The 129604-nt window shown below is 54.6% G+C and overlaps 1 protein-coding gene, 1 long non-coding RNA gene and 1 pseudogene across 9 annotated transcripts; all 3 read right to left on the bottom strand.

Moving 5' to 3' along the window:
• Positions 1 to 8102: 8102 nt before the first annotated feature.
• On the bottom strand, positions 8103 to 76864 carry LOC105464299 (proline rich 5). Of its 8 annotated transcripts, none has more exons than XM_071080730.1 (9): positions 76785 to 76864; positions 44721 to 44837; positions 32222 to 32302; positions 21505 to 21553; positions 18496 to 18553; positions 13472 to 13563; positions 12894 to 13034; positions 10649 to 10784; positions 8103 to 9032 (listed from the first exon to the last, which is right to left on the bottom strand). In XM_071080730.1, the coding sequence occupies exons 2-9, from the start codon at positions 44825 to 44827 to the stop codon at positions 8557 to 8559; spliced, it is 1140 nt and encodes a 379-aa protein (XP_070936831.1). In that variant the 5' UTR covers positions 44828 to 44837; positions 76785 to 76864; the 3' UTR covers positions 8103 to 8556. The 8 variants fall into 8 exon arrangements, with proteins under 8 accessions (XP_070936831.1, XP_011710352.1, XP_011710353.1 ...); XM_011712050.3 differs by lacking the exon at positions 76785 to 76864 and adding an exon at positions 68323 to 68582; XM_011712051.3 differs by lacking the exons at positions 44721 to 44837; positions 76785 to 76864 and adding an exon at positions 68323 to 68577.
• Positions 76865 to 96306: 19442 nt separating this feature from the next.
• LOC105464540 (acidic leucine-rich nuclear phosphoprotein 32 family member B pseudogene) lies at positions 96307 to 99855 on the bottom strand (annotated as a pseudogene).
• Positions 99856 to 122625: 22770 nt separating this feature from the next.
• LOC139358754 (uncharacterized) lies at positions 122626 to 125254 on the bottom strand. Its single transcript, XR_011614203.1, has 4 exons — positions 124590 to 125254; positions 123679 to 123819; positions 123343 to 123474; positions 122626 to 122833 (listed from the first exon to the last, which is right to left on the bottom strand). It is a non-coding gene; the product is annotated as an uncharacterized lncRNA (long non-coding RNA).
• Positions 125255 to 129604: the final 4350 nt, after the last annotated feature.

The following is a 129604-nucleotide window of genomic DNA, read 5'->3' as shown; positions in this document are numbered from 1 at the left end:
ACCCCTGCCCGTCTACTTCGTGCCCTGGACCTGTGTCAGAGCAAATGCGTTGTGTGGTTAGTGCTGCCGGCACACTGAAGGTGTGTGCGCTCTCCACTGTTTTTTTTGGGATCTTTGGGTCTAATAATGGAAACCCTTCTGATTTGCAGCTGAGGCGGCTGTGCTCCGGCTGCCCTGGTTGACAGCAGGGTGGACGCTGAGCTTGTGTACCGACCTGCCCACCCCTCAAATGCCTTTACCATATTGGCACTCAAGACCTTACAGACATCTCACAGCCCCAGGGTGGCCTGACAACGGGTTTACCCGGTCCCTTTGCCACCAGGGCCCAGACAGTGACAGGCTGCACCATTGTGATGTCCACCATGAGAGAGGAGGCTGCCCTAGAATTCATAATCCTGAAGAGGGTGTCCCCAACGATGCCCAGCTTGGGTGGTGAGGGAGGGCACAGTGGCTACAAAGTGAAGTGCCTGGAACATAATGGGTATCGACGCTGGTGGCAGTTGGGTTTGGTCCAGTGTAACTGGGGCATCTCTGTGTGTGGGGAGCATCTGTGCAGCAGGAGTATCCCCATACGATGGGCGCCTCTCTGTGTGCTGGGAGCATCTGTGCAATGGGATCATCTGTGCAGTGGGAGCCTCCCTATGTGATGGGAGCCTCTCAGTGTGTGGGGAGCATCTATGCAATGGGAGTATGTGTGCTGTGTGATCATCCCTATATGATGGGAGCTTGCTGTGCTGTGGGAGCATCTGTGCAGCGGGCTCATCCCCGTATGATGGGAGCCTCGCTGCGCTGTGGGAGCGTCTGTGCAGTGGGATCGTCCCCATATCATGGGAGCCTCGCTGTGCTGTGGGAGCATCTGTGCAGTGGGATCGTGCCCCTATGATGGGAGCCTCGCTGTGCTGTGGGAGCGTCTGTGCAGTGGGATCGTCCCCCTATGATGGGAGCCTCGCTGTGCTGTGGGAGCGTCTGTGCAGTGGGATTGTCCCCCTATGAAGGGAGCCTCGCTGCTCTGTGGGAGCGTCTGTGCAGTGGGATCGTCCCCATATCATGAGAGCCTCGCTGTGCTGCGGGAGCATCTGTGCAGTGGGATCGTCCCCCTATGATGGGAGCCTTGCTGTGCTGTGGGAGCGTCTGTGCAGTGGGATCATCCCCGTATGATGGGAGCCCGCTGTGCTGAGGGAGCATCTGGGCAGTGGGAGCCTCCCCATATGTTGGGAGCCTTCCCTGTGAGGTGGCTGCAATGCTGCCGGTTTCCCATCAGGCCCACTGTCGTGTGGGGTGATTTGGGACACTGTTCCTGGAAGTGGGCTTGGCTCATCCACCTCATGACAGCTCTAGGAGCTCGCAACATTCTTCAGTAAACTCCTTCTCTGCATGATCATTGGCATTTGCCTCGGCTGCTTGCAAATAAGAGCCCGCCTGATCCCACATCCTCATATTTGATGCTCCCCTGGCCTCTTCCCCCACCAAACACAGGCTGACATGAATCCCCATAGTGAGGAGAGAAATGTCAGCATGAGAAATTCCTCTTGCAGATGATGTCGATGATAGTTTACATTTTTATAGCTTTTTACAGCCTGTGAGAGCAGTTCTGAGCTCTCTGCAAACACATCAGTCAATGAGGAGAAGGGTTCTTGGGGGTAAAACCACCCGTTTATTATTAAGCCATTATTACCTTCAGGTCAAAAACCATTAAGTAGGTGTCTGCCCGATGCTTGTCACCTGCACAGAGCTCCTTTGTCAGAGATGTCTGGTGTCTGGAGTTTACAATCTAATAGCCCTGCTCTGCATGTGAGTCCACCTTGCACAGACAGGCAAAGAAACAGCACCGGTCACTGATTTCATAGCTGGGGAAGATCCCAGCTATAGATCGGGAAACTGAGGACAGGGTGACCTGCGCAATGTCACACAGTGCCCAACTTAGGATCAGACCCTGGAGGTCCTGGCTCTGCCCATGAGAGGTGTATAACATACATAAATATATACAACGAAATATCCCATGCCAGCCTTCTCCCCACTCACGGACTGTGTGATTCTAGAGTACTGGGAAAAAGGGTGTAGCGTCAAGTCAAACCTGGTTGTGCCAAGCAACAAGCATCTCCCAATCACAGGGGCCTCCACCACCGTAGCCATGCCGCACGTCTGCCTGCTGGAGCAGGCTTGCCTGGGACACTGCCAACCACTGTGGCAGAGGGAAGGACAGCCCTGGAGGGGTCTCTGTCTGGCAATGAAATACTCCAGCTCTAAAGTGCCCTGCATCACTTCCACTTAGAACTCACTGGCCAGGGCTGGTCACATCGCCACCCCCAACTACACAGGGACCAGGAAGAGCATCATGGTTCTTAGGGGCTCATCTCCAGTCTGTGCCAGTTGCATCCCTGAGGCTCCCGTGCCTCAGCGGCCTCCCTATTCCTCCTAGCATTTCTGAGGCTACTGCCTGCTTTACCGCTGGACACTCCTGGAGTTGGGGACCACGGTCCCCCTGATGGAGTGCTGTGTCCCTCCACTCCAGTCTCAGTAGAGAGACCAAGACGATCAGGTCATGCTCCCGAGGAAAGCAGCTACAGGGGACTCCAAGGAAGAAAGGAGTCTTCCTCTCCCCTTTCCTTCCTTCTCTATCTTTCCTTCTTTCCTTTTCTTTTCTCCTTCCTCCCTCCCTTCCTTCTCTCCCTTTCCCTTCCTTTCCCTCCCTTCCTCCCTCCCTCCCTCCCTTCCTTATTAAAAAAAAATTAGCCAGGTGTGGTGGCACGTGTCTGCAGTCCCAACTACTCTGGAGGCTGAGGTGGGAGGATCACTTGAGTCCAGGAGGTTGAGGCTGCAGTGAGCCGTGATTGTGATTATGCCACTGCATTGTAGCCTGGGCAACAGAGAGAGACCCTGTCCCCACCGCAAAAAAAAAAAAAAAAAAAAAAAAAAAAAAAAATTGACCTATAAATAAGACTTCTGGGTCGGCCGGGCAGGTGGCTCACGCCTGTAACCCCAGCACTTTGGGAGGCCTAGGCAGGTGGATCACGAGGTCAAGAGATTGAGACCATCCTGGCCAACATGGTGAAACCCTGTCTCTACTAAAAATACAAAAATTAGCTGGGTGTGGTGGCAGGCGCCTACAGTCCCAGCTACTTGGGAGGCTGAGGCAGGAGAATCGCTTGAACCTGGGAGGTGGAGGCTGCAGTGAGCTGAGATGGCGGCTCTGCACTCCAGCCTGGGCGACAGAGTGAGACTCTTATCTCAAAAAAAAAAAAAAAAAAAAAAAAAAGGCTTCTGGGTCTATACCTAAAAGAATTGGAAGCAGGATCTCAAAAAGATATTTGCACACTCGTGTTCATAGCAACATTCTTCACAACAGTCAAAAGGTGGAAGCTAGCTTCCTGCCCTCCCTTCCCTCCTTTGCTCCCCTCTCCTCCTTTCTTCTCTCCCCTTCCTTGTGTTTACTGTGGTAAAATACACACAATCAAATGTGCAGTTCAGTAGTGTTAAGTAACATTCATGTTGCTGTGCAATCTCCAGAACTCTATTTATCTTGCAAAATTAAACTCGAATCCCATCAACGACTCCTTAAACCCCCCTCCAGGGCCTGCCGACCACCACTCTACTTTCTATCCCTACGGATTTGCTTATTCTGAACATTTTGGAATGGAATCATCCAGGATGTGGTCTTTGCTGGCTGGCTTCTTTCACTTCACATCAGGTTTTTAAGTCTTATTCATGTTGTAGCATGTATCAGGACTTCATTATTATTATTATTTGGACTTCATTCTTTGAGGCTGAGGAATATTCGCTTGCATGGATGACCACATTGCGTATCCATTCAGCTCACGATGGACCCTTGGTGGCTTCTACCTTTTGGTGGTTGTGAAGAACGTCGCTACGAACAACACGGGTGTGCACATATCTCTTTGAGATCCTGCTTCCAAGTTTTTGGGTGTAGACCCAGAAGTCATAATTATAGGTTTTTTTTTTTTTTTTTTTTTTTTGCAGCAGGGACAGGGTCTCGCTGTGTTAGCCAGGCTGCAGTGCAGCGGTGTGGTCATAGTTCACCGCAGCCCACCCCGTGTGCCCTCCCAGACTCATGTGATCCTCCCATATCGGCCTCGGGTACTGGGACTACAGGAACGTGCCACCACACTTGGCTAATTTTACAATTTTTTTAAAGAGACAGAGTTTCACCCTGTTGCCCAGGCTGATTTCCAACTCCTGAGCTCAAGCAATCCACCCACCTTACCCTCTTTTTTTTTTTTTTTTTTTTTTGAGACGGAGTCTCGCTCTGTCACCCAGGCTGGAGTGCAGTGGCGCGATCTCGGCTCACTGCAAGCTCCGCCTCCCGGGTTCCCGCCATTCTCCTGCCTCAGCCTCCCGAGTAGCTGGGACTACAGGCGCCCACAACCGCGCCCGGCTAATTTTTTGTATTTTTAGTAGAGACGGGGTTTCACCGTGGTCTCGATCTCCTGACCTTGTGATCCGCCCGCCTCGGCCTCCCAAAGTGCTGGGATTACAGGCGTGAGCCACCGCGCCCGGCCACCTTACCCTCTTAAAGTGCTAGGTCTACAGGTGTGAGCCACCATGCCTGGCTGTAAGCTATTACTTTCATGGTCAAATGGAAAATGACAAATGGGTCCACGCTTATTGTGGGCACCCCTTTAGCCTACACGCTTCCCAGTCCCTCTCTCTTCTTCGGAAGTCTTCCCTCCTCTGGGAGGGGCTTCGGCTGCGGGCCTCTCCACCTTTGGGACTCCTCCTCTTCCTCTCCCCAGGGCCGGCACATCCAGAGAGCACATTCGCCCCCTACCTCGTGATTCCTGGGCCACAGCCCACCCAGCAGCACCTTCCTGAAACGGAGCTAGTCCTTCTAGAGATGAACACCATGGGGTGCAAAGTGAGTGCTTGAGAGGGCACACGGGGTGGGCACCAGCACTCCAATGGACCCACCTCCGAGACCTCCTGCCAGGGCTTAGCTGCTGTGTGGTGTATACTTGCACACACACACAGACACACATGCACACACATACACACCCACCCACTTGCACACACACACCACACCCCTACCCAAACACTTGCACACACACATACACACACACACACACAGACACCCAAGCAAATCTGAGCTCTCAGCAGGGGTGCAGTCAGGGTCTCCAGGAAGGCTATCGTGACCCACCCTGGGTTTTCCTAAGTGCCACCTCCCCCCAGACCCTGTCACAGTGCAGGTGAGGCTCCCATGTCCCGGCAAGCCCACGGACCCCAAAGCGGGGCTGAAATGCAGATTCAGGGTCAGCAGATGCGGCCACGGCTTGAGATTGTGCAATTGAGAGGTCAGGGGTAGAGCGTTCATGAGAATCCTGTGCAAAACTTACCACACACACACAAAAGACGAAAACGATAAAGCAGTTTCTAGAACCCCAGCCCTGGAGATGCAGAGGAATCCACCCCACTAGGGACATCCCTGGAGACACCCATGGTAGACCAACCACTAATTAGCCAGCGATTTCACTCTTTTAACAAACCTTAGGGTGTGGGAGACAGAGCAGCAAATATAAGAAGCCATCTGCTCATTTCTGTTGTCAACATAATGTCACCAAGCCCTGACTCTGTGACAAGGTGCAGCTCTCCAGGGGGATGCCTTGAAGACCAGACAGGATGGAGCGCACGATTCCCCATGCCTCTTCCCTGAGTCACTCTATTCCTTAAAAGATAAACGGGCAGGGTGCAGCAGTTCATGTTTGTAATTCCAGCACTTTGGGAGGCTGAAGTGGGTGGATCACCTGAGGTCAGGAGTTCAAGAACAGCCTGGTCAACATGGTGAAACCCCGTCTCTACTAAAAATACAAAAATTAGCTGGGTGTGGTGATGCATGCCTGTAGTCCCAGATACTTGGGAGGCTGAGGCAAGAGAATCGCTTGAACCTAGGAGGCAGAGATTGCAGTGAGATGAGATTGCACCACTGCACTCCAGCCTGGGTGACAGAGCGAGACTCTGTTGGGATTACAGGTGACCAATTTCTTTTTTTTTTTTTTGAGACGGAGTCTCGCTCTGTCGCCCAGGCTGGAGTGCAGTGGCCGGATCCCAGCTCACTGCAAGCTCCACCTCCCGGGTTTGCGCCGTTCTCCTGCCTCAGCCTCTCGAGTAGCTGGGACTACAGGCGCCCGCCACTTCGCCCGGCTAGTTTTTTGTATTTTTTTTAGTAGAGACGGGGTTTCACCGCGTTAGCCAGGATGGTCACGATCTCTTGACCTCGTGATCCGCCCGTCTCGGCCTCCCAAAGTGCTGGGATTACAGGCTTGAGCCACCGCGCCCGGCCACAGGTGACCAATTTCTAAGATGTCTGAATGCAGATCACCTCTGACATCTTTGGGAGCAAGGCTGGGACACACACACACACCCTCTTGGTGGGCTGCTGCTTTACAGGGCTGGGAGTGTAGCCTCGTCACCTCCTTGGCGTCCCCACTGAGCCCCCTGGGCTGCTGCAGGGCCCAGGCCCAGCACCCACCTCCTGGGCTGCAGCTCCCCCATCTATGGTTAGGGATGCTGCTGGCTGCTGCCCAGGGGCCTCCTCTCCTGCCCCGGGGAGGGAGGACAGAGAGCTCAAGGATCGCCTTGCCATGGGCCCAAGTGCCAGCCAGCAGGGGCCACCAGTGCCTGGGCCACCCTAGGCCCTGTAGCGTCCAGGATGCTTGACCCCCCATGATGGGGCCCCCACCACTCGGGGGCAGAATAGAGGGTCTAGTACCCTAGTGAAGACAGAGCCCAGACAGCAACTCCCTGCCACGGCTTCTGGTCATTGGTCCTCCTGCCTTGAGATGACTGCTGGCAACCCTGCTGCTAATGGTCACCCACTACTCCCCAAGCCAGGCCACCTCTGGCTCCATGATGCAGCTGGGAGCCAGAGCTTGGTTCAGGGATTTCGGCCTCGTCAGCCTGGCCTAGTGGTTCTCAGACCAGGTTCTGGTTTCCTGTTCAATGACCACCTGCCCCTAGGCCTGGGACCTGAGGCCGCTCTTGCTCCTCTTCTTGCCCAGCTGAGCCCTGCCTGGGGCTATTACCCATTCCGAGCAGCTTCAGAGAGCTCCACAGGGTTGGCATATCACAGATGACAAAACTGAGGTTCAGCAGAGTCAGAAAGCCGGAGCTCCCCCCGCCCCCACCCCTACACCCTCCTATCCTGAGCTGAAGCAGGGGTGCCAGGTCTGCTTTTCCCACCAGAGAGGGAAACTCCTCCATCCCGAAGGCTCTGCCGGCAGACAGCCTGGGCCAGCTCTGGCCATGACTCAGAGGTCAGGTGATGGCCTCCTCCTGCTCACGCCCGGCTCACACCCACCCAGTTCCCCTGCCCTGGGCCTTTCTTTTGCTCAGCACTCCTTCCCCACCTTGAGAAAATCAACGCCACAAGAGGCAAGCGCGTGGAAGGCTGCTGGGGTGGCGGATCAGCCGATGAACGCGGTGTGGAAAGATGCCCGCCATCAGAGACCCCCACACCCCTCCCCATGGAGGCCACGCTGACCCGATGCTTAAAAAGGGCGGGGTTGGCCAGGGAAGCCTACCCCAGGCTCAGCTCCTGCCCTGAAAGTCAGAGTGCCCGTGGTGCTGGGCTGGCCTCTGGCTCTCAGTAACATTTGGGCCTCACTGAGGGGCGTACAGGGAGCAGACCCTGCCTGCTGTGGCTGAGGGGGGAATCCTGACCACCTGGGGACTCGGGAAAACCTGTCTGAGGCTGCAGGGGAGGTGAGAGCAGGTGCTAGCTTGTCCTTCCCAGGCCAGGTGGCCTTCAGCAGGTCACCACCACCCCCCAGACCCCCTGGGCGCTTCTGTAGCACGGGAGGAGCTGGCAGATCCCACCCCTACCCCTCTTTCCCTCCCTCCAAGGCTTCCTGCTAAGGCCGGGGCAAAGTCAGGGCCAGTCCCACTCCCCAGCATCCCAGCCCTTCCGTCCACAATCTCCCGATCCTGCCATCAGTGACACGGATGGTGGAGCAGTAGGGAGGCCTGGACAACAGGCACAGGTCGGCCCCCACCACGCAGACCCTGGGAACCTGTGCTCCCTAGAAAGTAGCAAAGGCCTGAGGGTGAGCACCCTGAAGGGGCGTCCCCAGGGCAGGCACCGCAGACATGAGCTGGGTCGACAGGTTTTATTCCACCCCTTTCCATCCCCATGGCCACCCCAGGCAGGAAGAGACAGGTGTGCTGGAGTCTGGTCACTCTGGGGCCCGGCGTGGGCAGACCCCACCAGATTCACATTCTCTGCGGGCAGGTGTGGACGCCAGAGGACTGGAGCAGGAGGAGCGTGGGAGCGAGCGACCGACCCCTGTCCCTGACCCAGGCCCCCAGGTAACGCTGACTCATCCACCTGACACAGACCTGGGCCGGGCCTAGGAGGCTGATGGTATTTCCAACCAAGACAGAAACACAAAGCGACTGAGGCCAGTGAGGAGGTCACCAGGGCTGGCGGGACGGCACAGAGTAAAAAAGTCTCACACACACACACACACACACACACACGCGCGCGCCACATGGACACCTCCGCACATGGGGACGTGTCAGTAAAAACTCAAGGCCAGCTGTGAGGCCTCACACGACACTCTGCCGGCCACCAGAGCCCTCCAAGTTGGACATGCCAGAGCCCCGGCCCCGGCCAAAGTCAATGAAAATCCCTTCAGAATCTGAGTCCACGGACTCCAGGATCTGGTCCACCAGGTTCTCCGGGCTGGCGTGGGGCAGGGAGCTGCGGGTGGGATCCAAGCCCTGCTCAGGGGGCTGGGTCGTGGGGTAGAGTCTGCTGGGGCAGGGCCCTGAGTGGGGTGCTGGGGAGGACCTGAAGGCCCCGGCAGAGCCCTGGCCGGGCGGGTCGGAGAAGCCCTGGGGCTCGGGGCAGGACGTCATCTCAGACACGGAGTGCCTGCGGATGCTGGGGCCGCCGGCCGCTGCGCCCTCCGCCTCGTGCTCCTGCACGGGGTTCAGCAGCGGCGTGTTGTAGCTCTTGGAGCGCACCACCGGGTTCTTGGCCAGCACGTCCCCCGAGCGGGAGCGGCGGAGGAGGCGCTTCTCTGGGGAGAGACATGGCCACTGTCACACCAGAGGCTACCTGTGTCCCCGCCTACCTCGGCACCTGCTGCTCGCTGCACACTGGGTCCTCGTGCAGGGGCAGCTGCGGGGAAGGCCCAGCCCACGCTGATCCCAGGCCCGGCCCAGCAGATCCTGCCACCACAAGCTCTGACACTAGCTCAGGTTCTGGTCTCTCTTCTCCAGCCTAGGCCCAGCCTGGACACACAGGACCTCAAGTCAAATGCCTGGGTTTGAACCTGCACCCTGCCAGCAACCTGTGTTTGACCCTAGGTAAGTTACCTAACCCCTGTGCCTCAGTTTCTCCACTTGTGGAAGCGTATGGACTTTGGCACCTGCTGGACGTCTACACTTCCCTAGGCAGGTACAGCCCCTGCCCCACTGGAGCTGATGTCCAAGGGGATGAAGCGGGGGGGGCGGCAAGAAGTCCACGCAGGCGAGCCATGGGGTCAGGTTGTGGGGCTATGATGGGGGCAGATGGGGGCAGATGGGGACAGGCCCTCCATGTAAGGTCAAGGCGGGGATTCCATCCTGGGGATGCAGGGAGCCTGTGGTCAGGCAGTTGTAAATGGGCCTCACTGGCCGCAGCATGGAGAATAATAGACTGTGGGGGCCGAGGGCAGACATGGGGACTCGGGGAGGAGGCCCCTTGGGTCATCTGGGCAGGAGGCAGTGGCACTGGTGGCTGAGGCTGGTGACGGGGCAGGGTTCGGGCTTTCATTTGGGACCCTGCAGTCCAAAGAGTGGCCACCAGGTGGCAGGCGACACACATGAGCGGCTCAGGAGCCTTTCCCGGACCAGGGGAAGAAGGTCCCATCAGGCACGGGCTGAGGTCCTGCCACCCAGGGCTACACCGAGCCTGAGTGGCTCAAAGTTCTCCAGTGGCCAGGGCACCACCTGAGCTGAGACACACCGGTAGGCAGGTTTTACACCAGCAGGTGGGGGTGGGGAGCCCCTCTGGATGAGGAGGGCGTAGTCCCAAGTGGGCCTTGCCCCAGCTCTGTTCCCTCTGCCTGGGATGCTCCCAGCCTCCAGCTAATGGTGGGACACAGAGGGGACTCACTGGTCGGCCTCCCCGGCTGGAGGGGAGGGGCGTGGCCTCGGGCTAGTGCACAGCAGGTACTCAGAGGACACTGCTGCAGGATCGCAGAGGCTCTCCGTCAAGGGAGCAACGTGGCCAGCTGTGCTGGACGCACCAGGTAGCCCCGGGACGCCGCCCACCCCCAGACCTCGTCCCTCCCAGCCTCAGTTCCCTAACTGAGCCAGAAGTCCTCAGGCTTCAGCATGTGCATGTTCTGAGCACTCCGCCTGACCCATTTCTGACTTTCAAGACTGTCCATGAATGTGGCCTCCTGGGGAACGCAGAGCCCTAGTGGGACTCTCCAAGGTGTGGCCACATTACTGCTCACGGTGTTAGTCCACCATCACGGATCCCCAGGTCCAGGCCGGCACATGGCAGGCTGGGGGCTGCTGCCCGGCTGAGAACCAGTCTGGAGTCAGATCCTGGTTCCGTCATGGGGCCTCGGCTTGCCCATCTATTCACAATGGACAGGGCCCATGGTCACCCCTAACCCAGCCCAAGGCCCAGGCAGACCCCTACCCAGGATGCAGGAATGGGTGAAGGGCCCCTCGCTGGAGTGGAGGCCGTAGGTGCCCAGGTATGGCGACACCACCTTCTGAACCAGCATCTCCAGGCGCAGGTAGTCCTCGGTCACGCCCCTGGACTCATGTACCCCCTGCAGGAGAGTGGGGTGGGGGGTAGGGGGGGTCATGCACCTGAGCTTGGTGGCCCCAGGCTCTCAACCGTATGTCCCACCCACCAGAGAGCCTGTCCTCTGCCTCCCACCTCCCATTCCCATGGGCTCTCTGTCCCCATGGCAGGGCCCACAGTGGTCTCCCAGCCCCTCTCAGAGCACGTGGCCTGAGTCACACTGCTGCTCACAGCAGCATCATGACCTGGGAGACCACGGTGTGCCCTGGAAAAAGGCTGTAGCCAGATGAGATGGGCGTTCTGCACCTTCCACCCCTCGGAGGGGCCCCGTACTCAAGAGTCCTAGAGGCTTTGGACAGTCTCTCCAGAGACACTGGCTGACCCCACCCAGGGAGGGCCAAGATGCTCACCTGGGGCTCCCTGCCCCACGGGGCCAGGTGCAGGCCCCATCCATCAGACACCTCCTCACAAGCCCCTCTCTTCTTCCCATCCCTGGCTCAGGCCACCTCCCCTCATCTGGAGCTCTGAAGAGCTCACCGCTACCTCCAGGCGTATTCGAGCCACAACCTGGGAGATGAGGCTGCTCACCCAGCTGTGTGCTGAGCGGGGACAAAAGCTCTGTGACCCCAGCACCCCACACAGAGGGCTGGGAGAAAGCTGACATATAACGAGTGCTTGCCCTCATTAAATGAGTGAATGAATGAATGAGTGAATCCATGAATAATGGAAGACAGCAGGCCTCAAGGGGCTGTCAGGTGGTTCAGGCACAAGATACACGGGGGTAGAATTATTTTTTTCTTGAGACATAGTCTCACTGTGTTGCTAAGTTGGACTGCAGTGGTGTGATCTCACCTCACTACAACCTCTGCCTCCCAGGTTCAAGCAATTCTCCTGCCTCAGCCTCCCGAGTAGCCGGAATTACAGGCATGCACCACCACGCCCAGCTAATTTTTGTATTTTTTTTTTTTCTTTTTTTTGAGACAGAGTCTCGCTGTGTCGCCCAGGCTGGGGTGCAGTGGCGCGATCTCGGCTCACTGCAAGCTCCACCTCCTGGGTTCACGCCATTCTCCTGCCTCAGCCTCCCGAGTAGCTGGGACTACAGGCGCCCGCCACCACGCCCGGCTAGTTTTTTTGTATTTTTAGTAGAGACGGGGTTTCACCATGTTAGCCAGGGATGGTCTCGATCTCCTGACCTCGTGATCCACCCGCCTCGGCCTCTCAAAGTGCTGGGATTACAGGCTTGAGCCACCGCGCCCGGCTGATTTTTGTATTTTTAGTAGAGACAGGGTTTCGCCATGTTGGCCAGGACGGTCTTGATCTCCTGACCTTGTGATCTGCCCTCCTTGGCCTCCCAAAGTGCTGGGAGTGTCCCCACAAACCCTAATTTTAAAAGATCTTCACGGGAATTCAGAACGATAAAGAGGGCTTTGCACCTGCGAGACCTGGGGTGTGGCTGGGCTCCTGCCCTTGTTAGCTCCCAGCAAGCAGGACTTGAGTCTCCTACCTGTAAAATGGGGTGGCCGGCAGTGCCTGTGCGGTCCTGCAACAGCGCTATGAGCTGGCCAATCGCGAAGTGTGGTGCCTGGGAAGGGCAGTGTGCAGAAACCCCCGGCTTGCGGTGGATGCCACTGGGGGCCCCACTCCTTTCTGGGGCAGGTACCCTCTCCCCACCTGCTGTGAGGGGGGCTAACAGCTCTCAGAATGTCTTCCCCAGAGCTGACCCACTGACGAAAGACCTCTGGACAGAAATGACTGGGCCACTGTGCGTGCGTGTGCATCCGCGCATGTGTGTAGTAAGTGCACATGCACGTGTAGTGTGTGCAAGCATGCATGTGTATAGTATGTGCATGTGCATGTGTGTGTTGGAGGTGGCTACAACCCCAGGCTGGCCGACGCAGGGTGTAAAGGCGCAGCCTTGTGCCTAGGAGGAACAGGTCTGCGGCTTGAGCTCTCCTGAACCCATAGCTCCAACCGGCTGCTCCCTGGTCCCAGGTCCTGACAGGCTTCTCCTCTGATCGGACCCTTCCTTAAATCTCGTGCCCCTCAATCCTCGTCTCATGCTCTGCCTGTGGGCACCTGAGCCCAATTACTGCCCTATGGTCCCCATGCCCGACGCTGTGCCCACTGCACCCACCTGCAGCACCAGCAGCATCTGCACGATGGCAGGGGGCACGCGGGCATGGGCCCGGGCCAGCGCATCCTCTAGCTTCACACTGAGGGTGATGGCGTTCCGGAAGTGCAGCAGGGCCAGCTGGCGCACCGACGGCTCCTTGCCCTGTGGAGGGAAGGCACCCCACCCCACCAGCTGCGGTCACAGGCGTCCTCATCTCCCCTCTCCCGGCCCTGGGACCCCAAAGGGGGAAAAGACCTGCTGACCCTTAGGCCCCTCCACCCGTTCTCCTCAGATGACCCTGTCCCAAGGATAGAGTGTCCCTTCAGTTTCCTCTGGCAGTGAAAGGGTTACTGTCACAGAGCCCCCTACTCTGTGCCTCGTTGCTGCTGCTGGGGGACTCACGGGGAGGGAGGTGTCCATATCTGCAGCTTGAGCAGGTGGAAACAGGCTCCAAGCAACTCAGAAAGCCCAAGGAGAGCAGCACAGAGCAGAGCAGGTGTGTGCGCCCCCCAGCCCGGCAGCCCCCCCCTCTGTAGAGTGAGGCCAGGGTGGGCACGGCAGGGGCACTGGGCTTCCCTCCCCAGGGCTGGGCCGCCCACCTGCACCGGGTAGAAGATGGCCTGCAGCATGGGCAGCACGTCACTGAAGAAGAAGTCCCAGGTCTCTGCCAGCGAGTCCAGCAGCTTCTGTCCTGTGGGCAGGGGGGCCGTCACCACTGGGCCTGGCTGGCTCTGGCAGATGCCTCCACTCACCCAGGATGGGTTGTCGGAGGATGCGGGAGTGGAGGGCCTGGGCTCAGGCCCCTGGAGGCACCTGCCCAAGGTCGACATCCAGCTCCACAGCTCAGCTGTTCTGTGGCCCTGGGCCCACTGCTTAACCTCTGTCTTCCATTTATAAAATGGGGCTAAGGGATCCGCCTCCCAGAGCTGAGGGCATGAAATGAGAACAGGGAACTTGGCTCAGGGTCTGCTCCTGGCAGATGACAGCTACCAATTCCCAGGCCTTTGTCACATACCAGACCCACACAAGTGAGAGCCACAGAGGTATACATCTGGCACAGGTGAGACCCACACAGGTACACCCGGCACAGGTGAGACCCGCATAGGGGAGACCTGCACAGGCAAGACCCACACAGGTACAACCAGCACAGGTGAGACCCACACAGGTGTGATTGGCACAGAGGTTTCAGCTCACATCCTAGTCTCATCAGATCCTCCTAATAACCCAGTTAAGCAGTTGATCTCACCTACCCACCGACCTCCTCCCTCCTGCCCCCACACTGCCTGCCCCTCCAGCAAACATTTACAGAACACCTACTCTGTGTTAGCCCTGATACTGGGCACTGGGGACCCAGCTGAGCCCCAAACAGCCACTGATCCATCACATGGTAGGGAAGTGGGACACTGAGCAGGATCATAAGGGCAGTGGCTAGCAGTGACTGACCCCCACCAAGCAGACAGAGGCTGAGCCTCCGAGGAAAGGGTGCACCACAGTCAGTCGCCCGGAGGACCCAGGGCCAGGCCAGCTCAGGCTGCCTGTGGTCAGGTCTGGGGAGCCACGGAGACCACTTCCAATAGCAGCACCAAGTCCAAGGGAGGAGAGGGTGCAGAGGGTCAGGCAGGGAGGGCTTCCTGGAGGAGGGGCGATCCAAGCTGGGCTTGCCAGACTTAGTGGTATGGGGACACATCTTGACAGGTGAGCCTCTGAAGCAGATACATAGGTAGCAGACATCGGGACCAGCTCTGCAGGATTTCTGCTGGCCCTGGGAGGAACGGTGCCATTCACTGGGTGAGTGACCCTTGTGGGATGGGGACAGCCACCCAAGCTGGCTCTGAGCTCTGGTGGGAAGGGCAATGTGTAGGACCCTTAGCCTTTCTGCCCGGACTGAGCGGCGCTAGGATGAGGGCTGCTGGGTCCAGGGATGCACAGTCCAAGGGCGTGTCCCCAAGGCCTCTGCAGTCCACCGGAAGCCAGACGAGCAACTGGCGAGAGAGATCTTGGTGTGGCCGCCTCTGAGTGAAGAGAAAAGCGTCGCCGGCTGTGTCTCAGGCTGCAGCCCCGGCCAGCACTGCTTTGAAGTTTCCATGGGAACGTGGAGGCTGAACAGGGATCTTTGCCTCTTTTCCGCACTCTCTGGGCCCTGCCCCTACTCCTGGAAGCCCCCAGGTTCATGTAGGTTCGAGGGCACTAGGAGTGGGACCCAGCCAGGAGCAGCCCCGGGGGCTGGGGGCGAGCTGTACTGGTCCCCATCTTCGGCTCCCGGCCTGGTGGCCAGCCCTCTGCCCTCCCGGGTAGCCCACGCCTGGCTCCGAGGGCGACGGGGGCCAGCAGGAATGCCCCGGACAGGCGGATGCTCACCGCCCCGCCAAACCGTGCCCGCACACAAAGTCCCTTCAGTTCCCCTCTGCCGCGGCAGGAAGAAAGGCGGCTCAGTTCCCAGGCCAGCCAGGGGGTGGCTCTGGGCACCGGCCAGGCCCGCGTTCTGCTGAGCGCAGGCTGTTCTCCAGCCCACGGGGCGGAAATACTGCGGAAAGCAGACGTTGTAAAACAGAATCCAGGCCCCAGCTGGAGCCACACGGTGACAAGAGGCCAGGAAGGGCAGCCTCGTGGCTGGTGGGGCTCCTCTGTGGGGCAGTAGGGTTAGTCAGAGGCAGGCACGGGGCGACCCCAGGAAGTTCCTCCAGGCGGACTCAGTGGCATCCTCTATGAAAGGGGTGTGATACACGTCCCCACGTGGGCAGGTGGAAAGTGGAGATTAAACAGCACTGGGCATTTGCTGCCGGCAGGACGGGGCCGGGGTGCGCGCGCCGTGCCTTGACTCCAGCCCAACAGTAGCAGGGGCTGATGCAGGCGAGCGGCCCCGCAGTAGCTCCACGCTGGCTCCCACCCTGCGGTTCTCACTGTGGGCGCAGGCCGGGGTCTTTCCTTTGTCTGAGTGCTGAGGGCCCTGTGCAGGCCCTGGAAATGAACAACCCTGTCTCAGTCCCTGTCGGGAGACCCAGGAACAGGAAGGAGCACAGGGCAGTGTGAAAAACTATGCGCTGGGTGGACCAGGTCAAGGGCGTCTGGCGTGGGGACGGCCAAGGCACAGGCATGGAGGCAAGTGTGTAAAGCAGCACAGATGGATAACGTGACCCACACTGGGTTTGGATTCCCTGGTGGACGAGTGACGGCAGATCCCAGGGCCCGGCAGAGGACCAGGAGCTCCTGCCCAGAGGTCCCAAGTTTCAGGTTGCCAAGCAGTTGCCCGGCTGCAGCTGGAGCCGATTCCCTTAAGCCACACAGAGGCCATCGAACAACCACCCCGGCCGCGGTCCAGCCTTCCTCCCCTTCCTAGGGAGGGAGCCCTCCACCTCAAGGCCGCTCCTCCAGGCTCTCTGCTTCCAGGACCCGCTCTGCCCAGGCGCTGAAGTCCAAGGCCTCCCTGGAGGCAGAGAAGGGGCAGGGGGCAAGGTCCTGGGTCTGCCCCACAGGAGGCCATCACCACCCTCCGGCAGAGTTGCAGGCTCTGTAGGGACAGCTCCCACTGGAACTCAAGCAGGGGTCGAGGGCAGGAAGGGGGATGCCCCTGAGGCCACCCATCAGGGTGTGGACTTGGCTATGCCCCCATTGCATGGGGCCGAAAGGGACCAGACATTCCCCTGAACAGACCACACTTTGAGGCCCTACTCAAGGGCCACTGCCTCCATGCAGCCCTCTGACTGTCAAGGTAGAATGAACCCTTTCTTCTCCAGGACACTCCTTCACATTGACATTCATCACACTGGACCGTCACCCTCTGGTCCGTGTCTGTGTCCCCAATTGGGCTGTGAGTCCCTGCAGGGCAGGGCCAGGGTCTCCTCCATCTCTGGGGCCCCAGAGGTCACCTGGGCCTGACATGGAGAGAACACTCAAGTGGACAGAGACTGTTCAAACCCACATTGCTAAGACAGGGGTGCTGAGGCCGGAGAGGAAACCCTGTGTCTGCAACTTCGTGGGAACTGCAGGCCAGGGCCTTGGACTCCCAGCTTAGAGCCCAGTGCCTGTCCCTGAGGCCTGGGGAGACCAGGCAGGGTTGGCGAGGTGGTAGAGGATGCTGGGCCCCTAGGTGGGGCCTCTCAGGGCTGCCCTCTGCCCCTTCTGCTGGGCAGGCACCACTGCTGGGAGGCTGCTCCGGACAAAGCTCCACTCAAGCCACACAAAACTCCCTTCTCCGAGAGCCCCAGCTCCCCTGGGCCAGACCTGGTGGGAGGCACAGGCACTACTGGAATGTGCCACATCAGGCAAGGGGCGTGGGCGGGCATCTTCCTCAGGTGCCAAATGCTCACAGCTCTGTCCTGCCAGCCTAGATGCTGCCTCCTCCAGGAAGCCTTCCCAGAACCCCCGTGTCTCCCCCACGGTCTGATGGTTCTCATAGCCTCTCTTCGTGTTCCTGTCTTGGCTGGACCCACCCAACATGTGCATTGGAGGTGAGGAAGGACCATGACATGCAGCTCCAAGGTCCCCTGAACATGCCAGGCCTCTGGGCCTGTGTCCTCCTCTGTGGAGCGGGCTAATAACTCTTTTTCCCAGGGTCAGAGGGAGGCCTGGAGGAGGAGCCTGGGGCAGTAGAGTGAAGAGTATGGGTTTGGGAGCCGGTGGCCTGCTTGGCACCCTGGCTTTGCCACGGAGCAGCTGTGTAGCCTGGGAGGGACACCGTGCCTCACTTTCCCCATGTTCAGTGCTAACAATGGTGGCTTCTTCACAGGGTTGTGGAAATCAAATGAGTTAGTAGATGTGAAACACTCGGGACAGTCTAGCAGGGAGGGACGCAGACGCCCGGTGCCCGGTGCACAGGTGCTCAACACACAGGTACAGCGCAGGCCCGATCCCAGCACAGGGCCGGGTGCTCAGCACGGCCTGAGCAAAGCAGCATCCGTGGGAACTGAGTGGCCCCCGTCAGCTGACCCCGCTCCCAGGGCAGCTCGCTCCTGCAAGGTTGCACACGCTTCTGCTGCTGCCCGAGGCTCTCGGCCACAGGGAGCCCATCCTGCACAGTGAAACCAGCGGGGACCTCGTCCTCTGCCATGAGAAGGGTAAAGGGTGTGTGCCCTAAAGTAAGGCAGACCTGGGTTCGAGTCCCGCCTCCGCCCCGATGTGCACGGTAGCTGTAGGCAAATCACCTCTCATCACTGTGCTCTCCCACTCAGGAATAAGAACCTGAAGGTCCCCGTGGGTGGCTGGGAGCCTCGACAGAGAAAACTCAGCTGAGCCCTGGACCCTGTCCCCTCCTCTGTGAGTATCGGCGACCTCAGCCCTAACCCACTTCTCCTCTGACTGCAAAGACCGGGACAGGGGTTCTTCCAGGCTGCGTGAACAGAACTCACTAGGCCCGGAAAGCCCCGTGGGCAGGGAGGGGAAGCAGGGCCTTTCCCCGACGTCTCGTAGCCCTCCTCCGCTCCAGCAAGTTCGGAGGGGCAGAGCCTCTCCCAGGGTCCCCTCTGGGTAGGGATCTCGGCCCTGCTGCCCCAAGGCTGTATGTGGTCCTTCACAAGTCCTCCGGACCAGAGAGCCACACCTCGCACCGAGAGGCCCCAGCGTGAGGCCCCGCAGCCAGCCAGCACCCAGCACGGTCCAGAGTGGCCGCCATGGGGCCCACACTCACCCTCGTAGAAGCGGATCTTGTCCCGAAGGATCACCATGCCTTTTGTCAGCAGCTGATTCTGAAGGTAAACACAGAGGGGGTGTCACCGCCCTTGTGGATGCCTTGGGGTGTCCTGGCCAGCAGGGCCCCCGAGAGTCCATCCACCAGGGAGCAGCTGAGGCTTAAAGGGGGAGGAGACTCACCGAGGCCCCACAGTCCACCTGCTGCAGGGCCTGAGCATCGGTTCTCTCAGGGGGCAACTGACCCAACCCTGGGTTGTCACGAGACAGGGGGTGGTCACACGGACATCCCGAGAAATGGGCAGGGCCTACAGCCCCTTGCACTGGGCTCAGCTGGGCAGGCAGAAGCCTGGCATGTCCCACAGTGACGAAAGGACTTTGCAAGGACTTTGCAGCAAGAGGGGGCTCTCATTACCAAAGGCGGGGCCTGTCAGCTGCCACCCTACCTCAGGGACCCTGCACGAATTGCCTGAGGTCGCTTGGCTGAGAAGCATGCTGTGTGGTCTCAGCAATCCAAGTGTCTGCCAACGAAAGAATGGACCACAAAATGTGGCCCATCCACACAAAGAAATGAAGCACTGACTTGCGCTCCAATGAGAAAGAACCTGATGCTGACAAAAAGAGTCCAGACAAAAGACTCCACACGCTCGTGTGATGCCACTGATACGAAATGTACAGAATTGGCCGGGCGCGGTGGCTTACGCCTGTAATCCCAGCACTTTGGGAGGCTGAGGCGGGAAGGTCACCTGAGGTCGGGAGTTCGAGACCAGCCTGACCAACATGGAGAAACCTCATCCCTACTAAAAATACAAAATTAGCCAGGCGTGGTGGCACATGCCTATAATCCCAGCTACTCAGGAGGCTGAGGCAGGAAAATCGCTTGAACCTGGGAGGCGGAGGTTGCGGTGAGCAGAGATCATACCACTACACTCCAGCCTGGGCAACAAGAGCAAAACTCTGTCTCAAAAAAAAAAAAAAAAAAGAAAAAAAAGAAATGTACAGAATCGGCAAATCCAGAGACACATGGTTGCCTCATACTGGGGAGGGCTTGGCGGGGGGAGGGATTACCAATGGGTACAGGGTTTCTTTTTGGCGTGATGAAAAACTCCCAGAATTAGATGGGGTGAGGTTGTATACTTTTGTGAATATACTAAAAACTCACTGGGTGCAGTGGCTTACACCTGTAATCCCAGCACTTTGTGAGGCTAGGACAGGAGGATCGCTTGAGCCCAGGAGTTCAAGACCAGACTCTGGACAACAGAGCAAGACCCCATCTCTACAAAAAATTAAAAAATTAGCCAGGTGGCGTGTGCCTGTGGTCCCAGATACTCAGGAGGCTGAAATGGGAGGATCTCTTGAGCCTGGGAGGTTGAGGCTGCAGTGAGCCATCATCACACCACTGTACTGCAGCCTGTGCAACAGAGTGAGACCCTGTCTCAAAACACACACGTAAAAACCATTAAACTGTACACTTTAAAAGGGTGAATCGTATGGCATGTGAATTATACCTCAATAAAGCTGTTAAATAACAATTTTTTTTTAAACCCCTAAAACAACATGATGCGAGGGACCACGGGTTCATCCTCAACTCTACTCACTTGGCAAGGTTGGTGCCTCGTTCCCAGCCTGCATGAGACGCCCCTGCGCTGAGCAGGGCCCTGGGCACTGCAGCAGCCCTGGAAGCTACAGGGGCACCAGGCCAGGCCTCGCTGGCTGCCCTCCCTCCCTGTGTGACCTCAGGCAGGTCGTTTCACCTCTCTAAGCGGCAAGTTCCACCATATCGCACACGTGTGCATCCTCGGTGCAGGCCTATTGGCCAGAGAAGGTGCAGCAAAGGTGAAATGCTGCAGTACCTGGGACAGACACTGGGTGATGCTGATGGCACAGCCACCATCGCCACTTTGCAGCTCAGTGGGGCCATGCACACCCCAAACCTCTGCGGACATCCCAGGAGTTTGAAGGGAGGGAGAAAATGACAACACTTGGAGTTGATCACGTGCCAGGCACAGCGCTAAGAATTCACCACGTCTTGGCCGGGTGCAATGGCTCTCCTGTAATCCCAGTACTTTGGGAGGCTAAGACGGGCAGATCACCTTGAGGTCAGGAGTTCGAGACCAGCCTAGCCAACATGGTGAAACCGTGTCTCTATAAAAATACAAAAATTAGCCGGGCATGATGGCAGGTAACTGTAATCCCAGCTCCTGGGGAGGCTGAGACAGGGGAATTGCTTGAACCCGGAAGGCAGAGGTTGCAGTGAGCTGAGATTGTGCCACTGCACTCTGGCCTGGACAACAGAGCAAGACTCTGTCTCAACAACAACCACCACCACCAAAAGACAAAAGAACAAAAATTAGCCAGGCGTGGTGGTGGGCGCCTATAATCCCCAGCTACTCAGGAGACTAAGGTGTGAGAATCGCTTGAACCCGGAGGCAGAGGTTGCGGTGAGCTGAGATCATGCCATTGCACTCCAGCCTGGGCGACAGAGGGACACTGTCTCAAAAAAGAATTAGCCTCCTTTTATCATTTAATCTCCACAACAGGCCGGGCACGGTGGCTCAAGCCTGTAATCCCAGCACTTTGGGAGGCCGAGACGGGCGAATCACGAGGTCAGGAGATCAAGACCATCCTGGCTAACACGGTGAAACCCCGTCTCTACTAAAAAAATACAAAAAAAACCTAGCCGGGCGAGGTGGCGGGCGCCTGTAGTCCCAGCTACTCGGGAGGCTGAGGCAGGAGAATGGCGTGAACCCGGGAGGCGGAGCTTGCAGTGAGCTGAGATCCGGCCACTGCACTCCGGCCTGGGCGACAGAGCGAGACTCCGTCTCAAAAAAAAACAAAACAAAACAAACAAAAAATCTCCACAACAATCCACGTGGCTAGATAAGGAAGGAGGCAGGTTCTTGGAACCGCAGGCAGACTGTGGAGGAGCAGGTGCCCCACACCCCCGGGGGCAGCTGAGCCCCTGTGCTTTCTCATGAGGCAGGCCCAGCCCGGCTGGAGCAAGACCCACCTGCAGGTACTCCGTGAAGAAGGACCCCAGCTCCGTCTTCAGCAGCTGCCTGTGGGTGGGAGGGGAGACAAGAGTGAGTCCCAGACCACACGGCACTGGCGTGGGGGACCCAGGGACGGGGGTAGGGCCTCCTGGGCAGCAGGAGACCAGCATGCTTAGCCCAAAAACATGGGGAGTGGACAAGTCCCACCCATCCAGACCGGCAGGGGCTGGGTCGGCCTCACGTCTGGGGCCTCCATGGTCCACGGTGGCAGCTCTTCAACTAGATCCCTGTGCTCATGTCACAGTAGAAGAGGCCAAGGGGCCGGGCGCGGTGGCTCACGCCTGTAATCCCAGCACTTTGGGAGGCCGAGGCGGGCGGATCACGAGGTCAGGAGATCGAGACCATCCTGGCTAACACAGTGAAACCCCGTCTCTACTAAAAATACAAAAACTTAGCCGGGCGAGGTGGCAGGCGCCTGTAGTCCCAACTACTCGGGAGGCTGAGGCAGGAGAATGGCGTGAACCCGGGAGGCGGAGCTTGCAGTGAGCTGAGATCCGGCCACTGCACTCCAGCCTGGGTGACAGAGCGAGACTCCGTCTCAAAAAAAAAAAAAAAGAAACCCATGTGGCGTTCTGTAAAAATGGATACAAGAAAGAGCAACTGGCCAACACAGATAAAAGTGCAGCAAATCAACGAAAACTGATCATGTTCTGAACAGGTAAACACTGCTCAAACTACTATGTTCCCACTATTTTTTATTTATTTTTATTTTTTACAGAGTTTTGCTCTTTTTGCCCAGGCTGGAGTGCAATGGTACGATCTCGGCTCACCACAACCTCTGCCTCCCAGGTTCAAGTGATTCTCCTGCCTCAACCTCCCAAGTAGCTGGGATTACAGGCATGCACCACCATGCATGGCTAATTTTGTATTTTTTAGTACAGACAGGGTTTCTCCATGTTGGCCAGGCTGGTCTCGAACTCCTGACCTCAGGTGATCTGCCTGCCTTGGCCTCCCAAAGTGCTGGGATGACAGGCGTGAGCCACCATGCCTGGCTTATTTTTTATTTATATTTTTGGAGATGGAGTCTCACACTGTCGCCCAGGCTGCAGTACAGTGGTGCAATCTCTGCTCACTGCAACCTCCACCTCCCAGGTTCAAGTGATTCTCCTGCCTCAGCCTCCCCAGTAGCTGCGATTACAGGCACATACCATCACGCCTGGCTAATTTTTGTATTTTTAGTAGAGAAGGGGTTTCACCATATTAGACAGGCTGGTCTTGAACTCCTGACCCGAGGTAATCCACCTGCCTTGGCCTCCCAAAGTGCTGGGATTACAGGCATGAGCCAATGCGCCTGGCCCCAATGTTTTAAATTATAGTGCACTAAATATTAATTTTACTGTACAATCTTTTTCATTTCTTTTTTTTTTTTTTTTTTTTTTGAGACGGAGTCTTGCTCTGTCCCCCAGGCTGGAGTGCAGTGGCCGGATCTCAGCTCACTGCAAGCTCCACCTCCCGGGTTCACGCCATTCTCCTGCCTCAGCCTCCCGAGTAGCTGGGACTACAGGCGCCCGCCACCGCTCCCGGCTAATTTTTGTATTTTTTTAGTAGAGACGGGGTTTCACATGTTAGCCAGGATGGTCTCGATCTCCTGACTTCGTGATCCACCCACCTCGGCCTCCCAAAGTGCTGGGATTACAGGCTTGAGCCACCGCGCCCGGCCTTTCATTTCTTTATATGGTTACAACCAAACATTAAAACATGTTGGTTACGTTTATAACCAATAGTAAAACAGCTTTCAACGTTCTGACAAGTTTCGGCCGGGTGTAGTAGCTCATGCCTGTAATCCCAGCACTTTGGGAGGCCGAGATGAGCAGACCACCTGAGGTCCAGAGTTCGAAACCAGCCTGACCAACATGGTGAAACCCCGTCTCTACTAAAAATGCAAAAATCAGCCGGGCATAGTGGTGTGCGCCTGTAATCCCAGCTACTCAGGAGTCTGAGACAGGAGAATCGCTTGAACTGGGCAGGCGGAGGTTGCAGTGAGCCAGGACCGCATCACTGCACTCCAACCTGGGTGACAGAGCGAGTCTCCGTCTCAAAAAAAAAAAAAAGTTTGTAAAGATTATGGAACAATTGTCATTTTCCCCGTGGTTTACTAAGATCACACAGTTTCAACGTGTAGTCATTTTGGGAGCCCTGCACTGTGGTTCAAAGAGAGGACTGGCTGAAGTTTTCAAAAGCAACGTGCTGGGGAAAAAAGCCCAAATAAGGCTTGCTTCCTGCAAGCTGCCTACCCTTTTCACTGTGCCCCTGGCCACCAGGAGTCGGAGGGTGACAAAGTCTACTGTTCCTGCTCCGGTCAGCTCTCTTAACCCTGGATCTGTGGGGGCTAGTGGAGGTACAATAACCATAGCTTCCCCCATACACAGTGAGTGCGTGCTCTAGTCCTCAGAGGCCCTTTTGGGGTGGTTGTACTTTATATTCCTGGAGACGCTGTAAGCTAGACCCCAGTTCAGGGCTGGCTTCCCCGACCATGCCATGGGGTCTGGGATCTGGGAGCTAAGGGAAGCCCAGAGAGGTTGCCTGGACTGAGGTAATCAGCACTCAGGTGCTGGGATGGAGGTGGCTCCTGCACCTGGTCATCACCAGAGCTCGGGGCTCGGCGCAGTACTGCAGGTGCATGGAAGCACAGGGCAAAATACTAATGCTCCTGCACAACTCCGTGGGCAGTGCTGAGGCGGGCCAGTCACAGGCCTCTGTTCACAGCCACCTGACAGGTGATGTTAGTGTCCCCATTTTATGGATGGGGAAGCTGAGGTTCAGGCTAACAGAGCAGCTGAGTGGTGCCAGCCCTGGAGTCTGGCCCTGTGCCTGCCAGCAGCTTCTCTTGGTAGCAGGACTGGCTTTGAGGCCCAACATCCTCCCTTGCACAACTGTGAAATCAGCGCAGTGGCCTTAACAAGGCCGAGGTTCACCCTGTGATCACAGACAGTGGTGCCCCGAGTGACCCTTGGCAGGCAGCCCCCACCCCAGCAGTCCCCTCAACCTTCTCCCACTGACCCCAGGACCTGTCCTCTGGTCCCCCAAGGACCAAGCTGTGACCTCAGCCTCATGGAGTGATCCCCATGTCCACGCAGCATCTGTCTCAGTTACCGCAGGCATTACTTGCAGGGCCACTTTGGGTGATGCCAGAGAGCAGGGCACCAGGTGAGAAGGGAGGGTCTTCACAGAAGGCACAAAGCTGAGCCCGAGGGTGTCTGCTCAGCAAGTCTGGGCTGGAGGGCAGGCCCCAGGGCTTGCTAGCACGCCATGTGACTCTGGAAGAGACCCTTCCCCTGTCTGGGCCTCTGCACCGTTGTCTGTGGCCTGAGATCCACGTGAACACAGAGCAGGAGGTGAGGCAGGAGACTAGGGTCTGGAGGCAGGGAACCTAAGGCCAATTTACACTGACTTCCTAGAACTAAATCCAAAGGAACAGCCCAGCATTCCATGCCCAAGTAACAAAAGGACCAGAGGCTACTTCCTTTGCAACCCCTCTCATTTCTGCACGGCAGATGAAAAACTGCAAGCACCCCTACCACAACTGGTTGGGCCAAGTCTTCAACTGCATAGGAGTGTAACTTTGTAACCTCAGCTTCTGACTGATCACTTTCCACAACCAATTGGACATTTGCATAGGGTGCTTCACTTCAGCTTCTAATTGGTCGCTTTCCACAACCAATCGGACTGACTGTGGGCCAGTACTTTATTTACATAGGGTGTACACCAAGTAACCAATGGGAAACCTCTAGAGGGTACTTAAACCCCAGAAAATTCTGTAACCAGGTGCTTGAGCTGCTTGCCTGCTTCCACCGTAGGGAGTGTGCTTTCATTTTCAATAAATCTCTGCTTTTGTTGCTTAATTCTTTCCTTGCTTTGTGTGTTTTGTCCAATTCTTTGTTCAAAGCGCCCAGAACCTGGACACCCTCCACCAGTAACAGAGGGTCCCGGGGGTCAACTGGGACCAGGAGCAGCTGGAGCCCAGAAAAGCCCTCCTGGTCCTCTCCCTGCCCGGGATGAGTACGGGCATGAATGCTGACGAAGGAACGAAGGAAGGAATGAATGTCTCCTTCAGGACCACATGGCCCCTCAGCTCAAATCCCAGAGCGGCTCTAACGAAGTCCTACCTGGGGTGGCTCCAACTCACTGGCCACCTCTCGGGCTCCCCTCGCCTCCTCCGACATTTCCTCTCACCCAGCAGCTCACACTGAATGAAGTGAATGAACTGCGTGCACTCCTTTTCTGGGCAGGGGGGAGGGGCACCATGGCTGAGCATCCCCCCATTTGCACTGTGCCCACCAACTCTCCCAGACCCCAGTAAGAGCACAGACACGGCCTCAGATCTGAACTGACCACAGGCTGAGGATGAGTGGCCAGTTCGGGCCCCACTGCCTCTGGCCAGGAATGCTGCTGAAGGCCTCATCCACCTCTCAAGCCTGCAGGTAGTGGGTGCTCACAATGAATGCTAAATGGATGGGCGACTTCCACCTGGCAGCCGCCAGCACCTGGGATCCCCTCATTCCTGACCTGTGAGACCCCTTCCAGGCAGGGGAGAGTTCGTACACCAATTCCAACCATGCAAAAGCCCTATGAGATGGGAACCATGTTCATTACAGAGATGGGGAGACTGAGGCTCTGGGAAGGCACTGATGAAGTCAAAGGCTGGACCAGGGAACCCAAGGTTGGAGCCCTAGTCCTGCAGATGAAAAACAGGCATCCTTTCTACGGGACACCAGAAGAGAGCCTGCCCGGTCTGGGATTGTGGGAAACTTCAAAGTCAAGTAGCTTAAATCTAACCAGCACCTCTGGCCTGCACGTGAGACCTGCTGCTGACAGGCTGCGGGCATGGCCACCTGGCCTGAGCTGAGCTGAGCACGGGATCCCTGACAGTGGGAGGGCACCACACCCTGAGGGGAACCCCAAGCCAGCCCCATCCATGCTAGGAATAGAGGACACCATGCCAGGGAGGGAGAAGTGGGGGTGTGGGTGTCCTCGGATCACAGGAGGGGAGCCCAGGGGATAAAGCTGCAGTAAATCCCAGGACCTAGGGGCTAGCAGGCTACAGAGGGGACAGCCTGGGTGTACCTGGGATGTCAGCCTCAAGAGAGACTGTGGGAAGGGTTTGCAGGGTCAGAAAGCAGAGGCTGGGACACCCCGTCCAGGGGGTTTGCTGCTTCCTGGGAGCAGCTAGGCCAGCAGGACCTGGTGCTGGAGCTGGGCAGGGACAGATCATCTGCGACTTGGCCAGAAGCCAGCAGGAGAGGCCTTGCAGGGAGCAGGTGGCCCGAGCTCCTGTGCTACCCGGAGGACTCAGTTGCACGCTTCTCTTGGTCAAAGGCAGACCAGTATGAGCCACATGGGATGCCGGAAGAGAGGCTGCCCCAGACAGACACCCTGGCTGTATTCTGCAGGGACAGCATAGGCAGCACATAGCAGCCCAGGCCACTAAGCACAGGGGAAATGGACTTCATGGCTGAGCACAACGAGGGCGCCCGGGGCCTCAGACTCTGTCTAAGAGGGTGGGTCAGGGATAATGTCATGCAAAGCCATCAAGATAAAAAGAGGTTTGGGTCCTTAAATCCACAGTCCTCTGGATGGAGAGTGACTTATTCGTTAAGATTTTTTTCTTGTTTTCTCAGCCAGGTGCAGTGGCTCCCGCCTATAATCCCAACACTGAGGCAGGAGGATCGCTTGAGCCCAGGAGTTTGAGACCAGCTTGGGCAACAGAGCAAGAGCTCATCTCTAGAAAAAATAAAAAAAAATTAGCTGGGCTTGGTGCTGGACGCCTTTAGTCCCAGCTACTCAGGAGGCTGAGGTGGTAGGATCACTTGAGCCCATGAGTTGCAGGTGGCAGTGAGCTATGGAGCTATGTTCACGCCACTGCTCTTCGGCCTGGGCAACAGGTCGAGACCTAGTCTCTTAAAAAAAAAAGAAAAATCTTTTTCTTTACCTGTAAAAATGATTATGCAAAGTGTGTCCGTCTCTGTACCTCAGGAGGAAGAAAGGTGATCAAAGGAAGGGATCAAGAAAATAGCTAGACAACTGGACATTATACAAATTAAAACTTTTTGTGTTTCAAAGGACACAGAAAGGAAGTGAAATGACAGCTCACAGAATGGGAGGAAAGATTTGCAAACCAGTATCTAACCGAGTCTGGATCCACAATATATAAAGAACTCCCATAGCTCAATAATACAAGGACAAATAACCCAACTGAAAAATGGGCAAGTGATGGGAACAGACAATTCTCCAAAGAAGAAACCTAAATGGCCAATAAACACCTGAAAAGGTGGTCAACATCATCAGTCATCAGGGAAATGCAAATCAAAACCACAAACAGACACCACTTCTCGGAATGAAAGCCCTGGAAATTAATAAGTGTTGGTGAGGATGTGGACAAACTGAACTCTTCTGCCCTGCTTATACGCTGCTAAGTGGGACAGCGGAATGGTACAGCCACTGTGGGAAAGGCAAGAGTACCTCAAAAAGATAACCACAGAGTTATCAGGGGACCCAGAAATTCCACTGCTAGGTATACGAACCTAAGAGAAATGAGGCCAGGTGCGGCGGCTCAGGCCCGTAACCCCAGCACTTTGGGAGGCTGAGGCGGGCAGATCACTTCAGATCAGGAGTTCAAGGCCAGCCTGGCCAACTCGGTGAAACCCCGTCTCTACTAAAAATATAAAAATTAGCCAGGCATGGTCGTGCACGCCTGTAATTCCAGGTACTCAGGAGGCTGAGGCACAAGAATCGCTTGAACCCGGGAGGCCGAGGTTGCAGTGAGCCCAGATTGCCCCATTGAACTCCAGTCTGGGTGACCGATCAAGGCTCACTCTCAAAAAAAAAAAAAAAAAAAAAGATGAAAACATGCGTTCACACAAATTCTTGCACACAGATGTTCACAGCAGCGTTATTCATCACAGCCAAAAGGTAGAAAGAACCACGTCCATCAGCCAAGGACTGGGTGCGCATACGGCATGCTTTCCATACACACAATGGAATATGACCTGGCACGAAAAGCAGCAAAGCAGGCAGGCCGCATGCAATGGCTCACGCCTGTAATCCCAGCACTTTGGGAGGCCGAGGCGGGTGGATCACCTGAGGTCGGGAGTTCAAGATCAGCCTGACCAACATGGTGAAACCCCGTCTCTACTAAAAATACAAAATTAGCCGGGCGTCGTGGCACATTCCTGTAATCCCAGCTACTCGGGAAGCCGAGGCAGGAGAATCCCTTGAACACGGGAGGCGGAGGTTGCAGTGAGCCGAGATCATGCCATTGCACTCTAGCCTGGGTGACAAAAGTGAAACTCCATCTCAAAAAAAAAAAAAAAAAAATAAATAAATAAATAAAATAGCGAAGCAGTGGTAAAAGCGAAGCAGGGGTACGTGCTCCTCCCTGAGTGGACCTCAAGAGCACTGCACTGAGGGAGAGAAGCCAGGCATGAAGGGCCACCCGCTGTACTTCCATTGATAACGGAATGTCCAGAACAGGCACATCCACAGACAGAAAGCTGTCTGTGGTCGGCCGGGCGCGGTGGCTCACGCCTGTAATCCCAGCACTTTGGGAGGCCGAGGCGGGCGGATCACAAGGTCAGGAGATCGAGACCACCATGAAACCCCGTCTCTACTAAAAATACAAAAAATTAGCCGGGCGCGGTTGTGGGCGCCTGTAGTCCCAGCTACTCGGGAGGCTGAGGCAGGAGAATGGCGTGAACCCGGGAGGCGGAGCTTGCAGTGAGCCGAGATCGCGCCACTGCACTCCAGCCTGGGCTGGGCGACAGAGCGAGACTCCGTCTCAAAAAAAAAAAAAAAAAAAAAAAAAAAAAAAAAAAAAAAAAAAAAAGAAAGCTGTCTGTGGTCACTGCCAGGGTTGGGGAAAGGGTATGAGGAGGGGCTGCTAAAGCTTTCTGGCTGGGGTAATGAAAATCTCCTGGATACCGGGCATGGTGGCTCACACCTGGAATCCCAGCACTTTGGGAGGCCGAGGTGGGTGGACCACCTGAGGTCAGGAGTTCGAGACCAGCCTGGCCAACGTGGTGAAACTCCATCTCTACTAAAAATACAAGGATTGGACAGGCGTGATGATGTGTGCCTGTAATCCCAGCTACTTGGAGGCTGAGGCAGGAGAATCACTTGAACCCGGGAGGCGGAGGCTGCAGTGAGATGAGGTCACACCACTGCACTCCAGCCTGGGAAACAAGAGTGAAACTACGTCTTAAAAAAAAAAAAAATCAAGGGGGACCATTTGGATGCTGGTGAAATCAATGTCTCTAGTAACAGACTCTCTCATGGGATCAAAGCTAGTGACCAATTATGGATTTAATGTATCATTAAAGTCATTTTTTTTTTTGAGACGGGGTCTTACTCTGTTACCCAGGCTGAAATGCAGTGACATAGTCTTGGCTCACCGCAACCTCCGCCTCCGGGCTCACACGATTCTCATGCCTCAATCTCCCAAGTAGCTGGTACTACAGGCACCCGCCACCACGCCCAGCTAATTTTTTGTATTTTTGGTAGAGACAGGGTTTCACCATGTTGCCCAGGTTGGTCTTGAACTCCTGAACACAAGCAATCCCCCTGCCTCGGCCTCCCAAAGTGCTGGGATTACAGGGTGAGCCACTGTGCCCAGGCTAGTGTCATTGAATTTAACGTGGCCACGCCGTCCAGAAGGGCCGGGGTAGGGCAGGGGGCTGAACAACCCAGTGACCCTGAAGGCAGGGGCTTGAGCTCCAGCTCTGTTCATTATTAGCCCTGTGACCTCAGCAACCTACGTCAACCGCTGTGCCTCAGTCTCCCTCGCCGGTAAAATGGAGATAACAAGGCATCCACTTCTCAGGGCTGCAGTGAAGAGTGGATGAGTGTTTTTTAAACTTACTTTTAAAAAACGTTAACACATATTAATAGAGAAGGGGTCTTGTCATGTTGGTCTCAAACTCCTGGCCTCTGGCGATCCCCCAACCTTGGCTTCCCAACGTGCTGAGATTACAGGCATGAGCCACTGCTCCAGGCCACGGACGGGTTTAGTGTGGAAAACTCCTGGTCTAAGGCCGGCACAGAGCAAGGCTTCAGTAAAAAGACTCTGCTCTTATTCCTTAAACCTTCTAGCACTTAATTCTCAACTGGCTAAAAAGAAGTTGCTCCAAATAACCTAACTGCCCAGGGGCTCAAAGTCTAACACAGCCCCTGATTTTTACCCATTTCTTGGGTAGAATCCTGGGGCTGGCGAGGGGAGCCCGGGGCCCAGGGCAGCTTCTCCGTGCACCCACCCCCAGCACACACTCCTGGGGAGGCCGTGTGCTCTGCATCAGCCCTGTGGAGAGGTGGCAGCAAGAATAGCCAATTACCAACGCTGTTTATGCCAAGGACGGGCAGGGGAGAGGGGTGTCCAAAGCCGGGGACTGTGCCTGCCGCTGGATTCGTGAATTTAAAAGTATCTCCTTTTGTTGTTGTTTAAATACCCAGCTGGCCGGGCATGGTGGCTCACATCTGTAATTCTAACACTTTGAGAGACCAGAGGTGGGAGGATGGCTTGAGCCCAGGAGTTCGAGATCAGCCTGGGTAGTAAGACTCCCATCTCTGCAAAAAATAAAAAATCAGCCGGGTATAGTGGTACACACCTGTGGTCTCAGCCACTCAGGACACTGAGGTGTGAGGGTTGCTTCTGCTCAGAAGGCAGAGGCTGCAGTGAGCTGAGATTGCACCACCACACTCCAGCCTGGGCAAGAGCAGGACCCTCTCTCAAGAACCAAACCAAATCTCCCGGCAGATCCTTTAGGCTCCTGTTTCCTGAAGCAGAGGCTCATCGGGAAAATGAGCTCCTGGAGCCCCACCCAGGGGTGGGCCAGATGAGCCAGAGAAAAGCAGGACACCCTAAACAAGTGGCATGTATTGGGCCTCAGTTTACCCACATGTCAGGGCCCCTTCAGTGTTGCCACACAGGGTGGAGGGGGGCGCCTGCGTATGAAAGTCTGGCCAGTCCACTGACTCTTCTCCTGAATAACAAGGGGAAGGATGACTGCCTATTTTGCCAGTATTCTTTTGACACAGGGACAAGGTAACAGGGTCAGGGCCAAAGGAAACAGCACAGAGCTGGGAACCGCCTCCTTGGAGCAGCTGTGTGATCCGGGGCGAGTCTCTTGACCTCTCTGAGCTTTGGCCTCCTCCACTACAAATGGCAACCCTGGACTCCCTTGAAGCTCCTGCCACCTGGCTCGGGGCAGCAGCTCAGTGGGTGTGCGTCCAGCCTGCTGCTTCGCAATCCTCATTTCCCAGCTATTCACAGGAAACGAGGGGCGTCTGGCAGGGCTGGAATTGCTTTTCCAGGAACGACACTCCCATCATTAGGCAGGTGGGTCCTTCCTCTTTAACAGAATAAATATCCTTCGTGATGCTCAGCACCAGTGGGGACCGTCGGCGTCATCTCCAGCAGCCGTCCAAGTCCCACCCCGCTTCCCCTTGAAGACCTTTCTCTGTGGGGGGTGGGGGCGCAGGGCCACCAGGCCTGAAGTGGTTTGTGGAGGTCCTGGCCCCGTGGCCACTGCTAACTTGGACCTCACTCTCCTGTGGACAGATGGCCTCTGGGGGAGGAAGCACAGGCGTGGCTGATGGGTCAGAGGCCTGGCTGGGGCCTCCGACTCTGGGCCTAGCCTTCCCTGCCACTCGAGGACCCTGGCCCAAGGTGGGACAGACACTCACCGGACACCCTCATTGAGGCTGAAGAGCTCCTGGTCGGGCAGCCCCTTGCGCTGGAAGACGGCAATCACCCCGTTGTGGATGCTGTAAGCAGAGGGAAAAGAACACTGCAGTCCCGAGGTCTGAGAGCCCCCTGGTTGCCCATCAGGCCCCCTTCCTCTTTCCCTCTCTCTTAGAAGGGCAGGATCGCCGTCCCTGCAGGACCCTGCTCATACCCACTTCAACTCCGAGGCCCTGCAACCCTGGCCCAGCCCTGCTGGAGCCCAGCCTGTATCACCAGGTGCCCTCTGGTCACCGCCCCAGGACCTTGCTCCCATGTCCTCTGCACACTATGTGGCCAAACCTCAGCCAGCTCTGCTTCCTTTCTGGGTTCTTAACCCCACCCTGCCCAGGCCAGAAACCAGGAAACCCCTGCGCCTCTCCCACCCCCAAAAACATCCAAGTCCTGTGGACTGTTGCCCCTTCTCTACCTCCACGGCCACCCCGAGTTCAGGAGCATCACTGCATCCCTAGCCAGCTGCGGGGCTCCCGACCCCCTCATGCTTCCTGCCCCTGTTTATAAAACTCTCTAAGGTTGCCGGGTGCGGTGGCTCAAGCCTGTAATCCCAGCACTTTGGGAGGCCGAGACGGGCGGATCACAAGGTCAGGAGATCGAGACCATCGTGACTAACATGGAGAAACCCCGTCTCTACTAAAAATACAAAAAATCAGCAGGGTGGGATGGCGAGTGTCTGTGGTCCCAGCTACTCAGGAGGCTGAGGCAGGAGAATGGCGGGAACCCGGGAGGCGGAGCTTGCAGTGAGCCGAGATAGCACCACTGCACTCCAGCCTGGGTGACAGAGCGAGACTCCGTCTCAAACAAAACAAAACAAAAGTCTCTAAGGCAGGCGCTGGCAAACATTTTCTGTGAAGGGATAGAAAGCAAATCTTTTAGGCTTCATGGGTCACCAGCCTCTGTTACAACTGCTCAACGCGACTGTTGTGATGTGAAGGTAGCTGTGGCAGCAGGGTGCAGTGGTTCACGCCTGTAATCCCAACACTCTGGGAGGCCAAGGCAGGAGGACTGCTTGAGGATGGGAGGTCAAGACCAGCCTGGGCAACACAGTGAGATCCTGCCTCTACACAAACCGAAAACAGGCCAGGTGCGGTGGCTCACTCCTGTGATCCCAGCACTCTGGGAGGCCAAGATGGGCAGATCACTTGAGGTCAGGAGTTTGAGACCAGCCTGACCAACATGGCGAAATCTTGTCTCTACTAAAAATACAAAAATTAGGCTGGGCAGGGTGGCTCATGCCTGTAATCCCAGCACTTTGGGAGGCTGAGGAGGTCGAATCACCTGAGGTCAGGATGTCCGGCCCATTTCTACCTCCTAGAGCTCTCCTGCGCCCCTTCCCGGCTTGCCTGGACCTCAGATGACACGAGCCGGCCTCCCACCTCTCCACCACATCCACCCTCTGCGGAGGCCGCAGTTCCTTCCCTGCCCAGGGCTTTGTGAGGCAGCCACTGCCCGGCAGGCACAGCCTGAGGTCCTGCAGGCAGCATCCAGGGTCCTCCCGACATGGACCCTCCCCACACTCCCAGGCATCCTGATCTCTGACCCCAGGCAGTGTAGGACCCTCCGGGCGGCACCACATCTCTGGGTCTCAGTACCCACTGCCCCTCCTGTCTGGAAGGCCCTTCTCGTCCCTATCCATGAAGCAAGCAGCTATTCATCTTGATTCAGAGGCTACTACCTTCGAGAAGCCCTCTGACCCTTGACCCTTTCCTTCCCAGTGCTGACTCTCCACCAGCACTTTGCTGATTCACTTTCCTGGTCACGAGTGCCCGCTGCTGGCCACGAGGTCCTCAGGGTGAGAACCAGGTCTGGGTACAACAGCCACCTCCCACCCAGGACCTGGCTGCAGCGCTAAGGCTCCTATGGCAGACCAGCACCACACTTCTCACCTTGGAGGGGACGGCTGTCCACAGGATGCTGCCCACACCACAAAGCAGGCAGCCGCCACCACGCTCCTAACGTCCTCCCCTGCTTTAACTCTACCCTTGCCCGTGACTTGGCCACCCATTTTGCAGATGAGAAAACCAAGGCCCAAGTGGCCAAGTCCTCTGCTGGAAGTCACAGAGCAGCCGGCATCTTGGACCCCTGTGCACCCGAACTCCCCTGCGCTCCTTCTCCCAGGCAGCGTCCCCACACGGAGCCGGGGCTGGGCAGGGCTTCCTGTCTCCCTGTCCTCTCAGGTGCGGGGCACTCACAGGCCTCATATTCCACATGCTTCCAGGAGGCTCTGAGCAGCTGTGCCAGGTTCCACAGCTGGTGCTTGACCTGGCCTGGCTGCAGGCTGAGACCCAGCTCTGCCCAGGGCTTCATCAGCTTCTCAGCGGGCACCGGCCGAGATCACGCCGGATACGCATCCCTGGCCTGGGGTGCCCGACTGCACCGGAATGCTCCTTAGTCCCCTGTCTGGTGACACGGGCTCTCTACCTTTGTTTACTGTCTGTAAGTCGGGAATCGTAAGAGCGTCACCCCCAGTGAGTTTGAAAGATGAGCCGGCCCAGGGGAGAGGCTGGTGGCTGGTCATCCCCTCATGGCTGGGATGATGCTCCCCTGCGAGAAGCCCTGGGGTGGCCCCAGCACCACAACGATGTCACAGTAGAGCTGCCCCCGCCCCCACTTGCAGACTAAAAAAAGTTGAAAATCCCAAGGGAAGTCTGCTAGGAAACCAGCTGTCCCCCAACAGCAGCCACCCTGCAATCCTGGCAGCTGCAGACGCCCTCCAGCCCTGTGGCAGCTGCTGGGGTGGGTTGGAGGCGGTGGAGCCCTGCATTGACTGGGAGGGCCTCTGGGATATGGCGGGCGGAGGTACTCCCAGCCACTGTCTCCAGACCCTGGATGGAGGTTCAGGGGCGCCTTCCCAAGTTCTCTCCTGGAGCCCAGGCCTCCCTTACAGTGCATGGTGGAGCCACTGCTGGACCCAATTCAGGCAGAGGAGACAGTGCAGTGGTGTCGCCAGGGCTGCCAAGGCTCACAGTGGGTCCCAGGCTTCAGCCCTGCTGTCCTCAGTGACCTGCCCTGAGCAGCCTGTCTTTCTTTCCTGTTCATTAAACCCCCTGGGAGCCTCCAGCCCACTCTGGTCGCCCTGCCAGAGGTGACTCTACACCATAGGGCCTCTGGAAGAAGTTCTCCCCCTGACCTGCGGCCCTCTTGGGGTCTGGTGTCACTCACACAGCCCTCCTCACTATCCCCTTGAGGCCCCAGGCTGGAGCTGCTGTGGCTTCTTCCCGCGCCGGGCCTCCGTCCCGCTGTTCCCTCTGCCTGGGGCTCGCCCTCCACCTGCCCTTGCTTGCAGCTGTGTGGGAGAGCTACTTTGACCATGGTCTTCTTTTTAGGGGAGGAAGGGTCTACCTGGCTCACGGTTAGACCTCCCGACGCCCCACCTAGCCTCACACTCTGGCTGCACAGAGCAAAGCCCAGCAAGCACCTGCCCGAGAACACCTGCCCACAAATGCCGTGGCGCGCCCTTCCCCACCAAGGGGCCTGAGCCTCTCCTGGGCTCCTTGCCCTGGACGTTCTCCCATCCACACTCCCCACCCCTGCCTCCTCCCTCCGAGGACCTTGAACTTCCTCCCATCCCCAGGTTGGTCCAAGGTGCAGGCCTGGGTTTGAATCCCAGCACTACACTTACAGGCTGGGTAACTCGGCCAAGTTACCACCTAACCACTCAGTGGTTCAGGGTCCCCAGCAGGAAAATGGACTTCTCAGTACAGTGCCACCGCCCGGGTTGCTGTAAGGTCAGCATGCCCTGCCCTGCCCTGCAGCCTTTTCCGTGAAGCTATAGGGTGGGGCTTGCATCTACCACTCCTTGGCCACACCCGGCCTGGGCCCACCTACTCTGTGGCTTCTCAGTCCTCTAACCACCAGGCCCCAGGTTACAGGAGAAGACAGAGTCACACAGCCTGGCACCCGCAGAGGCCCCTCCCCCACCCCCAGGCCGCTCAGGACCTCTGCTCCTCTCCACCCCCACCCAAACCCTTGGAGCCGGTGGGGGAAGGGTGTTTGGTAAACGAGAAAGCCTCCGCTGCGGGCCACTCAGGGATAGAGGAAGGGCGGGGAGGGTGGGAGGGTCTCACGTGACCTGTCATCTCCCAAAACAGAAACGAAACCCCAGCTGCCCCTCCGGGCCCAACAGACAGGCCCAGTTGGTGCAGGTGTAAATGTCCCCTGGAAACCACATGGGACACTGCCGTGGCTTCGACCTCCCTTGTCCAGATGTGGACGGCCTCCTCTAGGGGCCCCCCCAGCCCCAGCAGGCAGTGCCCTCCCAGGGCAGGGCCTCACACCCCAGGAGGGTAAGTCCTCCTGAGGCCAAGTCCCAGCAGGGGGGCCAGCCCCTCTTGAGCGCTGGGCGGGTGCAGGTGAGGGAGAGAAGGGCACGACCCTTAGGGAGGCTCCATGGTGCCTGGCAGTGCTGAGATCTGCTGCCGCTGGGGCTTGGGCTGAAGAAGGGCTGAGGCCCTGGGGCTGATGTGAGGGCACCTGCCTGTGGCCACCCTGGCTGGGGCTACCCTAGGGCTGTATGGGGGCACCTAGGCTCACTCAGCAAAGCTGGGCTCCGCCCTGTCTGTCCAGAACAGGCCGTGGAGGGGGACGGTGCCGTGCCCGTGGCTCCCCTTGGCTGCCTGCCCATCCTCAGGCCCCTCTGCCTCACATCCCACTTCCACCCTCTGCCTCCCCAGCACGAGGCAGGGTGGGGAGGGGTGCAGGTGGGGGGTCAGAGCGGCGTACCACCGCGCACGCGAGGGAAGAAGAGTCGCTCAGTGTGTGGGTTTCCACGGCTGCCGTAACAAATCACCCCTAACTTGGTGGCTGAAAACAACTCAAATTTGTTCCCTTGTGGTTCTGAGGTCAGAAGTTCTTTTTTTCTGTTTTTTTTTGAGATGGAGTCTCGTTCTGTCGCCCAGGCTGAGTGCAGTGGTGCAAATCGGTACAATCTCAGCTCACTGCAACCTCCGCCTCCCGGGCTCAAGCGATTCTCCTGCCTCAGCCCCCAGAGGACCTGGGATTACAGGTGTGCACCACCACACCCGGCTAATTTTTGTATTTTGAGTAGAGATGGGGTTCCACCATGTTGTCCAGGCTGATCTTGAACTCCTGACCTCAGGTGATTCGCCCGCACTTGCCTTCCAAAGTGCTGAGATTACAGGTGCGAGCCACTGCACCTGGCCTGGACGTTCTAAATCCATTTTCCTGGACTAAAATCAAGGTGTTGGTGGGGCTGTTCCTTCTGGAGGCTCGGGTTGGGGGAGAAATATCTGCCTTTTCCATCTCCCAGAGGTGCCCACATTCTTCGGCTCACGGCCCCTTCCTCCATTTTCACAGCCAGCAGTGTGACACTTTCCCAGCTCTCTGAGTCCGTCACTGCATCCCTGTCCCTTTTACCCCCGCCTCTCCCTCACACAGACCCTTGTGATTACAAAGTCCTTTTCAACACATAAAGCCTCACAGTCACAGGTTCTGGGAACTAGGGCAAGAGATCTGCCCAGGCTGCTTCCAAGGGGCAGGGAGCTTGGGACCCAGAGCAAGCAGGCAGGGGGTGGTGGGGAGCCGCAGGCAGGGGGTGGTGGGGAGCCGCAGGCAGGGGTGGCGGGGAGCCAGACACAGGCCCCCTCACTGTGTCCAGGCCCCCATCCAGCCTGGAGGCTTCAGCCAACATCCTCTGGCCTTCAGAGACCCCTATGAGCACATGCTTCTAGCGAGACCTAGGTTGAATCCCAGCTTCCGCCCCAACTCACTGCATGAACCTGGGCAGTCCTGTACTGTTTTTTTTTTTTTTTTTTTTTGAGACAGAGTCTCACTCTGTCCCCCATGCTGGAGTGCAACGGTGCAATCTTAGCTCACTACAACCTCCACCTCCCAGGTTCAAGCGATTGTCCTGCCTCAGCCTCCCGAGTAGCTGGGACTATGGGCGCCCGCCACCACAATGGGCTAATTTTTTATTTTTATTTTTAGTAGAGATGGGGTTTCACCATGTTGGCCAGGCTGATCGTGAACTCCTGACCTCAGGTGATCCACCCGCCTCGGCCTCCCAAAGTGCTGGGATTACAGGTGTGAGCTACCGCGCTTGACCTCCCTGTACCGTTCTGAGCCTCAGTTTGCTCATCTGCAAAATGGGAGTATTGAGCTCACCTTAAAGGTTGCTGTGGGGAATGAAAGTTCATCCACAGGGCCCAGTACAGGTCGGGGTGTAGGTGGTACCACTGCTATGTAATGAGGAGCACAGTGTTGCTGGGAGAGACATGGGTGCAGGGTTGGGGCAGGTGGCTGGAGTGGTCACGGCCTCAGCTGGTTCCTGTCCACGACTAGGGAGTGCAGACAAGGTCCTATAGGGCCCTGCCCTTGTGCTCCCACCCTAGCTATGGAAGCCAGCTCTTGCCATCAACACCCACCTCACCCTGGCTCCAGCCGGAACATGAACCCACATGTGTCCCTGTGTCCTGGCCCCATGTTAGACCTGGGTTCAGACCCCAGACCCTGACATTAGCAGGGGATTTTGAGTCCCTTTTCTCCTCTGGCATTGGTTTCCCTATTTGTTTTTTGTGTTGTAGTCTCGCTCTGTCTCCCAGGCTGGAGTGCAGTGGCGTGGTCTCGACTCACTGCAACCTCCCTCTCCCAGGTTCAAGGGATTCTCCTGCCTCAGCCTCCCGAGTAGCTGGGATTACAGGCATGAGCCACCACGTCCAGCCAGGTTTCCCCATTTGTAGGCTGAAGACAGTCACCCTAGCCTTGGAGGTGGATTTGTGCGGAGTGAGTGAGAAGTGAGTCATCACCGGCCCTGCACCAGGCCGGCATCTTGGGGCCACGCACTACTCCTGCCTGCCTGGGCCTCCACTTCAAGGGGGAGGTAGGCCTGGCTCTCTAAAGCCTCAAGCATTTGGGAGACACAGGCCTGGCAAGGAGGAAGTGTCCCATCATGGTTGAGGCCCTTCGGCCCAAACACATGGAGGGGTCTGTGTTGGGGTGGACTGCAGGGGTGGGGCTTGGGGAGCTCCTCCCACCCCCAGCTGGGGTCTCCTGCAGTGGTCTGCCCTGCTGGGGATCCCCGGACAGAGGTGAGGGCAACTGGCGGGGCACTGACTCAGAGGGCTTGGGCACCCCCACGTGCCCTCATGGTCCGGTGGGGCACTGGCTCAGAGGGCTTGGTACCCCCACATGCCCTCACGGCATTTGGGGGCCTGCTCTGGATCTGCGGCATCTTTTGGAAGTTTCTCTACAGCCTCCAGGGCTGGGGGAGGCAGGAGGGGATGGCAAGATGTATCCCTGCCAGGAGGCAGAGGCTGGGGCCAGGCCTAGGGCACAAGCACAGAGTCCTCCGAGGGCATGCTGGCGGCTGGGGCCTAGTGAGGGGTCACTGGGCCGCCTGCCCCTGCCGGAGCCTCCAAGCAGGGCACCCTCATGCCCCGGCTCCTCAGGCTGGCGTACAGGCCCTCCTCCACACAGGCCCTCCCCAGGGCTACTTCAGCTCTGCCTGCAGGGCACGCCCCAGTGGCCACTCCCGTCCCGCCTCCTCCTCCAGTGGGAAGATGTGAAAGCACAACTTGGCCCCACAACCCAAGTGCATGACCTTCATGGCTGGAGGCCCTGCAGGGACAGGGGCCAGACCCAGGGCGGAGGGAAGTGGAGCTGCCTGGGAGCTAGCAGGGAATAGGGACCAGGGGCCCTTGAGGAGGGAGGAAGGGAGGAAGGGGATAAGGATGGGGGTGCCAGGGGTGTGGCACATCAGCCTTCATGTCTATCTGTCACCCCACCAGCCTGGGAGAGTCTGATGGGGACACATCTCTGCAGCCTTCGCAATGAGCAGCAGACCTGTCACAGGCTAGGGGCAAAATGGGACCAATACATAAGGAGTGGGCACTCAGGAAACCATCTCTGCAGTCCTGGTTTATGTTGCCTAAGGGAGGCCCGGCCGGCAGGCCAGCCTGGCATCCACAGCTCCCTTACAAACACTTCCTGGGCCCAGTGCAGTGGCTTATGCCTACAATCCCAGCACTCTGGGAGACCTAGGCAGGTGGACTGCTTAAGCTCAGGAGTTCGAGATCAGCCTGGGCAATATGGCGAAACCCTATCTTCACCAAAAATACAAAAAAAAAAAAAAAAAAAAAAAAAATTAGCCGGTGTGATGGCACACACCTGCAGCTACTTGGGAGGCTGAGAGGGGAGGATCGCTGGAGCCTGGGAAGTCATGGCTGCCCGAGCCGTGATTGTGCCACTGTACTCCAGCCCAGGTGACAGAGCAAGACCCTCTCTCAAAAGAGAAAAACCAAACATTTCCTGCACACCTACAGAATCAACCTCCATGAAGGAAAGAAAGGAAGGCAGACACCCAGGGAAATGCTCAGCACTCCAGCGCCCCTGGTTCGCCTTCTTCAAAGCACCAAGCCCACCAGCGTTTACTTGCCTCCTAGTTTATTCACCAATGCCTCCCTCTGGAAACTCTCAGCTCCAGGAGGCTGTTCTCTGAATTTATGTCCTGAGCAGCCCAGTGCCAGCACAGTCAATGAATGAATGAATCAATCAATCAATGACTTGGATTCAGTTCTCATGACACAGCAAGCCTTACACTATGGAAATAGGTTCTTTGCAGCGGTATTTAATTAAGGATCTGCCAGGCCGGGCGCGGTGGCTCACGCCTGTAATCCCAGCACTTTGGGAGGCCGAGACGGGCGGATCACAAGGTCAGGAGATCGAGACCACGGTGAAACCCCGTCTCTACTAAAAATACAAAAACTTAGCCGGGCGCGGTTGTGGGCGCCTGTAGTCCCAGCTACTCGGGAGGCTGAGGCAGGAGAATGGCGTGAACCCGGGAGGCGGAGCTTCCAGTGAGCCGAGATCGCGCCACTGCACTCCAGCCTGGGCGATAGAGCGAGACTCCGTCTCAAAAAAAAAAAAAAAAAAAAAAAAAAAAAAAAAAATTAAGGATCTGGAGATGGTCCTTAATGAAGGATGGGCCCTAAATCCAATAACTAGTGTTTTTACAAGAGAAAGGAGAGGGAACCCAGTGCAGTGGCTCACGCCTGCAACCCCAGCACTTCTGGAGGCCGAGGCAGGTGGATCACCTGAGGTCAGGAGTTTGAGACCAGCCTGGCCAACAAGGTGAAACCCTGTCTCTACTAAAAATACAAAAATTAGCTGGGCGTGGTGGTGGGCACCTACAATCCCAGCTATTCAGGAGGCTAAGGCAGGAGAATCGCAGGTGGAGAATGCAATGAGCCGAGATTGCACCACTGCACTCCAGCCTGGGTGACAGAGTGAGACTCTTATCTCAAAAAAACAAAAACAAAAACAAAAATTAGCTGGGCATGGTGGTGCACACCTGTAATCCCAGCTACTCAGGAGGCTGAGACAGGAGAATCATTTGAACCCAGGAGACAGAGGTTGCAGTGAGCTGAGATTGTGCCACTGCACTCCAGCCTGGGCGACAGGGCAAGATTCTATCTCAAAAAAAAAAAAAAAAAAAAAAAAAAGAGGCCAGGCATGGTGGTTCACACCTGTAATCCCAGCACTTTGGGAGGCCGAGGCAGGTGGATCACCTGAGGTAAGGAGTTTGAGACCAACCTGACCAACATGGTGAAACCCCGTCTCTACTAAAAGCACAAAAAATCAGCTGGGCGTGATGGTGGGCACCTGTAATCTCAGCGACTCTGGAGGCTGAGGCAGGAGAATTGCTTGAATCTGGGAGGCAGAGGCTGCAGTGAGCTGAGATTGCACCATTGCACTCCAGCCTGGGCAGTAAGAGCGAAACTCCATCTCAAGAAAGAAAAAAATAAAAAAAAAAGAGAAAGAGACAGGAGAGGGAGACTTGGACATGGAAATGAAAGCCATGGGGAGGTACATATCGGAGTGATGCAGCCACAAGCCAAGGAGCCACCAGAAGCTGCAAGAAGCAGGGAAGGCTCCTCCCCTAGAGCCTCTGGTGGTAGTGACACCTGGACTTCCAGCTTCTGGCTCCAGAACTGTGAGGGAACAGATTTCTGCTGTTTTGGGCCACCAAGTTTGTGATCTTTGTTACAGCAGCTCTGGGAAGCTAATACAGTCACACAGATAAAAGGGGGTGTGTACTAGACTCACAATGAGGAGCACAAGGCTTGGCAAGCCAGGCCCTGCAGAATGACACGCCTGTCCTGACCCTGCACAGACCTGTTGTCCTGGGGGGCCCTGGCAGGGAGTACTGCTAGAAGCAGGAGCAGGCAGACAGGGACCAGAAGGGGTGCCCTGCCCCCTGCGGTTTCCACTCAGGGACTTGGCTGGGGAAGGCACTTTGCCTTCTCTTGGCTCCATCTCCCACATCTGCTGGGGAGGAGAGCCCGGGCGCAGGCTCTGCTGCATCCTGCGCAGGCGATGGATGAACTGGGCAGGTCTCCTGGGTGCTCTCTCTGCCCTTCTGCCTCTCTCGGTGGGGGGTGCTGGTAATACCTCCCTCACTGGGCTAGGAGAGTGGCAAAGTCAGTTAAGGGCGTTGAACGGGTCTGGCCTGGGGCGTGGCACAGAAGAGGAGTGCAGGAAATGGCTGTGTCCCTGCTGCCCGGGGCGGCGGGAGCTGACGCAGGCCTAAGGGCTGGGAGACCTGGAGCCCTGAAGGTGCTGCAGGGAGGGGCTGGCATTCCTCTGTAATCCGCCAGGCTGCTGAGCGAAATCTGGGAGCGGGACTCAGGCAGCCTCTGCCTGCAAGGCCTCCCTGACCTCTGAGAAGACACTTGAGACTCTGAGCCCACTCCAGGGTCACCCAAGGTGGGGTGATGGCAGTGTCTAAGCCTTCTGAGCCAGCAAACAGCCACTGCCCCCACCTGTCTGGGGACCCGCAGCAGTACACCCCAACTCGGGGGTGGGAGGGAGCTCACCAAGTGGCTGTCGGTGGGTGCTCAGGAGCTGGCTGACTCCTGTGGAGCCCTCCAAACGCCATCCCTACAGGGACACCCCGACACCCATCCCCTGCGTGAGTCTGGGCTTGAGCTGTGAGGTACAGAGGATCTACTATGTGTTAAGCCCTGTGTTGAGGGCTTTATTTTGCATGTTCAAATTTCATCCCTACAACAGCCCCGTCAGGTGGGTACTATTATGGGTCCATTTTATGGATAAGGAAATTGAGGACCACAAAGGTTAAGTGACTTGCTCAAGACCACACAGTAGGGAAAGGGCAGAGCTGGGATTTGAAATAAGTCTATTTACCTCTTTCCTCTAAATCACAGCAGAAAAACAAGGAGAAAGAGATGGCTTTCATCTCAATACTGGAGAAGAATACTTTTTTTTTTTTTTTTTTTTATAGGGTCTTGCTGTGTCACCCACGCTGGAGTGCAGTGGTGGCATCATGGCTCATGGCAGCCTCGACCTCCCTGGCTTAAGTAATCTTCCCATCTTGGCCTCCCAAAGTGCTAGGATTACAGGTGTGAGCCGCCGTGCCTGGTGGAGAACACAGCTCTTAAGACACTGCGGAGTCGCTGGCTCAGTGAGATTTCCCAACAGGAGTCCTTCCTTCACTGTTCCCACACCAGCCCTCCCCCACAGAGAGGAATGCGAATATCCACTGACAGGACAGGGAAACGGAGGCAGGCACTTGCCAGCCCTCTAGCAGTTTGCAACTCAGAGACAGAAGAGACCACGTTTGAAGAGGATCTCGCTGGCTCACAGTGCATTCAATGAACTGAAAACAACGTGTGTCCAAGTGACAGCCGGGTTCCTGGTGGCCAAGACCACAGCCGGTGGAGCATCTGGCAAGATTTCACTGCCAGGTGTGGGGGCGAGAGGGGCAGCGTCCACAGCCTCCCCCACTTTGTCCTGCCTCCCATTTTCCTAGGGAGCAGAGACACTGGCGAGTTCCACTAAATAAATCGTTTCTTTTTCGGATCCCAGCCTTGCTCCTCAAACAAAGCTGGGGGAAGGGGCTTCCCAGGCCCCTGCTTGTCTGGGAATGACCCCTGGAGGAGGGTCCTCTAAAGAATGCCTCGCAGCTGCCGCACCCCCTGCTGACAGCTGGAGGACAGGGGGCCTCTCCAGGGAAAGCCTAAGGGACCTTAAAGAGACACAGGAAGCCTGCGCGACCCACCCACTGAGCCCCGAGGCTCCTGTGCTCAACCGCAAAATGGGAAAAATACTTCCTGCTCCGTTAACCTCCCGGGTTGTCACGAGCACAGGAGTGGAGACGTGGAAAGACCCCGGGTGGGAGGCGGGCACGCGGGTTCCCGGCCCACCCCGCCGCCCACCCGCCGGGCGCTTCTGGGACAGCCCCGGGCGCTGGCGGGCCTCGCTCCCTTTCCTGGGTTCTGGAACCACGCTGCACTGAACTTTCCTCCAGGGCCGCACCACTCCGGCAGGGCAAGTTCTTTGCAAACTGTGAAGCGCCGCGCCGCCTTAGGCACGGTTCCTGGCTCGGGGCGGCCCCTCGCCCGCGGACGGCTCGAGGGTCCTCTTCCCTCGCTCCGGGACCTCCAGCTGGCCGGGAGGGCGCGGCCTTACCTGTTCCAGGTGGCGTTGGCGCAGGCCCGGCGCTGCTGCGTGCCCCGCTCGTCCGCGGCGGCGGCCGGCTCTCTCTTGCCCAGGTCACTGAGGCTGGGCGAACTCATGAACTTGAACCTGCGGAGAGTCCTCATGGTGACCCGGGCCGCCTGCGCCGCGCCCACGCGCGCCCCACGCCGCGCCCTGCGCCACGCCGCGCCAAGGGCCCCGGGCCGGCGCTGCGCCCTCTACGCGGAAACTCGGGCGAGAGCAGGAAGCCGAGCGGCCCTGAGGGGTCCCGCCCCGGCCCCGCGCCTCCGTCTCGGGTCCCGCGCCTGCCGCCCCGCCGGGTTAATCATTGCACGGAGCGACTCAGCGTGGAGCGCCAGGCGCGCGGCCAGCACGGACCCGGCGCAAACGCAGGCCGAGGGCGGGCCCAGGGGCGGGGGCGGGGGCGGGGGCGGGTCGCGGCGCCCCGGGGGGGGGGGGGGGGCGGGACGGGAGGGGCGGGGCATCGCGTGCGGGGCGGGGCCTCAGGCGAGGGGGCGTGTACAAGAGGCGGAGCCGGCGTCTCCGCGGCCGCAGCTGCCGCGACGCCCCGCTCGGTCTGCCCTCTGGGGACGTGCTCGCCCTCCTCCCCTCTTCCGAGGGCCCCACGTGCCCACAGGAAACCAACACGCTCGGGGCGCAGGGCCCAAGCCCAAGCGCCCGCCCCCCGCCCGGCACTGCGGTCGCGTCCACACGATGTCCAGCGACCCCGGCCCCGGCGGTCTCTCCCTTACGTCCCTCCTCGCAAAGGTTGTGCCACAAAGGTGCCTCCGTACCCCTCACCTGAACACAGGTTTCCCCACCCACTTCTCATGAGGACTTTGGGTAGAGGCCTTCACTCCCCTCCAGGCACCTCTGCCCAAGAACCCACCCCACCCGGCCTCAGCCTACACCCCCTTGGAGGGGGACTTCAGCATTGCCTGGCTGCCTGGAGGATTTGCTGGATTGGCGGCTTGAAGAAGTAGAGGGTTTGCTCCTTATTCCCCACCCCCAGGTCTCTTGGATGGTAAAACCAAGCAGAGCTTCCCAAGTCTCCTTGGTGGGGGCAGAGTGATCCCAGTGAAGGCAGGGCACAGCTGGTGCTTCCTGCCTGCTTTGCAGAGCACTTTTAGATGTCTGATCTCCTCACATGAACTAACATGAACTACTTCCGTGAGGCAGAGGTTATTATTCTCCCCATTTTTCAGTTGAGGACATTGAGGCTCGCAGAGTGAAATAACTTGCCCAACATTGTGCAATCAACAAACGGCAAAGTTGGGCCTCACCACAGGGAGCGTCCAGCCCCTTGCACGGGGCCCTTCCCAGTCCCCAGCTTCTGGGATTCCCACAAGGCTCACCTGACCCCTCCATCAGAAGGGGGGTGACAGCCACAGCTCCAGGAGCTGGGAAAGCCCCATATAAAATGTAAGAGAGAGGTGGCGGCTCGTGCCTTAATCCCAGCACTTTGGGAGGCCGAGGTGGGAGGATCACCTGGGTCAGGAGTTCATGACCAGCTGGGTCAACATGGAGAAACCTCATCTCTACTAAAAATACAAAAATTAGCCGGGCGTGGTGGCGCATGCCCGTAATCCCAGCTACTCAGGAGGCTGAGGCAGGAGAATCGCTTGAACCTGGGAGACGGAGATTGCAGAGAACTGAGATCGCGCCATTGCACTCCAGCCTGGGCAACAAGAGCGAAACTCTGTCTCAAAAAATAATAAAAATAAAAATAAAATGTAAGAGAGCCTCGTGAAGAGTCTTTGTTTAGTGCAAATCAACCAGTGTCTCCTGGGCACCTCCTGTGTTCCAGACATAAACATAAATACCATTGTCTTTGGGAGACAGAGCCATAAACAGACAAACTTGCTCGTCAGTAAAGTGGAATAGACCGGTTCATCTCACAGGCAGCTGGGGGCCTACAGGCAGCAACAGGTGCTTTGTAAACTAACCGTCAAGTGCTGTACACGTTTTCTTTTTCTTTTTGAGACGGAATCTCACTCTGTGGCCCAGGTTGAATGCAGTGGCACCATCGTGGTCACCGCAGCCTCTACCTCCTGGGTTCAGGCAACCCTCCCATGGTAGCCTCCTGAGTAGCTGGGACTACAAGGCATGTGCCACCGTGCCTGGCTAATTTTGTGTGTGTGTGATGGAGTTTCGCTCTTGTCGCCCGGGTTGGAGTGCAATGGTGCAATCATGGCTCACTGCAAACCTCCGCCTCCTGGGTTCAAGCAATTCTCCTGCCTCAATCTCCTGAGTAGCTGAGATTACAGGCACCTGCCACCATGCCTGGCTAGTTTTTTTTTTTTATTTTTAGTAGAGACAGGGTTTCACCATGTTGGCCAGGCTGGTCTCGAACTCTTGACCTCAGGTGATCCTCCCACCTCGGCCTCCCAAAATGCTAGGATTACAGGTGTGAACCACCACAGCTGGCTCCCTGGCCAATTTAAAAAAAATTTTTTAATAGAGACAGGGTCTTGCTATGTTGCCCAGGCTGGTCTCAAACTCCTGGACTCAAGCAATCCTCCCACTTTGGCCACCCATAGTGTTAGGATTACAGGCATGAGCTACTGTGCCCAGCCCACACTCTCAAACTTACAGGAACACTGTATCTTTTAGATCCCAAACCAAATTTCATAGCCAGACATGCATTTCCTACCTTATTGCTGTAAAAAAACCAACAACAACAACAACAACAACAACAACAACAAAACATATAAAAATACTAAGGCATGTACTGAATTGTCTCTGAAAAGAATTAAAACAGAGGATAAAGCCCAGATCCTTGACTCTTCGAAGGGGCCTTTGAGACCTGCTTGCCCTCCAGCTGCGGGTCCCTCCCTTGCCCTAGAATGTCTTTCAGGGAAGTTAGTTGCCCCTGTCTCTGACCGCCTTCACTCTCAATTAGGCTCAGGGGTCGTCCTCTGTCACCTGATGACTTTTTTTCCATCCTATGCCGTAAGCCAGGAGGGCAAGAACCATAACAACTTGTTCACTGCTACAGTCCCCGTGCCTAGCGCACGGAGTGGGTGCTTCATAGATACTTGGTTTTATGGACGGATGAACATTTATCTCATAAGAAATAAAGGGATTACATTGGACCACATTGGTGAAAATGCCTCATAAAAGTGCCCAGGCTGGACAGATGTAAGGAAGAATCTCTGTCACGGCCACTGGTGTAAACGCAGCAAAGCAGAACCGCCGGGGATCCAGACGGGATGAAATGGTTTCCCACGCCGGAGGCAGGCTCTCGGGAGAGCCTGGCTTTGTGGGCTCAGCACAGCCTGGTCCCACGCTTGCTGACCGCTGGCAGGGCCTGGCTGGCAGGAGAGGCCAGCCCCAGAGAGGGAGGGAGGCCTGACTGCTTGGGATAAGAAATCAGAGAGAAATGGGCAGCCCGAGGTGGGAGGAAGGAGGAGGGAAACGGCGGCGGTGGGGGGTGGGGGGGCGGGGCTGGGAATGCCGCAGGCATCTGGGAGAAGCGGCCAGACAGAAATTCCGGAGGTGGGGATGGCTGAGGAATTTTAAAGATATCTTTAGAAAAGGCATCTCTAGTCAGCGTTAAGGAATTAGCTATAACCTCTCCCTGGCCCCAGCCACAGATGTGTAAAATCTGTCTCCACCCAAGAGCCCAGTGCCAGGAGAACAGTGGAGGCTCAGGCAAAGGCGCCACCGCTCCGGGTTTGGGCCATGACAGGTAGAGAGGGCACAGCTGCGGGCTGCCCTTGGGGCCAGAAACCCCAGGCAGAGGCCAAGAGGGGACAGAGCTGTCACAAACCCTCAGAGCAGGGGGCAGCTGGGGGACAAAGGGCCGAGTCCAGCCCCTGAGTGTGTTCCGTGTGGCCTGCAGCGTCGGAGGAAAAAAAAAAACCAAACTGCATGCGGCCAACATTTTACAACGGAGAGACTGACACAGAAACCTGGATTCTGGCCGCCCTGAAGCATCAGATGATAGCCTTGCTGGGCCTGAGTCCCACATGACAGCTCCTACCCGGGCACTGCCCCTGCCAGCAGGCACGAGGGCTCCAGGTGCCCACTGGGCCTTCCTCTCACTTATGGGGCTTTCTGGGTCTGATGAGGGGGCTGGGGGACCCAGCAATTGTATTGTGGAGGGGTGCCCTGTGCAGGGCTCATTTGAGTCTGAGACCAGGGAAGGGAAATGCCCCTGTTAAGGAAATAAGAGACAAAGGGACTCAGTCACACATCCCCCAAGCTGCCAGAGCCACCCCCGCTCCAGACTCATTCATACATCCTCAAAGCCACCAGAGCCATTCCTGCTCCAGACTCATTCACACATCCCCAAAGCCACCAGAGCGGCCCCCGCTCCAAGAAGTCGCCAGGCCAGATGTCCTCTCCTCCCCAGCACCCAAACTCATTCCAAACTCCCCCTGGCCAGCGGGGTGTCTGGAGCTGGTAGAGGACCCTGGTCACTGAGGGGGAACCCTGATATCCTCAGAACTACCCTTCTGAAGGGCCTGCAACCCCTAAGCCTGGCTCAGCCCCGGCTGGACTCAGTTCCCATCCCCAGGGACAGGAACAGACTGGTAAGTCAAGGCGGCTCATGAACCTGGGACTCTGAGCTCTAGTCCATTAGCACTACAAGTAACATCATGATCTCTGGGACACAGGCCAACCAAGGGGAGACAGCATACCCCTGAAGGGGCCAGTTCGGGGCCCAGGGAGGGGTACTAGAGGCATGGTACAGGGGTGGCCATTAAACATACTGCCCCATCTCGTCCCCACAAGGCTGCCAAGCGGGAGACCAGTCCCATCTTACAGACAGAGAAACAGAGGCCCAGGGAGGCCAAGGCATATGTCCGAGGTCAGAGTCAGCAAATGGCGGAGCTGGGGCTGCAGCCCTGCGGGCTGGTGGGGAGAGAGACAGCCTCCATCTCACCCGCTGTCCCCGGGGCGCTGCCCTCAGCTGCTGACCTCAGCTGCCCACTTTCCCCGGGCACTGCTTGCTCTGGAGGGGCACTTCTGCCCCCTGGTGGTGAAGCCTGGTGTTCCCTCAAAGCAGACCCGAAAGTCCCTTCTGCACAGAGCAGCCTGGTCAGTCCTGGACACCCGGGAAGAGGCCTGGCAACGTGCTGGGCATGGAAAGCCATGGGGAGTTCCTGGCTCTGTCCCCACAGTCTCTGCCATCCGGGCCCGTCCCATCCCTTCCCTGGGATGGGCGAGGAGGGAGACACCACTGCCCTATGAGGCACAGAAAAAATCCACGCACAGTCACAGGGGCACACCAAGGCTTGGGGACGGCTGCCAGGGTGATTGCACGGCAGAAGGAGGTTCCTGAGATAGGACCGTGACGCTGGGGGAGCCCAGGGTACTCATGGTGACTCTAGCACCAAATGGGATTAGGCTGTCATGGCCACGGCCCCTCTCTGAGCACCAATTCTCAGGGACTGTCCCAAGGCCACATGGCCAGTTAGTGCCCATGGCAGGATGGGTGTCAGGCCCATCAGAAGCAACACGTGTTATGTTTCACAAATTGGAGAATCCAACAGAGGCTCCCCTGTGGCAAGCCTGGGGTGGGCGCACCGACAGTAAAGGTGGGTGGGCCCCTCTCTCAAGTTCCTCCAGAAGAAATGTTCCCCCCTGGTGGCCTTGGAGCCAGGATCAACTGTTATTATTCCCATTTCATGGATGGAGAAACTGAGGCTGCATGGGGAATACAGCAAGGGACAAGAAAGACACGGTCCCTGCCACCAGGAGGTTAGCCCACCGTCCCATCCTAGCTCTGCCATCTAGTATGTTCATGCCCTGGCCGGGCGTGGTGACTCATGCCTGTAATCCCAGCACTTTGGGAGGCCGAGGCAGGTGGATCACCTGAGGTTAGGAGTTGGAGACTACCCTGGCCAACATGGTGAAACCCTGTCTCTACTAAAAATACAAAAATTAATCGGATATGGTGTAGTCCCAGCTACTACCTGTAGTCCCAGCTACTAGGGAGGCTGAGGCAGGAGACTCACTTGAACCCTGGAGGTGGAGGTTACAGTGAGCCAAAATCATGCCATTGCATGCTAGCCTGGGCGACAGAGCAAGATTCTGTCTCAAAAAAAAAAAAAAAAAAAAAAAAAAAAAAAAAAAATCTGGGCATAGTGGCTTATGCTTGTAATCCCAGCACTTTGGGAGGCTGAGGCGGGTGGATCACGATGAGGTCAGGAGATCGAGACCATCCTGGCTAATACGGTGAAACCCCGTCTCTACAAAAAATACAAAAAATTAGCTGGCATGGTGGTGCATGATAGCTACTCCGGAGGCTGAGGCAGGAGAATCGCTTGAACCTGGGAGGCAGAGGTTGCAGTAAGCCGAGATCGTGTCACTGCAGTCCAGCCTGGGTGACAAAGCGAAACTCCATCTCAAAAAAAAAAAAATTATAAATATATATACGTATATATATATATTTATGTCCTCCTTGCAGCCTTGAGGTCTGAAGACGGACCTTCTTCCCTAAGTCTTCTCTTGACCAGCTGAGCTACCAGGACTCCATCTGGGCCCTTCTGCACCCTGGTGGTCTGGTCCTGTGCACTCAAGACACGTGCCCTCCTTTGGTTCTGGATTCCAGTTCTAGGGGCTGGGGAGGGGGCTTTGGCCAGCAGGTCCCTGGTCTTACTACACCAGACGTCACACATGTACCTGCATGAGATTCTCTCTCCAAGTCACCTTCCCACCTGTCAGCCAGGTCTTGAACACTAATCAGTTTCCAAAGTCTCTCAGGGCAGGTGTTTTAAAATCGGATTCTAGTCTCTCAATAGGTGCTTCTGTGGTACAAGGAGGTAAAGGAGGTGACTGTTCAGGCTCAAGGATGGCACTGCAGAGAGAGCCAGGTTTTGGAATCTCCCAAACTGGGTCTGCCCTCAGCTCTGCCACCTCCTTTGTGTCAAAGTTGTCAGAATCAGCCGGACATGGTGGCTCATGCCTGTAATCCCAGCACTTTGGAAGGCCAAGGTGGGTGGATCACCTGAGGTCAGGAGTTTGAGAACAGCCTGGCTAACATGGTGAAACCCCATCTCTATTAAAAATACAAAAATTAGCCAGGTGTGGTGGTATGTGCCTGTAATCCAGCTACTCGGGAGGCTGAGGCAGGAAAATTGCTTAAGCCTGGGAGGCGGAGGTTTTAGTGAGCCGAGACTGTGCCATTGCACTCCAGCCTGGGCAACAGAGAGGGACTCTGTCTCCAAAAAAAAAAAAAAAAAGTTGTCAGAATCAAAATGGAATCACTTGTGTTTAAAAAACCCTGACAGGCGTAGGCCGGGCGCGGTGGCTCAAGCCTGTAATCCCAGCACTTTGGGAGGCCGAGACGGGCGGATCACGAGGTCAGGAGATTGAGACCATCCTGGCTAACACGGTGAAACCCCGTCTCTACTAAAAAAAAAAAATACAAAAAACTAGCCGGGCAAGGTGGCGGGCGCCTGTAGTCCCAGCTACTCGGGAGGCTGAGCCAGGAGAATGGCGTGAACCTGGGAGGCGGAGCTTGCAGTGAGCTGAGATCTGGCCACTGCACTCCAGCCTGGGCGACAGAGCGAGACTCCGTCTAAAAAAAAAAAAAAAAAACCCTGACAGGCTGGGTGCACTTTGGGAGACCAAGATGGGTGGATCACTTGAGGTCAGGGGTTCGAGACCAGCCTAGTCAACATGGTGAAACCTCGTCTGTACTAAAAATACAAAAAAATTAGCTGGGCATAGTGGTGTGCACCTGTAATCCCAGATACTCAGGAGGCTGAGGCAAGAGAATCGCTTGAACCCGGAGGCAGAGGTTGCAGTAAGCCCAGACTGAGCCACTGCACTCCAGCCTGGGCGGCAAGAGTAAAACTCTGTCTCAAAACAAAAACAAAAACAAAAAACAAACAAACAAAACTCCTGAGAAATGGAGCCAGGAAAGGCCATGAAGAGAGGCTTCTTATATAAAAATGCCTGATAACAAAAATGACCACAAAAGGCTCTGTAAAACCACAACCTTGCACAAAGGCCATAGCAATCACACACCAAAATACCTCTGTGAGGACATCTGCTCAGCAACTGCCTGTCCAACCTCGGGCTGGTGCCGCCCTTGTTATTGATCCTTGTAGCCAGGGACATTTATCTCAAAACAATTATGTAATCCTCCCAATTTTCCCTTTAAAAACCTTTGTCTTTCTTTGTCCCTGAACACACACATAGCTTACTATGGCATGCAAATTCCCATTGCAATGCCTGATTCCTGAAGAAATATCATTTTCTTGTAGAGAGTTCCTCTGTCCTTGTTACTTTATTATTATTTTTTGAGACAGAGTCTCGCTCTGTCGCCCAGGCTGGAGTGCAGGGGCACGATCTTGGCTCACGGCAACCTCTGCCTCCCAGGTTCAAGCGATTCTCCTGCCTCAGCCTCCTGAGTAGCTGGGATTACAGGCACCCGCCACCACACCTAGCTAATTTTTGTATTTTTAGTAGAGATGGGGTTTCACCATGTCGGCCAGGCTGGTTTTGAACTCCGGACCTCAAGTGATCGCCTACCTCAGCCTCTCAAAGTGCTAGGATTACAGGCATGAGTCACGGCGCCTGGCCACTGCTTGTTATTTAGGTTGATCTGTAATACCTTCCCTGTCAAGCTTCAGTCTCTTTGTCCTTGGAGTGGGGAGATAGGACCACGTTCCTCCTGGGGTTAGTAAGCTCTTATTATGGGCCAGGCATGGGGTATCCACCCTTGAATTCTATAGCACTCCAAGGCAGGCAGCTACTCCCATCATCCTAGTTTACAGGTGGGTTAGTTGGGGCTCTGAAAGGTTAGGTGACTTACCCTAGGTCACATGACTGGGCCAGGATTCCAACTCAGGCAGGTGGGTGGGCTTCAGTGTGTCCTCCCTACACTAATGAGGACCATTCGTGTGTCTGCCAGCGACCCAGCACAGAGTGTCCGTGCATGGACAGCAGTCGCCTTTGCTTTTATTTTATTGTATTTTTTTTTGAGATGGAGTCTTGCTCTATCACCCAGGCTGGAGTGCGGTAGCATGATCTCGGCTCACTACAATCTCTGCCTCCCAGGTTCAAGCGATCCTTTCACCTCAACCTCCCGAGTTGCTGTGACTACAGGTGCATGCCACCACACCCGGCTAATTTTTATAGTTTTAGTAGAGACGGGGTTTCACCATGTTAGCCAGGCTGTTCTCAAACTCCTGACCTCAAGTGATCCACCTGCCTTGGCCTCTCAAAGTCCTGGGATTACAGGCATGAGCCACCACACCTGGCCAGCAGCCACCTTTTCTTTAATCAACATTATGAATAGAGTACGGGGGCAGGGGGTGGGCTGGGCCAGCACCACACAGGTGCCTGTCCCTCAAAGCTTCCTGTCCTGACAATGACCTGCTGGCCCTTCTTGGCCATCCTTGGGTATTCAGACTGCTCAACTGCTGAATTGTGCCCTCCAAAGACACCAAAGTCCTAGCCCCTGGTACCTATGAATGTGACCATATTCGGACAGAAGGTGTTTGCAAATGTAATCAAATTGAGATGAGGTCATATTGGAGTATGTGGGGCCTAAATCCAGTGACTGATGTCCTTATAAGAAGACCATGTGGGCAGGATGCAGTGGCTCATGCCTGTAATCCCAGCACTTTGGGAGGCCGAGGTGGGCGTACCTTTGAGACCATCCTGGGTGACATGGTGAAACCCCATCTCTACTAAAAATAAAAATAAAAATAAATAAATAAATAAATAAAAAAAAACCAGCCCAGCATGGTGGCAGACACCTGTAGTCCTAGCCACTCGGGAGGCTGAGGCAGGAGAATGGCGTGATCCTGGGAGGTGGAGCTTGCAGTGAGCTGAGTGAGCCACTGCACTCCAGCCTGGGCGACAGAGCAAGACTCCGTCTCAAAAAAAAAAAAAAAAAAAAAAGGCGGCGGCTATGTGCAGCCACAGAGACCCAGAGGAGAGGGCCACGTGAGGACAGAGGCAGAGACTGGAGCGATGCGGCCACAAGCCAAGGCACACTTGGAGCCATCAGAAGCTGAAGCGACGAGGAACGATTCTTGGCTCTGCTGACACTTTTTTTTTTTTTTTTTTTTAGACAGGTCTTACTCTGTTACCCAGGCTGGAGTGCAGTGGTGTGATCATGGCTCACTGCAGCCTTGATCTCCTGGGTTCAGGTGATCCTCCCACCTCAGCCTCCCTGGTAGCTGGGACTACAGGCACACGCCACCACACCTGACTAGTTAGGACTTTTGGTAGAGACAGGGTCTTGCCAAGGCTGGTCTCAAACTCCTGGGATTGAGCAACCCAACCACCTTGACCTCCCAGGACACCTTGATGCAGACTTCCAGCCTCCAGAACTGTGAGAGGACGAAACTGTTATAAGCCACCTGGTTTATGGTCACTGGTTATATCAGTCCCAGGACACAAATATGTTGCCTTTCCCCACACAGAGCTCACTCCCCGCCAGGCTCTGGCTTTGACCTCCAGGAAACCCCATGTCCAGATGGGGAAAGGTCCCACCCCGACACTCAGCACACTGGAGACACTCTCGTTCCCTCTAGCCCTGCTTTCTCCAGGGGAAAAACACAAACTCCGGAGACAGGAGCCGGGAGGAGTAACCTTTGCAAAGGCATCCCAGCCTGGCAGCGTAACACCACACAGCTGTGCCTGGCCTGTACTGGGAGCCCGTGCACTTCCTAACCTTCGTGTTTGCAGCGTAACACCGCACAGCTATGTCTGGTCCATGCTGGGAGCCCGTGCACTACCTAACCTTTGTGTTTGCAGCGTAACACCGCACAGCTGTGTCTGGCCCATGCTAGGAGCTCGTGCACTTCCTAACCTTCGTGTTTGCAGCGTAACACTGCACAGCTGTGCCTGGCCCCGTGCTGAGTGCTCGTGCACTTCCTAACCTTCGTGTTTGCAGCATAACACCACACAGCTGTGTCTGGCCCATGCTGGGTGCTCGTGCACTCCCTAACCTTCGTGTTTGCAGCGTAACACTGCACAGCTGTGCCCGACCCCATGCTGAGAGCTCCTGCACTTCCTAACCTTCCTGTTTGCAGCCGCCCCACCAGGCAGGCCCCGCCCCGGGAACTTCCCTGCTCCGCATACCAGGAGACTGAGGCTCCTCAGGGCAGGCAGCAGAGCAGGATGGACTCCCGGGCTGCACTCCCAACCTGTACTCTTCCCCAGGCACCTTCTTGGCTGGCAGCCTTTTCTTAGAAGAATGTTGGATGGAAGGAATGCTGCTTGGGATGTCAGAGTTCACACTGCAACGTGAAGCCCTGCCTGACACAGCCCGGGACGAGGAGCCCCAGGAGGAGGAGGAGACGGGTGTGGGTTTGGTGTGGGATAAGGGCAGTGCTTTTTCACTCATTCGTTCATTGCTCTTCCAAACAGCCCTGGGAGGCAGGAACGACTATTCCCAGTCAGGAATTCAGATCCGACGGGGTAGGTAGGCAGGAAACAGCCCATCAAAACTTGGCCAGCGTTCCCGACAGCATAAATTGAGCCTACAGAGCCGACTGTGGAGGTGAGGTTGGCTCCTCTGGACACTGGCAAGGCCCCGGCTTCCCTTGTGGAGGAGGGGAGTTCACCCAGGGTGGCATCCACCAGCCATGCCCCCACTTCTGCTACCAAGGAATCCTCACCTGGGAAAAACTTGGTGGATTTCAGTGTCTTCTTTTTTTTTTGAGATGGAGTCTCGCTCCTGTCGCGCAGGCTGGAGTGCAGTGGCGCAATCTCGGCTCACTGCAACCTCCACCTCCCAGGTTCAAGTGATTCTCCTTCCTCAGCCTCCTGAGTAGCTGGGATTACAGGCATGCGCCACCATGCCTGGCTAATTTTTGTGTTTTTAGTAGAGACAGGGTTTCGCCATGTTGGCCAGGCTGGTCTTGAACTCCTCACCTCAGGTGATCCACCCACCTCAACCTCCCAAAGTGCTAAGATTACAGGCATGAGCCACCGCGCCTGGCCAGCTTGGATCATTCTAATCTCTCCTAAATGAAGGAGAAACCACTGCCGAGAGCCTCTGGAAAGGCTTGGTGGGTGGCAGGGGCGCTGAAGGGGTCAGCTCCAGGTGTGCCAGGGGCACCGAGTCTAGGGCAGGGTCCCTATCACTGAGTACGAGCTGTGCCCAGCCCGGGCCATGGCCTCCCCACCACAACCCTTCCAGATGGGTAGCCTCCTCTCCATGCCGCCGAGGTTCTGAGTCCCGACGTCACCTGCAGGGTCACAGGCTGGTGAGGGGCAGGGCCAGGACCAACCTCAGAATCCCCATTTCCAGGCCCCGGTTTTCTCTACCCAAATCGTGGAAGCAGCCCAGATCTTCCCACTCGAAGCCTGGGCTGGGGCTCACTGTTTCTCTGCCCTCTTTCTCAGCCCCTGCCCACAGCCCGCCCACCCCGTCTACCACACAGCCCTCGAGGGCTCAGGGCTGGCCTGCCTCCCCGCCCCGGGAATCCACCTTCCCGAGGCTGCCAGCACATTCACTTGGACACCCAGGATGCCTCTGCCCTGGCTGCTCGGAGGCGTCGGACGAGGCCCTCTGCCTGCAGGATAAATTCCAGATTTCCAAGCCTGGCATCCAAGACCCTCCAGTCTGAGCACAGTTTTCCACTCCTTCCGATTCTGTTTCATCTCCCACCACGCCCTGCCAGGCCCCTCTCCCACTACCCCCCGAACCAGGAGACAAAATGCCCACTTGCTGCCTAGAAGATCCGGGCCTTTACCCAGGCTCTGCCTCTGCCTGGGATGCCCTGCTCCTCTTCCTCCGGCTGGGTTATTTTTTCAGCGATAATAATAATAACAATGGGTAGTAAAGTGTGACTCAGAGCATGGGCTGTGCAGCCAGAGGATCGCAGCTTCACCACTTAATAGATGTCGACCTTGGGCTGATTCCCTCTGCTTAACTGTGCCTCAGTTTCCTCATCTGTGAAATGAGAATCCTCATCACATCTCCCTCCCTGGGTAACCACAGGCTCTAAACATATTCACAGCTGCAGGTGCTTGCTCAGCCTTGGCCATGACAGTGAGCTGACCTGCCTCCTCCTCCAAGGTGGCCTCGGGCCCTGCCATGCCCAGTTGTCAGGTTCCCCCAACCCCCACCATGCAATCCTTTCTCTCCTTCACCCAACTTAGCCAACAGTCCCTGACCCTCCTCCGTCCCCCTGCTTGTCTCCTCCGTCAGACCGGGTGCTCAGGTCAATGTTCAGGCACAGGTCAACATCCAGAGGACATTCATCTGCCCACACAGAGCTGGGGATCCTTGATCCAGGGCTTCCTCTCCTTGGGGCTCTGTCTGCCCACAGGGCCTCCTCTTTCCTTCCTAGCCTTCTAGTCACCTGCGCCCCCATCCCTGACTTCTGCAGCCTGCCCCCTCCCCCATCCTCCTTGGGCCCCGGTGCTCAGGTGCCGCTTCCCTCCTCTATAAGCTCAGTCTCACCCTCTCCTGTCAGACTCCTGCTGCCCCTGCCCTCTGGACCACAAAACCACCTTTGGCCAGCACTGCCTTATCCTGCTCCCTCTTAGAGCAAAACTCTGGGATGAGGCGGGGCATGATGGCTCAAGCCTGTAATCCCAGCACTTTGGGAGGCTGAGGTGGGCAGATCATGAGGTCAGGGGTTCAAGACCAGCCTGGCCAACATGGCAAAACCCCGTCTCTACTAAAAATACAAAAATTACTTTGGGAGGCCAAGGCAGGCAGAATACGAAGTCAGGAGTTCGAGACCAGTCTGACCAACATGGTGAAACCTCGTCTCTACTAAAAATACAAAAATTAGCCGGGCGTGGTGGTGCGCACCTGTAATCCCAGCTACTCAGGAGGCTGAGACAGGAGAATCGCTTGAACCTGGGAGGTGGAGGTTGTAGTGAGCCAAGATCGTGTCACTGACTCTAGCCTGGGCGACAGAGACTCCATCTCAAAACAAATAAACAAAAAATAGCCAGGCGTGGTGGCATATACCTGTAATCCCAGCTACTCAAGAGGCTGAGGCAGGAGAAACTTTTGATCCCAAGAGGTGGAAGTTGCAGTGAGCCGAGTTAATGCCACTGCACCCCAGCCTGGGCGACAGAGCGAGACCCTGTCTCAAAAAATAAAAACAGCAGCAACAAAAAAAACCCCACAAGAATAGAACAAGATGCTGTAAAAGCCAGGTGCCCAATAGGGGAACTTCTTTTTTTTCTTTTTGTTTTGAGACCGTCTCACTCTCTCGCCCGGGCTGGAGTGTAGTGGTGTGATCCTGGCTCACTGCAACCTCTTTCTCTTGGGTTCAAGGATTCTTGTCCCTTGGCCTCCAAGTAGCTGAGATTACAGGTGTGTGTCACTACACCTAGCTAATGTTTGTATTTTTAGTAGAGACGGGGTTTCACCACGTTGGCCAGACTGCTCTCGAACTCCTGACCTCAGGTGATCCACCTGCCTTGGCCTCCCAGAGTGCTGGGATTACAGGCATGAGCCACCGTGCCCGGCCCCAGTAGGGGAACTTCTAATGTGTGGCATCATCACAGTGCTCCCCTAGGGAGAAAGGATAGTACCATGGAAGCCAGGGCCCTGGGTGTAGGGCCTGCAAGTGGAACTGTCTTTCTGGGCACTATCTGGGTTGAAAGGGGACAAAGCTAGGCGGAAGGGGCATCACGTATCTCAGCTTTGATTCTGGCCCCTCCCTTGGTGCTCGGGATTCTGTGTATAAGTTCTGAGCAACTCCAGCATGTGTCTGGGCATGTCTGAGAGGGTGTCAGGCACCACAGCCCACGCCTGGCAGAGTCATGGTGGCTGTGAGTGTGCGTTTCACTAGGGAGAGGGGTGTGGCTTTCACTGGGGAGAGGGGTGTGGCTTTCACTGGGGAGAGGGGTGTGGCTTTCACTGGGGAGAGGGGTGTGGCTTTCACTGGCTTCTCTGAAAGGGAAGCCTTGGCTCCCACCTTAAGGAGAAGCTGAGGGATAAGCACAGCCCTTCTCTGTGGGTGGAGGAGGGAAAACATTTTTGTGGTTAAATACACATGGCTCTATTCCAGACAGAGGATAAATCCTTTTTTGTTTGTTTGTTTTGAGATAGGGTCTTGCTCTGTCCATTCCGGCCTCTGCTGTCCATTTTACAGATGGTGAGACTGAGGTCTTGCACAGGAGTGGGATATGTAGGGTCACCATCAGAGCAGGACTGTCCCGGTGCATGGGGTAAAGGACACATGCTCACTCACGGAGGCCCTACTGGGTGCTGGCACTGCGTACCATCTACCCTCCGACCCGGGGCAGACCCACAGGCCAGAATTGCCACCCACATTTTTCAGAAGAGGAACCGGAGGCTCCGAGGGAAAGCTGACTTGCCCGGGTTGTAGGGTGAATGAGTGGAAGGGCTGAGATCAGAGTCCAGCTGTGACTCTGGAGCCACACGCTTCCCACGGTGACCCCGCCCAACACTGCACAAGCCTTCAGTAACCCCAGCAGCCTCCACTCCAAGAGTGCCTACTTCACGCCAGGCCCTGAGTCCCGGGCTGCCACTTCCCTTCCCCTGAGAGCCACAAGAGGGCAGTAAAGGGAGGCTCCAGAAGCCCTGGGAGGCAGGAGGCCTGAGCCTCCAGAGGTGACATTTCACCGGCACCTGGAAGGATGACCTCACCCAGCACGGCCAAGTGGAGCACAGACCAGAGCGACAGGAAGGGGCTGCTCCCCCACTGTGGACAATGACATCAGCCTGGCCCTGTGCTCGGCACCCACACCCACTGTCTGCCCCTAACCTCACAACAGTGCCCTGGGCAGAGGGTTGGGGGCGGGTGCACGCTGGGCAGTGCCAGGCAGCACAGGCGGTTGGAGCGCAGGCAGGAGGTGACCCTCGGGCCTCCTGACCCCGGTCCTCCGTGCTCTTTGCCCTTCCCCATCGTCCCCAGCACATTTTCTTTTGAATCTCGCTCTGTTGCCCAGTCTGGAGTACAATGGCACGATCTCGGCTCACTGCAAACTCCACCTTGTGGGTTCAAGCGATTCTCCTGCCTCAGCCTCCTGAGTAGCTGGGGCTACTCAGCTGCCGCCACCATGCCCAGCTAATTTTTGTATTTTTTTGGTAGAGGCAGGGTTTCACCATGTTGGCCAGGTTGGTCTTGAACTCCTGACATCAGGTGATCCACTCACCTCGGCCTCCCAAAATGCTGGGATTACAGGCATGAGCCACTGTGCCTGGCCATCACCAGCACATTTTCTACCACTCTTGAGGCTGGGTCAGCCTGACTTCCAGCTCCTGGCCTCACTGGGCTCACAGCTCAGGCTCTGTGGACACTGGGGTAGGGGGTTGGGGTAGCCACAGGCGGCTTGTTTAACTGAAAAGCCCCAGGCCCCTCCCCAGCCCACCCCTCTGGCCTGGGCCCTCCTGGATCCTCAATCAATTCCAGAAGTCCTTGTTTCGAGGCCCCCACCCAGTCCGGGGGACACACCCCACTTGTCACTGCAGTCAGAGCCAATGAAACCAACCCCCGCGCGGGGCCCAGCTACTGTTCCTGGGCTAGGGCTTCTGCCAAAGGATTGGGCTGGCCCCTCTTCAGCCATCCATGAACCCTACCAAGGATGACAGGGGTGGACACAATTGCTCATGCGCGGAAGCTGCTTCCATCCCGCGGGTGGCTCACGAGTAGGTTTCTCATCTTACTGATGGGGAGACTGAGGCTCAGGATGCAGCTAATGAGTCATGGGGAGGGGAGAGGGGGTGACTCTGCAGCCAGGGCTCTTGGGACCCCAGAGGGACTGGATCTGAGGCCGGTTAGGGGACCTGCCTTCAGGGGTCCCCAAGGGTCCATGAATTGCCCTTTGTTGGAGCCTGAGGCAGGGTGAGCTGGCAGGGTGGATACAGCCTCCTGACTCCCCGCTCCCCCTGCCCTCCTTCGGGGTGCTGGGCATGGGAGGATGGCTCTGCCCAGACACCTGGCCCTGGCCCCAAGGGGACTCCTCATTCAGATCTTTTCGGCAGTTTCTGGTTTTGAGTAACCGAGGTCTGGGCCCTCTGTCTTGTGGTTCTGGGTGTGGGTGGCAGATGGGTTGGGGCCAAGGCAAGAAGCCTCTTCCTCAGGAGCTGGGGCTGCCAGGTGGCCCTCGAGGTGGGTATCTTGACTACAAACTCTGTCACTCCCCAAGCACTGGCTTGGCCCACGGGAATTTCCCCAGACTCAAGGGGCAGATGACAGGAAGGGGCTCTCCAGGGCTTCGCTGCAGGGATAAGGCCAGAGGGTGGCCATGCGGTTAGAAGCTCCCAAAAGCTCCCAGCTTCTTGCAGGGAGCTTGAGCCATCAGCTCCCAGGGTGTCTGAGAGGAGAGGCAGGGGACCCAGGGGCCTCCTTGAAACCTCCTGAGTGAATGAAAGCAGAGGCCGGCTTCCTGGGAGAAGGCTCTGTCCTTGGAAGCCAGGCTCAGTTCATGTCCACATGCTCACCGTTCACTTAGTCTGGGATGATCTTCCCTTAAGCCTGGTCTGGTTGGCCAACTCCTATTCATCCTGCAAAACCCTTCTTGGAGTAACCTAATCCACCAAAGTCTTCTCCATAGCCCTGCCCCACCACACACATCTGTGTTTGGAGGACAGTACTGTCCAGGCCACCCACTACAGTGGGCACATTCCCTGGTGGGCTCAGAGAGGCCTTGGGCGGCCCTGTAGAGTGAGAGCGGCAATTTCCTTAGGTGGCTCCTATAATAACATGGCTTAGCAGCTACTTAGCTCCGACCAAACACCAGGTACCGTGCTTGTCTCTGCGACATTCCCAGGCCAAGAGAGCCATCTGCAGCCTCCTTTTAACTCAAGTATTTCTTGAGAACCTCTTATGTGCCAGCCCTGAGCTAAGTGCTGGATTCAAATCTGACCTTGGCCAAATCAGTCACCCCGTGCCAGCCTCCGTGTCTTTACCAGGCTTTTTTTTTTTTTTTTTTTTGAGACGGAGTCTCGCTCTGTCACCCAGGCTGGAGTGCAGTGGCCGGATCTCAGCTGACTGCAAGCTCCGCCTCCCGGGTTCACGCCATTCTCCAGCCTCAGCCTCCCGAGTAGCTGGGACTACAGGCGCCTGCCACCTCGCCCGGCTAAGTTTTTGTATTTTTAGTAGAGACGGGGTTTCACCGTGTTAGCCAGGATGGTCTCGATCTCCTGACCTCGTGATCCGCCCGTCTCGGCCTCCCAAAGTGCTGGGATTACAGGCTTGAGCCACCGCGCCCGGCCTACCAGGCTTTCATAATTGCTCTGTGAGAAGGCAGAGTGTGGGGGGCAGGGGGTCTTCATTTCACCTATGGGCACAGAGAGGCCAGCGGGGGCACACGGTGGAATCCAGAGCCCAGCACCAGAGGCTATGTCCAGGCACCCCAGCTGATAGCCACGGAGGAAGGTGGATGAAGAGCTCTGGCTGGGGCCTGGGTGGGCTTCCTCCACCTTCCCTTCCTCCTCCTCTCCCTCCCCCCGCCTCCCCCTCTGCCTCCTCCTTCCCCCAGTCTCTCCACTCTCTGCCTATGGCATCCCCTGTATTAGAGTATGCTTAAGGAGGAAATTCACCTGAGCTCAGTGACTGTGACATTGCCTTCCCATAATCTTCCTGGCACTGTGACCAGAGACCTCCCTGGAGGGTCCTCTCAGCTTTGGGGCCAGCAAAGCAAGGCAGTGTGGCTAACCTTGACCCCTAGCATGCAGGCCTCTCCACCTCGTTGGGCTGGCTCCTCTCCTGAGGACATCTCAGCTCTGCTGGCCACGCCCCTCTGCAACTCAGTGGGCCAGTGGCCACGCCCTCTGCGACTCAGTGGGCCAGTGGTAAGGCAGGTCCATGGCCACGTGGTGCAGGTTCCCTCTGTGCTGTCTCCCGGGCCCCACAGATTCCTACTCTTGCCAGCTCCTCCCTTCAGCCACTGCTCTCTCAGGCCACAGCTCTGGCCACAGCATCCCCTCCACATCTGCCTCCCTGTGGCTGGGCTTCTTTCTCCTGGCTGCCCTCCAGGCTGTGGCCACAGGGACCTCTGAACAGGGCAGTTTGCCAACATCACCTCCTGCCTCAGCCCTGCGTGAGTCCCACAGCCCCCTCTGCACAGCCACACAAGGCACAGGTGTCCCCCTGGGGCTCAGTGGCTGCTCTTTCCCAGCAAGGCCCCTGGTCCCATAAGGCTGGAAAACACAGAGTGAAACAGAGTTCAGCAGCCACCCTTGCTTCCACAGAGCTGTGCCTGCACTGTCTGCTGGATTCCCCAAAAAGGGATGTTTCCCAAACTTTTTTTTCTTCTTTGAGATGAAGTGTCACTCTTGTTGCCCAGGCTGGAGTGCAGTGGTGCAATTTTGGCTCACTGCAACCTCTGTCTTCTGGTTTCCAGCGATTCTCCTGCCTCAGCCTCCTGAGTAGCTGGGATTACAGGTGCCCACCACCATGCCCAGCTAATTTTTGTATTTTTAGTAGAGATGGGGTTTCTACTATGTCGCCCAGGCCAGTCTCAAACTGCTGACCTCATGATCCACCTGCCTCAGCCTCCCAAAGTTCTGGGATTACAGGCATGAGCCACTGCACCCGGCCTCCCAAACTATTTTTTAACTAACATTTTGCAGAGCACTTCCCTGAGTTCCCAGGAATCCAGTCCAAGGAAGGCTGGCCCTCCGGGTGAACAGCCACCATCCTGCAGATTCCTACTATGTGGTAAGCACATGCTGAGCCCTTCATGGGCTGGTGTCAGTTGAGCCTCACATAGAGGCCAGGAGAGGAGGATCAGCACTCCAGCTCTACAGATGCCGGGGCCGAGAACAGACTCAGCAACCACTGGTGGCACGGTAGGGTGAGGAAGGAAGAACCGCTGCAGTGCTACCCTGGCAGACAATCGTGGCCCTGGAATGCCAGGGTCCAGTGAGAGCTGCCGGGATGCACGAATGTGGAGACCACATTGTAGTCCGACCCTGCTCTGTCTGGGTCCTGCAGCCTGTGCCCCAGCACTGCCCTGCCCTGCCCCAGGCTCTCAAACCCCATCTTGGCTCCCTCCTCTGTCACACACTGCCACCACTGTGTCACCTTGAGTTCCTGGCAGGGGACTCTGAGCCTCTAAGCAGGCACCTAGGCTCTGGCAGGGAGCCAGGAACATGCCCTGGTGTGTGTGGGGGAGTCTGAGACCAGGTGTCCATCCCTTATCCTCCCAACCAGGGGATCTGTGGCTCAGGGAGATGTCCCAGCCCGCTTGCCGTGGTGGGCAGGCACGGGAAGACGCAGCAGCTCCCATGGGGCAGTCAGGCACCCAGGGTGGGGAGGGCAAAGGCTGGTGAGCCCTGCTGTGGGACCTCCATGGAGGCAGTGCTGCCACGGCTGCGGCTCTGGGATGCCCACCTCCTGGCTGGGCTGTGGCGGGACCCCTTGCTGCCCCACCAGGCGGGGACCAGCCCTCCTGTTAGGTTCAGACGCTCACTTCTGTCCTTATCCCCCATCCTTCCCCATCCCACCTTTCCTTCTACTAAACGTGCACTTTAGGGTGGGGGAGGGACATGCCATTCCAGGGGCTGTGCTCAGCATTTTCTATACTTCCTCACAGGAAGCCACAGGGCAGGTGCCCTTCATCTCAAAGATGAAGTATCTGAGACTCAGAGAGGTAGAGCAAACTGTCAAAAGTTGCACAGCTGGATAGTGGTGGAGCTGGGACTTGAACCCTGGACCCTGTGACCCTAAAGGGCCACATCAGTATCTGTGCCCTACGGCCCCGAGCAGCCTCATCCTGAGAAAAGTTTGTTGACTGAATAAAGTAGAAAGCCCCAAATCACAGCAGCTCCCAGGAGGGACCTGACATCAGTGCTCCCCCCACCAAACCCACTCACTCAGGCTGAGGTCCCTCCCTCCTTGTGGGTCTCTCGTCCTCCTACTCACCTTCCTCCAAGTCTCCAGCCACACTACACTCACCCTCGCCCACACACCTGCCTCCCTCGCAGCCACCCTTCAGCACAGTGGCACCGGTACAAGCCCTCAGGCTGGGCTGGGGTCTTCTCCGGGCTTCCTGAGCCCCAGGCTTCCCTCTGCGAAAGTTCCAATCACACCATGGCTCTATGTCTTCTGACCAGCCTCCCCTATCAGACTAAATGTCCCAGAGGGGAGAGGCTGAGTCTTTTTTTTTTTTTTTTTTTTTGAGAGGGAGTTTCGCTCTTGTTGCCTAGGCAGCAATAGGGTGATCTCGGCTCACTGCAACCTCCACCTCCTGGGTTCAAGCGCTTCTCCTCCCTCAGCCTCCTGAGTAGCTGGGATTACAGGCATGCGCCACAATGCCTAGCTAATTTTTTTTGTATTTTTAGTAGAGATGCGGTTTCCCCATGTTGGTCAGGCTGGTGTCGGACTCCTGACCTCAGGTGATCCACCCGCCTCGGCCTCCCAAGGTGCTGGGATTACAGGCATGAGCCACCGCGCCCGGCCGAGGCTGTCTTTATGGCAGTGGCCCCCCAGTGTTACTGGGCTCTCAATGCACGCTCAAAGTCACTGAAGGGACTCTAAACATTTGAAAAATACAAAAAAAATGGAAAAAGAAACAAACCACCAGAGAAATTACCGCTCCCCATCTTGGTACATTTCATTTGGGTCTTTTTTCTGTCTGTCTGTGTGTTTCTGGGACACCAGGGTGAGCATCCTAAGAACACAAGCCTGCTTCTGCCCACCTCCCTCACAGGAATAAATGCTGCATTTGCAGAATGGACCTGGGGCGGCCCCAGGTATCCTCTGAGGCCTAGGAGAGGGGGCAGTCACTCAGGGTCACTCAGCTACAAGGGGAGAGGCCTAGACTTGAAGGCCAGTGCTCCTGACCCCCCAGGGCACTGACTCCCATGGCAGTCGCTTTCAAGGCCCCAGAAATCTTAATTTTCCACTGTCCGTCTGACCATCCATCATCCTGGAAGGCCAGGAAACCAGAGGCCCCGCCTGCACAGACGGTTCACAGAAGCAGCGAGTGCCCCACCCGCGTGCACCTGCAGGCTTCCTCCTGTCCCCTAAGGCAGGTGCCTCCTGTCCCCTAAAGCATTTCTGTCACTCACTCATGCTCTCAATTCATCGAATGCTGCTGGGGTCCCACTCTGGGCCAGCCTCCAGCTGAGCCCTGGGACCCAGAGATGAATCACACAAAGCAGCCCCAGGCTGTCGGGGAGACCTGGGAACAGGGCAGAGAAGCTCTGTATGACAAGTGCTGGCCCAAAGGCATGAGCAGAGCCCGGGTTGAGATGGCGCTGGGAGGGCCGTGGGTCTGCCCGGCCTGGGGTGAACAGGAGGCGGCCAGGAAGGATTTCTAGAGGAGGATGCCTTCCAGCAGCCGCTTAAAGAACCAGCAGGCAGGGCGCGGTGGCTCACACCTGTAATTCCAGCACTTTGGGAGGCCGAGGCAGGTGGATCACCTAAGGTCAGGAGTTCCAGACCAGCCTGGCCAACATGGTGAAACTCCATCTCTATAAAAATACAAAAGTAAGCCAGGTGTGGTGGCATGCGCCTGTAATCCCAGCTACTCGGGAGGCTGGGGCAGGAGAATCGCTGGAGGCGGAGGTTGCAGTGAGCCGAGATTGCACCATTGCACTCCAGCCTGAACAACAAAGGTGAAACTCCATCTGAAAAAAAAAAAAGAGCCAGCAGAAGCCCAGCAGGTGAAGGATGGCAGGAAAATCGGACTAGGCATAGGAACAGCAGGAGGAAGGCCTAGAGGACAGAAGGCTGAGAGTGAGCAGGAAGAGACTGCGTGTCCGGGCAGGTGGTGAGCGGGTGCAACAAGGGCCCAGCCCAGAACTGGGCGTCGGAGATGACCCGACCACCCACAGGGTTCCCATCAAGAGCCTGCATGCAGCCCGCTCCCTCTCACAGCTGCTGCATGCGTGGCTCTGGGGACCAGCACTTCCCTTCAGAATTCTGAGCACCTTAGGCAAAACTTCCACCTTAAAACCAGCCTGTCCTTAAGGCCCCCAGCACCAGCTCACGGTTATTTCCTGGATGAGCCAATGCAAAGCCTGCCAGGGCCTACTCTGGAAACTGGAGCTGGTGCAAAGGCTGATCTGTGTCCGCAGGCTTTGGTGGATGTGAGGCCGTGATAAAGAATAAGAACACAGGTGTGATCCTTGCTTGCTCAGAGAAAAAGCCAAGTTTATCCCGAATTCACAAATCAGAGACTGAGGCTCAGAAAGGCGAAGCAACCTGCCCGAGGTCACACAGCAGGTGACCAGGCCCAGGCACTAAGCCCACCCCTCTGACTCCCCTCACCATGGCATAAGCTCCCCTAGGGCAGGTCCATCTGATACGTCCCCCACTGGTCCCTGGAGCCTCGAGTGCTGGCCCCTGGCCAGGGCACCCAGAATGCTTTTTATGAATGAGTGAACAAAAGAATCTGAACCCCCTGCTCTTTGTCCCACCCCACGCAGCAGTAGGAAGAAGCCATCTGCTACTGTTTTTTGTTATTGCTGCTACTCTAAAAATCAAAAGCACAAACCCGAAGTCACAGCACTGTGTCACATCAGGGTGGACAGACACCCCAGTCCTGATTCAGGGCTGAAACGGAGTGGGGCTCCTCCGGGGCAGGGGCACACAGCAGGGTCTTGGAGTCAGACAGACCAGGGCCAAATCTCCACTCAGCCGCTAAGGGCTATGAAACCCGACACACCGCGCCCCGTCTCCATGCCTAGGCATCCCCACGTCTAAAACCAGACGCAAAGAGTACCTACCTTGCTGGGTGCTGAGAGGACTCAGGAGGTGGGATGCCGCCAGGGTGGGCACAGGTGGAATCCCAGCCCACGGGTGTCCTTTGCCCTGCGACCTTGGCTGAGGTCTGCACCCTCCTGGGGGTGAGCTCGGAAACCCTGCTCAGCACTAAGCACGCTGGATGCCTGGCCTTATGGGCAGCCGAATGGCTTACACATTAGGAAGCGTTCACATGGCCAAAGGGCAGAGGGGGCCCAGGAGCCTGAGGGCAGGTGGCTCACTGGGCTCCCCCATGACTCAGCAGAACTCAGGCTGCAGGCTCGGGTGGGAGCTGCCCCCGACTGCACCCTGTGCAGGGAAGCCCAGCTGCTGGCTGATAAATATTTTATCACTGCTCACAGAGCAGTCCCCAGGAAGGCGCCTGCAGCCTCCAAGCCCACAGAGCACCCCTTCCTGCCCGGACAGAAGGAACTGGCCGGGGCCAAGGTGCAGGATGGGGTCAGGAGCCCAGACAGCTCATTCCTGCCCTGCGACTACAGGTCAGCTCAGCACATACCCCTGAGCCCCACCCACACTCTACTCCACCCCATTTTGGGTGTTGAGCTCAGACTGCTATGCCCCTTGGACAGCCCCCCTCCTCCTCTTCACCCCACCTAGAACACCAGCCCTCTGCCTGTTGGCCCAGTCAAACCCTCCATCCTGCTGGCCCAGGGCCATTGCCACCTCCTTTAGGAAGCATTCCTGGATCCTCCCTTTCTGCTGTGTGACTGTGGGGAGGCCCATCACACTCTCTGAGCCAGTTTCTCTTCTCTTTTCTCTCTTCTCTTCTCTTCTTTCTTTTTTTCTTTTTCTTTTCTTTTCTTTTTTTTTTTTTTTTTTGAGACAGGGTCTCACTCTGTTGCCCAGGCTGAAAAGCAGTGGTGCAATCACAGTTCACTGCAGCCTTGACCTCCCGGACTCAGGTGGCCCTCCCACCTCAGCCTCCCGAGTAGCTAAGACCACAAGTGCACGCCACCATGCCTGGCTCACTCATTTTTTCTTTTTCTTTCTTTTTTTTTTTTTTTTTTTGAGACGGAGTCTCGCTGTGTCGCCCAGGCTGGAGTACAGTGGCCGGATCTCAGCTCACCGCAAGCCCCACCTCCCGGGTTTACGCCATTCTCCTGCCTCAGCCTCCCGAGTAGCTGGGACTACAGGCGCCCGCCACCTCGCCCGGCTAGTTTTTTGTATTTTTTAGTAGAGACGGGGTTTCACCGTGTTAGTCAGGATGGTCTCGATCTCCTGACCTCGTGATCCGCCCGTCTCGGCCTCCCAAAGTGCTGGGATTACAGGCTTGAGCCACCGCGCCCGGCCATCATTTTTTCATATTTTTAGTAGAGACTGGGTCTTGCTATGTTGCCCAGGCTTGGCTTAAACTCCTGGGCCCAAGCGATCTGCCCGCCTTGACCTCCTAAAGTGCTGGGGTTACTGACGCGAGCCACTGCGCCCAGCCTTCTCTTCTGTTTTTGATTTTTCTTTTTCCCTTCACTTTTCCAGGTTCAGTAACTTGCCCATCTGAGCCAGTTTCTACAAGGGAGCTAAGGATCTCTGCTCATGGGGGACAAAATGAGAGTATGCGAATCAAGTTCTCCCAGCACCTCACCCACACAGAGACTCATTCTATTCGGGGGAAACCGAACATCAGGAATCAAATCATAAACATGACTGAGCGTGGCTAGGAGTGGGGCACAGGACTGCACAGAATCTGGCTCCTGTCTGTAAGAATCCACAATTTAATTAGGATATGTGACCTAAATAATAATAACAACAACAGTAACAATGGCCACCGAGTTTTAAGCCCCGCCACATGCCAGACACTTCACATCCCATCTCCTCGTTTACTCCTCCCAGAAGCCCTAGGACGTGGGTTGCTTCTTGCTCCCATTTGACAGCAGAGCAGGAAACTGAGATACAGAGAGGGTGAGAGCCCTGCCTGGGGTCACACAGCTTTTCACATCATCGGGCACGTGGAGGCCCCGCTGAAAGGGGAGCTCCAAGACAAATGACGGAACTTCCATGGGACAGATACTGTGCAGCTCCTAAAAACCCATCAGGACTGCTCACGAGCTCCTGGGCTGCTTAGGGACAGGGAAGATGCTCACGATATTACATCTAGTGAAAAAAGCAGAACCGGTCAGACGCGGTGGCTCATGCCTGTAATCCCAGCACTTTGGGAGGCCAAGGCAGGAGGATGGTTTGAGCCTAGGAGTTCAAAACCAGCTTGGGCAACATGACAAAACCCCATTTCTTTTTTTTTTTTTTTTTTTTTTTGAGACAGCGTCTTGCTCTGTCACCCAGGCTGGAGTGCAGTGGCAAGATCTTGGCTCACTGCAACCTCTACCTCCCGGGTTCAAGCAATTCTCCTGCCTCAGCCTGCCGAGTAGCAGGGATTACAGGTGTCCGCCCCCACGCCTGGCTAATTTTTGTATTTTTTAGTAGAGACTGGGTTTCACTATGTTGGCCAGGCTGGTCTTGAACTCCTGACCTCAGGCGATCCACCCGCCTCGGCCTCCCAAAGTGCTAGGATTACAAGCGTGAGCCACCGCGCCCGGCTGCAAAACCTCATTTCTACTAAAAAAAAAAAAAAAAAGAAAAAAAAAAGAAAAAAAAGAAAAAGAAAACCAAAAAACCAAAACCCAAAAACAAATAAAAAAATTGGCAGGGTGTGGTGGTGCGTGCCTGTGGTCTCAGCTACCGGAATGTGGTGATTGTGCCACTGCACTCCAGCCTGGGTGAAAGAGCAAGGCACTGTCTAAAAAAGAAAAGAAAAGAAAAGAGCAGGATAGAGAACCGTAGAGCTGTAGGTGCGGTGCGGCAATGACACTACACAACAGGACTTCTACCTCAGAACAGATTGACAGGAAATGAATACGGTTCAGGGGGCGAGGCTGCAGGCAGAATCAGAGCCCGTTCTCCAGACTCTGTCCAATATGGTGATGTTGGTTTCATATTTAAAATTTCCCCTAGAAAGAGGATTTGTCCACCCCAAGGCTTTTTGAGCAGCTACTGTCTGTCCTGTTTGTTGAGCATTTTTCTCCTCTCTCAGCCTCAGGTTTGGCCTGCGGAAGGCATGAAGCAGAACATGGACCCACCCTCTCCCGGCCATAGGTAGATCTCCTGGCCCCTCCACCGCAGCAAGGCCGAAGCCACGCCCAGGATCTTCTCCCTGTCTTCCCTTTCCACATGGGATCTATTTACCAGGGACCATCACCGCCACCTACCCAAGCCCTAGACTAACAGTCGTAGGTGCTTAGAGAGTAGTGAGCTCCCCGTTACTGAGAATAATCAAGTAGGGAGCCATATGTCTACCCACCAAGAAGTGGCCACGACGGATGACTTTCTGTTCATCTAAATCAGACCCAAATGCCTTACCAGTGGGTGACCTTGGACAAGATACTGATATCTTTGTATCCTACCTTCCTGGTCTGTACAATGGGATCATGATAGAACAGTGACCTCAGAGGCCCTTCAGAGGGTTAAAAGAGGGCAAGTAGGTAAACTTCTAAGACGCCGTCCAGTGCCTCCCAAGAGCTGCCTATGCATTGGCCATTATTATTTGGCAGCTTTATCCTACTCACCTCAGGAGCTACGCAGGGCAGAAATCAAAATTCCTGTTTTGCAGATGAGAAAACTGAGGCATGGAGAGTAACACCCTCAGACTCAAAGGGGTTGTAAGCAGTGGAACCAGGGCCAGAACTCGGGTCTTCTGGCATTAAGTGGGAGCTGTGCCCCCAGGCTAGGTCCTCTCTCCCTTCATGTCTCTGGCCTGGGTTCTCTTCTAGGCATGAGGTGGATTGCTTTCGCTGGAGAAACTGCTTTTGCAACCCAGTGCAACCTTTAACCAACCCAGCAGATGGCACAGAAAGCATAGCCTTAAGAACTTTCCAGAAAATGAGCAGGACTCATGCTGGGGTCAGAGGAGCCCACCATGGTGGTTCCTGACGGCAAGGCTCTGTGGCAGTATTTCCAGACCTTCGAGCATGCTGTGTGGTGGGGTGGAGCATGCGGACCCAGGTTTGAGTTCCAGCCCTGCCCCCTTGCTGTGGCTCTGGGCAGTCACTGGTTCCCCCTGAGCCTCAGTTTGCCCATCTGTTAACTGGGCAGGGCCACGTCCACCTCGTGGGCTGGCTGGGAGGAGTAGGTGAGACGGTGCCTGGGGAGGTCTATGCACAGGGGCTGGCTGGCAGGACAGGAGCTCAGAAGACGGCAGGCAGCCCCTCCCTTCCAGAGGGGAGCCCACGCTTGGGGGTCAGAACTGAGGACAGCAATGCCCTCTGTGCCGAGATGAATCCGTGTGTTTTCTTGACATCTTTTATTTTATTTGTTTTTTTTGTTTGTTTGTTTGTTTTTTGAGACGGAGTCTCGCTCTGTCGCCCAGGCTGGAGTGCAGTGGCGCGATCTCGGCTCACTGCAAGCTCCACCTCCCGGGTTCACGCCATTCTCCTGCCTCAGCCTCCCGAGTAGCTGGGACTACAGGTGCCCACAACCGCGCCCGGCTAATTTTTTGTATTTTTAGTAGAGACGGGGTTTCACCGTGGTCTCGATCTCCTGACCTTGTGATCCGCCTGCCTCGGCCTCCCAAAGTGCTGGGATTACAGGCGTGAGCCACCGCGCCCGGCTTATTTTATTTGTTTATCTATTTATTTATTTTGAGATGGTGTCTCGCTCTGTCTTGCCCAGGCTAGAGTGCAGTAGCGTGATCTCAGCTCACTACAGCCTCTGCCTCCTGGGTTCAAGCAGTTCTCCTGTCTCAGCCTCCTGAGTAGCTGGGACTACAGGCATGTGCCACCATGCCCAGCTAATTTTGTATTTTTAGTAAAGACAGGGTTTCACCATGTTGGCCAGCCTGCTCTCAAACTCCTGACCTCAGGTGACCCACCTGCCTCAACCTCCCAAACTGCTGGGATTACAGGCATGAACCACCGTGCCTGGCCATCTTGACATCTTTTAAACAAGGACTTGGCCCTGCCCCATCCCCACTTACCCCAGCATGTGGGTATCGGTGTAACACAATAGCAAACTCCATTTCTGTCCCTACTCCTCTGGGGCAGGGGACAGAAGGGCACAGGTATCAGTTGGGGGCTTCCTTGTGCCAGGCCGAGTGAGCACTGTATTTATCTCCCTGCCTGGACTCTTAGGGCCACCCCAACATTAACATTAATACCAACACCACGGCTGATGCCAAGGCAGGGTTATCACAGGATCACGACACTACAAGACCACAGCACTACAAGACTATGCACCACAAGGCTATGTCACTAGAAGAGCACATCACTATAGGAAGACCACGTGGCTACAGAATGACATCACTACTTTCCACGACTCACAGGGAACACTCCTAACTGGGACTGTTCAAGCACCTGACATGAAGTCGCTTAACTCTCACAGCAGCCTACAGCCTAGAGTGCAGCAGGAATCACTATTTTATCGATGAAGAAGTGGAGGCAGACAGAGGTTAAGTAACTTGCTAAGACCTCCTGAGAGGTGGGACAGGATTCGAACCCACGCAGCTGGCTCCAGAACCCACCCCCTCAGTCACCTAAGCTGTTTATTCCAATCTGCACCTTGCAACGAGAGAACTGAAGCTCAGAGAGCTTAGGCAGTTTTCTCATGGCAGATGGCCCTGACTCTGGGATCCCTAACCTCTCCCCTCTCACTGGCTCCCGAAGGCTCCTCCTGCTCGGCCACCAGAAGCTGAGGGTCCGAGGGTCTGCGGTCAAGCCCCTGGGTAGCAGCAGCACCAGGGCTGCTCTCCGAGACTGAGTGTTTCTGAAGTCATCGAGAAATATGCAAATATGCTCACCAGACTTCCAAGCCCCTGTGCCACCACGTGCTCCCCAGCAAGATCCAATTTTAAGACATAAGAAAAAAGAGAGATGTGGTTAAAATAAAAAATGAGGGCTGTCTTGTCACCGAGAAGCCACCTGTTTGTTCAGCTAAACCATGTCTTCACAATGGCGCAAGATTCTGATTCACATTTCTTGCCTCTAATCCAAGAGATGGCTGGTCCTGTTCAGTGCTGGCCCCCTGCAGCCCCCCTGGGCTTCAGGATGAGGGTCTTGAAGCAGGATGCCCTGACCCTGCTGTTCGAGCCTGTGGGCGACCCACACCGCCCTCTGACCTGGATAGCACCGCATTCACACGGCATCAGTAGCCTGCCCATTTCTGCGTGGCTCTTTCTATCTTGAGAGGCCCTCCTCGCCATCTGCAGGGCCTGGGGAAGGTCTTCATGACTGAATGACTGAATGAATGAATGAATGACTCTCCTCCTCTACGGGAGTCTCATGAGAGCTCTGTTCTTCTCACACATGCCCCAAAAGATGGTTTTGTTCACATCCACAAACGTCCACAACTTGGGGTACCCGGAGAGCTCCTGGTGTTCCTCTTTCCTTGTCACCCGCCCCTCCTGGTGTCTGCACCCCTGACTTGCTGGGCGTGAGCAGGAAAGCTGGCACCACACCACACTGCCTGCCTCTGCCAGGCGGCTCTGTGTTACCATCCCCAGGCCTTTTAAGCCATCCATTAGAAACAAAAAACCCATTAGCTCACAAATGTTTCTGCACAGGCTGCTTTCCCTGCTGATGAAGAATTAAGTCCATGCGAGTGTCCCCACTGCCACCCAGTTAAAACAGCCAAGACACAGAAGTGCCAGCCATTCCCATGGCCGATCCACCCACACCATGGTGTGCTTGTGATGTGGGGCACCACACTTCTTTGGACCTCCCTGACTGCCTCTGTGGGTGGATGGGTGAAGGTAATATGATGATCCCAGTTTTCAGGTGAGTAACCCAAGGCCCAGAGAAGCAAAGTGACTTGTCCAGGGCCACACAGCCAGCCAGTGCTGGAGCTGGGATCCTGACCCAGGCCTGCTGGACTTCACAGCAATCCCCGCCCCACAATTTAAACAAAGGGCTCAGAATCCCAGACTGTTTGGCAGGGAAGGCCCCTGGGGAGGCCATAACCTCCTCTGACTGCTGGGGGACTTGGGCTCCAAGAGGGGAGTGGCTTGCCCAGGGACACAGCAAAGTTGTGGACCCCAGGGTGGGCCCTTCTTGGCCTCTTCGCTGCCTGCCAGCCAGAGGGAGGCAGATGACTTTGTCTCCCTCATCCAACGTTACCACCTAGCGCTGCTCACACCTGAATGTGCATCAGAATGACCATGGGGGACTTACAAAATGCAGATTCCTGGTGCCCCCTTACCAGGTCAGGACGGGGGCCAAGGAATTGGCATTTTATCAAGCACTGCCATCAAGGAGGATAATCTGGGGTCCGGGACCTCACTTGGAGAGTCCCAGCTTACCCCCAGGATTCTGGAGGCTGGCTCAGTGCAGAAAGCCTGAGAGGCCACAGGGAGGCGCCCTCCCACCTGCAGATCAATCCAGGGAATGGGACTCACCACCCACCCTCCCACCAAGAGCATCACTAATCACCTTGCAGCCAGGCCACACCACATGGTCCTCATGGCCTCTGTCCACACATGTCACTCCCACCCATGCCACTGGTAGGGAAGTGGAGGCCGCTTGGAGGAAGTGACCCAGTCGCTGGGACCACATCCTGTGACCTTTGGACCCGGGACCCTCCCCCAATCTTCTACCTTGGCTCTAGTGGAAAAAAATCTTAGAAAGCGTCAGGCTCTGTTCATGGGAACAGGGTCTAGAAATCCACATGATTAGGTCTGAGGCGCAGACCCGTGGCCAGGCAGACCTGGCCAGTGTCCCCACCTGCCAAGGGATGGTGAGGATGTCTCCCCAGGCTCTGACCTTACAGACTGCTAAGCGCTCCAGCCCTGGAGCCTCTGCCCTGGGGTCTGCCGGCTGCCTCCACCCGCCCCCACCCACTCTGCAGGGCCAGCTAACAGCCAGGAAGTGGTTGGAGGCACAGGCCAGGGGCCAGAGGGGTGGGGGCCACAGGCTGAGGCAGGACAGGGCTCTGAAAGGAAGGGTCCCCCATCCTCGACCATCTTTGTTTGCTCTATTAAGGGGGGCAATGGCGAGGGAGGCACGAGCTGCCATGGGGAGGGGGCGGCGTCGGGGAAGGAGATGGGGACACGGGGCAGCTGGACGGAGACCCACCCACAGAGACGCGGACAAACTCACAGATAGAGGGAAGGGGGCGGGGCGGGGGGCGCGCGAGAGAGGCTGGGAGAGAACGAGCTCGGGAGGTCCCGGGAGACTGGGGTGGGAGAGGCTGAACCTCCATCCAAGGGGGCCGCCCCTGCCCCGCAGATTCCGCCCGACCCCTACCCCATCCCAGGGCCCCGCAGTCGGAGTCGCGCGCGCGCACCTATGCGCGCACACACAAGCACACACACGCGCACACACATGCGCGCGCCGCTCCGCCGACACCGCCCCGGGGCCCCCCCTTCTGCAGGGGCGCGCGTCTGGCCCCCCAACCCCAGCCACCCGGTCCCCTCTCCGGCCGGGCCTCCGGACCCGTCGCCGCCGCTCACCTCGGTCCCCGCGCCGCCGCCGCCGCCGCGCAGAGCCGGAGCCGGAGCCCGGAGCCCGGAGCCCGGAGCCCGGAGCCGGGGGAGGGGGCCGCGGAGGCCCCGCCCCGCCCCGCTCCGCCGCGTCCCGCCCCTCGGGCCCGCGCGGGGGCGCCCGCAGCCGCTGCAGCCCCCAGGGACTCCGGGCGCTGCAGGAGAGACTCGCCCAAGTGCGGAAAGCTATCCGCGGGCACGCCCACTCGGGTGCGCTCGAACTGGGGGCTGGCGCTTGGGCCCCCTCCCGGCCTCCGCCCCTGAGCACTGCGCAGGCTGTGGGCGGCGCCCGCCGGGGCAGGGGGCGTCCCGGGTCACCCGGCGGCCCGGATCGGCCCGTGACGCCCTCAGCCTACCCCTCTGCGGGCCGCAAACGTCCAGAGAGCGCCCCCTCCCCAAGTCCCGGTCAGAGTGGGGCGCCAGAAGCCGGGAGGACAAATCAGACGGTCAGACTCAGTCCCTGTCCCGGGGATCGGGGTCCAGCCGCGGGCGGAGCGGGGAGGGAGGGGAAGACGAACGGGCCTGGCACCAAAAACAGCCCAGGGCTGTGGTTCTCAAAGTGTGGCCTCCGTCAGTGCGGAGTCCCTGAGCTCACCCCGGACCTACAGAAGCAAAAGTCGGGGTTGGGCCCACTATTTCAACAAGCCCTCTGGGTGGTTCCAGAGTTCTGTGAAGTTTGAGAAGAACTGCCCTGGTAGAAACATCCAGCACCCCACATCCTGCACCCCACAACCCACATCCCACACCCCAGTGTCTCGAAAAGGGTTTCTTTTCACTCTTCACTTAAACAGCCTCACCCTGTTTAAGTACCTCTCCGTTGATACGTGGCTGTGGTGGGGGCAGTGGGCCGGGGAGCAGTGGTGTCTGTCCCAGGAATCCCTGGCAGGATTGACAGTGAGTGCCTGGTAGAAGCCAAAAGGTCCTGTCCTAGGGGCCAGGCTGTGGGCATTCGGGTGGTGATGGTTATTGTCTTTTGGTGTGGTGATTGTTTTACTATTTTAGAATGCAATTGTGCAAGTATTTGTGTCCATATTCAATTGGAAAGCTTTTTTTGTTTGTTTTTCCTTCCATCATTGTGCTTGTTTGAAGCTAAGCCACTCGACCCCCAGAAACAGTGTTGACATGAGACAGGTCAGATGGCCAGCCTTCCTGGTGACCAGATTCCAGGACAGCAAGCGCCCGGCCAGACCCCAGGTGCTCTATTTGAAATCTATAGGGCCCTGGGAGTGAGCAGCTCTGCCTGGACAGCAGGATGGGGCATCCCAGAGGGAGGGGAGGGCATCTGGACAGAGGGTCCTAAAGTGTCTGGGTGGCATCTAGACTGGGCAGATAGTGCCTGGATCGAGTACTGGGGTGGGGCTGGAAACAGGGCCCTGGAGGTGCCAGAAGGAGGTGGACCTGTTCTGAACCCTGTGCTGCCAAGAGGGATGTCCTGGCCTTGGAGGGACCTTTGAGGTCATCTAATCCAGCCTCTTGGTGTGTGACCACTAGGACCTCCCCTACTTCTAGTTAAACTTTCTTTCTTTCTTTTTTTTTTTTTCTGAGACCGAGTCTTGCTCTGTTGCCCAGGCTGGAGTGCAGTGGTGCCATCTCTGCTTATTGCAACCTCCACCTCCTGGGTTCAAGCGATTCTCCTGCCTCAGCCTCCTGAGTAGCTGGGGCTACAGGTGCCTGCCACCATGCCCGACTAATTTTTGTATTTTTAGTAGAGACAGGGTTTCATTCTGTTGGCCAGGCTGGTCTTGAACTCCTGACCTCGGGTGATCCACCTGCCTGGGCCTCCCAAAGTCCTGGGATTACAGGCGTGAGCCACCATACCCGGCCTAAACTTTCTTATTTTGAGATAATCGTAGATTCACGTGCAACTGCATAAGAAATAATACAGAGATGTCTTGGACCCAGTTTTCTCCACTGGTAAAATCTTGCAAAATTATACTACAATATCACAGCCAGGATATTGGCATAGATGCCATCAAGATACAGAACATTCCATCAGCAAAGGACCCCCCTGTGGACTTTTTATGTGCTCGTCTCCCTCCCTCCTACCTCCTGGCAAACACTTACCTGTTCTCCATTTCTGTAATTTTATCATTTCAAGCATGTTATATAAATGTAATCATACAGTATGTTACCTTTTGAGATTGCTTTTTTTCCACTCAGCATAATTCCCTGAAGATTCTTCCAAGTTGCTTTGTGTTTCAGTAGTTTGTTCCTTGCTATTGTGGCGTGGTAAGAGTTCCATAGTATGGGTATATCATAATTTGTTTAGCCATTCACTTGTTGAAGGCTATCTGGGTTGATTCCCAGTTTGAGGCTATTACCAATAAAGCTGCCATAAACATTTGTGTACAGGTTTTTGTGTGAACATAAGTTTTCGTTTGTCTGGGAAAAGTGCCCAGGAGTGTAATTGCTGGGTCGTATGGGAGTTGCATGTTTGGATTTTTAAGAAATTGCCAAAATGTTTTCCAGAGTGACTGTACCACTTTGCCTTCCCAGCAGCAAAGCTTGAGTGATCCAGTTTCTCCGCATCCCTACCAACATTTCATCTTGTCCCTGTGTTTTATTTTTGCCATGCTGATAGGTGTGTAGTGAGATCTCATGGTTTTAATTTGCCTTCCTCTAACGGCTATTGATGTTAAAGATTCAAAACGATCTTAAGAGCTTATTTACCATCTGTAAATCCCATCAGTGGTAGGTCTGTTCATGTCTTTTGCCCATTTTCTAATTGGATTGGTTTTTAAAAAAATGTTCATTAAATTTTTTTTTTAACCCCATGAGCAGTCGACAGAGAAAAAGTTGATTTTTAAGAGTTCTTGGCTGGGCGTGGTGGATCACACCTGTAATCCCAGCACTTTGGAAGGCCAAGGCGTGGGGATTGCTTGAGCCCAGGAGTTTGAGACCAGCCTGGGCAATATGCAGAAACTGTCTTTACTGAAAATACCAAAAATTAGGCTGGGTGCGGTGGCTCATGCCTATAATCCCAGCACTTTGGGAGGCCAAGGCGGGCAGATCACCTGAGGTCAGGAGTTCAAGACCAGCCTGGCCAACATGTGAAACCCTGTCTCTACTACAAATACAAAAATTAGCTGGGTGTGGTGGCACATGCCTGTAGTCCCAGCTACTCTGGCGGCTGAAGTGGGAGAATCACTTGAGTTCAGGAAGTTGAGGTCTCAGTGAGCCAAGTTCACACCACTGCACTCCAGCTTGGGTGACAGAAGTGAGACCCTGTCTCAAAAAAAAAAAAAAAAAAAAAAAAAAAAAAAGAGGGTGGAGGATTTGGTGTGCAAATACTTTCAAATACTTTCTCAGTCTGTAGCTTGTCTTTTCATCCTCTTAATTGTTTATTCTCAAAGCATAAGTTTTTAATATTGATGGAGTCCAGTGTATCAATTTTTCCTTCTATGGAACAAGCCTGTCTCTCATTTCCTGCCAGAACATGAGGCTGCCCTGGTGGGGGATGGAGCCCCATCTGAGAGGAGGTGGCAGCCCAGCCTGTAGCCCAGACACTTTGCTTATGCCCCTAGCATTTCAGGGCCATCCCCACTTGGCCATGTGGGTGTTGTCTGCTGACCTCTGACCTCTGCAGGGAACAACCTAGATCCTCAGGGTCCTGGCCTCGCTGAAGCCTGGTTCTGAAAGGGCAGGGGAAGGGAAGCAGGAGTCTGCGCACCTGCCTTGCAGGCATTGTCTCAGTAAACCCTTGCCCTTGAGGCAGGAAGTGAGACCAAGGGAGGCCCAGCTTGCCAGGCTTTCCTAGCACACCCGGAATTTGAGGATCCAGTGCCTTGGCACCGTCTGCAGTCTCCCAAGGAGAGATTTGAGGTTGCTTATAGTTAGATGTGGAGACACCCCCTCCTTCCTAACTTGGGGTATAAGGTCCATCAGAATAACATCAGCTGTAGCCATATGGTAACACTGATGGTTGCCACACACTTGCTATGTGCCAGGGGCGTTGCGGTGCTCCATAAGCATTGCCCCATTTAGCTCCTGCAAGAAACTCTGAAGTGGGTGCTCTCCTCATCTTCCTTTAAGAGCTCAGACGTCTGGGGACACAGAGAGGTGAAGTAATTTACTCAAGGCCACACAGCTCATAGGTGGTGGAGCTAAGATTGGAGCCTCCACGGCAGGGCTGCAGAGGTGGGGGGCTAGCCAGGGTGAACACACAGTTTGTCTCCAAATGCAGATGCTGTGAGGAAGAGGGAGCAGGACGGCAGGAGGTCCGGGTTCCCTGGGTGGGCACACATGGGTCTGCAGGTTTCAGGGATTCACGATAAGGAATATTAAGGGTGAAGATTTCCGCCCAACTCCTCAGACCTAGTGGAGCTTTGGGTCGATCCCAGTGAGTGCGGCAGAGAGGCTGCTTTTACTTCTCACCTTGTTCTTAATTTGAAGATCGATTCATTCTTTTTTTCTTGTATTTTTTCAGAAAGCGTTGGTGGTTCCTAAGATGCCGGTCTTCGCCGGTGTGAATGTTTTTTTTTGTTTTTTTTTTTTTTTTTTTTTTTGAGACGGAGTCTCGCTCTGTCACCCAGGCTGGAGTGCAGTGGCCGGATCTCAGCTCACTGCAAGCTCCGCCTCCCGGGTTTATGCCATTCTCCTGCCTCAGCCTCCCGAGTAGCTGGGACTACAGGCGCCCGCCACCTCGCCCGGCTAAGTTTTTGTATTTTTAGTAGAGACGGGGTTTCACTGTGTTAGCCAGGATGGTCTCGATCTCCTGACCTCGTGATCCGCCCGTCTCGGCCTCCCAAAGTGCTGGGATTACAGGCTTGAGCCACTGCGCCCGACCAGTGGTGTGAATGTTTTTAAAGGAAAGTCAGGGATTGTGTCCTGGGACTCCCTAGGCATGATCTATGGACTATTGTAAAAGTTGTCAGAATGAAACTGGCATCATTTTTGTTAAAAAAAACACCCTGACAGATATGCCGGGTAGGGCCGTAGAGGGAGGGTTCTCGTGCATAGACGCCTGGTAACAAGAGCTATTGCAGGCCGGGTGCGGTGGCTCATGCCTGTAATCCCAGCACTTTGGGAGGCTGAGGCGGGCAGATCACAAGGTCAAGAGTTCGAGACCAGCCTGGCCAACATGGTGAAACCCCGTCTCTACTAAGAATACAAAAATTAGCCAGGCGTGGTGGCGCATGCCTGTAATCCCAGCTACTTGGGAGGCTGAGGCAGGAGAATTGCTTGAACCTGGGAGGCAGAGGTTGCAGTGAGCCAAGATCACATCGCTGTACTCCAGCCTGAGCAAAAGAGCAAGACTCCGTCTCAGGAAAAAAAAAAAAAAAAAAAGGAAAAAAAACGCAAAGGACCCTGCAAAAACTTCACGCTTGCACAAAGGCTGTCACAACCTTACACCAAAAATACTTCTGCAAGGACATCTGCCCAGCAACTGCCTGTCCAGCCTGGGACTGGCACCACCCTTGTTATTAATCCTTGTAGCCAAGGATAATTATCTCAAAACAATTATGTAATCCTTCTCATTTTTCCTTTAAAAACCTTTGTTTAAGGAATGCTTATACACTGTTGGTGGGAGTATAAATTAGTTCTACCATTGTGGAAAGCAGTGTGGCGATTCCTCAAAGAGCTAAGAGCAGAAGTACCATTCAACCCAGCAGTCCCTTTGGGTACATCCTGGATCTATCCAAATGAATTTAAATCATTCTGCCATAAAACACATGCACATCTATGTTCATTGCAGCACTATTCACAATAGCAAAAACATGGAGTAACCTAAATGCCCATCAATGATAGACTGGATAAAGAAAATGTGGTGCCAGGTGCAGTGGCTCACACCTGTAATCCCAGCACTTCAGGAGGCTGAGGCAGGTGGTTCACCTGAGGTTGGGAGTTCGAGACCAGCCTGACCAACATGGAGAAACCCTGTCTCTACTAAAAATACAAAATTACATGGGTGTGTTGGTGCATGCCTTTAATCCCAGATACTTGGGAGGCTGAGGCAGGAGAATCGCTTGAACCTGGGAGATGAAGGTTGCAGTGAGCCCAGATCGTGCCATTGCACTCCAGCCTGGGCAACAAGAGAGAAACTGTCTCCAAAAAAAAAAAAAAAAAAAAAAAAAGAAAGGAAAAAAAAAAGAAATTAGCCAGGCATCGTGGTGCACACCTATATTCCCAGCTACTCTGGAGGCTGAGTTGGGAAGATCATTTGAGTCCAGGAGTTTGAGGCTGCAGTGAGCTGTGATCACCCCGTTGCGCTCCAGCCTGGGCAACAGAGTGAGACTCTGTCTTTAAAAAAACGCCTTTGTCTTCCTTTACCTCCCTACACACACATATGCCTTACCATGGCATGACCCCGTTGCGCTCCAGCCTGGGCAACAGGGTGAGACTCCGTCTTTAAAAAAACGCCTTTGTCTTCCTTTACCTCCCTACACACACATATACTTTACCATGGCATGGGTATTCCCATTGCAATGCCGTATTTCCTCCAAAATGTCATTGTCTTTTAGAGAGCCTATCTCTATATGTTGTTTGGGTTTACTGTCTAAGATGGTCTCCCCCACACCCTGTTCCCTTCCCTGCTTTGTTTCTCTTCCTAGTGCTTGGACGTGGCATTCTGTTCTACATTTGATTAGTTCTTTCTCTGAGACAGGATCTCGCTCTGTTACCAAGGCTGGAGTGCAGTGGTGTGATCACAGCTCACTGCAGCCTCAACCTTCCTGGGTTCAGGTGATCCTCCTGCCTCAGCCTCCCATGTAGCTGGGACTAAAAGTGCATGCCACCATGCCTGGCTAATTTTTATATTTTTTCTAGAGAAGGGGTTTCACCATGTTGGCCAGGCTGGTCTCGAACTCCTGACCTCAGGTGATCCACCCACCTCGGCCTCCCAAAGTGCTGGGATGACAGGCGTGAGCCACCGCGCCTGGCCGGTTATTTCTTTATTATGTAGTTTATTCAGGAATTCATGAATTCCCTGAGAAAGGAGAGTTGTCTCTTTTCTTCCCCAAAGTGTCTCTGGGTGTTTGGAAACAGTGTTCAGCAGGTATTAGAAGGTGCCTAATAGGTATTTGTTGAAAGGATGAGTGAGTAAATGAATAAATGACCCCACGGTGTGTGGTGCTGGCCACGTCATTTGCGGCACCCCCTGCTCCCCAGATTCACTCACTGCCCACTCTTGCTCCCTGAGGCTGACCTTGGTGGATGGCGTCCCCCACCTGGTTGCATTTGACCCATGGAGGCAGTGGCTAGAGATCAGCAGGAAAGAATGAGGCGCTTCTCCTCTCGCCCTCTGCTGACCCTGGCAGTCCCCGTGGGTTGCATGCTGACCACGGCTCGTGCCCGGATGCTCTGCCAGGCTTTAGCTCCACTGGCTTCCGGGGAAAGCACCATTTCCTTCCCTCCCTTCTGCTGGCCTCTGGCTCTCCCTGACCTGCCCACGCCTCTGTGAACACGAACCACCTGGTCAGCTCTGCCTTCTGCTGGGACCCTGACTGCAACAGATGGATATTATTATTATTATTAAGATGGAGTCTCGCTCTGTCACCAGGCTGGAGTGCAGTGGCGTGATCTCGGCTCACTGCAACCTCCACCTCCTGAGTTCAAGGGATTCTCCTGCCTCAGCCTCCCGAGTAGCTGGGACTACAGGCGTGCACCACCACGGCCAGCTCAGTTTTGTGTTTGTAGTAGAGACAGGGTTTCACCATGTTGGCCAGGATGGTCTTGATCTCTTGAACTCGTGATGTGCCCGCCTCGGCCTCCCAAAGTGCTGGGATTACAGATGTGAGCCACCACGCCCAGCCAACAGATATATATATATTATTGTTGCCACTCTACAGAATTGGAAACTGAGGCTCAGAGAGGTTATACATCACACCCAGGGCCACGCAGCAAGTCCCGACAGAGCCAGGGTTGAACCCAGGCTCCCTGGCTTGGAGCCCATGCTGCTGGCTTTCAGAGGGTTTTGAGCTTTTCTCCTCTGAGGGGCCCAGGACTGGGGTCAACGTGAAGGCACCTCAGGTGACCCGGAAGGCATCTGAGACCTGGACCCCCTCGAAGGCACGCGAGTGCCTGTCGTAGCTCTGGCAGTGACCACGAGCCCATCAGCCTCTTCCTCCTTGTCACCCTGTGAGAGCTGAGCGTGTCTCTGGGGCCTGGCAGGAAACCCCAGCCTGTGCGTGTTTCTGCTGCTCAGTCACGTGAGGCTGTGGGAAGCTGCCGGGAGGCTCAGGCGAGGCCCCTGCCCCAGTCACAGTGGCGGCCTGACCTCACATTTCCTTCCCTTCTTCTCTGAGTGAGCAGATGTGGCCAGTGCCCACCAAGTGCCAGGACCGTCCTGACACCCTGAGGGTGACGGGGGGGCACCATGGCAATATATCGGAGGGAGAGGGCACAGGTCCTGCAGCTCAAATACTAAGGCCGAGTCCCTTCTTGAGGGACCCCAGACTCCTTGCTCCTGCAATGGGGACCATTGCACTTGCTACTTTCACAAGTTTATCCTTTCATTTGTTTGCCTATCCATTGGTGGATGGAGCCATTAAAACATAGTTAATGAGCCTTTGTTTATTGCCTGCACCTAAGAAAAGAGCTTTGTGAATCTAAAGCCCTGTATGAAATGTAGTTCTCGGATGCGGGAGTCTGGGTACCTCCCACCACCGCCCCGTGAAGCCTAGGCCAAGAGGGCCTTTGGTGCCATTGAAGGACTGAGTGAAAACCTGACGTGTCTGAGGGCTCTGTGCACTGGGGGGCGCCCCTGGACCCTACCCTATCCCCTGTGACCATAGTCAGGGAGAAGGCCCCAACAGTGCACAGTGGCTAACCCAGGACCACATCATGCGTTCGGCAGAGTAATGGCCCTCTCCTCAAAGAAGTCCATGTCCTGATCCCTGTAGCCTGTGAATATGTGGCCTCATGCACTCCTTACGTGAGAGGAACTTCGCAGATGTGAATAAGGGTCTTGAGATAGGGAGAAGGTGCTGCATTCTCCCAGGCCACCTGACGTCATCACAAGGGTCCTTATAAGCGGTGGGCAGGAGGGTCAGAGTGAGAAAAGGGCGAAATGACACTGGAAACAGAGAGAGATTGGAAGATGCTACCTCTGTGGCTTTGAAGCTGGAGGAAGGGGCCACAAGCCAAGGAATGCAGGTGCCTCTGGAAGCCAGAAAGGCAATGAGGGACCAGATTCTCTCCTAGAGCCCTGGAAGGAGCACAGCCCCACCCACACCACAGCCTCCAGAACTGTAAGAGAAGAAATGTATGTTTTTTGTTTTATTATTATTATTATTTTTTGAGATGGAGTCTCACTGTGTCACCCAGGCTGGAGTGCAATGGTGTGATCTCAGCTCCCTGCAACCTCTGCCTCCCTGGTTCAAGCAGTTCTCCTGCCTCAGCCTCCTGAGTAGCTGGGATTACCACACCTGGTTAAGTTTTGTATTTTTAGTTTTGCTGTGTTGGCCAGGCTGGTCTCGAACTCCTGACCTCAAGTGATCCACCTGCCTCGGCCTCCCAAAGTACTGGGATTACAGGTGTGAGCCACCATGCCCTGCCAAAATTTGTATTGTTTTAAGCCTCTGTGTTTGTGGCTATTTGTTGGAGCGGCCACCAGAAACTAGGACATCGGGCAAGGCTGGGACTGGAACCTGGTCTCCTGCCGCCCAGCCTCTCTGCCCAGGGTGGGATCCCTGTTCCATGGCCTTCCATCCAGGGCTCCCGGGCTGTGAGATTGCCCGGGTGCGTCGAGATTATTTTTCCTTCTATAGAGTGCTTAAAATGTTACAAAGAATATTATATGTATAAAAGAACTTGAATAATGATGGAAAAACCTCTCCCAAGCTCAGGCGCTCAGTGGCAGAACTGGAGCCTGGAAGCCCCACGGGCTCCTCCCCAGGCAAATACCGCTCCATCCTCCTGGAGGTGCTTACCCACCTAAAGCATGTGCTTTACGGTTTTGCACACATTTGCGCCCACAGGGCACCTTTCATGGGACTCTCGTGCCAGCCAGGGGCATGTGAGGAAGATGGAGATCCTGTCCCAAACCCCAGGGCTGCAGCGTCTCCTGAGAGAGGTGAAAATGACCTCAGAAGTTGGTTTCTGATGACAGACCGGGCAGGGAGGCAGCTCTCAGCCTCTGCCTGGGGCTCCTGGAACACCTGCTACCTTGACTCTCAGGCCTCACCCCTGCCACTCCGACCACCCCGCCCCCTGCAGCTGCTGAAGGGCTCTTCCTCTTGACTTGCAGATCTGACCTATGATTGAAAGGTAGTGTCTGTGTAGCATTTTGTGATTTGAAGGGGAAATACAATTTTCTGAATAATAACGACATGACATTTGGGTGTATTTTCCCCATCGTGTGCTCTGCTTTTCTTTTGCATTTTAGCTTCTCAGACATGACCTTTGGTCTCAGATGCTCAGCTTGGTGGCACCCCTTCACATGCAGGGGCGGAGGGAGGTGGCTCCTCAGTCCTGGCCCTGCAGGGGTGAATTCCAGAGCATAACAAGCAGGAGCAGCTGTTGCTGTGCCCTTCTCACCTCCTTCTCTTCCCTTCTAGAGTGGAAAGTCCTTGAAAGCAAGGATCCTGGCTCTCAGCTCTGTGTCAACCGCACAGGGCTTGGCACACAGTAGGTGCCTGGTGAATATCTGGGGAATGAAAGATACCTTGCAGATTCATATAAATGCATCACCTGTGCCTCAGAGTCGAGCACCACATCTGTGCACCACACCTGTGCATCACTCCTGTGCACATCTGTGTATAACTCCTGTGTATGTACACCTGTGCACCACATCTGTTCACATCTGTGCATCACTCCTGTGCGCCACATCTGTGTATAACTCCTGAGTATGTACCACACCTGTGCACCACATCTGTCCACACCTGTGTGCCCCATCTCTGCGTCACTCCTGGGCACCACACCTGTGTGCCGAGCTCAGGTTGGCAAGTGGAGTGACAGTAGCCTGTGGCAGCTGGAAGAGACTCGGACTCCAGCCAGGCCTGAGGACCCCACCCTCTGCTCCCAGCCCAGGGCTGGTTAGGGTGGGGGAGCTTGCCCCTCGGCTATGTCTCTCTCAGGAGGTTCTGGGCTCCTTGGACTCTGGAAGTGCCAGCTCCGCCTCGGGGGCTGATATGGTTGGGGTGTTTGTCTCCTCCAAATCTCATGCTGAAAAGTGATTCCTAGCTCTAGAGCTGGGGGCTGGTGGGAGGGGATTCGGTCATGGGGGCAGATCCCTCATGAATGGTTTAGCGCCACCCCCTTGGTGATAGTTCGTGTTTCGTTGGTTCACAGGAGATCTGGTTGTTTAAAAGTCTGGGATGCCCCCTCCTTGCCTTCTTGCTTCCACTCTTACTGGGTGAGATGCCTGCTCCCCCTTTGCCTCTCACCATGATTGGAAGCTTCTTGAAGCCTCCCCAGAAGCAGCTGCTGGCACCAGGCTTCCTGTACCCGCTGTGAGACTGTGAGCCAATTAAACCTCTTCTCTTTATACACGACCCAGTCTCAGGTAATCCTTGCTAGTAATGCAGTCAGGCTAATACAGGGCACTGCCCTGTGTCCCAGAACGGGAATGGAGCCCATTCTCACAAACAAGTGTCGGGAGGGCCTTTCCCTGGGGCCCACCCAGACCTCTCATGGGGGAGAGTCCACTTCTGCTCCCAGCCATCCCCCCAGGTTTCTGGGTTTCTGACGGCTTCTACATGCCAGCAGCCCCTCTGCCTCACCCCTGAGCCCTACAGGAGATCCAGAGCCCCCCGAGACCTCAGGGCAGAGTGTGGCCCCTCCGCCATGCCCACACCTGAGCCCTCCTGCCCGAGCGTGTTTGGTAATTTTCCTGAGCATTGGAGGGGCCCTGGGGAGGGCCCACGTTGTGCACCCCATGGCCCTCCCCCTTCTCTGGGGAGCCCTCCCTCTCCAAACACCAGCTTGTCTTCCTGTGGGCCACAAAAGTTTCAGTGTGATAGAACAACAACATCAAACGAGGCCGCTCGGGGACTGTGACGGGTCAGGACAAAAGCAAGACCCCCCCCCCCCGTCATCGTGTCTGAGCTCAGGCAGCTGCAGGGACATCATCCAAGCCACCGAAAGTCCAAACTCCCCGTGTCTCAGCAAACAGGAGTGAGGGCAGCTGCTTCACCAGTCACAGCCTTAGCCTCACTGTGGGCTCCCTGCCACATAGACAAGGTTTGCTAAGACCCCAGATCAGGCCGGGTGCAGCGGCTCACACCTATAATCCCAGCACTTTGGGAGGCCAAGGTGAGTGGATCACCTGAGGTCAGGAGTTTGCAACCAGCCTGGCTAACATGGTGAAACCCCATCTCTACTAAAATACAAAAATTAGCCGGGTGGGCATGGTGGCGGGCGCCTGTAGTTCCAGCTACTTGGGAGGCTGAGGTGGGAGAATCGCTTGAACTTGGGAGGTAGAGGTTGCAGTGAGCTGAGGTCATGCCACTGCACTCCAGCCTGGGCAACAGAGCAAGAGTCTGTCTCAAAACAAACAAACATACGAAAAACACAAAAACACCCGGGTCAGAACTAGCCCAGCTTCCCGAGAGCATTCAATCCAGAGTGGGTCCCCGAGCTTACACCTTCCCCAAATAGCCCAGCACAAGCCCAAACCCTCTACCAAGCCCTTCCCAGCCCCCCTTATTGAGCTGCCCCGTGCTTCCAATGGCCATGTGCTCCTTCTCAATGCAGCCAGGGATAGGTCCAAGCTGCCCACCCACAGGGCTGCTCCTGGTGATCCCTGGAGGGAGGGCTTTGGCAGTGAGGAGCCTCTCCCGGGGCCCCCAAGAGGCAGCCTTCTCCTTCTGTCCCCAGACTGTGGGGAAGAGGGCAGGAGAGGAGTGAGCAGCTTGTACCCCAGGCTGGTGGCTGTGCCTGTTGTCCAGTTGACCATCTGTGGCTGTGGTGACAGGACCCGGCAGGCTCGCTGGGGGAGGAGACCCAATCCTGGGCAGTGGGCATCCTTGCCAGGCTGGGCTGGAGGAGTGGGAGCTCTAGCAGAGAGCTGCCAGCCTCCTGGCCCTGTCCCACTGGCTCTGGCTTCAGCGCAGACTCATCTGCTCCCAGTACTCGTCCCAGGGGAAAGCCAGGCTGCCTTCTGTCTTCAGCCCGGACCGCCGGATCCCACTGGCCACAGGGGCTGTCTTTGGTGCAGTTTGAGGAGTGTTTGCTGGGTGCTGAGCTCTGAGTTTGGGGCTGGGGTGCAGGTGGGAGTTGGACCTGCCTTGGGGACCTTCCAGGTCAGGAAAGCCAGAGCTGGAAGTGTGACAAAGGTTGTAATACTGGAAGCCAGAAAGGGTCTTGGGAGCTGGAGCTGGAGGCTTCCCCTCTCCTCCCAGTAGTTCAGTAGCTTCCCTCGAAGAGCAGATCTCAGGTTTGGGACTCCTGGACCAGTGCGCATCCCACAGGCTCCCTTGAGCCTGGAACCTCTGGCCCTCCTTGCTCAAGGGTTCTGGGTGGGCGCGTTACCTGCCTGTGAGGGTCTGTGGCTCAGGTCCAGGCCCTGAGCCAAGGCAGCAGTGCTGGAGAGGATGAACTCAGCAGAACCCGACCTGCCGCGATGTGGGCCAGATTCCACTTCCTGAGGCCCTCATCCTGGGGACAGTCACTCACTCCTCCCCGTGGGAATGGCTCTGGCTGCTCTGCTGCCCCTCCCACACCACAGGGGGTATAACGTGGGGATAAAAGGAGTCTGGGCTGAGGCTTTTCACTTGCAGCCAGTCCCTGCCCCCCACCACTCCAGTGTGCACTCCGAGAACCTGGCAGCGAGCCCCTGCACTCAGCCCAAACATCCTGTACCAGCGAGTGGGATTAGCCATGAGGTCGGCGGCCGGGCAGTCCCGCCAACAATCTGTCTTCAATTGCTGCTCTCAGGTTTCCCAACCAGAACAATCCTCGCCTGTGTAGGGAACCCAGGCTTGGTCTGCCTTAAAATAATTCAGCATCCTTGGTGGCCTTCTGGGTGAAGACAGCTCCTGAAGCTCTTCCCCCTTTCAGCCTTCCAGGACTACCCTGGACACCCCCTTTGCCAATTCAATGCTTCCTCACTGGAGCCAAGCCCTGGGTGGTGTTTTGTAGACTCCTTAGCGTCTTCTACATGGATGATCAAGCTGTCAGGGCATAGAGACTGGTTAGGGCCTCTGGGATGAGGTGGAGTGGAAGTGACAAGAGCTGACCTCCCTGCTTTGTTCCTGAGCCCTGGAGAAAGCCTGTAGTCTCTCATCATTCACTGTGACTTTAGCTGTAAGTTTTCTTCAGGTTTCTTTCCAGGTTGGTGAAGTTCCTTTCCATTCCTAATTTGCTGAAAGATTAAAAACATTGTTTTTGCATCTATTGAAATCCATTGTTTATTTTATTAATGAGGCAAATCACATTGATGGATTTCAAATATTCAAGTAACCTTACATTTCTGGGAGAAATCGCGTTTGGCCAGGATTCTTCATCTTTTGCATATATTGGGAGATTCCATGGGCTACAATTGTGTTGAGGCTATGTTGAGGGATACTGGTCTATAATTTTCTTTCTTTTTTTCCCCTCCCCTCCCCTTCCCTCCCCTCCCCTCCCCTACGCTTCCTTCTCTCTTTTGCTCTCTACCCTCCATCCACTCCTCCCTCCCCTCCCTCCCTCCCTCCCTCCCTCCCTCCCTTTCTTCCTTCCTTCCTTCCTTCCTTCCTTCCTTCCTTCCTTCCTTCCTTCCTTCCTTCCTATCTCTCCTTCATTCTTTCCTGTTTCCATAAGACTGGTTAAATTATTTCTTCCTTAAATATGTGCTAGAGGCTGGGTGTGGTGGCTCACGCCTGTAATTCCAGCACTTTGGGAGGGTGAGGCAGGTGGATTGCTTGAGGTCAGGAGTTGGAGACCAGCCTGGCCAACACGGTGAAACCCCATCTCTACTAAAAATACAAACATTAGCCAGGTGTGGTGGTGCACACTGGTAATCCCAGCTACTCCGGAGGCTGAGGCAGGAGAACCGCTTGAACCCGGAGGCAAAGGCCGCAGTGAGCCGAGATCACACCACTGTACTCCAGTATGGGTGACAGAGTGAGACTCAGTCTCAAAAACAAAACAAACAAACAAACAAACAAACAAAATGTGTGCTAGAAAAGCCATTAGAACGAGTTTTCTTTGTGAGGTAGTTTTAATTACAAATCTAAATTTCCTTACTAAATATAAGGCTCTTCAGATTTTTTAGTTTCTCCTTTGTCAGATTTGGTAAGTTATGTTTTTCAAGGAATTTATTAATTTCACATGTGTTATCAAATTTATTGCTGTGAAGTTGTTCATAATGTTCCCCTATTATTTTATTATTACTTTTTTTTTTAAGACAGAGTCTCGCTCTTCTGCCCAGGCTGGAGTGCAGTGGTGTGATCTTGGCTCACTGCAACCTCTGCCTCCCAGGTTCAAGCAATTCTCCTGCCTCAGCCTCCCGAGTAGCTGTGATTACAGGTGCCCACCACCGCACCCAGCTAATGTTTTGGTATTTTTAGTAAAGACAGGGTTTCATCCTGTCAGGCTGGTCTTGGACTCCTGACCTCAGGTGATCCACCTGCTTTGGCCTCCCAAAGTGCTGGGCTTACAGGTGTGAGCCACTGCACCTAGCCTCCCCTATTATTATCTTCTTAATGTCTACAGACTCTTATCGGGGGAAACCCCACCCCCAATATTTATCGTGGGTTCTTTTCTATTTCCCTAAGTGTCTCAGCTGGTTTGAGAAATAAAGGGAAAGAGTACAAGAGAGAGAAATTTTAAAGCTGGGTGTCCGGGGGAGACATCACACGTCAGCAGGTTCCGTGATGCTGCCCGAGCCGTAAAGCCAGCAAGTTTTTATTAGCGATTTTCAAAAGGGGAGGGAGTGCACGAATAGAGTGTGGGTCACAGAGATCACATGCTTCACAAGGTAATAAAATATCACAAAGCAAGTGGAAGCAGGGTGAGATCACAGGACCACAGGATGGGGTGAAATTAAAATTGCTAATGAAGTTTCAGGCACGCATTGTCATTGATAACACCTTATCAGGAGACAGGGTTTGAGAGCAGACAACTTGTCTGACCAAAATTTATTAGGTGGGAATTTTCCTCCTCCTAATAAGCCTGGGAGCGCCACAGGAGGCCAGGGCTTATTTCATCCCATTGGCTTCGACCGTAAAAGGTGGCTGCCTTAAGGGGGCCATCTATAGACCTACCTTCAGGACACATTCTCTTTCTCAGGGATGTTCTTTGCTGAGAAAAAGAATTCAGCAATATTTCTCCTATTTTCCTTTGAAACAAGAGAAATACGGCTCTATTCTGTCCGGCTCACTGGCAGTCAGAAGTCTTATCTCTCTTGTTCCTTGAATATTGCTATTATCCTGTTCTTTTTTCAAGATGCCAAGACTTCATATTGTTCAAACACATATGCTCTAGAAACAATTTGTGCAGTTAACGCAATCATCATAGGGTCCTGAGGTGACATATATCCTCCTCAGCTTACAAAGAAGATGACAGGATTAAGAGATTAAAGTAAAGACAGGCATAGGAAATCACAAGGGTATTGGTTGGAGAAGTAATACGTGTCCATGAAATCTTCACAATTTATGTTCATCTGCGGTGGCTTCAGCTGGTCCCTCTGTTCTGGGTGCCTGACTTCCCGCAACAGAATCTGTAATGATATCCCCTCTTTCTTTCCCAGTATTGTTAATTTGTGTTTTCTCTCTTTTTCTTGGACAATGTTATCAGATTTTTAGTTATGCTGTTAATCTTTTCAAAAAGCCAAGGAACCAACAATTGGGTTTTGTTCATTTTTGTATTTGTTTACTATTGCTGCTGTAACACAGAACTACAAACTTAATAGCTTCAATCAACGGAAATTTATTATCTATGGTTTTGAAGGTTAGAAGTCTAACATGGGCCTCAATGGCTCAAATTGAGATGTTTGCAGGGCTGTGTCCCTTTCTGGAGGCTCTCATAGAGAATCTCTCCCCTTTTCTTTTCAGTTTTTAGAGGCTGCCCACATTTCTTGGTTCATGTACCCTTCCCTCCATCTTCACAGCCAGCAATGGTGAGCTGAATCCTCCTCACATCTCATCATTGCCCTCTTCTGCCTCTATTTTTACTCTTTTTTTTTTTTTTTTTTTTTTGAGAAAGAGTCTTGCTTTGTTGCCCAGGCTGCAGTGCAGTGGCATGATCTCGGCTCCGTGCAAACTCCATCTCCCGGGTTCAAGTGATTCTTCTGCCTCAGTCTCCCCCAGTAGTTGGGATTACAGGCATGCTAGATATATATAGTATTTTTAGTAGAGATGAAGTTTCACCACATTGGCCAGGCCGGTCTCGAACTCCTGACCTCAAATGATCCACTTGCCTCAGCCTCCCAAAGTGCTGGGATCACAGGCATGAGCCACTGTGCCCGGCCTCTACTTCCACTTTTAAGAAACTTGTGATTACGTTAGGCCCACCCAAATAATTCAGGACAATCTCCCTATTTTAGCAGCCTTAATTTAACCTACAATCTTAGTATCTCTTTACCATGAATTGTAACATGTTGACAGACTCTAGGGACATGGGCATCTTCGAGGGGCCATGGTTTTGTCACAATTTTCTTTATCTTTTTGTTTGTAATTTTATTCATTTTCTCTCTTATCTTTATTTCCATCCTTCTGCTTATATTGGGTTTAATTTCAGCTAACTTAAATTAAAATTATTTATTTATTTATTTTTTTGAGACAGGATCTTGCTCTGTTGCCCAGGTTGGAGTACAGTGGTGTGATCTCAGCTCACTGCAGCCTTAACCTTCTAGGCTCAAGCCATCCACCCACCTCAGCCTCCCAAGTACCTGTCACTACAGGCATGTGCCACCACACCTGCCTACTTTTTAAATTTTTGGTAGAGGCAGGTTTTTGTTGTGTTCCCCAGGCTGGTCTTGAACTCCTGGGCTCAAGCAATCTGCCGCCTCAGCCTCCCAACGTGCTGGGATTATAAGTGTGAGCCACTGTGCCTGGCCTAATTTTTATTTTATTTATTTATTTTTTTCAGACAAGGTCTCAACTCTGTTACCCAGGCTGGAATCCAGTGGTGTGCTCATGGCTCATTGCAGCCTCTACCTCCTGGGCTCAAGTGATCCTCCCACCTCATCCTTCCAAAGAGCTGGGACTACAGGTGCACCCCATCACGCTTGGCTAATGTTTTAATGTTTTTGTAGAAACAGGGTCCCACTATGTTGCTCAGGCTGGTCTTGAGCTTCTGGGCTCAACTGATCTTCCTGCCTCAATTTTATTTTATTTTTATTTTATTTTATTTTTTGAGACAGAGTATTGCTCTGTCACCCAGGCTGGAGTGCAGTGGCGCGATCTCGGCTTACTGCAAGCTCTGCCTGCCGGGTTCATGCCATTCTCCTGCCTGAGCCTCCCGAGTAGCTGGAACTACAGGCGCCTGCTACCACGTCTGGCTAATTTTTCATATTTTTAGTAGAGATGGGGTTTCATCGTGTTAGCCAGGATGGTCTTGATCTCCTGACCTCGTGATCTGCCTGCCTCGGCCTCCCAAAGTGCTGGGATTACACATGTGAACTATCATGCCCGGTCTATTTTATTTTTATAGCTTCTTTTATATTTTTTTGAGACAGAGTCTTGCTCTGTCACCCAGGCTGGAGCGCAGTGGTGGGATCGCAGTTCACTGCAAACTCTTCCTCCCAGGTTCAAGTGATTCTCGTGTCTCAGCCTCCCGAGTAGCTGGGGTTACAGGCATCCACCACCAGGCTCAGCTAATTTTTGTATTTTTAGCAGAGATGAGGTTTTGCCATGTTGGCCAGGCTGGTCTCTAACTCCTGGCCTTGGTCTCCCAAAGTGCTGGGATTATAGGTGTGAGCCACTGGACCTGGCCTTTTATACCTTCTTTCAATTATTGAGTTTGTTCTTTTTTTTTTTTCCTGTAGACAAAGTCTTGCTCTTGTTGTCCAGACTGGAGTGCAGTGGTGCAATCTCCACTCACTGCAACCTCAGCCTCCCGGGTTCAAGCGATTCTGCCTTAGTAGGAGTTGCTGGGGTTATAGGCGTCTGCCATCATGCCTGGCTAATTTTTTGTGTCTTTTTTGAGATGGAGTTTCACTCTTGTTGCCCAGGCTGGAGTGCAGTGGCACAATCTCGGCTCACTGCAACCTCCTCCTTCTGGTTTCAAGCGATTCTCCTGCCTCAGCCTCCTGAGTAGCTGGGATTACAGGCATGTACCACCATGCCTGGCTACTTTTTGTATTTTTAGTAGAGACAGGGTTTCATCATGTTGGCCAGGCTGGTCTCAAACTCCTGACTTTGTGATCCACCTGCCTTGGCCTCTCAAAGTGCTGGGATTACAGGCGTGAGCCACCGCGCCTGGCCATTTTTTTTTTGGTAATTTTAGTAGAGATGGGGTTTCACTATGTTGGCCAGCTGGTCTCGAACTTCTGGCCTCAGGTGATCTACCTGCCTCGGCCTCCCAAAGTGCTGCGATTATAGGTGTGAGCCACTGCGCCCAGTCAATTACCACCTTTTAATTGGAGGATTTATTCCATTTACATTTAATGTAGTTACTGATATAGTTGGGTTTAGGCCAACCATCTGTTATTTATTTTATTTTCATCTTCATCAACCCCTTCATCATGCCCCAATTCTTCTTCCTCCTCACTGATTTCATCTTCACCTTCTTCACAGTCTATATCTTCACTTTCATCTTCATCCTTGTCTCCATCAAACTCTTCCTTTTCACTATCCTTATCCTCCTCATTTTCCTCATTTTCTCCTTCTTCATCCTCCTCTTTGTCATCTACATCATCCCCCTCGGCATCTGAGTTGGGGGCTTCCTGGTCCTCTTGGTCACAGTGATCAAGGTAGGTCAGCTGGGGCAGGAGCTTGAAGACGCTCTCCCAGTCGTCATTCAGGTTGTAGCCTCACAGTTTAAGAGGTCCAGGCTCTTTAGACGTTCCAACTCTTTCAAAGGTTCTAAGGTTCTGATATCTTTCAGTGTATTTCCATCTAAGTTTAGACATGTGAGTTTCTAACATGTCCAGATCTCCAAAGACTCTATTGTCATGGCAGCCCGGGGAGATTTGGAAATGAAATCAAGCCTACAGTTATCAAACGGGGGAACTCTAAGTTCACAAATTCAGCTGTAAAGCCCTCAATTTTTCCATCACTTGATTGGCAATTGTCCAAGACGAGTTCTAGAACAGCGGGTGGGGTCTGGTGCCTCAGCTCCAGGTGGAGCCTCCTCTTCACGTTCACATTCCCCTCTTCTCCACTCTTCAAACTTTCTGAAGATGGGGGAAAGATGTTCCCACCTGTGCAGTAGGGCCATCAGAAGGAGTCTGATAGTGGCGGAGGTCAGCGGTGTAGTCCTGGGAAGTGAGTAGCTTGCAGGCAGACAAATGGAGCCCCCGGAATCAAGTAATGCACTGGAGCAGAGAGAAATCGTGGAGGGAAAAGGCAATGTGTATTTTCTTCCTTTTTTTTTTTTTTTTTAGACAGAGTCTTGCACCGTTGCCCAGGTTGCTGGAGTGCAATGGCACGATCTTGGCTCACTGCAACTTCCAGCTCCCGGGTTCAAGAGATTCTTCTGCCTCAGCCTCCCGAGTAGCTGGGATTACAGGTGCCTGTCACCACGCCCAGCTCATTTTTTGAATTTTTAGTAGAGACGGAGTTTCACTATGTTGGCCAGGCTGGTCTCGAACTCCTGACCTCGTGATCTGCCTGCCTCAGCCTCCCAAAGTGCTGAGATTACAGGTGTGAACCACTGCGCCTAGCTGGCAATGTGTATTTTTAACGCATCACAGATTACCTTGAATTAAGAAAAAATGTGAGAACCTTAAAACATTATCCTGTAATTCCTTCATCCTTTGTGTTGCTTTGATATATATTTTATCTGAAAATGTATTATAACCCCCACAATACATTGGTATTATTTTGCTTTATATAGTCAATTGTCTTTTAAAGAAATTGAAAAGAAGAAAATAGTATTTTATATTTATCCATATACTTATTTCCATTGCTCTTCATCCCTTTTTCTATATCCAAGTTTTCATCTTGCATAATTTTCCTTCAACCCTCTAGAAGTTCTTGAAGTTCCTCTAGAAGTTCCTTTTTGAAACATTTTTTTGAGACAGGCTTTCCCTCTGTCACCTAGACTGGCGTGCAATGGCGTGATTTCTGCTCACTGTAACCTCCACCTCCTGGGTTCAAGCAATTCTCCTGCCGCAGCTTCCTGAGTAGCTGGAATTATAGGCATGTGCCACCATGCTCGGGTAATTTTTGTATTTTTAGTAGAGACAGGGTCTCTCACCATGTTGGCCAGGCTGGTCTCGAACTCCTGGCCTCAAGTGATCTGCCCACCTCAGCCTCCCAAAGTGCTGGGATTACAGGCTTGAGCCACCGCGCCCAGCCCCTCTAGAAGTTCTTTTTTTTTTTTTTGAGATGGAGTCTCGCTTTGTGGCCCAGGCTGGAGTGCGGTGGCGCGATCTCGGCTCACTGCAAGCTCCGCCTCCCGGGTTCACGCCATTCTCCTGCCTCAGCCTCCCCAGCAGCTGGGACTACAGGCGCCCGCCACCACGCCCAGCTAATTTTTTGTATTTTTAGTAGAGACGGGGTTTCACCATGTTAGCCAGGATGGTCTCGATCTCCTGACCTTGTGATCCGCCCGCCTCGGCCTCCCGAAGTACTGGGATTACAGGCGTGAGCCACCGCGCCCAGCCTAGAAGTTCTTTTAATTTACATCTGGTAGTGAAGAAGTTAGCTTGTATTTAACTAGAAATGATTTCAGTTTACCTTTATTTTTAATTAGTTAATTAATGTAATAATTTTTGAGACAGGGTCTTGTTTTTTCACCCAGGCTGGAGTGCAACAATGCAATCATAGCTCACTGTAACCTCGAATTCCTGCCCTCAAACGGTCCTCCTGCCCCAGTTTCCCAGAGTGCTGAGATTACAGGTGTGAGTCACTGCGCTCAGCCTACCAGTATTTTTAAAGGGTATTTTTGCTGGATCTAAAATTCCAGGCTGACAGTCCCCCTGCTGTCCCCACCCCCTGCACTGCTTTAAAGATATTGTTCCATTGTCTTCTGGATTCTCTTGTTTCTGATGAGTAGCAAGCTGTCATTTTTGTTGCTATTCTCCTGTACGTTATACGCCGTTTCTGTCTGGCTGCCTTTAAGACTTCCTCCTTAGCTTTGGTTTTCAGCAGCTTAGCTAAAATATGTCTATGTTGGTTGCTTTGTATTTATTATTTGAATTTTTCTAAACTTCTTACATCCATGGGCTGATGTTTTTGCTAGATGCAAACTTGCATTGTGGATAATTACATTTGAAACATTTTTAGTCATTATTTTCACTTTTTTTTTCATTTGTTTTTCTGTCTTCTATCTTTCTTTTTTCTTTTTCTTTCTTTTTTTTTTTTTTTGAGATGGAGTCTTGTTCTGTCGCCCAGGCTGGAGTGCAATGGTACGATCTTGGCTCACTGCGACCTCCACCTCCTGGGTTCGTGATTCTCCTGCCTCTGCCTCCGGAGTAGCGGGGATTACAGGCATGTGCCAAGATGCCTGGCTAATTTTTGTATTTTTAGTAAAGATGGGGTTTTACCATGTTGGCCAGGCTTGTCTTGAACTCCTGACCTCAGGTGATCCACCCCTCTCGACTTCCCAAAGTGCTGGGATTATAGGCGTGAGCCACCACGCCTGGCCCTGTCTTCTATCTTTCTAAGACTAATATTTGTTGGATTTTTTTTTTTTTGAGACATTGTCTCACTCTGTCAATCAGGTTGAAGTGCAGTGGCATGATCATGGCTCACTGCTGTCTCTACCTCCCAGGCTCACGTGATCCTCCCTCCCACCTCAGCCTCCCAAGTAGCTGGGACTACAGGTGTGTGCCACCATGCCTGGCTCATTATTTTTCTTCATAGAGATGAGGTCTTTCTATGTTGCCTAGGTTGGTCTCGAACTCCTGAGCTCAAGCAATCTGCCTGCCTTGGCCTCCCAAAGTTCTGGAACCACAGGCATGAGCTACCATATCTCTCCCATATTAGTGTTCTAATTCAAACAACACTCTTCTTACTCAGCCCTCGATGGAGGCGGCGTTCCAGGGGCACCACTCCCCACAGGGTCCTTCCATCTCTGCCTCTGTCCTCTCCTGGCCTCCCTTCAGAGGCTCTCCAAAGCCCTTCTGGTCCAGCTCCTGTCCCTGGGCCACCGACACCTGTTCTCCTGGAGAAGGAAGAAGGCGGCCTGGCAGCTTTATCTGGGTGTTCAGTGCCGGGGCTGCCAGGGGCTTAGCATACTCACTGCATCCATCTGTCTCTGGCATGCACGCCGCCGCTCGCTCACACGCCCAGTTGTTTACCAAGAAAGTCCAAGCAGAGTAGCAGAAAGATTCCTGGGGGAGGAATCAGGGCATGAATGGGTGTCCACTTCTTGTCTGCCTGTCTCTGTCCGTGCAGTCTAAAGCAAGTCATGCCATGTCTCTGGGCCCAGGATTTCCCCCCCTCCCCCCGATTCTGGGACGGGAGGAATGATGTTTCCTTCCTGAAAAGCTGGGAGGATTGGATGAGGGAGCAGAGACTGGGAAGGCCTGGTCTGAGATGTCCACTGAGCCAGCCAGCCTTGGCCCTGGAGGCCATCTCCCCAGGCTGGAGGCTGGGGACCCCCATGAACCTTGGGTCAGCAGCATTAGTGAGAGGCTTGGGCTCAGATGGGAACAACCTCCTAGCCATCAGCAGAAAGCCAGTCAGGAGGATGTTAAGTTGGGGGGATGCAGCCTGAGGTCTGGGGCCCAGGTCCCCACCTGCGTGAGCCAGGGGTAGGATTGGCCCCTCTGAGTAACTGGGGAATCTAAGGCTGCAGCTGTCCTTCCGGAAAAGCAGACACAGCACTTCTGCTCTGTGTGTGTGACCTGCTGCAGCCCCGCCCTGCCCTCTGAGGTCCTCCCCTTCCTTGACCCTCTCACAACTGGGACTGAGCCTGGTGAGGACGCTGCCCTTGTTTCCCATCCCTGGGACTGGAACCCTGACTGTCTCCTCCTTCCCTCCCTCCTTCCTTCATTCCTTCCTTTCCCACTTACCTACATCTAGCTGCAGACCTGTCTCTCCGAGCCTCGGGCTCCTTGTAAAATAGACTAAGCCGGGTGTGGTGGCTCACGCCTGTAATCCCAGCGCTTCGGGAAGTCAAGGCGGGCGGATCAGTTGAGGTCAGGGGTTCAAGACCAGCCTGGCCAATGTGGTGAAACCCCGTCTCTACTGAAAATAGAAAAATTAGCCCGGTGTGGTGGTGCGTGTCTGTAATCCCAGCTACTCGGGATGCTGAGGTGGCAGAATCATGTGAGCCCAGGAGGCAGAGGTTGCAGTGAGCTGAGATCATGCTACTGCACTGTAGCCTGGGTGACAGAGCGAGACTCCATCTGGAAAAAAAAAAAAGACAACTTGTAAAACAGACTAACGTTATCTACCCTGAACATTTGTCATAGGGATGAAATCAGACTCTGGCCACAGAGCCTTGGGGCAGGGGCTGGCACCTGGTGGGCACTCGGTGGGCAAAGGTGGAAGGAACAGGTGAGCCCTGGCCCCCCAGCATCACAAATCCACACTGCTTCACATGTGCCAGTTCAGGGAGCTAGACACAGGGGTCTCTGCCCTCGCTGTTGAAGAGGTAGCCCCTTTTCAACAGGTTTTTAAAGACAACAGCACTTAAGACTATGATGAGGGACCGGGGGCCGTGGTTCCTGCCTGTAATCCCAGCACTTTGGGAAGCCAAGGCAGGAGGATGGCTTGAGGCCAGGAATTTAAGACCAGCCTGGGCAACATGGTGAAACCCCATCTCTACAAATAATATAATAATAAAAAAGCTGGGAGTGGTGATGCATGCCTTTAGCTCCAGCTATTCGGGAGGCTGAGGTGGGAGGACTGCTTGAAGCCCAGGAGTTTGAGGCTGGAGTGAGCTGTGATAACACCACTACACTCCAGCCCGGGTGACAGAGCCAAAACCCTGCATCTAAAAAAAAAAAAAAAAAAAAAAAAATTGGCCAGGTTTAGTGGCTCATACCTGTAATCCCAGCATTTTGGGAGGCCAAGGCAGGCAGATCACTTGAGGTCAGGAGTTTGAGACCAGCCTGGTCAACATGGTGAAGCCCTGTCTCTACTAAAAATACCCAAATTAGCCAGGCGTGGTGGTGGGTGCCTGTAATCCCAGCTACTCGGGAGGCTGAGGTGGGAAAATCGCTTGAACCTGGGAGGCAGGGGTTGAGATCATGCCACGGCACTGTATCCTGGGTGACAGAGCGAGACTCCGTCTGCGAAAAAAAAAAGATAACTTGTAAAATAGACTAATGTTATCTACCCTAACGTTATCGCACCACTGCACCCCAGCCTGGGCGACAGTGAGACTGTCTCAAAAAAAAAAAGTTGACTATGATGGGAATCTATCAGAGGAAATGATGTAGACTCCAGGGCTGGGAGTTCCAACTATGGACAGACAGGAGACCTGGGGGAGGTGGATGAAGGATGCTGCTTGCTTAAAATCAGCTTGCTCCCCATTTCCCTGCCCCACCTGTACTGCTGGATCCTGCTCTGCCGCTGTCTCCCCCTTGTCCTCCCCCATCTGCTGGTCTGACCTCACTTTGATTGGTAGAAACTGGTGACTAGCTCGTGAGGCCACTCTCAGGCTGGAGCTAACCCTGACTAACTACTTCTAACCCACTTGGCCTTGGGAAAGCCCTGCCCTTCTCTGCACTGTCAGCTGAAAGGGTCGGGCCTAGACAGTCTAGCTTCTTTTTTTTTTTTTTTTTTTTTTCCGAGACTGAGTCTCACCCTATTGCCCAGGCTGGAGTGCAATGGCAAGATCTTGGCTCGCTGCAACCTCCGCCTGCCAGGTTCAAACAATTCTCCTGCCTCAGCCTCCTGAGTAGCTGGGATTACAGGCAGGTGCCACCATGCCGGGCTAATTTCTTGTATTTTTAGTAGAAACGGGGTTTCACCATGCTGGCCAGGCCAGTCTTGAACTCCTGACCTCTTGATCCCCGCCTCGGCCTCCCAAAGTGCTGGGATTACAGGCGTGGGCCCCCATGCCCAGCCTGACAGTCCAGCTTCTTAAGTTTTGAAATCCATGGAATCTTTTTTTCAATCTTTGGTGGAAGTCAAATATGTAGCAATGACATGGGAGCATTTATAAATATTTTAATTAACTGGTACAAACATTTCCCCTACAAGGGGTGGTGGATGCCACAATGACATTGTGGCCAATTATGGCACGGGGGAGACCTGAAATAAAGGCACAAGAGATGGGAGGGTCCCGGATCCCAGCGTAGCCACTGGGTCTTGGTTCCTGTTGCTCACCATCACCGTGGAGCCATGGGGGACGATGCTCTCTGCCCGTCTCATGTCTCTCTGTGTGTGTTTGGAGGAAGCACCAACTGTTCTTTGCCCCAGATAGTCTTTTCTGGGATTTTGCATAGTGACGCGTTCGTTTCCTTGGGCCTCTGAAACTAATTACCCAAATTGGGCAGCTGAAAACTACAAAGGTGGATCCACTCACAGCTCTGGAGCCAAAAGTTCAAATCAAGGCGATGACAGGGCCTCACTCCCTCTGACGGCTCCATGGGGGGGATCCTTCCTGGCCCCTTCCAGGTGCTGCTGATGGTTGTTGATCCTGGGCTTATCTTGATTTGTGGCTGCGTCACTCCAGTCTCTGCCTCTGTCTCATGCGGCCATCTTCCCATGGTGTGAACCAGTCCAAATTTCACCCCCTCACAAGGACGGCACTCAGATTGAGCGCCCACTCTACTCCAGGATGACCTCATCTTGACTTGGTGACATCTGCAAAGACTCCATTTCCAAAGACAGTTGAATCTTGAACAACTTGGGGGTTGGGGTGCTGACTTCCTTGTGCGGTCAAAAATCTACTTGTAACTTTGGACTCTCCCCAAACTTAACTACTAAGAGCCTGCTATTTGTTTGTTTGCTTGTTTTGAGATGGAACCTCGCTCTGTCTTCCAGGCTGGAGTGCAATGGCGCAATCTCTGCTGACTGCAAGCTCCACCTCCTGGGCTCAAGTGATTCTCGTGCCTCACCCTCCCGAGTAGCTGGGATGTGCCCATCGAGACCCGCATCCCAGGCTCTGTCATTACCTGGCTTCGATGAAGCATTTCCCACATTCCCCCTGGCTGCTTTTGTCTTTACATTTTACTTTATTCAACAAACTCTAACCAAAAACTCCATTCCTCTCCTTCCTAAATTGCACGCATTCACTCACTGACCCAGGCCCAGTGGTGGGCGCTGGGGGTTCACACACAGTTAAGTCAGGTCCCAGGCCCATTGGTCACCACAACCAAAGCCCCTGAGGGGAGATGACGCCCGGGCTCCAGTGAAGACAGGAGAAGGCGGCCTGAAAAGGGGCTGCTGGGCTGGAGCCAAGGCTGGGGCAGGCAGCAGCCTGGTACAAACTGTGGCACTGTGCACAGAAGTCACAGTTTAGTTTGTATACACCACGTGGGGGGGGGTTCTTGCCCCATTTCACAGCTGAGAAAAGTGAGGCTCAGGCGGGGCACAGTGACTTACCCCTGTAATCCCAGCACTCTGGGAGGCCGAGGCGGGTGGATCACTTGAGGTCAGGAGTTCAAGACCAGCCTGGCTAACAGGGTGAAACCTCGTTTCTACTAAAAATACAAAAATTAGCCAGGCATGGTGGCTTGCACCTGTAATCCCAGCTACTCAGGAGGCTGAGGCAGGAGAATCGCTTGAACCTGGGAGGTGGAGGTTGTAGTGAGCTGAGATTGCACCATTGCACTCCAGCCTGGGCAACATGGTGAAATACTGTCTCTATAAATAATACAAGAATTAGCCGGGCGTGGCGGTGTGCACCTGTAGTCCCAGATACTGGGGAGGTTGAGGTGGGAAGATTGCTTGAGCCTGGGAGGTTGAGGCTACAGTAAGCCAAGATCGTGCTACTGCACTCCAGCCTGAGTGACAGAGCAAGACCCCAACTCAAAAAACAAACAAACAAAAACAAAAAAGGAAAAAGAACATCGTTTTACTTTAAAGAAAAAAATACTTTAAAGAAATGAGGCTTAGAGAGCCCGGCAACCCGGAGTTCCAGAGAATATCTGTAACATCTGTGAACTCTCCAGATTCAGGTGCAGTCACCCCGCCCCTGAGAAGCTCACAGCCAGGGGGCCTGCGTCGCGCGGCTCTCCCGGTTCCACTGCTGAGCCCTGCCCCTCCATGGACCCATTTTGAAAGCGTGGTAACTGGGGTTCACAGAGGCAGCATTAGAACCTGCAGCTTCCTACTGCGAAGCCCTTGCTCTGCATGAAGCCATCCCTGCTCCTGGCAGCAGTTTTCCATCTTCCAGGCTGACTATTGGTCCAAGCATTTTGCATCCATTAGCCTGGCTGGGGTCAAACTCAATGACTCTATGGAGCCTGTAAGGAAATGGGGAGGCGGGCTCAGAGCAGCCACCCTTTCTGCCCCCGAGGGGGTTAACTGCCAAAACCTGAACATCAAGGTCAGACCGAGGCTGTCGGGTCCAGATATCTCCTAATCATGCCTCTGGAGCTCTGGGGGTCCCAAAGTGGCCCCTGGCATTGGGAGACGGAGCAGGCAGGGCTCTGGGCCCACCTCAGTTTTAACAGAACCATCAGGTGAGCTGTAGGATGTCAGCAGGATGCCAGCTCTTCCCTGGCCGTGGCACTCACCCTCATCTTGCCTGCCCACATGCCCATGCCAACCTGGTGGCAGATCCCATCCCCTCTCAGGGTCACCCCCAGTCCCCTGCACAAAGTGTCAGTGAGCAGGGTGAGCTCGGCTGAGGATCTGTCGGCCAGGCAAGGAGGGGCTCTGCACACCTACCACATGGCCAGCAGGGACAACGCCCCCTTAGCATCTCCCTCCCCGACCCCTTCCCGACTCCTCAGAGCCTCCCGGACAGCTCTTGCCACTCCTCCTTGCTGCCTCTCTTCTCTTTCCTCCTAGAGTTTCACCCCTACGATTCTCACACTCTCCTCCTCTGTAGGTCGTGAAGCCATTCCCTCAGCCACAGGTCCTACTCACCAATAACTGTGAAGGACATGAGATTGTACCCTATTTGCAAGGTAAGAAAAGAGCCATAAATTCTGGCAGAAGATATGAGACTCCTGGGTCAGAAACAAGAAACAGTTCATGACCCACGGCAGCAATGGGAGCCACAGTATCTACATTTTTATGGGCCAGTTCCAAGAATAACACAAATAGGGCCCAGTGGCAGCTTTGTACTTAATGGATTGTGTTTTAGGAGAGGAGTCTTGAGCTCAGAGAACCTGAATCTTTTATAGCAGGTGGTGAGTGTGCCTGCCGTTTACTCTGCAGAGAAAATGTAGCTCCAGAGTTCCAGGCTGTTTACTTATACTGTGTTGACTTTCGTCCTCCAAAAATTCCTGGCCACCTGGAAGCCATGAATGTGACCTTACAGTTGGCCCTCGAACAACATAGACTTGAACTGCTTGGATCCACTTATATGTCCATTTTCTTCCACCTCTGCCAAACCTGAGACAGCAAGACCAACTCCTCCTCTTCTTCTTCCTCCTCCTCAGCCTACTGAACAGGAAGACGACAAGGATGGAGACCTTTATTATGATCCATTTCCACTTATTGAATTGTAAATCCATTTTCTCTTATTCATGGTTTTCTTAAAGCATTTACTTCTCTCTAGCTTACTTTATTGTAAGAATACAGCGTGTAATACACACAACATACAAAATATGTGTTAATTGACCATTGATGTTATCAGTAAGGCTTTCAGTCAATAGCAGGCTATTAGGCCAGGAGTGGTGGCTCACACCTGTAATCCCAGCAGTCTGGGAGGCTGAGGCAAGTGGATCACTTGAGGTCAGGAGTTCGAGACCAACCTGGCCAACATAGTGAAACCCCATCTGTACTAAAAATACAAAAAAAGTACCCTGCCATGGTGGCACGTGCTTGTAATCCCAGCTACAGGCTGAGGCAGGAGAATCGCTTGAACCTGGGAGGTAGAGGCTGCAGTGAGCTAAGATCATGCCACCGCACTCCAGCCTGGGTGACAGAGTGAGACTCTGTCTCAAAAAAAGAAAAGAAAAGGAAAATGTACTAACACAGTATACTATGGTGGGTAATTGTGTGCACCCAGCTTTATAACCGCAGTCATCTAGAATACCTGGATGAACAACCTAAGTCTTTTGATAAGACCGTTCAAAATCTGTGACGGGTCACCAGTGCCTATGCACTCATCCAAAGAGCTGAGATCTGGAGAAACTTTACCTTTTCCAAGTGCAGATGTACAAAAAGGACATCCCTTCATTGAGGAAGTTTCAACATTTTTACATCACACACACACAGAGTGCTCACACACAAAGTCAACGCTGGGATAATGCACTTTGGTGGAGTCGAATTTGCAAAAGATGCATAAAAGGAATTAGAACTCTCTAAAAGTCTCTATGCAATTTATACTTCCAGGATTGGAAAGGATGGAAAGATTAAATCCATAGCATAACAAATTGTAGAAAAACAATGCTGATAATTTAGAAGAGTGAGTGAAAAGAAAACCTAAACAAAGAAAAAGAAAAGAAAAAAGAAAGCTAACACACTAAAAAGATGACTCAACATGAAAACATGTATTACTCGGCTAGATTATGGGCTATTGCTCAGAGACAGTCCATAAAAGCTGGCTGACTTTCATCATTATTAACTATAGTTTGAAGTCTTGCATCTCAATGAGTAGCCGCTTTTTTTCTTTTCTATTTTCTTTTGAGACGGAGTCTTACTCTGTCACCCAGGCTGGAGTGCAGCGGCACGATTTCGGCTCACTGCAACCTCTGTCTCCCGAGTTCGAGTGATTCTCCTGCCTCAGTCTCCCAAGCAACTGGGACTACAGGCTACCGCCACCACACCTAGCTAATTCTTGTATTTTTAGTAGACACGGGTTTTCACCATATTGGCCAGGCTGGTTTCGAACTCCTGACCCCATGGTCCACCTGCCTCGGCCCCACAAGATGCTGGAATTACAGGTGTGAGCCACTATGTGCAGCTGCTTTTTTTTTTTTTTTTTTTTTTGAGACAGAGTCTTGCTCTGTCGCCCAGGCTGGAGTGCAGTGGCCAGATCTCAGCTCACTGCAAGTTCCACCTCCTGGGTTTATGCCGTTCTCCCGCCTCAGCCTCCCGAGCAGCTAGGACTACAGGCGCCCACCACCTCACCTGGCTAGTTTTTCATATTTTTTAGTAGAGACGGGGTTTCACCGGGTTAGCCAGGGTGGTCTCGATCTCCTGACCTTGTGATCCACCCGTCTCGGCCTCCCAAATGCTGGGATTACAGGCTTGAGCCACCAAGCCTGGCTTTTTTTTTTTTCTTTTAAAGGGCATGCCTCTCCTGTGAAAATATGTTCATGTTCATTTTCTACATGGCTCTGCTTTTTATGAAATTTTTCTGTGATTTGACATACACTGACATGGGCATTCTATCATTCCACGTGCACTCACCTACAGACCACAGATTTGGTGGTCACAATACTGCCCAGGCTGGAGTGCAGTGACGCAATCTCAGCTCACTGCAACCTCCGCTTCCTGGGTACAAGCGATTCTCCTGCCTCAGCCTCCTGAGTAGCTGGGATGACAGGCACCTGACACCAGCCCAGCTAATTTTTGTATTTTAGTAGAGACGAGGTTTCACCTTGTTGGCCAGGCTGGACTCAAACTTCTGACCTCAAGTGATCTACCCGCCTCGGCCTCTCAAAATGCTGGGATTACAAACGTGAGTCACCATGCCCGGCCAGCCGTACGTGTCTTCTCATCCTACGGTGCGCATAATTATACTCAAACCATTCAGAAACTTCAGCGGCTTCTTCAGGCAAATGTGGCTCTATGTCTTTAAAAGCTCTTGGAGGCACAAGAAAAGAAAAATAAAAAGAAAAAAAAGAAAAACTAGAAATAAAAAAAAAAATACATAAAAGCTCCTGGAATATTGTCAGCTGGAAGGAATGCCAAGGCAGGCAAATGACAATTTGTTTTCTTTGAGACAGAGTCTCGCTCTGTCGCCCGGGCTGGAGTGCAGTAGTGTGATCTCAGCTCATTGCAACCTCCGCCTCCCAGGTTCAAGGGATTCTCCTGCCTCAGCCTCTTGAGTAGCTGGGATTACAGGCGCCCGCCACCGTGTCTGGCTAATTTTTGGATTTTTAGTAGAGATGGGGCTTCACCATGTTGGCCAGACTGGTCTTGAACACCTGACCTCAGGTGATCTTCCTGCCTTGGCCTCCCCAAGTGCTGGGATTACAGGTGTGAACCACTGCGCTGGGCCAAATGACACATTTTTAAGCTGAAGTTTTTGTGGTTGCTGTATCAAGTGGCCCGTTCAGTTATCTGAATTTTCCACCAAATGCATTAGGCTGAATCAAAAAAACCCAAATTTTATTGGTAACACCTTGCCATTCACTTTTAGAAGCCTCAATTACCTCTAATTCCAAATCTGTCATGACTGGGGGAGTCAATTAGATGTTAGGAATTTTAGACTTTAGGGATTTAGACTTCAGGGATTTTGATCTTTCGGGATTTCAGCATTTGGGATTATGGCGCTCAAGATAGTCATTAGGGATTATGACCCAAACCCCAGACAAAGATGTAGCACGTGGCAAGCACTCATGAATACTTATGGGTTGAATGACAGCTGAAGGGGACAGCTGACCCTAGGCTGTGGGCCAGCCAACTCTGGCTCTGTATCCTGGCTCTGCTCCCAGGGAGCTGTGTGATTGCAAGCAAGCCTTTTACCTCCCTGACCCTCAGCTTCCTCATCTGTTAGATGGGGACAGAGGCCAGGCACCGTGGCTCATGCCTGTAATCTCAGTACTTTGGGAGATCGAGGCGGGCGGATCACTTGAGGCCAGGAGTTTGAGACCGGCCTGGCCAATATGGTGAAACCACGGCTCTACTAAAAATACAAAAAATACAAAAAATTAGCCGGGCATGGTGGCAGGCACCTGTCATCACAGCTACTCGGGAGGAGGAGGTTTCATTGAGCTGAGATTGCACCACTGCACTCCAGCCTGGGTGACAGAGCAAGACTTCATCTCAAAAAAAAAAAAAAAAAAAAAAAAAAAAAAAGGGACAGAAATACATACTTTGCAGCATATTGAGATGATTTGAGATGATATGAGAGACAACTCCTGGCTGGCACAGTGCCCAGCATATAGCAGGTGCTGAGCCCTTTCTTGCTGCTCTCTGGAGCCTAGAGGGCTCCTGGGGCACCCCCCTCTCTGGTCTGTCTGGAGGACTTGGGTGGCTCTGAACCCTGGACACAGCACCATTCCTAAGGGGCTTCCTGATGAGTGGCCTTGGGGTACTTGGGGTAAACCTTGTTATAATAACACCCCCTTTTACTTATAGATTCTTTCCTGGGCTTCTTGACTGTTGGGCATCCAGGAGCAGCTTGATTGCTTCTAGAGACGGTGGGCTCACTACTCCCAGCACTTGCCTGAGCGTTCATTGTGGGATTGAGGTTGAAGAAAGATCTTTCTTGTCCGCCCTGCTTGTCCTGCTCTCTGCTGCCTCCGCTGGTCTGTTGGCCTAGGAGCTGGTTCCTGGAGGCAGGCACTTGGGGGTTCAGTTCGGAATTGAACCAAGATTGGAAAAATAATCTGGAACACACAGAAGTCAGATAGGAAAGAAACTCCATCAGTTCTAACCCCCTTTTCTTTAAAAGCTGGCCTCAGTATTTCCATGGGGCAGGAATTGCCTTTTTTGTGTCCTCCACCATCGCTTCTGTCTGGAAGTCTCCCTCTCATCCTCTGGGAGCAGCCACAGGAACACAGCCACCCCTCGGAGCAGCTTGCAGTCTCCCTGCTCTCCGCACCCCGAGCCGCTGCCTCGCCATGGCCCTGGCCTGCAGCAGGTCTCCAGTGAGGCCGGGAACCGGCCAGACCTGGGGCTCCCAGAGTCTGGTCAGGGCTCTGCTTCCTTTCATTCACTCCAGCATTCTTTTATTCCTTAATTCATTCGTTTGCTGGTCACGGTCAACTGCCCAGGTGTTGGCCATGGTCCCCTTGGTGAGCAGGTGAATGGGGCTGACTCAGCTCCCGGTTTGAGAATTGCCCAGAGTCTTGGGAGAAACATCTCCTGGCCTTGTCTTGTCCTCTGGGACCTGGAATCTCCCTGACACTAAGGGGCAGAAATCTACAGTCCTGCTCTACAGCAGAGGTCCCTGGGCTCTGGCAGTGATGGCGGGTGGGAGCCGGCAGACCCAGAGCTGGATTGTGGCCTCAGCCACTGTGGTTCCAACCTCAGCAGTGGCAGGACCGCCCCTGCCCTGGCTCCCACGGGAGGGTGGGCTGTGGAGGCCATACTGCCCCCATCTCGTCCCAGCTTCCCTCAGCTGTTTCCTGCATAGGCTGTCCATGGAGCTGGCTCTGCCCAACCCCCTCCTTCCCTCCTCCTTGGCCCCGGGACAGACGCTGTGCCCTGTTTCCTGGCTGACCCCGTCCCAGTGCTTGGGGTGGGGGGGCTTTGTGATCCTGAGGGAGCTCCCTGGCCTCCTGCTCGCCCCCATTGCAGTATCGTGGAACCAGGCAGGCTGAGCAGCCTAGTCTTGGTTTGGCCTCTGCCGGTGGCCTAGGACCCTGGGTGGGCTCTGGCCCCTGCTGGTGGCCTGGGGCCCTGGGTGGGCTCTGGCCCCTGCTGGTGGCCTGGGACCCTGGGTGGGCTCTGGCCTCTGCTGGTGGCCTGGGACCCTGGGTGGTCTCTGGCTCCTGCTGGTGGCCTGGGACCCTAGGTGGACTCTGTGGCCCTCGATGGGTTTCTGTCTGCCTCAGCCAGCCACGGCCTGGGACACATTCAGTCCCCAGCTCACAGAATGCTTATGAAGTGAACCTCCCAGCATAGTCAGTGACCCAGAGTAAGCTCTCAGAAAATGTCTTTTCAACAATGACGGGAATGTAATTACATGTTTCAGGTGCCATCTCCCCCTCCAGAACCTGGCAGTGACTTGACCAAAGGGTTTCTGCTGATTTATTTCTCTGTTCCCCATCCCAGCTCTGCTGAAGCACAGACGACCTGGCAGAGTGTCAGCCAGTGAGCAGATGAGCGGATTAGTGAATGCCCGGCACCTTGCCTGGGCTGTCCCAGCTGCCTAGCAGGGCTCGAGGTGGCTGGGGGCCTCTGGGGCTGTCTGGGTGCCCTCTGACCAGCTGGGTTCTGGCCCTTGCCCTCCTTCCATGTGGCTTCTCTGCCCCTCTGGAAACTGAGCAGCACATCCCCTGACGAGGCCCTGGGCTCCAGTGGAGGAAGAGATCCTGAGACCTTGAGAGATCCTGGGCCTCGTCCATTCTCAGGCCCGAGACTGCATGACTGTTGGAGGAAGCGTGTAATTTAAAAAAGGTTTCCCTGGTTACATGGAAACTTTTGCGGGCAAAGAGAAAGAAATACGTTTTTAATGAAGTCCAGGAACCCGGGGCGTTTGATCTTCTGCTGTTCCCGGAACAGGCAGCAGTGGCTTTGCACCAGGAACAGTGTGTGCTCCCGAGCGGCCCTGCCAGCGGACGGCGGGCTGTGAGGGGCGAGAGTGCAGTGGCAGGTCACCAGCTACGCCCGCTGTTCATGCTCATGTCTCATGGCCTCCCGGTCTCTCCATCTGCCGATGAGGAAGGCACGAGCCAAGGCTGGGGGCCGCCGGCTTCTCAATCCAAGCAGTGTCTACTCCCCGGCTCATGGCCCCAGCCAAGCCCACAGGATAGTTCCCAGGGGTGGCAGGAACACTGGCCATGAAACACAGCCATAGAAATGCCTCTTGGGCACGGAGAGGCCCCTCAAGTCTGCCACATTGTAGGTGAGTAAGTGCACGTGTGTCCCTCGTACTGGGCACTGCGCGGCCGGGGCTTTCATCCCCCTGATGGGAATGGAAACCTCTGCGGACCTTCTGGAGGCCAGCTTGGCTGTACGTTCAGGAACTGAGCTGACTCAGTGACTCCACTTCTGGAAACTCACACTCAGGGAGTCTCTCAAAATTGAGGAAACTCTCCACACTGTCAGGGCACTGTTTAGAGCAGCAGGAAATACCCACTGTGAAAATGGCCAACAAAGTGAGTCATGAAATTCTCGTACATCCTGTCTCTGGAATATGATGCACCCATTAGAATTAGGTTTATGATTTTTTTTTTTTTTTGAGATTGGGTATCTCTTTGTCACCCAGGCTGGAGTGCAGTGGCACCATCACGGCTCACTGCAGCCTTGACCTCCCTGGCTCAAGTGATCCTCCCACCTCAGCCTCCCAAGTATCTGGAACCACAGATGGGTGCCACCAGACCCAGGTAATTTAAAAAATATGTTCTGTACAGACGGGGTCTCCCTATGTTGCCCAGGCTGGCCTTGAACTTCTGGGCTTAAGCAATCCTCCTGCCTCGGCCTCCCAAAGTGCTGGGATTCCAGGCCTGAGTCACGCGCCCAGCCTACAGTGTTTTTAAAGACATGGGGAAATGTTCATGCAATCATGTTAAATTTTAAAAAACAACCAATATTCAAAACATTCTACAAGCTATTAAGATGATATAAAATGCAGAGATTAAGAAAAGATCAGAAAGAAATGCACTGAATTGTAACTGATAATAATCTTTGGATGTTGATAATATGGAAAATTATCTGTTCTTTCTAGTTTTCCAAATTAGCATTTTTCAAATATCCAGTAATAAGTGGTGTTATTTTTATAGTGGAAGAACATGTAAATGCATTTACCCCGTGGACCAAGAGCACCTCATGACAGATGAAAAGAACTACTGGTCTGGCATCATACCCAGCCTGGCTGAGAAGCCCGACCATCCCCTCCTACTGCCCTTGGTCAATCTGGAGCCATTAGAGTCAGCAGGGAGAAAGAGGACACAGGAATGAAAGGAGTGGTGGCCATTCTCTTTACCCAAAACAGGGGCAATGGTTGGACATTCTAGGTTCCTGAAAACCCATCCACATATCCACCCATACATTCATATATCCCTTCACTATTCACCCACCCACTTGCCCATCCATCCATCCATCCATCCATCCATCCATCCAATCATCTATCCATCCACCATCATCCATCCATCCATCCACCTATATCCATCCCCCCATCAAACTATCCATCCATCCACCCATCCATCCATCCATCCATCCATCCATCCATCCATCCATCCATCCATCCATCCAGGTATCCACCCATCATCCATCCATCTATCTCCATCCACCTATATTCATGCATCCACCTATATCCATCCATCCATCCATCCATCCATCCATCCATCCATCCATTCGTCTACTGCAGACTCTACTGCAGACTCCTGATATAGCACTATAATGTGGATGGATGTCCATAACCTGCAGCTAAACGTGTACAAATGATCTCCACATCGCTCATGCTCTGCCTCTATCTCAGGTGCCCTAGGAGTCTCACTCTCTTACTCCTAGCTCCCGAAACCTAGCTGTCCTTGCCCCGTTCCATCTGCGCCCCTCCTGAGCCCCTCCACTCCACTCAGCTCTGTCCTGGATGTTGCCCCCACAGCCTCTCTGGCTGCTCTCTGCCTCTGTATCCCAATTTGCAGATTTTGCTGGGTGAGGAAGCGCAGCAGCTGACTTACAGGTCTGGGTGGGGGTTGCAGGGGAAGCAGGTTGCAAATAATTCATACATTGCCATAGCTTGCTCTTTCTCCTCTCCTCTCCTCTCCTCTCCTTTTTTTGAGACAGAGTTTCACTCTTGTTGCCCAGGCTGGAGTGCAATGGCATGATCTTGGCTCACCACAACCTCCGCCTCCTGGGTTCAAGCGATTCTCCTGCCTCAGCCTCCCGAGTAGCTGGGATTACATGTGTGCAGTGCTACGCCCATCTAATTTTGTATTTTTAGTAGAGACAGAGTTTCTCCATGTCGGTCAGGCTGTTCTCAAACTTCCAACCTCAGGCAATCCGCCTGCCTCCGCCTCCCAAGGTGCTGGGATTACAGCCATGAGCCACCGCGCCCAACCTCTCTTTTTCTCTCTTTTTTTTTTTGAGATGGAGTCCTCTGTCGCTCAGGCTGGAGTGCAGTGGTGCAATCTTGGCTCACTTGCAACCTTCGCCTTCCAGGTTCAAGTCATTCTCCTGCCTCAGCCTCCAAAGTAGCTGGGGTTGCAGATGTCTGCCACCACGCCTGGCTAGGTTTTTTTCTTTCTTTTCTTTTTTTTTTTTTTTGTATTTTTAGTAGAGACAGGGTTTCGCCATGTTGGCCAGGCTGGTCTTAAACTCCTGGCCTCAGGTGATCTGCCCGCCTCGTCCTCCCAAAGTGCTGGGGTTACAGGCATGAGCCACCGCGCCCAGCCTGGTTACACCAAATCTCAAAAAATAAAAAATAAAAAAGTAGCCTGATTGCTTCAAAGTTGCCTCCTAAAGCGTGAGCGTTTTGGGATTCTCATCTTGTCTTTAGACACTAAGGCCCCCAGGCTTGGCCTGGCCTCAGTTGCCGTGCTGGCCACAGAGTTGCCTGGAACTTGCTTTCCTTCCCTACATGCTCTGGGCTTCCAGCTCGCGCTGCCTCCTCAGCCCCTCTCCTCCCCTTCTCCCTGCCACACCCCCTCTGCCCCCACCTGGATGCCTCCCTTTTCTTCTTTGGGTTTCAGGTTCAAAAGCACCTCCTCTGAGAAGTTCTCCCTGGTCCTGCCCTGATGCAAGGGCATCAATCATGTGTCCCTTCCGGCTTCCTTGCAGTGGGAAGGAGATGACCTTGACCTTTGAGTCAGCAAGGACTCAGTGACAGGTCTGCTCCCTGGGACCCCAGCGCTGCAAGCCCATGGACCGGATTTTGTTTCTTGTATACCTCCGGTGAGGGGCACTGTGCTGGGCATGGGGTAGGTACTCAAGAAGCCTCTGCAGAAGGAGCGTGGGCAGGAAATGGAAAATGAGCTTTGCCACCACCGGTGTGACCTATGTGGTTGCACCCCCAGGGGGACAGTGACAGCTTGGCTTTTGTAGATCAGTGAGTGGGAGTACTGGTCAGGGGAACCAGGCTCAGACCAAGCCACCCAGTTTTTGGGACCTCAGTTTGCCTTTCTGTGAAATGGCCACAAAGAACTCTGCCTCATCGACTTCAGAAGGTGGCGGCGAGATCTATTCTGAGACAGTGTGGGGTGGCTGTGGTGCCAGCCAGTGAGCGCCCCCTGACTGGATGGTGTGTGCGTGTGTGCGCACATGCATGTGTGCAGGCTGCTGGGGGATGCTGTGTATTGGTGGAGCTCTAGCCAGCTTAGGCCCACTTTAGGGAGTGTCTGTCTTCTCCCCTGCTGAGTCATCACCTTCCCTGGGCTCAGCAGAGAAGCCAAGCCTGGGCCCTCTCTCCCTCCCCATCCCTGGGCCAGGGCCCTTGTCACCACTTGGCTTAGGGCAGGTGGCCTGTCTGCTCTGAGGCGTTCCCATGGGTCTTGTTCTCACTGCCAGAGTTCCTAGCAAGGAAGGCTTGGCCGGGCTGTGAAATCTGGGGCAAAGTGCAGCACTGGCTCTTACCCTCCTTCACCCAACTCACTTGGCCTGACCATCCCCTCCTACTGCCCTTGGTCAATCTGGAGCCATTAGAGTCAGCAGGGAGAAAGAGGATAGAGGAATGAAAGGAGAGGTGGCTATTCCCTTGTCCCAAAACAGGGGCAATGGTCAGACATTCTAGGCTCCTGAAAACCCATTCACATATCCACCCATACATCCATATATCCCTTCATTATTCACCCACTCACCCACTCATTCATCCATCCATAGTCCATCTGTTCAGTCATCTATCTATGCATCCATCCATCCCCCATCCATCCACTTATCCATCCATCCGTTCAATCATCCATCCATCCGTTCAATCATCCATCCATTCATCCCTCCATCCCCTTCATTCATCCAGGTATCCACCCTTCATCTATCCATCCACCTATATCCATCCTCTCATCCATCCAACCATCCATCCATCATCCTCCCACCCATGCAACTATTCGTGCATCTATCCATTCATCATCCATCCACTCATCCATCCATCCATCCATCTGTCCATCTGTTCAATCATCCATCCATTCATTCACCATCACTCATCCCCCACATATAACTGTCTATCCATCCATCAATCCACCTATCATCCTTCCACCTATGCAACCATCCATTAATCTATCCATCCATCTATCCATCCATCTATTTATCTGTTCAATCATTCATCCATCCATCCACTGATCTATCCACCCATTTTCCATTCATTCATCCAGCCATCATCCATCCCCCCTTCCAACTATCCACCCATCCATCCATTCATTTATCCATCACCCGTCCAAACATCTGTCTATCCATTCATCCACCTCTGCTCCTTGTCTGATGTCTGCTCTGTGGATCTATGGGGCCCCTGCTGGGTGCTGTGGACACAGGGGTAGCCAGCCTGGTCTCTGACCTAGGGGAGCTCATGGAGGGGTGGAGGACACTTCACCACCCCAATGCTGGGTGATGAATGCTGTAATGGGGTTGCTCGGCGAAGGTGGGGTGTGACCTCACAGGCTTCCCAGAGTGGTAGAGGATGTGGTTAGGAGGTTTGAGCGAGAGATGAGGCAGGAGAGGCTGTGGGACCTGCTGGGCGGCTCCCAAATGCCAGCTGAGTCTGGAGGGCGTTTGATAAAACCTGAGATCGAGTCACATACCACAAAATTCACTCTCTTAAAGCATAGAGTGTAGTTTTTAGTATATTCACAAGATCGTGCAACCACCAATCTAATTCCAGAATATTAACATCTCCCTAAAAGAAACCCTGTTCCCGTTAGCAGATACTCCCCCTTCCCCCATACCCCCAGCACCTGGCGATCGCCAATCTTTCTCTGTAGGTTTCCCTATTCTGGACATTTCATACACATGGAAACCTAGAATCCTTGGCCTTTCATGTCAGGCTTCTTTCACTGAGCACCATGTTTTGAAGGTTGACCCATGATGTGTCACTTGTCAGGACTTCAGTCCTTTTTATGGTTGGATGTGCATACCACATTCTGTTTATTCATTTTCTGTTGATGGAAATTTGGATTTTTTCCACATTTTGCTGTTGTGAATAGTGCTGCTGTAAACATTCATGTGTACATTTTTGTGTGGACATGTGTTTCTGTTTTCTTGAGTAGATATCTGGGGTGAGATTACTGTAACTCTATGTTTAATTTTCTGAGGAACTGCCAGGCTGTTCTTCAAATCTCCTGCACCATTTTACCTTCCCATCAGCAATGTATGAGGGCTCTAATTTCACTACATCCTTGCCACAATCTGTTATTGTCATTTTTTTTTGGTACAGCCATCATTGCGACTGTGAAGTGCTGTGACATTGTCTGTTTGATTTGCATTTTTTTCTGATGACTAGTGATATTGGGCCCCTTTTTATGTGCCTGTTGCCATGAGTATATCTTGTCTAGAGAAGTGTATCTTCAAATCCTTTGGTCACTTTTTTTTTGAAACAGAGTCTGACTCTATTACCCAGGTTGAAGTGCAGTGGTGTGATCTCAGCTCACTGCAACCTCCACCTCCCAGATTCAAGTGGTTCTCCTGTCTCAGCCTCCCAAGTAGCTGGGAATACAGGCACCTGCCACCATGTCCCACTAATTTTTGTATGTTTAGTAGGGACATGGTTTTGCCATGTTGGCCAGGCTGGTCTCGAACTCTTGACCTCAAGTGATTCCCCCACCTCAGCCTCCCAAAGTGCTGAAATTATAGGTGTGAACCACTGTGCCCAGCCGTCTTTGGTCACTTTTTAATGTGGATATTTGTTTTTTAAAATTATTGAGTTGTAGTAGTTCTTTATCTAGTCTAGATACTATATCTGTATTAGATATGTGATTTACAAGTAGTTCCTTCTAGTCTTTCAGCTGTTTTATCACTTTCTTGTTAATGTCCTTCAAAGCAAAAGTTTTTCATCTTGATGAAATCCATTTTCTATGTTTTTTCTTTGGTTTCTTGTGCTTTTGGTGTCATAACTAAGAAATTCTTGCCTAATTCAAAGTCATGAAGATTGGCATCTGTCCTCTTCTGCTTTTTGTAGTGGCAACTCTTCCATGGCTGTCTTTGATCCATTTTGAGTTAGTTTTTGTATATGGAGTGAGGTAGGGGTCCAGCTTCACTCTTTTGCATGTGGATACCCAGTTGTCTCAGCTCCATTTGTTGAAAGATGATTCTTCTTTTATTGTCTTAGCACCCTCATTGAATATCAATTGGCCGTATATATATGTATGGGTTTATTTCTGGACTCTTACTCTATTCTATTGACTTATATGTCTTTAATTATGCCAGTACCACATCATCTTGATAGCTGTAGCTTTGCAGTAAGTTTTGAAGCTGGGAAGTATGAGTCCTCCTATTTTTTTTTTTCAAGATTGTTTGGTTTTTCTAGGCCCGCTGCATTTCCATGTGAATTTTGGGATCAGTATACACAACACAGGTAGCTAGGATTCCGATACGGTGAGGAGAGTCTTTGTCTATAGGGCAATGGGGAGCCATGCGGGTTTTTGAGCAGGTGAGTGACAGGGTCAGACTTGGGTTTTGCTAAGATGGATCTTCCTAGCACAGAAAATGGATTTGAGGGAGTGGGTTAGGCCCAGGGGGATGCAAGGAAAGGTGGTGACAGCCAGGGGCAGGCCATGAGGCAAGATGACAGGCACAGGCTGGCCACAGGACAAGGAGCCAAGAGAGGCAGAGGAACCAGGGTCTTGGACTGGTGGGCTGTAGGGAGGGATGAGGTGGTTGCATCTCTGGAAGGCCCAGTCCCATTCTTGGCACCCCACCCTTCTTGGTCAGGGAGAGGGGTCAGGGAGCAGGCTGGACTGGGCGTTGGGACATCTGGATACAACTCTGCCTCTGTCACTGCTCCACTGTCATCTCCCATGGGCAACTTCCCAGCCCCCCCATCCCTCCTCCCCAGGGCCTGGATTCAAATAGACTCATCCAGGAGAGCTGGAAGGGCCCTATGAATCCATGCAGGCCAAGGTCTTTTATAGATGGAAAAACAGAGGCCTCATGTGATTGACTCCCTGCTCTCCTCTGAGCTCTTTGGAGCCTCAGGTTTTGCCCTTGCCAGTCCCTGGGTCCATCCTCTAGGGCCTACGAACAAACTGCCAGCCCACAGCTCATCCGACCAAGAGCTACAACTGCACGTGATACTATGACCAGACCATTCCAGAAAATCCTTGCTCAGGAAGACACAGTCGCAAAGGACTTTGTTTCAGGAACTTCCTGGAACCCATTTATCTGAACCCATTTACCTCCCCTTTCCAAGACACTCCTGGGGCTCTGTCAGGGGTGGCCCCTGCAGACGCAGACACTGAGCTTGGCTTGGCTGGGTGACTGCTGAGTCTCCGAGATGGGATGGGGCCCCTGCACATTCCTGGCCCCCTACTTCTTTCGTCTCCTTAATGGCACCTCTCAGTCTGCCTCAAAAAAATTAATAGACTTTATTTTTAGAGTTGTTCTAGGTTCAGAGTTGAATTGAGTGGAAGGTGCAGAGATTTCCCGTGACCGCACAGCCCCACCACGCACACCCTCCCTCTATCAATGTCCGCACCAGAGGGTGCATCTGTGGTACCTGATGGACCCGCATGGCCACATTAGGGCCACCCAGAGTCCACAGTTTCCATGAGGGGCCCCTCTTTGCGTTGCATTTGTTTAAGGACAGGGACCCCCATGGTAGCATCATCCAGGGCAGGGATCCGCGTGCCCCACCTGCTCATCCCTGTCTCCCTCTCACTCCTGGCAACCACCACTCCTTTCACTGTCTCTGTAGTTTTGCCTGCCCCACAGGGTCATGTAGTTGGGATCACACTGTTTGTAGCCTTTTCAGACTGGCTTCTTCCACTGGTGAGATGCATTTCAAGTTCTTCCATGACTTTTTTTTTTTTTTTTTTAGATGGAGTTTCACTCTTGTTGCCTAGGTTGGAGTGCAATGGTGTGATCTCAGCTTACTGCAACCCCTGCCTCCCTGGTTCAAGTGATCCTCCTGCCTCAGCCTCCTGAGTAGCTGGGATTACAGGTGCCCACCACCATGCCTGGCTATTTTGTTGTATTTTTAGTAGAGACAGGGTTTCATGATGTTGGTCAGGCTGGTCTCGAACTCCTGGCCTCAGGTGACCCACCTGCTTCAGGTTTCCAAAGGGCTGGGATTACAGGTGTGAGCCACTGCACCCGGCCACTTCCATGGCTTTTCATGGCTTCATAGCCAGCCTGCCTGCCTGCCTGCCTTCCTTCCTTCCTTCCTTCCTTCCTTCGTAAAATTTAACATCAAAAATGGACACTTGGGGAAGGCAGAAAGATCACACACAAGGCTGTCACTTCACACTTGGAAGGCTGCACAGCAGCCCAGACAGTGGGGGCACCGGGCAGAGGCACTCCTCACTTCCCAGACAGTGGACAGCCGGGCAGAGGCGCTCCTCACTTCCCAGACAGTGGACAGCTGGGCAGAGGCGCTCCTCACTTCTCAGACGGTGGGCAGCTGGGCAGAGGCGCTCCTCACTTCTCAGACAGTGGACAGCTGGGCAGAGGCGCTTCTCACTTCCCATACAGTATTCATAGCCCATTTATTTTAATCGCTGAATCACAGCTTATTGTCTGGCTGTTCCTGAGTTTATTCACCCATTCCTCTGCCGAAGGACATCCTGTTTGCTTCCCATCAGTTTGGCTTCCAACAGCATTACTTGTGTAGGTGCCTTCCTTCCCCTTCCAGGGCTGGGCTATGGGATGCAGTAGTCTCCGTGACTGTGGGTCATTCAGCAGATGTGCATGGAGTGACAAGGGTGTGGATTCAGGGTTAGGCTTCCCAGGTGGACCCTAAAACCCTCATCGAGACTCAGGACCCCAAAGCAAGGGTCATGGGGTGGGTGGAGGCTGCCACTGGTGGAGGTGGAGAGAAGGCAGGTAGGCAGTAGCCTGCCAGGGCACTACCATTTGGCAAATGCCAACAAGGCCTATCCCCGGGAAACCAGTGGGCCTGTCCTGGGAGGGCCTTGCCTGGAGTGTCAGGGGGAGGCAAGGCTGTGGGTCAGAGAGGCTCTGATATAGCTGAAGGATGAGTGGGCCATGGCCAGGGGAAGGTAACGGGTGGGCAAGTGCATGGGAGAGGCTGCCGCAGAGGGCACAGCCCATGCAAAGGCCCAGCTGAGGTCCCAAGCATGGCTCAGGGCACCAGGAGCAGAAGACCTTGATGGGTGGGTGATGGGGAGAGGAAGTCCAAGAAGCAGGCAGGCAGGCGGCCCCCGCCCCAGCCCCTGGGAGTTTAGATCCTATATGGGGAACCCCGGATGAGCAGAGGATGTTCAAACAGAGGTGCAGCAGCTCTGATTGACGGTTTTAAGTTCAGGCCAGAAACCAAGATGGTCTGACCTGCAGAGGGGGCTCTGGGAGGCGAGGAGGTGGCAGACAGAGGGGGGTTCAGAAGGGGCTCCTGGGGCTGTTGTGGGGCGGGGGTGCGGTTTGCAGATCTCCAGGATGAACGGTCGGAAAGAAGCTCGGGTGTGGCTGCACCAGGCACTGGCCTCCATTCTTGCCGGCAAGCTGGCGTCTGGCTGTTCTCCACTGATCCTCCCCTGCCTCTGTCCAGGCCCCACTCGCCCCCCTGCTTTCCTCCCCTGTGCCCTGTCTCCTCCCTGCCTCAGGTGGGAGCATTAACTTGGTGCCTCTGGGACAGTGATGAGGCAGTGGAATGATCCTCCTCTCCCTCCTTCCCAGCACAAGGCACAGTGCCTCCAGGCACATGCGTGGGCTCTGCAGGACCTGCGGGACTCACCTTGAACATGAAGCCTGGCCAGGAGCTCTATGAATATTTCCTGTTGAATCCACATGGTCGTCCCAGGGCAGAGGCACCACTGCCCCAGTCTTATGGTGAAGGGACAAGGCCCAGGGAGGTGACAGAGCAGGGAGAGCTGGGAAGGCGGCAGAGCTGGGCTGTGAATCTAGGTCCGAATGCCTGATGCTGTCTCTTTTTTTTTTTTTTTTTTTTTTTTGAGATGGAATTTCGCTCTTGTTGCCCAGGCTGGAGTGCAATGATGGGAGCTCAGCTCACTGCAACCTCCGCCTCCCGGGTTCAAGACATTCTTCTGCCTCAGCCTCCTGAGTAGCTGGGATTACAGGCATGAGCCACCACGCCCGGCTCTACTAAAAACATTTTGTATTTTTAGTAGAGACAGGGTTTCTCTGTGTTGGTCAGGCTAGCCTCAAATTCCTGACCTCAGGTCATCCGCCCCCCTCGGTCTCTCAAAGTGCTGGGGATTGCAGGTGTGAGCCACTGCGCCTGGCCCCGAGGCTGCCTCTTAAGCACGGTGCCTCTGCCCCCTGCCTGGCTTCCTTCTCTCGATAACTCACTGGCCAGCTGCACCTTGAAGAGGTGGGGCTGGAGGTCCATTTTCACTTCTGAAGGTCACCTGGGGGCATCTGGGAGGCAGAGCTGGGGTTTCTGCCCAGGGAGGCTCCTGTCTCTCTAAATGGGAGGGGCTCCCCGAGGGAAAGGGGATTGGAAGCTGTGTTTGCAAACCCGGGACAGAAGAATAGGACCACCCACTAGGAAGGAAGGGCAGGAGGGAGAGGATGGTGCCACTTCCTCCCCTCAGCCTGCAACAGAGCTGCAGTTTTCACAGGTTTCACCTGACGAGAGAAGAGCTTACTCGAGCTTGACTTTTAGTGTGGGGGCCTCAGGGATGAGCTTTGGCTTGTGAATATCCACCTGGTGGTCGTGGGGTTCCTGGGATCGCTGCCACTCACTGGCTTCACAGCCGTCTTCACTTTCCCTTGGTTACCTTTTGCACAGGGTGAGCTGATAAGTAGTTAATTGGAGAACAGTGGTGGGGAAGGGAAGGAAATTGGGTTGTCTGAAGCATCCAGGAAACGTGTACCCTCTGCATTGGTGCCCCATGCTCATCCTGACTGGATGTCCCCATCTCACCCTAACTGTTACTGTAACCCTAACCCTAACCCTAAACCTAACCCTAATTTAACATTACCCTTTTCGGGTGGGTGTGCTGCCTTCTCTTTATCAACCACTAGGTGGCAGGAATGCCCCACAGATCCCATCAGGTCGCCTGCAGGCGGGGACTGGTCTGACCTCGCACCTGGGCCTTCCGTGGGCGCTGTCCAGGACGGTTCTGGATGGTGAAAATTCCAGCTGTGGGCCCTCCTGGGGCTAGGCTGGGGAAGCCACACCTGCGCCCCTCCTTGTCCCCCAAGGATCCCCATGTAGCCCACCAGCAAGCCCTTCCTGTTGTGCCTGACCCCTGCCCAGGCTGTGGGAGGGAGGCCCTGGGAGATGGAGGCTGGTGGTCAGGGAGGTTTCCCAGGAGGGAGGCCCGGCCGGGAAGCAGCCAGCCTGCCCTGGCAGGGGGAGCGTGGGGGCAGCCTGGAGGGGAGGGGTGCGTCCACAGCACCAGGGACCCTAATGGTGTTGCCCGCACCCAGGACCAGCCAAATTATGAGCCGGCCCAGCCAAGGTGAACCTGAAATGGGGCTCTCCTTCACCAATGACTAAGAATCTCAAGACAGAATGGCAGAGCACTCAACCCTGCGCGTGGTCCTCTGGCTCCCCTTCCCAAATGCCTGGATGGCAGAGCACTCAGCCCTGCGCGGGATCCTCTGGGCATGGCCCTGCCGGTTCCCTGCGCTCCCCTTCCCAAATGCCTGGGGAGACGCTGCCCACAAAGTCTCACTCTCTGCCTGGTCAGCTCCCAGCAGCCCTGCCTGCCATGGGACAGACCGGCCTCATCCCCATTTTACAGAGGAGGAAACTGAGGCTCAGGGAGGGGAGGGGATCTCCCTGGGAACCCCGATCCTTTTAATCTTCAGGGCCTTCTGCCCGTCAGCCACCGTCACCGCCATGGGAACCTGGGGTTGGCCCTCAGAGTCCCAGACCAGTCCCTACCTGCCAGTGGTGTGTCCCTGCCCGTTTGCTTCCCAATGGGGTGTGGAAAGGACCGCCTGGGCTGGGTGAGTGGGGCTCCCGGCGCTCAACGTCCGGCAAGTAATGATGATGATGCAAACAACCACACTGTTGCTTTAACAAACAGCCACTGTTGTTTCCATGACACTGGGAACCTGGACCACCTAGAACTGCCCCCTTCCAAGCAACACTGGGGCTGGCTTCCCGTTGGAGCCATCTGGAGACCCTGTGGCTGGCAGGCGACGCTGTCTCCCCACCCAGGTGCCCCCAGCCCCCAGACCCAGGCTCCTGCTGGGGATCTTTCTGGCTCTTGGAAGAGGGTGTGCCCTCTGAGCCCCCTAAATCTCACAGTGCCCCTGCCCTCTCTGGGCTTTCTTTGTGGTTTGCCAGCGTGGGAAATGGCCCTGAGAGGCCTGCAAGTCCAGCCGGCCCCTCCGTGTGTGCCCAGACCAGATCCTCGGGCGGCGGCTCGGGGTGCACGGGTGCTGCTGCTGGGCGCCTGCCTTCTGACGGTGCCTGTGCGGTCAGGCGGTGAGTGTTTGTTTAAGAGAAGCCTTGGGTCCTCCTTGTCGCACGCTGACACAGCCTCGGCCACAGCACCCTGCTGGCCCTCATCACCCAGGCTGTCTTTGGGAGGGACAGAGCGTGGGCAGTGCTGGCCCCGTGGGGCCGTGTGCAGGGAGCTGCTGCCACCTGAGGTCCCCACGTCAGTTCTGTGGCCTCACAGATGACCACAGCCTGGGGGACTTAAAACAACAGACATTTATTCAATCGCAGTTCTGGAGGCCAGAGGTCCAAAATCAAGGTGTCGGCAGAGCCAGGCTCCTCTGAAGGCTCAGGGGGATCTTTCCTGCCTCTCCCAGCTCCTGGGGACCCCAGTTCCTTAGCTTGTGGCTGTATCCCTCCCATTCTTCCTCCATCCTCATGTGGCCTCCCTCTATGCCTTCTCCTCTTCTGTCTCTTACAAGGACATTGTCATGGGACTTAGGGCCCACCAGAAAAAATCCAGGATGCAATTAGATCCTGTCTCCAAATAAGGGCATGCTCACAGGTTCCGGGGATTAAGACAGTGGGCAGTCCCCAGGCAGGCAGGGCAGAACCGGCCGAGCCCCTGCAACCACCTCCCAGCCCTGCGCCCCTCTGTCCTAGGGGCCCATCCAGCCCGTGGGTGGGGGGCCTCTGCCCTGAGTCACCCACTTCTCCCTCTGTGTTTGTCATCCACTATCAGCATCTGGAGGGGCTCCCCATCCCCACTCTGGAGGGTCTGCTGAGTGGTCCCTGGTGGCCTCCACCAGCCCAGGCTTGGTGCTGAGCTGGTTGCAGAAGGTCTGCCTGGGGAACCTCAAAGGGACTGAATATCCTGAATATCACCCTCCCCTTGCTACACGCTGGTTGTCACCAAGGCTCCGCCCAAACCTCACCTCCTCCTGGAAGCCCTCACAGACCACCAGTTGGGCTTGGGCCTCCTGCGGGCTTCTTCTCTCCAGCCCAGACCACTCTGTTGTGATCTCAGACTGGGGGCTTACCCAGGGACCCAGGGGTCTAGCACCTTGTGCTCCATCCCATAGCCTGGGAGCCCCCGCCCCAGATGGCCCAGCAGGTGGTGAGAGAGCACCCATCCCTCCCCTCCAGCACACAGAGAGGGCAGGCGGGGGCCCCCCGGCCCAGGAGCTTCTCCCCCACCGCTCACTCTGTCTTCGCACCGTGAAGACGGCCAAGGGGTGGCGCTCGGGCTCCACAGTTGCCCTCACTCAGCCCCGCGATGCTCTTCAGCCTGGGCCCTGGCTGCCATCGGCTGCCCCCTTACACCCAGCACCCCGACATTTGGAACCGTCTGCAGTTTCTTGAAAAGACCTCCTTCTTGCCTCTGGGCTTTGCACATGCCGTTCCCACTTTCCTGCTCCCCAGCCTCCCGACCCCTTCCTTCCAGACTTCTCTGCGAAGGGTGGGTCAGGGCACCGTGATGCCCTCACCGGGTAAGACTCGATTGATGACAGCACAGTCCCACCTCTATGCCTCTGTCCACCCCATTTTTTCTTCTTTGTGTTTCCTTCTTTTTGTCCCCCAACTTTATTTCCATTTCCTAATCTTTCTTCTTTCTTTCTCTTTCTTTTCTTTTCTTTTCTTTTCTTTTCTTTTCTTTTCTTTTCTTTTCTTTCTTTCTTTCTTTCTCTCTTCTCTTCTCTTCTCTTCTCTTCTCTTCTCTTCTCTTCTCTTCTCTTCTCTTCTCTTCTCTTCTCTTCTCTTCTCTTCTCTTCTCTTCTCTTCTCTTCTCTTCTCTCTCGATATGGAGTCTCACTCTGTTGCCCTCCTCAAAGGCTGGAGTGCAGTGGTGCAATCTTGGCTCACTGCAAACACTGCCTCCCGGGTTCAGTAGCTGCGATTACAGGCACCTGCCACCATGCCTGGCTAATTTTTGTATTTTTAGTAGAGATGGGGTTTCACCATGTTGGCCCGGATGGTCTCGCACTCCCGACCTCACGTGATCTGCCCACCTCAGCCTCCCAAAGTGCTGGGATTACAGGCGTGAGCCACCACGCCTGGCCTCTTTCTTGTTTTTCTAATCTCAGCCAAAAAAGGGCCTCCTCCCGGAAGCCTGCCCTGATTTCCTGGCTGAGCAGGCTCTCTCTTTCCTTGGAAACACCCCCGCCCCCGGTGGAAGCTGCCCCTTTCTCATGAAGTGGAGCACTCTGATCCTGAAGTTGGGGTCTTGGATGTGCCGGTCAAAGGTCTCCCGGCCCAGATGCCTTCGAGCCCCCACTTTCCTGAGGCTAGGCATGGAGTCTCAGATCTCAAGAGCCCGGTGCCCGCCTGGGCGTTGAGCAGGAGTTCAGGGGACACTCAGTGAGTCACTGCCAGACACCAGGCAGTGATGGCATGAAGGAGTGAAGTCGCTGGCCCAGAAACCTGTCTCTGTGCAGTGCCAAGGGGGAGCAGGGCTGTGGAGAGCATGACCCCCTTGTTGAATCACGTCTGCCTTTATGCCTCGATACACCACACAGAGAGATGATGGGAGATACCACCAAGATGAGATGCCACTCAGTCTTACTTTTGTTTGTATACTTCCCTGCATTGTTTGAAATTTTTTTACAGTGTTATTTTTATTATCCTATAAATCAATACAATTACTCCCAGCTTTGAAAAAGTGAAAGCCTTGAGTGATGTGGCTCCACTTCTCACTCCCACAGACCCGGGAGGGGCTCTACAGGTCCCCTTGTGCCCACGCCTACCTGGCTTGTCCCCACAGGTGGGTTTTCTGAGACAAGGGGGCTTTTGGACACAGGTCCCAGAGCTAGCCAGAAGCTCCAGAGAAGAGACAGCAGGTGCCCAGGACGATGCGGCTCAGTTGCCAGGTAACGGTGGTCACCATAGCAACAGCTGCCTCCTCGGAGGCCGCAGAAACCTCGGCACCCCCCACCCTGCAGATCGGGGGTGGCAGAGGCAGTGTGTGGGGCTGCCCCTGCCCACTCAGTCGCCCACCTCTGGAGCTTTTCTTTCCCTTCCCCCTCCCACCTTTGCTTCAGTATCAGGGTGGGCCGTGGGGTGGGGGCTACCACGGCCCAGCCCTGTGATCTGCTCCTGGCCCTTCCATGGACTCTCCCATACCCCTCCCCTTTTTGGGGCTCAGTTTCCCCATTTGCCACATGTGGTGGCAGTCTCTGCTTTTCCCTCCCATTCACAAGCGTCTCTGGAGCGTCTGCCCCATGCCAGGCACTGCATTGGCCAGGGTGTCCCTTGCTGCCTGGCATAGCATGGGGCGTGTGATTGGGGCCCCGGGCTTGTTCAGGTACGTGAGCAGTCACGAGTGTGGAAATGGAAAATCTCAGGGCTGGGGGCAGCAAAGCTGGGATCTGGGGCCATGTTTGCCCTGGGCCTCAGTTTCCCTGTGTGTGGCAGGAGTGAGCCTCTCTTGCCTGCCTCCACAAGGGCTGCTTTGAGACAAAGAGAAACAGGGGCTGGGAGCACAGGGAAGCAACAGGGTCACGGCCTCCTCCCCAGAGACTGGGGAGCAGAGCAGGAGGGGTCAGTTCTGTCTCCCAATTTTCATGCCACCACAGTCTCCTCCACACTCGGCTCCCCTGCCATGGCCCCTCACCCGACTCCATCTCCTGGGCATTTATTTATTATTATTATTTTTTGAGACAGAGTTTCGCTCTTGTTGCCCAGGCTGGAGTGCAATGGTGCTATCTTGACTCACTGCAGCCTCTGCCTCCCGCGTTCAAGTGATTCTCCTGCCTCAGTTTCCCGAGTAGCTGGGATTACTGGCATGCGCCACCACGCCCAGCTAATTTTATATTTTTAGTAGAGACGGGGTTTCTCCATGTTGTTCAGGCTGGTCTTGAACTCCCGACCTCAGGTGATCCGCCCGCCTGGGCCTCCTAAAGTGCTGGGATTACAGGCGTGAGCCACCGCACCCGGCCTCCTGGGCATTTAATTACACAATTGCTCATTGCCCCACACCCATCATCGTGTCTCTGGCCTGTGCCTCTCCCCAGCCCCTCTGGACTGGGTGTTCCAGCGCCTCTGCTGGCATCGTGCCTGCACACTCCGGCATCCCTGGCACGCTGGGTGACCCAGGACAAGGCCCTAGGCCTCTCTGAGCCTGCGTCTCTTTGCCACCTCCGTGGGAGGTGTGTGTCTCCATCCCGGCGCATCCCAGCACCCTGATGGTAACTCGGGGGAGCTCCTGGTGGGGTCAGGGCACCTCACCTCTGACAGCCTGAGTTCCTCATCTGTGGCTGAGGGAGACCCAGTGGCCCTGTCCAAGGATAAGGGGCTGCTGGGGGATCCGGCCTACGTGAGGGGTCCACCAGACCCACAGACACGGATCCCAAGCCGTCTGGGGGCCCAGACACTTCTGGGTCACCTCGCCCCAATCCCATTTTTGTTTGCGCTCCATCCTTAACCCATTCTGCTCCTGTTCATTCAGCATCCCCCGTGTGTCGGCTTCTGGAAGGGTCTGTGGGGGCCCAGCCATCCCCAGCCCCTGCGTGGGC

The sequence above is a fragment of the Macaca nemestrina genome, chromosome 15, assembly GCF_043159975.1.
Source record: "Macaca nemestrina isolate mMacNem1 chromosome 15, mMacNem.hap1, whole genome shotgun sequence".
NCBI classification, from domain to species: domain Eukaryota; kingdom Metazoa; phylum Chordata; class Mammalia; order Primates; family Cercopithecidae; genus Macaca; species Macaca nemestrina.
Note: the sequence above shows the minus strand (reverse complement) of the source record. Positions and strands in the feature narration are given on the sequence as shown.

Coding starts and splice junctions, on each gene's coding strand:
- LOC105464299 (XM_011712049.3), bottom strand. CDS start 44,854: ATGAGGACTCTCCGCAGGTTCAAGTTCATGAGTTCGCCCAGCCTCAGT. Junction 32,303..44,720: donor GCCAACGCCACCTGGAACAG/GTAAGGCCGCGC, acceptor CTCTGCTTACAG/CATCCACAACGGGGTGATTG. Junction 10,785..12,893: donor AGATGCTGCTGGTGCTGCAG/GTGGGTGCAGTG, acceptor ACTCTCCTGCAG/GGGGTACATGAGTCCAGGGG.